Below are 106,256 nucleotides of genomic sequence, written 5' to 3'. Positions count from 1 at the left end.
TGAGCAGAGACCAAGCGGAGAGTTCCTGTGCCATACAGTCCAAATTGGATGCGCTCTTGAGAAACTCTATCACTCAAGAGAAAACGGTATCAGAAAGCTCGGAGAGACATGGGCAAGCACTTGGGAAATGATGAAAAGGACGCTTGAAGCTTTTGCCAAGAGGAACACAGAGTCGACTGATAGAGGAGGAGGCAAATCGAGAAAGACCTTCAAGAAACCAAAGGAGTTCAAAGACGAGTTGGATGGTTGCATAGATACCTGAGTTGATGTAATGAGACTACATCTTGAGCAAGACAATTTGAATGATGAAAGACAAGCCTGCACAGCGATACTAAGCAATCTGGAGAGCACGGCACTAATTGCGTGGTAGCCAAGAAGGAAGAAGAACTTGACACTGCGGACAACAATTTAGAGGTTCTGTTGAATCGCATCGGAACCGGAATGAAAGGACACCAAGCTGTGATGCGATTTGAAAAAAGGAGACGGAGAAGCGACGAATCCATCGATTGTTTTCAGGATGATCTAGAGAGCTTGAGAAGAAGAAGCGATCCTGAGGAACCGAAAAACAGGAGAAGCTTTAGCATTGCTTCAAAATTCAGCGATGGGGTGAAAAGTGATGACTTAAGAACAATGTTGGCAACATACTGTACGCTATCGAAAGACAACACACCAACGCCAGAAGAGACGAGACAGAAGTCTAGGGAGTAAATTTTAATGAAACCAAAGAAACACTCATTTTCAGACGGTAGGAATTTGCAAGGGGAAAACCAACAGCAAAGGTCAACGTGGTACAAGCCAAGAGACGAAATGAACAAGCGGAGGTCATGTGCGAAGTGTGGATCGGCAGATCATCACGTAGCGGATTTGACCTATTACAAACAAGGAATGAAAAGCTTGGGATATACTAGACACCAGATGAAGACGACATGAGTCAGATGGAAGAATTTGAGTTCTAAAGTGGCTTGATAATCAGGATAGGCGCGGGCTGCTTTTTCTGCAATCAAGAGGGTCACTTCAGAATGTACTGTCCTCTGTTTTGGGAGGCAGTGAAGAGTCCGAATCGTCCAAAACAGAAATTAGCACTTGCGGCTGTGCAAAATAATAGGAAAAGACAATGACTTGCTGAGAATGACTTGCAGAACAAAGACGTGACAAGTGGTGAGTTATCGAGGAAATCAGTGAAGGCAGTGACAGAAGAGAAGGATGCCGGAGGGGCAATGACAAAATGTTCACTGGAAATAAACTACCAGAAAGCGGCAGAAGAGGCTATCAACAAGGTAAAACAAGACTTGGCGACAAAAGAGATCGAAAAGAGGCTGAAGCAGGAAATAGAAAGACAGCAGAGAAACGAGACGTTTTCAGCGGCAACAATAGAACCCAAGACAAGCGACAAACTGAAAGTCAGGAGCAACTGCAACACCTTGAAATTGGAGACGGGAAAACCCTTCGGGATCACAAAGAAAGGGGCGAGAATTATGTCACTAATCACCGTCGGCGGCCATGAGTTAACGAGGAATCTGATCGAACCAAGTGACCAAACACTGATCTACATAGATTTATATGCTGACCAATTGGGCACCATCAGCCCACAGACTCCTTCGAGAGCACTTAGAGTGTTACTCACGAGAGGTGGTGGAAAATCAATAAGGGTAGACAGCAGATACACAGAAACCTATGGACCACACGAGGTTTTGTTGAATATGGATGGAATCAATATCTACACAAAGACAATGATAACGTGTGACGAGGACCTTGCTGTTCTAATCTATGTAGGTCGAGAGGAACTCAAGGTGAGGTCGATTGGGCATTGTGCCATGCTAGAAGAAGACACTATGCATTTGAGAACAGCAGCACATGCACTAGATATAAACGGAAGAAAGACCCAATTGAGAGGACTACTGGATACAGGAGCTGTCCTGAGCGTCATACCAATAGAAGCATGGAGAAGGATGAGATTTGACAAAGAAGATCTTATAGACTCCAGAATTCGGCTGTCAGCGGCAAACAAAGGGGTATTCAGGGTCCTTGGCAGAACACCGATAATAGCCTCGAATCTGTGGGACTGCAACCTGTGGATGAATTTTCTGGTGGTGGAGAACTAAGATGAGTTGGATCAATTTATTTTAGGCAGATATTTCATCAGGAAATTTCATGTTACGATTGATCTTAACAAAGCGATTTTCTGGACTCAAAAAACGGAAAGGAAGTACGTAATTAAACCGATAAATTTGATAGTGACGAATGATATTAAAGCTCCAGTTTTCTTCAGTAGGAAGGTGAGGTTGAAAGCAAATGAGGCTGCAATAGTAAGTTTGAGAATGAAGAACTATAATGAACTAAGTAACAATAAACAGGTATGTACCGAGTCCGAATAGCCAAAGTGCTGCTATTTTAGAAAGATCACTCTAGATCACCAAGACTGGCGTCTGCGTCAGTGTCCTGTTGAACACTCTTGATATGCCAATCACAATCCAGAGAAGGAGGAAACTGGGATACGCGCTGGCGGTGAAAACGAAATCTGAAATGATGGAAAATTACTTAAAAAATATGAAGTTATTGGTAGTCCGAATCACAAGGACTAAATTGGTATCTTGAGCAGATTGAAGAAAATAAAAAGATTCATCAAGTCCTATTAAGTCACTTAGGTCAGAAACGGACGATGGACTTTCGAGCTGTTCGAACTTTCTGGAAAGACCCACACAAGAAGAATTGGAAATGGACAGACCGGTAATACCAGAAATTGAACACTTAAAGGGGAAGTTAACTGGTCGAAGTCATCAAGGACGTACTAGATAGGATGCAAGACGCTTTTTCTAGACACAAAGCGGACATCAGGTGCTGTAACTTGGATTGGATGACCATGAATAGAACTGGCAGGGTCGGCGGTACCGCATAGGGAGGGGATGAGGCGTATGACCCCAATCAAATCGGATGCATGTGGAACGAAATAGAAACATTATTAGAGTATGATATGATAGAACCATCAAATCACCGTGGGCACGTGGAGTAGTAATGGCCAAAAAGTAAGGAGATCAACTGAGATTTTGTTGCGACTTTCGATATTTGAACTCTGTCACGGTGAAGGATGCCTATCCCATACCTAGAATAGATGAAAGTCTCTCAAAATTGGTAGGTGCAAAATGTTTTACAACTCTTGATCTGGGGTCGGCTTTTTGGCAAGTGCCACATAGGAAGCAAGAAAGGGACAACACGGGGTTTGCTTGCGAGCTAGGACTGTTCCAATGGAAGAAGATGCCCTCTGGCCTTGGCAACGCAACGGCCACATTTCAGCGACTGATGGCACAGGCACTAACAAGAGTGACGAAAAAGTACAGTAACTTGTTTATGTGTTAAGTGGATGTTGTGGTGATTGCAACAACAACACTGGAGGACCACATCGAGCGGCTAGACGAAGTACTGGCTTGAATGAAAAGAGCGGGACTGAAATGTAAACACTCGAAATGTGAGATCTTGAATAACTCCATCAAATACCTCGGGAGGATGGTAGAAAAACATGGCATCCGACCAGACCCAGATGCGGTAGAGGCAGTTCTGACTTGGAAGTCACCGAAGCCTGAGCATCAATTGAGGAGCTTTCTTGGTTTCGACATTTACTGCAGCGATTTCATCAAGGGTTACGCAGACAACGTTTACCCGATGCAGCAGCTCATGAGACACAAAGGCAAGAACTTCACGTAGAACAACGCTGCGGAAAAATCATTTCTGAGAGTAAAGAAAACGTTGTGTGAAGCTCCTATTTTAGGCATGACTACAGAGAAAGGCATTTATATCCTGGATAAAGATGCATCAGTGGTTGCGATCTCTGGCATACTGCATCAAAAACAGGAATGGAACGGCAAAACTGTCTTGAGACCAATAGCATACGGAAGCAAAGTCTCGAGCGACACGGAAATTAAGTACAGAGCACCCAAGGTGGAAATGTTCGCGAAAATCACCTTCGTGGAGAATTACAGGGCGTATCTGGGCAGTGAGCCATTTAAACTACGTGTCGACAACAGGGCACTCTCTTGGATCAATACGTACTCAATGGACTAAAGTTACATCGGGAGATGGATAGTACGACTAGATAGTTACAACATGATAATTGAGCACAGGCCAAGGGAGAAGCACCAAAATGTCGACAGCTTGAGCAAGAAAACTGAATTCTACGAGAGGAAAGAGCGGAGGGAGGCTGATAGGCCTGAAATAAAAGATGGTTTGTCGTTCATGGACAAGGAAACATACGATAGCTTACCACTCACGAGATGGCTCGATAAGTCAGGTAAACCGATCAAAGATAATCCTGAATTACCCACGGAGCTCCAGGAAACGACGATTCTAAGGAGACAATACGGGGTGCCGGTGGAAATCCTGCTCAAGTCAAAACTGGTCAGAGAAGCGTTGAAGGCGAAAAGTTACGATGTAGAGGAAGTTTAAACAAGAAAAACAACCGTAGGACAGGACTTGATGAACTTGCTTCAAAAACTAGCCGACAACAAACCCGTGGACTCAACCAGGAATGATGATGAACCAGAAGGAAAGGAGTGGGCTCGTGTGACAAAAACTTATTGAATGCTGGACATCCAGAGAGTAAAGAGGTGTCACGAACACTAGTCGAGAAAATCCCGGAAGAAATACTCAAGCAAACACAGCTTCGGAGGAATAGAGTGTCGTTTGAAGAGGAAGCTGAAGAACTCGGACTAGATCAAGAGTCCGGGGATTTGTTGTCATATGAGAAGGAAGGTGAAGAGAAAAATTTGTCTGGGGAGTCGGAAGACTAGGACGAAGATTTAGTAGAAAGTGAAGATGGTCAAGACAGTTTGTGCACGATATTAGCGGAAGAAAAAAGAAGAAATCAGGACAGGGAAATGCAGACTGATTCCTCGTCCGGGACATTCAACCTGGACCATTACGACATGAACGGAATACAAGAGCTAGAGATGATAGCGGTGTCAAGAAAACCTTTCAGGGGATTATCATGCAGTTCAAACGTCAGGACAAATCTGGAGCCGGAAAGTGATGGAGAAGTCTTGAGCAGGATAGTGTGCGTCAAAATTAAGGATGATCTCCACAACCCGGGAGAACTGAACCGGCAAATGATGGCACTGAAAGAGCATGTGAGGGCGAAAAACAGGCTATCGGACTTGATACGAGCACAGAAAAACGACAAGATGACCAGCAATCAGTCCAAATGGATCCGAACTGGAGTAAAAAAAAAAAGAGACCTGGAGGAGGACAGCTACAAGATCTTGAGCCAGCTCTACAAGGAACGGAGGGGCTTACTCTACCACACAGCAGATGATGTGGTGGCCTACAAGAAAAGATATGAAGAGAAAGTCTTACAAAAACATAATCTCATCATACTACCGCAGCTATATCAAACGGAGGTGTTGTTCAGATCGCCTGATCAGATGGGACATCAAGGAATGGACAAGGTGCAACAAAGAATACTGCACCGATTTGACTGGCCAGGTTTGAGGAAGGCTTGCGAAAGGTGGGTCAACGCATGTTTGTCGTGTCTACAAGTAAAAGACACGAGGAAAATGAAGCTCCCTCTCAAATCGGCGGAAAGCTCAGAGTTCAAAGTAAGAAACGTGCGATCACTTGATCACTCATTGGATATCAAGATATGATTGTCCCATGACCTTTCAATCGAACAATGGGAAAGCCTTTGTTGGGGATCTGACAAAAGAACTGATGAGAAGATCTCACATTGCCCAAGCCTATTTGACAATTTACCATCCACAGACGAATGGACTAGAGGAAAGGCAATGCCGTTAGCGCTGACGAAACCCAAACTTGATGGGCTGTACAGGCGCCTGAGGGATCTTGACCTCTCATGAGGGGGTGGCAGTGATGCTTAACGCCATCTTGCAGCTGGAATCCCAAGGAGAAGGCAGAGACTCGGCGACCGAGGCAGTGTTGATGGTGGGTTATACCTCGGACGGGATTTCGAATCAAGAACAAACAAGGTGGCCGTCGTGGAACATCGATGGAGGCTTGAGGGGATTCGACATGGCAAGGAATCTCGACTTTAGCAACAAAACGGAATATGGCGCTGGAGAATTTCCCCTTCCAACCAGGCCGACGAAATGGACTGAAACTCAGTCCAGCAGCAAAGCTTTATCCGTCATACGGTCTCAACAAACAGAAGAGGCGTACCCGGACCTCAACAAGTTAAAGAGGGAACTGGAGAAGGCCCTCAGGGAACGTGACCAGACTACTCTTGATAGGGATAAAGCTGCGACTGATAGGGATCAAGCCGAGCTCCAAAAAGATAAGGTGATACTTGAGAGGAATTTGTTGAGAGCTGAGCTGGATTAAACCCGAGAGTTGCAAGAGAGTACAGCGAACTGTGATCAATTAAGGTCAGAACTTGAGCGACTGCAGAGAAAGCAGCAAGAGTTCGGGAGCGGCAAAGAGTGGAAGACGAAGACACCGATTGAACCCTTGACGACGAGATCCATCATCAGTCCTTTCATGATGCTAATAGGCAGGGAAAGAGCAATGCCTCTAACTTTCTTCAACTCAGAATACAAAGGGCAGAAGACATCACCCCAAGCTTACGTGAAGGAAGCGATCAGGCGACATCAAGAGTTGTACGAACTATGCAGAATGAATACAGCCTAAACACAGATGGGATAACGGAGGAAGTATGATGAGAAAATATTTCTAGCAAAACCATATGCAGCAACTTGAGTCCAATGCCATCGGCGTGGACGTCGATAAATATTTTTGTCCGGGGAGTGGGGTTAGGACGTACCCACACCAACAATTTAAAGTTCAAGAAACTCAGGGAAATCAGAGAAACTAACGGACTGGAATTGGATCAAGAAGAAGTTGAGGCTACCAGTGGACGAAATTTCAAGAGCAAGTTTGAAATACCAAACTATACTCGGAAAACATCCTGATCACGGACAGCGACTTCATCTTGTCTTACAAGACTAGTGCAATCTGCATAAAAGCAGATATGGATTTCAACACCAGACTAGAGGCTGATTTCAAAATATAATACCAAAATGTGGAGTTCCTATTCAGACAGAGACCAAAAAAAATTGGAGACCTGGCAGCACTCCCTCCCTCAGTTTCACAAGTCGCCGTCAAATACCTATGCTTTTTGGTGGCGACAGTCAATGAGAGGAACGTGGTGGATCCCGAGTATGTGATGCTGGACTTGACATGACTAAGGGACTTTCTTGTGGAAAGGCGGATAAAAGAAGTTTCAATACCAGTCTACGACCAAAATAGGGGCAGATTGGAGTCCAGAAAACTATTCGCCATCCTGCACGTAGTCTTTGCGGAAACAAAAAAATGGTGAATCTACACAAGAAGTATTACTTGAGCAATGTTTGAGTCTCAAGTGGACACAAATGTCTCGAGTTGGGGTCTGGATCCTGAGTGGACATGAGAGTTTTGAGTTGGGTAGGGGGCAGCACGTGACAGAAGGTTAGGTTTTAATATAATTGGCTTGACAATGGAAACAGAAAATTTTATCCAAATTGTACGGTGCTAAACCACAAACGGACCAGCATGATTTTAATACTTAATTGAAAAATTTCATCAGAGATTATTTAATTAAAATTTTAGAGGTACAGGGGGAAGGTTTAGATATGTCATGAGAAAGACATTCCTGGTCTAAAATGGCGGATAAAAGCTTTATTTTCAGATTGATTTGATTCATAACCAACGAAAACCAAACTGTCACATATGGAGTTCAGAAGCAAGAGCATCAGTCAGCATTCCGCAGTTGTCACCGAAGAAAGGTATTTCTTGAGTTTTATTCTGGTAAAAGTACTTCTTGAGAGTTCAACTGGTAAAAATATTTCCTGAGTGTCTAATTGGTAAAATTGTTTCTTGAGTGTTACATAAGCTAGAGTAATGGCGGACCGTTTTTGGAAGTCCATGCCGTTAGCGCTGACGAAACCCAAACTTGATGGGCTGTACAGGCGCCTGAGGGATCTTGACCTCTCATGAGGGGGTGGCAGTGATGCTTAACGCCATCTTGCAGCTGGAATCCCAAGGAGAAGGCAGAGACTCGGCGACCGAGGCAGTGTTGATGGTGGGTTATACCTCGGACGGGATTTCGAATCAAGAACAAACAAGGTGGCCGTCGTGGAACATCGATGGAGGCTTGAGGGGATTCGACATGGCAAGGAATCTCGACTTTAGCAACAAAACGGAATATGGCGCTGGAGAATTTCCCCTTCCAACCAGGCCGACGAAATGGACTGAAACTCAGTCCAGCAGCAAAGCTTTATCCGTCATACGGTCTCAACAAACAGAAGAGGCGTACCCGGACCTCAACAAGTTAAAGAGGGAACTGGAGAAGGCCCTCAGGGAACGTGACCAGACTACTCTTGATAGGGATAAAGCTGCGACTGATAGGGATCAAGCCGAGCTCCAAAAAGATAAGGTGATACTTGAGAGGAATTTGTTGAGAGCTGAGCTGGATTAAACCCGAGAGTTGCAAGAGAGTACAGCGAACTGTGATCAATTAAGGTCAGAACTTGAGCGACTGCAGAGAAAGCAGCAAGAGTTCGGGAGCGGCAAAGAGTGGAAGACGAAGACACCGATTGAACCCTTGACGACGAGATCCATCATCAGTCCTTTCATGATGCTAATAGGCAGGGAAAGAGCAATGCCTCTAACTTTCTTCAACTCAGAATACAAAGGGCAGAAGACATCACCCCAAGCTTACGTGAAGGAAGCGATCAGGCGACATCAAGAGTTGTACGAACTATGCAGAATGAATACAGCCTAAACACAGATGGGATAACGGAGGAAGTATGATGAGAAAATATTTCTAGCAAAACCATATGCAGCAACTTGAGTCCAATGCCATCGGCGTGGACGTCGATAAATATTTTTGTCCGGGGAGTGGGGTTAGGACGTACCCACACCAACAATTTAAAGTTCAAGAAACTCAGGGAAATCAGAGAAACTAACGGACTGGAATTGGATCAAGAAGAAGTTGAGGCTACCAGTGGACGAAATTTCAAGACCAAGTTTGAAATACCAAACTATACTCGGAAAACATCCTGATCACGGACAGCGACTTCATCTTGTCTTACAAGACTAGTGCAATCTGCATAAAAGCAGATATGGATTTCAACACCAGACTAGAGGCTGATTTCAAAATATAATACCAAAATGTGGAGTTCCTATTCAGACAGAGACCAAAAAAATTGGAGACCTGGCAGCACTCCCTCCCTCAGTTTCACAAGTCGCCGTCAAATACCTATGCTTTTTGGTGGCGACAGTCAATGAGAGGAACGTGGTGGATCCCGAGTATGTGATGCTGGACTTGACATGACTAAGGGACTTTCTTGTGGAAAGGCGGATAAAAGAAGTTTCAATACCAGTCTACGACCAAAATAGGGGCAGATTGGAGTCCAGAAAGTTATTCGCCATCCTGCACGTAGTCTTTGCGGAAACAAAAAAATGGTGAATCTACACAAGAAGTATTACTTGAGCAATGTTTGAGTCTCAAGTGGACACAAATGTCTCGAGTTGGGGTCTGGATCCTGAGTGGACATGAGAGTTTTGAGTTGGGTAGGGGGCAGCACGTGACAGAAGGTTAGGTTTTAATATAATTGGCTTGACAATGGAAACAGAAAATTTTATCCAAATTGTACGGTGCTAAACCACAAACGGACCAGCATGATTTTAATACTTAATTGAAAAATTTCATCAGAGATTATTTAATTAAAATTTTAGAGGTACAGGGGGAAGGTTTAGATATGTCATGAGAAAGACATTCCTGGTCTAAAATGGCGGATAAAAGCTTTATTTTCAGATTGATTTGATTCATAACCAACGAAAACCAAACTGTCACATATGGAGTTCAGAAGCAAGAGCATCAGTCAGCATTCCGCAGTTGTCACCGAAGAAAGGTATTTCTTGAGTTTTATTCTGGTAAAAGTACTTCTTGAGAGTTCAACTGGTAAAAATATTTCCTGAGTGTCTAATTGGTAAAATTGTTTCTTGAGTGTTACATAAGCTAGAGTAATGGCGGACCGTTTTTGGAAGTCCATGCCGTTAGCGCTGACGAAACCCAAACTTGATGGGCTGTACAGGCGCCTGAGGGATCTTGACCTCTCATGAGGGGGTGGCAGTGATGCTTAACGCCATCTTGCAGCTGGAATCCCAAGGAGAAGGCAGAGAATCGGCGACCGAGGCAGTGTTGATGGTGGGTTATACCTCGGACGGGATTTCGAATCAAGAACAAAGAAGGTGGCCGTCGTGGAACATCGATGGAGGCTTGAGGGGATTCGACATGGCAAGGAATCTCGACTTTAGCAACAAAACGGAATATGGCGCTGGAGAATTTCCCCTTCCAACCAGGCCGACGAAATGGACTGAAACTCAGTCCAGCAGCAAAGCTTTATCCGTCTTACGGTCTCAACAAACAGAAGAGGCGTACCCGGACCTCAACAAGTTAAAGAGGGAACTGGAGAAGGCCCTCAGGGAACGTGACCAGACTACTCGTGATAGGGATAAAGCTGCGACTGATAGGGATCAAGCCGAGCTCCAAAAAGATAAGGTGATACTTGAGAGGAATTTGTTGAGAGCTGAGCTGGATTAAACCCGAGAGTTGCAAGAGAGTACAGCGAACTGTGATCAACTAAGGTCAGAACTTGAGCGACTGCAGAGAAAGCAGCAAGAGTTCGGGAGCGGCAAAGAGTGGAAGACGAAGACGCCGATTGAACCCTTGACGACGAGATCCAGACCAGATTCAAAGATGGATGTGGATGTAGCCCACAAAGCGAGCTTGAAAGCCCAGATGAGCGAGACAGTGCTGTTTGGCAATGTGAAGGATGCAGAGCTGGTAGTGCTCAACTTCAGAAGCTGACTGCAGCGCAGGATAGGGGGAAAAAGAGAGGGTCCAATCGAGGCCTACCCGAAGCTCTGGAATCTGAACCCCTTGGCGAAAAATACTAGAGAGACCTTGAGAATACCAGCGTGGAAGAAAACCTTCGACTTCATGAAGAAATAGCTAGAGATGATTCTAGAGCGGGATATGTTACCAGCCACCCTCCCAGAGTTCCCGACGGTTAGGTTTGATCGATACAGGCCAGTGAAGCTATGGAGCGACAACAGAACGTGTTCACGCAACGCTGGGACCCCCTATTCATTGGATACTCAGCGGCAGTGTGTTTTCACACGTGCGAGATCAAGATAAACTCATGGACATCCTAGGCCAATCAGATGAGGTGCTCGATGCCTCTAAAAAGGAAGGGAGAGGTGGAGGAAGGGAGTCCCTCCGCGGAGGCGGTGTCAGAGGCGAACTTGAGACAGACGGATCCGGTGATTCTGGCCAGATGGAAGACAGCTGCTTACAAAGACAACTCGGCGTCTAGGAGGCTGGCGGAAGTAGTAGTCGAGATAGAGGCTACGCCTGGTTCAAGGACGGAAGAAGACTTTAAGCCTCATAGGGTGAAAACAAAAAGAGGTTCCACCAGTGAGCAGGCGTGGCAAGTGGATGTTGGCAAGGAGTGGATCTCAGATAAATTCAGGGACAACCCAGGCCAAGCAGATGAGGGGTTTAATGACAAGCAGACCGCCTATGAGAGCTAAAGGGAGCGCTTGAGAGGGCTGGATTTGAGAATAAGGATCCAGTGTATGACGACGGATGAATGATTGTGGAAGAAGGACACCTGGCTCTAAAGGATGAATTGATATTCAGTACGAGGAGACATCTAGCGCCATATGGCCTGGAGGAGGTGGAGTTACAACATGATGAACGAAAACTTGACACGGCAGGGGCGCTCTATGTGTCACTCACAGAATACAAAGCAACGGATCCGGCGACGCCCTCACCTCTACCGATCGGTACTCCTGGAGACAAGAGGAGTCTTCCGGTGGAAGGTAGGTTTGAAGATGCACTGAAATGGGAGCGACCTGGAGTAGTGGAAGGGAGAAGATGGATGAAACCCTCAGTGAGCCCGAAGAGGAAATGAAGATAGGCCACCCCAAAGGAAGAAATAGCGCCCGCAAATTTTAATTCTGGTACCACTCGCGAGTAGTGCAGGACTTGAGCGGTGAAGATTGGGCGGATACTGCGACACCACCCTTGGGATCTCCCGAAAGAATGTGGAGCTGCAGCTGGGAAATGAGCCCTGGAATATGGGCATGGTGCTCTTGGGTAATGAAGCTAGAGAAAAGAAAGCTTTAGAAGGGAACAAATGGATGCTTTTGAATAGATTGATTTGAAAAGGATGGCTAGAATTCTTGAGTGAGCCTAATCAAAAAGTGGAAGGGAGAATAGATGTGGACTAGTTCAAAGAGGAGTTGTGGGATTTAAAGAAGTTTGAACCTTTGCTCGAGGCTTCTGGAGAACGCAATCTCCGGAGTATTAATTTAACAAATGGGGACTATCTATGCCACTGTCTGGCACAGATGGTGTGGTATCCGGAGAAGTCAAACCTCTGCTTGATATGGGATATTGGAGAGATTTGGTCTATAGGATTGCCAGATCACCAGCAGAAGGTCACTCTATTTGTGGTGAGTTCGATGCTGGCATTGCGATGGATTGAAAAGAACGTATCAAAATATCGGGAGTCAAAGGCACCGACTGTGGAGGCGATACACACTGTTGATTATAGCATAGACCTGAGTTGTTTGAGACTGCCTGCAAGGTATTCGCTGTGCCTATGGAAGTGAGATGCGTGTGGTGTCATATACGATTTTTCTCGTGGTTCAGGGCGACGTTGACGCCGTGGTTGTATGTCTCGATGAAAAATTACAAGAAGGAGCATCAGAAAAAGTATCGTCAGTTCCTGGCCGAGATAGGGTGGGAAACCTTCAAGAGACCATTGCTCAATCATCGAGATAATACTAAAGCAAGGGAGTCTATATTGGAGAAGGTTCTAGCAAAAAAATGTGAGCTTGAGTTCACACAACACCTTTTGCCTGAGCAGGGAGTCCAAGGTGAAGAGTCTAATAAACTATTCAAGAAGGTTGCAAGAACAGAAAGAGTGGATGAGGGCCTATGATCAAGTGAAGGTATGGGAAGAGATTGTGATTAGTTCTGACGATGAAGAGGAGTTGACGAGGCAGATCACGGTATCGGATGCGTCTGGACCTAGTATTTGAAAGGGGGACGAAGTAGGCCGGGTACTTTGATGGATTCTTGAGTCTTGAGCAGGGAAGGATTGGGCGCTTGAGAGTACTCTCGGATGAAGTCCGAGGGCATGGAAAAGAAACTTTAACCTATAGACGATTGTTATCTAATAAAATATATTTATTTATATATCAAATTTTGCTTGACAATTTTCTGACTGGGTTGAAAAGAAACTTTAGAAAAGAAGCTTAGAAAGCTGAAATCCAGGGTGCAGTTTGATGAAGATTTGATTGCTGTTTAGCTATAGAATGACAGTTTTTACATGGATGTGAATTTTGGGGGTGTAGATAAGGTTAAATCTGCTGCAAACTTCTGTAAATGACCTCTGGCACTGTATCTTAAAACACTCGATAATCTGCAGGCTCATTGACATGACGGCGACGCACGATGGGGTCATCGATCTTGAGTCCGGGGAGTATGTGCCAGTCGGTCATATTTGGAAGTTTGACTTTGATTTTGCGAACAAAAGTAAGTTTTCAAAAATTCGATTCGACCATGTCATGCTCAAGTTTCTTGCGACAACTGAAATGTGGAAGTTAATTTGATCAGAAGAGAAATGTCAGAGTTGCGCGAAAATTGATAAAAATCAGTCGAGAGTAAAATTCCTGATCGCAATTTTACTGAAAGCAACAATTTGAGTAGAGCTGTCTTGTTCCCGACAGAGAGGATTGAGAGTTCAGAAAGAAGTGCAATCGTTGAGAGAGAGCGAGAGAGAGAGAGAGAGAGAGAGAATCTTAAATGGGAAGATGGATAGCTGAACTTATTTACTTAAAACTTCCAGAGTTATCATAATTACGTTATTTAATTGAATCTAGAGTCGTGTTGTTATGTGAGTACTGAACTAATTTTTTTGAGAGCATTTTATGTGATTATGTTGAGATAAGGCGAGTTTTAGGTTGATCCATCTGAAATGGAATAAAGGTCCACAAACCAATAAAAACTAATGGTATGCTTAAATTTCCGACCCAGTTTCGCGTTGTTTTGTTATTTAGAGACCTAGCTATGAGGGCGTTCTTATTTCTTGAGTGGGTGGGGGGGTTTATTTTGATAGTGGCCGATAAGCGGTTACACGATTTGTAGTCTCATGTCTTACGCGAAATGGACTGGCTCCGACTGAATGAGGTATAAAAGCACAAGAGATAGTGTCCCTGACGACTGAGCCAAATTTTATAGGGCCTATTTTTCTTAATTTCATATGTGACTTAAGTAGGCGACTGTTACAAAAGTATATCAAAATGATTGTTTTAATCTACTAAGATGACTGTTCACTTTGTGGTGACATGAAATAGTTGAGTAATCTCTTGAAGAGCATCGAGTTTCTTAATTAAATTTTCAGGACCAAGAAAAACTAAAGTTTCGAAGGGAGGAAGCATTTTAGGATAATGTGAGTTTGTTGTTTGGCAGGACTGTCCTGCGTCCCAACACTTTTCAAACCTAGGAGAAGAAGTTTTGAATCGAGATAATGGAACTAAAAGTCAGAAATTTTTTTTTAAAGTTTGGTCATATCCTCGGAGTGCAGATTGAAGAAAAATGTCAGAAGGCCAGAGCCGTAAAGTAAGATGCCATTTGTAGCTTATAGTGAGCCGATATGATGCAGATAAAAATTCTTTCCATGCATTTTGTAAATTCTGTCCGACGACACTGTCCGACGACACAGAACCATTTTGACGAATTTCTCGAAGTTCAATGGGGACATTGACCGAGTGTCCGGGGAATATGTGCCATTTGACCAGAATAGCGTCTAAAATGCATGACAGAATCGAAATTTTATCTGGGACAGTTGAGTGTGAGAATTGGCTGTTTCAGGATTAACAGTCTTATTTGATAAGCTGAACGATTTGGGAGAGGTCGGTTTGTTGTTTTCGTTGTTGTTGTTGTTGAGGATTTACAGCTAGCTGAAGGGCCCATGATCCCAGTTGTAAATTATTTTTAAAAAGTTCAAGTATTTTTGCATTTGTTGCAATAGCAAGCGGGTTGACACGTGCAGACATTTGTTTCTGAGAATCGTTCGTCTACAAATTTCCTCATAAATTTGACCAATCTCCTTTCTAATCCGAAAGGTTTACTGATGTCGATGTCTTTCTGACATGTAACTGACTTGTAAAAAATTGATTTTAAAGACACGTGGCCATTTTGTAATTTCGCGAATGCACAAAAAGCGCGAAAATCAGAAGAACGATTTTTGCTAGTTGGGATAAGAGCGACAATTTTCGCGAAGAAAACCAACAACAGAAATAGATTTACTGTCGGAGTAGAAGAGCAACCCAAATTGTAACAATAGTGCAGCTACAATCGTTACGGATTAGTTCCCGAGAGTTCGGAGGGATGGTAGGGTTTCACTACTCTTCCCGATCAACAATAAGACAGCTCTTCGACCGGATTCAAGAATCCGGAAGAGTCTTGGGAAGATACTTAAAACTCGTTTTAAACAAATTTTTAGCTTCCTGGTATGTCCTGAATCGAATTAAATCATATCAAATTCGTTTTCAGTTAATGAGAAGGTGGGAGTTGAGGGAAAGGGGTGATCCATCTCTGATGGATATGAAGATTTTTATCTACTGAACAAAAACAGTACATAGTATTATGATAAGTAGTAGTCCTGTTTTTAGGAGTGACCTCGTGGTCTGGGGATACTGAAGACACTGATAAATATCAGCGCAATTGTATACTGTCAGAGAAACGGTACAACGGATATCAGGTACCAATTGATCAGCTCGGGTATTCTTGTCATTCCTATTACGAAGTGTCTCATTTCAAAGAGGAAGAGAAGAACGGAGCTGGTCAACGAATATCAGGCACTGCACCAGGATGTTCAGCTGGAGCTAAAGTCTATGCGGATTGTGTTCGAACACCAAGACAACCTGCCAGCTGTTTTGTCCAAGCTTCGTTCAAACACGAAAAAGAAATCTCAATCGAGAAGGAGGGCGGAGAAAAGAAGACTGGTGAACAGAGGCGAGGAAACTGTTGGTCCGACTGACGAGGAGGCTTCAACGGAGAGGGTGAGTTAAACTTGTGTTATTTGTGTTGTTTTGTGTCACGTGAGGTTTATTACTCGTGGCCTGCAAACCAATGAGCACAGTTTACTCCCACTTTCAATCTTGATTTGGACTTTAAAAAACAAACTCATTTGGAAATTAGTCCGTGATGATGCGTCCATATTTGTTAAATGTATCAACTGTCACCAACGTGTTAAATTTTGAGAGTTTGTCTAGGAAACCACATTTTACTTGATTTTTCGAGGTTCAAGGTACCAGAAAATGGGGTGTTTTCGAACCAAGCGGTACACAGTTTTCAGACAAAACTTCTAAGAACGGAGATAAACAAGGCAAGGACAGATAAGAAAAACGTTAAAGTCAAACTAGAAAGGGCGAGAGGCACAGTACAGAGGGGTGTAGATGAGAATTTTTGGCCTTCTGTAATTAAATACTTAAGTCTTAGGGGACAAAGACAAACAACAACAGTCAAAAGAGACCCATCAGAAGAAGGTAATGAAACTTTCAAAAAGGCAAGACCGACCTCTAGGGAAGCAAGGTCAGGGTTCGGTGAGAGCTCTTGATGATATTGAATTACCAAATTGGGTACAACAAGTTTTGCCATTAGGGCCGAAACATCCCGTCAAGGATAAATTTAATGAGACACACTTTGTCCCCGACATTGACAAATTTCTATCGGATCTCAAAAATTGTAAAGTCCCCGCGGAGCCCCTTTGTGAGATCGAAGCTGTGGCAAAAGCCTATGCTAAAAGGGTTAAACAATTACTATCTGACAAAGGCGTTGAGAAGGCCGGAAAATATCTGAAGAGTAATGGATTAGTTGCGGTACCGTATGAAAAAGGCGTAGGTTTTTGTGTAATGAGGAAGGACACCTACGAGAACAAGTTGTCGGATATATTAGATTCAAATCATTTCAAGGCAAAAGTAAGGGAACAAGTGATGCAATTGTTTTGAAGATAGAAAGAGACATCAATAAGGAGCTGTTGGCTATGAGAAAAAAGACGAAATAAGTGAGAATCTCTACACAAGGATGAGGTCTACTGGGGGGCAGCCCGCCAGGCTTTATGGGTTGGCGAAAGTGCATAAAGTGAATACCCCATTAGGAACGGTCCTCTCTTTGCCTGGTAGCTCTTATTATAACTTGAACAAGGTTCTTACAAAATTTTTTGAGAAAATTGAGGGTGCAAACATCGAAACCAACTGACTAGATGCGAGAGAAATCTTAGAGAGCACTAATCTTGAGCCCAATCAAAGTTTGATATCTCTAGATGTGAAGAGTTTGTATACAAATGTTCCACTGAAAGAAGCAATAGACATAGCTCTGAGAAAACTGTATGAGCAAGTTGAACCACCATCAACTGATAGGAAAACCATGAAGAGACTGTTGAACATGTCAGTTAGTCAAAACCATTTCAAGTGCAATGAAACATGGTACGTTCAGAACGATGGTTTGGCAATGGGGGCATCGCTTGCCGTATTTTTAGCAAATCTTTGGCTGAAGCAGTACGAAACTGTACTATCGAGGGATATTCCCGAAATGTTTTTGCCCGAGAAAGATCTTAACGGAATATGTCCCGAGTGCAATAAGAAAGTCACGTACAGGTCAGAAGGTGTAGAATCAGAACGCTGTTTGAACTGGTATCACGTAAAATACGGTGATATATCAGATGATGAGTAACGAAATATAAGTGAAACCGTCTGGTACTGTAGAAAATGCATCGCAATAGGAGAGAAAATAAGTCAGTGCAGCAAGCTAAGTTGTTTTTCCGTTACGTTGACGTTATAGTGAGAACAGTGAAGGGTGATCCTGAAAAGTGCTACGGGCTTCAAACTTACTACATCCAAATTTACAGTTCACAATAGAGACACCAAACACAAACGGAAAATTGGCATTTTTGGATTTACAAATTAGTATTGACAAAAGCAGGAAAATTAACTGTGGGTGGTATCAAAAACCAACAGACACAGTTACCATATAAATTTAAGAAGCTGTGCCCCCCTTCAGTATAAGAGAAGGGTGATCGAAGGAACTGTTCACCGGATTTTCCGCAGTACCTCAACATGGGAAGAATATGATCAAGCTATGAAAATCAACCGTGAGCAGTAGTTGGATAACCAATATCCGGAAAGTTGGTCGTCGCGGGTTGCATCCCATGCCCTTGAAAATATCATCAGGGAGGGCAAAAACAAAAAGAACATGGCTGAGAAAAAGAAGCCCTGTGATTATAGCAGTCATTCACCACCCATTTTGATGGTCCAATATAGGGGGAATCACAGTCAGACGTTACCAAAAAAAGTGCGCGATATCACCAATGCTCAGATAATTTTCACGACGAGGAAAATGAAAACTTTTATGCCCTCTCTAAAATTCTCCTTTCCCAGTGAACTGAAATCAAAAGTGGTGTACAGACTTCAATGTTGTGGGTGCAAATCTATCTATATTGGCCAGACGGTCCGACATCTCACCACAAGGATTGAGGAACACCGAAAAGAGGATACCCCAGTTGGACAGCATTAAAGGCAGTGTGGTAGTGAGAGTGGTAAGCCTGAGTTTAAATGGAAAATAATCGACCAGGCGTCCAGCAGCATCAAGTTACTTACATAGAGGCGCTGCACATTAGGAAAGAGAGACCGGCAATTAACACGCGCGACGAGTTTAGAAGTAGTGAGCTGACACTAAGGCTATAGTTCCAGAATCGAACAAATTCTGGCTTAAACAAAAAATTTTGAAATAATTTACATGTTAGCAGGAAAATTAGCGACAAAACGAAATTGTAAAAACAAAAGTGAAAACTCTCAGAAAGTTGTGACAAAATGTTTAAAATTGTTACATGATAGTTGTTACATAATTTCAGTATTATTTGTAAAGTTTTGATTGGTTGAGTTTTTTAAATTTTGAAATAATGATGTGTATGACACTTTTTATGATCTTTGATCATTTTGTACAGATAGTTTAGAATTTTTACAACCTGAAGATGCACAAAAATGTGCGAAAACGTTTGTTTGAATGTACAATTTTAACGCATTCTTAAGTTAATTTGCGCGATCTGACCGATAGCCCCAAGTAGTAAAGACTTTGTCGACCCGATGTTAATGTAACACACATTGAACTGGCTTTGGTAGAGACGGTTTAAAGCATGTGAAGCTGTGTTTAGACGCTAGCCAGTCATTTTAGGACCTAGCTTTTTTTCACGTCGGTATGTACTTCCGGGCGAATGTTACAAGTATTACAAAAAAAACAGAAAAATGAAATTTACAGCTCCAAATCAAAATGACGAAAAGGTACTTTTTCAGAAATGAAAATAGGGCTTTGGGTTTAGTTTCAACTTTTTGTACTTTTCAGTTGCCTAGTTGCGTTACTTCTTTTCTCCAGTTTAAGATTACGATATGAAATTGGCTTTACTCATTTTGAATTACAGTACACCTGTTAGTTATTTCATTTTTCAGTGCGTGTTTTAGGGTTGGGATGTACCATATTCAAGTCAAAATTTGTCCTAACTTCTCTTTCAAACGTTTTGTGTTGAATTGTGAGCCTCGCTTTTGTGTTGAATTTTGATGTTTTACCATAAATCACAGTCTGAACGCCATACTCTTCTGAAGTACGATGAAACTGCTAATGAGTGTCTGAGCTCCTCTAGTAAAATCTCTTGAATTATTTAGTTACCTTTTAAATCTAATAAAAATTCATAAATAAATAACACACATCCTTCCATAACAACGCCCATCCTTTCATAACAACGCCCGGTCAGTTTTCAATTCGATACCTTGAAATGGGAGGCTCGGTGATACTTAGACAATCTGTTCATTGTTTCATTCCAGTATTTGGCCTACAAAATTCTATTTACCCGCGCGATAAGCAAGGGTATTGCAACCGGGTACTAGACTTTGTTTCCCGCAAACAACTTTGTCCACAAGACTCATCTGGACGGCTGTACTCATCTCTACCTTGTTTCATAATATATAATCAAATTTCGTAACTTATCCTGGAGGTAACGAATATGCCCGGGACGGCTAAAGTCTTGGGCCGAGTCTGGCATGAGCTGTTTTTTGTTCAAACGGGAAATATTCAGGTTCAAAAAATATTGTCGGCCGGTTATTTGTCTGATTATCTGTTGTCGGCTTAGTTGTCACATCTTGGAATTGTTTTTATTTTCTACGCGCATTTTGTTAATGTTGTTTATTGTGTTTGATTTACGCCTACATATTGTAATTTTACTTACCTTGACTTCCTATTTCCTTCTTTATTTTTTGTATAGCTAAAAAAATTCCTCGGTTAAAATTATTTCGGCCTATTTTTGCATCGGCTTAAAGACCTAATATCAGGACGTTTCATGATCAACACTGTTTTAGCACTCCCCTCCGCACTTTTCAAGTTGGATGTGTGTTTACCAATCTGTTTGTTGAAACTTCTTTTTTTTCGTTTTTGGAAAATTTTTTCAATTTTTGCAAAAATTTTACTCTTTCTCAGAACCTTCTCCTGATTTTCAAAAAAGGATTATCAATTGAAAGACCGCTTATTCATTTGTGTGCCTGCATATTTGCCTAGAGTCTTTTTTACTTTACCCTTCTGTCTACAGCCTTCGAAAAACTGAGGGGGAATGTTTGACCCATATTTTTGATTTTTTTTTTTCGGTGTCTATGAAAAGAACTGTTTTTGGTATCAATGGATAAAAATTGTTTTGCAAAGGACCCCTGTATCAGTGGTTACGACCAATTTTAAAAAAAAATAAAGTTATGAACCTCGGAATAGTCAAATTTTTGATTTTTTGACCGTTTCTTAAACTTATTGAATATTCCCGAAACTACCCTCCCATACCTGAAATTTTAGGGTTCAATTCTCAGAATAGGCTTCAGGAAGTTTATTTGCACATGCGACTACACAATTTTTTTGACTCCAAAAGTTTTGCCCCTCGGAAAAGTAAAAATTTTGATTTTGTGACCGTTTTTTTTCTAAGAATTTGTATTTTCTCCATAAGTAGTCTCCCAAACCTGATATTGTGGGTTTTATGAGTTAATGAGGGTTGTGAGAAGCTCCCCTGCATTAGCGGACACTACCAAAAAGTTTTACACAAGAAGTTATCGACTTCTGAAAAGTCAAACTTTTGATTTTGTTACCGTTTTCTTAAACTTTTCGAATATTCTCGAAAACTACCCTGCCATACCTGAGATTTTGGGTTCAAGAGTAAGAGCGGTTCAGCAATCAACTGTGTCTGTCACTTTTTATTTGAAGTTGTCTTGTCATTTCATTTTTCAACATACTAGCTAGCTTTCTTTATGTTGCCTTGTCGGATCCATTAGATTAACCTAGCCACCAATGTTGTGTAAAGTCACTGCACATAGTGTGTGAATAAGTACTTTGGTGGACCAACTGTGGATCTAGCCACGGAAGAGCGGCGCTAATTTGGTTTATTTGGTTACTAGCATACTTACCATGTTTAGTTATCCTCGCCATGCTCACTTCACACCAACAACACTAGTATTTTTCTGCTGAGCCATTTAACTACGCGCGATTTAACTGAACACGGAAGTCGCTACTTAGCAAGTGATAGTGTTGATCCAACTTCTTTTTGCTTTTCCCCTCTTATATCAGTTAGAGACACCAACTTGGGCTCGTGTCCTTTTGCCCCCATACTTAACTTGTTTCATTTCTCCGGTCACAGTTGCGAACGTGCACTGGTAGAGCTGTTAGAAAAGCTAGCCGGGCATTCAAAATACTTGAGTTAAGCGATTTAAATCCCGCGCTCTCCCAAATGGCTTTGATTTTATTTTGACAAAAGGTATCTGGTATCGCCCTCAACCTTTTCGCAAGAGCGCCCGATTTGCAAAGCAGAATGGAAACGGAGTCAAGTCAAGAAGAAGTAAAGCACAGGCTCCGCTTTTTTGTCATCAATCGTCATATTTGAAAGGCTGCTCCCTTTAACCGAGATTGGTGTTCCAAATATCAACAGACCAGCCGAGCTTCTCCGTTAGTAGTCTTGTAGTAAGAAAGATTGTGGAAGTTATACGCTAACTATATTTATCAGGCGAATCAATAAATCACTGCAACTAAACACACAATGACCATTGCAGCCCTGCCTTCCACTTAGCCGGAGTTTAATTTGCTCATTTTTCAATTTCTCATCCTGTTTAAACACTCCCAATATCCGTCCGCTAATCATTTACACCAACAGATTCTATTTTGTCTACAATCTTGACGTTATTTTGCCAACAGTCTGTTTTTTGCCAATTTGGCTTTTCACCGTTTTTAAAAAAAAGTGTTTGACATTTCTCGATAGCAACCCTCCTAAACCTGAGTATTTGGATTCAATCGAAATAGCAAGTTGCGCAAAATCACTTCTGAATATTGTTTCTGTATAATTCTTCACAAAAAAGCTATGATTCTGGGGACCGTCAAAGTTTTTATTTAATGCTCGTTTTTTTTTTCTTTTTCGCTAATTATCCTGCCAAGTTTGATATTTTTGGTTTAATCGAATGAACAGGATGTTGAAAGCCTGCCTTTCAAATGAGCTATGCCCAGTTTTTGTAAAGTTATGTTCCCAAAAAAAGTTTTTGTAAAGTTATGTTCGACAGTTTTTTTGTGGCAACTTATTAAATTTACGCGAAAGCTACCGGGCCAATTCTCAGGTTGTGTTCAATCTAGAAACCTGGATTTGGAAATCTTCTCTGTTGTTCGAAAAAAACCTTATGGATTTTGGAAAGTGTTTTGAACGTTTGTTAGAACTTTCGACCGTTTTGTAGATACTTATTGAATTTTCTTAAAATTTACACAATCAAAACTGGGATTTACACAATCAAAGTTCCATTGAAAGAACGGGTTGCAGTAATTGTTCCTGCAAAAACAGCGATTCCCTAATTTTTTGTAAGAGAAGTGTTATATCTTTGGGAAAATTGATCATCCCAAAGTTTCTTGCTCCTCTCACTTATTATAGCAGAGAAACAACTGTTTTAGGCAAAGTCCAAATTTTGAAGTCACACTTTTCGTGCCGCATCAATATAGCTAACTCATTCAATTTTAAACACGTACATCCAGCTTTAGTTGGGCCTTTAGTTGTTTTTTTATCGAGACTTACGAAAAATTTGGTTCATCTAGTTTTTTTTCAATGTCTTAAATTTTTTTTCGACTTCATTTAGAGTTGGGAGGTAATCTGCCAAAGATTGAACATTAGACTACTCCCACTAGCACAATAAGGTACTGTATGGTTCGTTTGAAGATGATTTTGCAATAAATAATTTACTGTTAAGAGCGTGGAAAGATGAAAGCGTGCCGTCTTTTTAATCAAAAAGGCAGATTTTTATGTTGTCAAGCTAAAAATAATATCGCTTCTTTGGACCTGCCTCTAGATATTTTTGACAGTTTTTCCGCCGTATACTAATTTTCTCCTTTTTATTTTCTAAGAGTAAGAGCGGTTCAGCAATCAACTGTGTCTGTCACTTTTTATTTGAAGTTGTCTTGTCATTTCATTTTTCAACATATTAGCTAGCTTTCTTTATGTTGCCGTGTCGGATCCATTAGATTAACCTAGCCACCAATGTTGTGTAAAGTCACTGCACATAGTGCGTGGATAAGTACTTTGGTGGACCAACTGTGGATCTAGCCACGGAAGAGCGGCGCTAATTTGGTTTATTTGGTTACTAGCATACTTACCATGTTTAGTTATCCTCGCCATGCTCACTTCACACCAACAACACTAGTATTATTCTGCTGAGCCATTTAACTACGCGCGATTTAACTGAACACGGAAGTCGCTACTTAGCAAGTGATAGTGTTGATCCAACTTCTTTTTGCCTTTCCCCTCTTATATCAGTTAGAGACACCAACTTGGGCTCGTGTCCTCTTGCCCCCATACTTAACTTGTTTCATTTCTCCGGTCACAGTTGCGAACGTGCACTGGTAGAGCTGTTAGAAAAGCTAGCCGGGCATTCAAAATACTTGAGTTAAGCGATTTAAATCCCGCGCTCTCCCAAATGGCTTTGATTTTATTTTGACAAAAGGTATCTGGTATCGCCCTCAACCTTTTCGCAAGAGCGCCCAATTTGCAAAGCAGAATGGAAACGGAGTCAAGTCAAGAAGAAGTGAAGCACAGGCTCCGCTTTTTTGTCATCAATCGTCATATTTGAAAGGCTGCTCCCTTTAACCGAGATTGGTGTTCCAAATATCAACAGACCAGCCGAGCTTCTCCGTTAGTAGTCTTGTAGTAAGATAGATTGTGGAAGTTATACGCTAACTATATTTATCAGGCGAATCAATAAATCACTGCAACTAAACACACAATGACCATTGCAGCCCTGCCTTCCACTTAGCCGGAGTTTAATTTGCTCATTTTTCAATTTCTCATCCTGTTTAAAACACTCCCAATATCCGTCCGCTAATCATTTACACCAACAGATTCTATTTTGTCTACAATCTTGACGTTATTTTGCCAATAGTCTGTTTTTTTTTCAAAAAAAAATTCGGGTTCCGTTGGCGAAAACATCCCTTGTTTTTGTACGGTGTCATTATTTTTTAAACGGAAGTGTTATGAAAACCTCACGTAGTTGTCCTTCGGCAGCGGGCGACCTAAAATCCCGCAGCTCGACTCCCGAAGTGCTGCGAGAAAAGATCCGACGCGATCGAGAAGCCTCGGGTCTGTTTAGAACCTCCGCGAACAGTCGGACACCCTCAGACCCTAACTTGATCGATGACAGACGTAACACAAATGAAAGCATTATGAACAATCCTTATAGCAATTATACCCATCACGCTGATTCTAGGAATGCGCACTCTTACATGCATTCGCATTATCATCCCTCAGGAACCTTTATGACTCACAGTCAAAGTCAGAATAATTACCAAACTATATCGTCTCAGCATCCGCTTCAAACTCAGATGGATCTAGAGAGTAGTTACCTGTCCTCCCAGGAGCAGCAGGGTAATAGAGAGGTTCCTCATTTGAGTGATTTTGTGGACCACCTGGAACTTAGTGGTATAGAGCTGGACCCGAAAGAGAAGGAGCGTAGAAAAGGATTCAGTTCATCTCCGTCGCTCTTCTGCATCAACAGACCCAAAAAACAGCGCATTGTAAGATTCAAATCTTCGTAACTAATTTCAGATTGGTTTGATTTTTGGAAGTTTATTTTCGATTAGTTTTCCAAGCGGTGTAGGAATTTTGGACTGCCAAATTGTTCAAGTAATTGCTCTCCTCTTGAAAGTTCATAGGCGAATAATTCGGAAGCACTTGATCTAGTCGTTTAAAAAAGTAGACGAAAATCGAAAACCAGGTTAAACTTTAGCACTATTCTGAGAAATTTCTTTCTTGTGGACGGTATCGTTAATTTTTTTAAAGGAGCCTGGGGAAAAAAACGCAATTTTGGTATATAATTCCCATTTTTGCTCATAAATTGCGAATAAACGACAGTCTTTCTTTTCAAGGTAAAATTGGAGTCTAAATAGCATATTTTTTGGAATCCAGATCAGTTGAACAAACAAGTTTTTTTTCTAGGTATAAGGATGTTTATTACGCTGGATAGGCGCTGATTCAAGCTTCAAGAACTAATGATCCGAAATTTATTTCACGAGTAAAATAAAGTAAAGACTCTTTACAGGCGCCTTCCGCTTCGCTATAAATTGGTCTGCATCCTTAGAAGTAAAAATGTTAAGACTGCTTTTCTCGATATCAAGAAAGTTTTAGCTTATTTTTTATGCAGTTTGAACCTCTCTCAGATGTTTTTATTACATCATCATCATCAAATAGTTTTCACTCATCTTTCGAAGTCGGAATATTCAGTTCATCTCATGGCTGTTACGTGAATTGACGTCAAATCATCTGATAATGATTGTAGGGCGGTGATCTGTATCTTCTTGCAAACACTTGAAAGCGGTCATTTGCTCGCATCCAGAATTTTTTAAATCTTAAAGCTGTCATATTGGTCTTTGTTCCCATATCTCTTAGAATATAAAAAACCTGATGCGTTTATTTCAAAACGGTCACATAACGCTTTACACAAAGACGTGAAACTGGCCAATTGCTTCAAATTGCGAGACATTTCTAACTGACATACCTGGCGCAATTATTTCGAGATTTGAAAATAATTTAGCAAAAACTGAAGCGCCCGTTTGAACACGAGTGAATATAAGTACTTCATAGACCTAAAACGATTATATGAAGCATAAAATACAAGAAGTAACGATTTTAAGTATTTTTCATCAGAATAGTAATCAGAGTTATAACTGAGGTAGAGGCTTTACGCCGCCATTTTCATAATGCCCGTAGTAAACTAGAGCCAAAAATGTAAATGAAGTTAAAGCTAATCACAATAGACTAAGTATTCGAAATTAGTTTTTTTTATGTTGGTTTTTAATTAACCGACTGGGATTCGAGAATGTAAGATTTTTTTCATCTTTCGACTTAAAAGGTTTCGGCTATCGATCTCGGCATTTCCAGTCGTTTGACGAGCAAAAGAAGGTTTTAATCTAAGTTTTTTGTGGGGAGGCCTAAAATTCTTTAAAAAGTACTAACCATTCAGCTACGAACGCTTAATACATCACAAACACTAGCCGGTTTTATCGTTGTTTTGGGATTATATAAAAACAGACGAAGAGAAGCTTCGTACCACTTGCGATACATCACGAATATAGCATGGCAAATTAACAGACAAAAAATGAGACAGAATCAGCAGACATTTTCTATAAACAGACACGTTGAGCTGAAAAAAAATCATTAACAAGCCTGTCTCATTTTTTGTCTGTTAATTTGCCATGCTATATTCGTGATGTATCGCAAGTGGTACGAAGCTTCTCTTCGTCTGTTTTTATATAATCCCAAAACAATGATAAAACTGGCTAGTGTTTGTGATGTATTAAGCGTTCGTAGCTGAGTGGTTAGTGTGTGAGACACATAATCTCTAGTTCGCAGTCGGTCCTTTATCGAATCCGGGACGTAGCCGAATTTTTACTAATTCGAGGCGTATTGCGACTTTTTCTTATTGCAGTTTATAGAGCTGCTGTTTTTTTTTCTCGTGTTTTCGCTAGTGTTTGCGAAGCTACGCTTCGCCTCTGTATTGATTAATACATTATTTCGTATATTTTGTTGTGCTTGTTCATCAAATTAATATTTTAAATAGAAATTTATAGATGAAGGTTGTTTCAGTGAAGTGAGCTACTTGTATATTAGAGTTTATTCCGATATTTGCAATGTAAATGGCCTTAGGGACCTCACAAGGCCCATTTGCATGTATGCCGATTAGATGCCATAAATAGATATATATATGCACTGGCTTACGAAGTAGGCCTTTTTACACGACAGATTGGTTGATCGATAGATGATAGTAGTGCGACTAGGCGATAAGAGGCTACAGGAAAAATCATGAAATGCCGAAAAACCATGACTTTGACAATCACTGTTTTTGACTTATTTGTTATCTTTGACTTATTTGTATGTGCTTCGTAGCATCAATTAACTTAAGCACTTTCAATTGAGTTTAATGCTTAAACTCGTTGAACGAACTGAAAACCAGTTTTCTCAAATTGGGTGAGTTTCATCAAAAAAATTGCCCGTCCTAAAAAGAAAGCTTTAAATTGATGTGTTTATTACTCTAAAACTAGTAATGTGAAAGCTTTTCAACTAAGGCAGTCATTTTTTGACTTTCATCTGTCTGTTGGCCAAACTTTTTACATAAGTCGTTTGTACTTTTACATTTAACGATCTTTCTATTTGCACTGGCGATGTAGAGTGAAGCGGTCAGTACACGTTTTTCCTAACATCATTTACGATCTAAGTTTTTGCGCAATTTTTTTGGAAATGTTACATGTTGTTTAAAAGTCATGAACTGATTAGTAATCTTTTATAGGTCATTTAAAAAAAAAATTTCACGGAAAAGACTTAGATTTTTTTCACGCTAAATTTGGGTTTTTTTTTGGGATTTGACTCTTGATTTTTAGAAATTCGCTTCATTTCCTTTGTGTAAAGGAAGACAAGTTCCACTATCAGCAAAATTGTAAAGGTAGCAAAAATTGTGATCGACTTCTAGTTTCGCAAGTGGGTTTCAATTTTTAGATTTCCCAGTGGAATAAACAAAAATTACATAATGTCTGAAACGTTTTCTTGGTAGCTTTAGTTGGCTCACGTTTAACAGTCTCTTTATTTGCACAAGTGAGCTTGCGAGCGCAGATGGTTACGGTCAGGTCAGTACACGTTTTTTCCAATGAGGGTCGTGTGTACCAATTCCACTTCTGTCACAAGTAGAGGGGGGGGGGTCCCAGTGGCATCCGCCTCCTCAAGGTGGTACTGACTTTGGCAAAATAGATAATATCCCCTTCCCCCGAGGTTAGGTCTGCATTGAGTAGGTCCGGGAGTTATGATTTCGCTCTCTTTTTTTTTGCGGCTTGAAGCTTCGCCTCTGTTAAATCCCTTATCTGAGTTCGTTGTGTTTTGGTACAGTATCCAGGGCTAAAATTTTCAAGATCATCTTAAGTTATATTCGATGTGGTGTGTACTTTTAAGTGATTTCTTCAGTTTTGTCAGCTAACTTGCCTAGCTGTTTTTTTTTTAAATTCAAATTTCAAAATATCGATTGTAAATTAAAATTTTGGATGCTGCTGATTTTTTTTTCATAGACTAAATTTGCGGTTAAAAAACGATTATTATATTTTTGTGTGGTAGTTTTCATTGGCTAATTTTTAAATTGTTTTGGTTGAAGTTTTTTATATCAACAATTATTTCTGTTTTTGAGTCTTTCATTTAGTTACCGCAATTGCTGCTTCAGTATAACTGCAGCAATTGCGGTAATTTTTACGCTTTTCATTTGGTTTTTTTTTGCCAAATTTTTAAGCAACGAAATTGTATTTATATAAACTTATTAATTTTGTAGAAAAAAAAGCAATGATTGGAAACTTCTTTCATGGATGAACCAAGAACTGATTCGATTATCTGATTGCAATCATTTGAAAAGGAGCCTTATATGTTCCCTAGATCGTTAATGATTGGTTCGAGTTGTGGAATTTTTGCATTTTACTGTGAAAGTTCATAGTTTTGTTTAATTTGACATGATAATTGTTCTGACCATTTGAAAAATGGGGAAGAGTTTTCTATTCGGGTGTACAGGTTTTTTTATTGTTTCCCACGCAAAATTAGGTAACATAAATAGTCAATGGAATGTGTCAAGTGATATATCATTTTAAAGCCCTTTCAGTTGTGATTCGAACCACATTTTAAAAATCCCAATTTTTTCTTGTGTCGAGAAAAACCGGTTTGAAATTTTTGGTTTTTTAGCAGGCTTAGTAATGTTTATTTTAAGCCGTTTACAATAGCTTATTCATGCTTAATTTTAATTTTACTCGAGTGAAATTAGTTTCACAATAGCTAAATTCAATAGCTTCATAGCTTAGTTTAAGTCGTGAAAACTTAGTTTTACTCAAGTAAAGTTATTAATATCGATCCCAATGGCTTTATTATTGATCCCAAATATTATCGATCCCAATGGCTTCTTTGTACTCTCTCTCTCTCTCTCTCTCTCTCTCTCTCTCTCTCTTTCTCTCTTTCTCTCTCTCTCTCTCTCTCTCTCTCTACCCTATCTCCATTGCCATCCCTTGAAATGAGATTTTCACAAAAACTTAATTTATGTGAAGTATTTTTAGGCCGAAGTTATTTTCTACCAGATTGTGTATGATTCTGAAGGTGACGCTAAATTGTAACATCGATTAAAGAGGCCAAGTTAAAGTCTTGTTAAACGATTAGATTTTCTCATGGCTGCGCTATCGCAAATTTGTTTCTTGAAAAAAAACAAATTTTCGGACGGCGGTTATTCTGATTATTGAGGTTTTCTATGTGTGGCGAGGCGCAGATTAGAAAATGAGATAAGCCAGGTTGTTTTCCTATTCACATATATCGGCACAAAGTAAGCTGTATGGCGTGTATATTGCATCTAACCTTACTGTTTATCTAGAAGACTCAGTACAATTGTTAATCCGACCATCTGAAAAATGGGGATGAACTTTAAATTTGGGTGTGTTTTAATTTTTTTTTTCACGCTAAATCAGAAGTCACGAAGATGTGTCAAAAAAGAAGTGACGAGAAAAACCCCTTTGAAATTTTGGTTTTTAGTCTAATTTCGAACAGGTTTATTTATGCTTAATTTAAGTTTAATAGCTTGTGTGCCTTTTTTTTAGTTTTAGTTAAGTTATTTTAGTTTTTGGAGTTTTTTAGCGGCGTTTTGGGGATCGAAAACTTGAAAAAAAGTCATCAAAAAAATTTGAAAGTTTTCATTTTTTTCGGAAAATTGTTGTCGAGTTTGCTTATTAACTATGATTGTCGACGATGACTAAATTCTAGTTTTTCGTTCAGATCCTTTTATAACACCACACAGAAAAACGAAACAAGCTTGAAAAAACTTATAAATGTATATTTTTTATAAGACTATGTTCGGAACATTATGTGCTACTTGCAAAGTAACGAGTTATCCTTGTTTCTGTTTTGTCTGTATCTGAAAAATCAAGAAGTTGATCTGGACGTGCTTTCAAAAATTAGGTTTCAATTCAATGTGCTATTAATTGACTCCGTGCCACGTTTGTTCAAAATTTTTTGTGTGAGAAGAAATACTTTTCTTTTATTCCACAAATTTCATCGGCGGGAACAAAAAATGCGTCCAGTCTAGAATTTTTCAGCTCCTAGGGTTATGACACGCTATTTAAACTTGCTAACAATTTTTACGAAGAATCGCCGCGTTTCCGCCGTTTGAGACTTTAATTTTTGAGCATATAAAAACCTCAAGATTCCTGCCGGAAAATTATCCCGAAACAGTTTTTTTTCACAAACAGAATCGTATTCTTGTATTTTTAAGGCCTAAAAATTAATGATTAATGCGATATAAATGGAGGATAAGGACTATGTAGCCCTTCTAGACATTACCCTTATTTGTCAACTTATAAAAGGCATGACATGCCATCAGGTTCTGGCCAGTTCCAACTCAGATTTGGTCAGGCTTATGATTAAAGATAACATTTTGCTGAAATGCAATAGTACTGAACTGTCGACAGATTTTCTGCAGCATCAGAAATAATTGTTTTGACTAAAATTGATAAAAACAGATTTCTGACAGTGCTATAACTTGGCACCAATCGATTCCAAAACTTGTAGTTTGCCTCTGCTCGTGTTATCGTGTTATTGTTGCTATCGTTTTGGAGACATTTCTTTTGTTTTCAAATTAGATTTTGAAGCCTAATTTTCAAGTATGAAAATCGTAAATTGAGCAAAAGTTTTAGTTTTTGTTTTTCCTGAGCTCAATTACTTATTTACAATTGTATGTTTAGTGAATACATAAGTTGGGTTTCAAAAAAGTCAGACATCATTTTACTGCGTTTTCATGCGTACAAAGGTAATAAATGGTTCATTAGCTGACTTATACATGCGTTGTATTTCAGCAAGTTCTGGGTTTGCAAGCTGAAATTAGCCTAGCAAGATTAAAGTGTTCAACATTCTTTTTCCGCTTGATTTTCATCTATCAGTCATTGCTACTGGTTGTTTGATTGTTCTCTAGTGCATCACAAAACATGGCTGCTGTGAAGCTAAAGAGTCCATAAATTGTTAATTGTTTCCTTAAATTTCTGTCCGCAGATGGAATCGATCCCAAGGGCTTCTTTGTACTCCTCTCTGTCTCTCCGTAAATCTCAGCTCAACCCTAACCCATCCCCATCACTAGATACGAGAGGTTAACAGTAGCCTAATTTATTTGAAGTATCTTTTAGGCCGAAGGTACTTTTTCTTCAAATTATGCATGATTCTGTAGGTGACGCTAAATTGCAACATCGGTTAAGGAGGCCAAGTTAAAGTATTGTTAAAGATGCTGGAAATCCAAAAAAAAGTATTTAATTTTCTCATGGCTGCGCTGCTGCGTCATTGGCAAAATTATTTCTTGGAAAAAAATCTTTCGGCTTGCCAGTTGTCCCAATTATGGAAGTTTTTCACGTGCGGCGAGGCGCAGAATAGAAAATGCGATAAGCCAGTTTGCTTTCTATCCGCTTATATCTGCACTAAGTAAGCAGTAGTATGGCGTGTATATTGACTCTAACCTTACTGTTTATCTATATAAGCCCTGGTACGAATTTTTCGATTTGTTTATGGTAGGAAGAGAAAATAGAAAAATTTACTTCTTAACAGCTACCTTTTTTTGATTAAGTTCTCTTGTCCGAAAAGTGCCCAGGCGTTGTTAACAAGTCCAATATGCAAAAAAAAGTAATTTATGCAAAAATATTAAATTTTTTAACAGATCATCTCTGGGTCCTCGATGAATATGTAGAAAAGTATATGCCTTCTGCTAATGCTGTTCTTTAAACATAACCATCCTAATGAGTTCAAATAATTGTTGTTGTGCATTTACAAGTTCAAGACATATATCGTAGATAATGATGTAGCCACGTGGATGAGTTGGTTCTTGAGCATTTTGAGCCGTGTTTCGACTGGTTCAGCTTTCGGTTAGGCGAACTAGCAACATGTTTTCAAGCTCATCAAATCTAAACTCTCTTCAGAAACCCTTTTAAACCTTCTTCTTTTCAATTTCTCTCCTGCCCGTTCCTCTCTTAGTCAATGACTATTTAGACCAATCTCTCTTCATAATTTCATCTTTTCTCTTCGCGCCCGTATATATTTATCTCTCATGCTACCATTTTTACCACTGTGTATTATAGTTGCCCTGCCTAATCGAGTCAAATTTCAAGCATTGTCCTCTCTTCTTCGCCTATTGTGTAATAATTTTTCTCCGCTTGATAGCTGAGAAGTAAACCAGTTTTCACTCCCACTGTACTTTTTCGTGCCCCCTCCCCGCCTCTTTTGCCTCTTGTTTCGATTTGATGCCCCCCCCCCCCCATTCCTGACTAGAACCAAGTCTCATAGCTCGTTTGAGGTTATTGTGCAACTGATTTATTACTAGAGGAGAGAGAGAGAGTACAGAACAAAAAACGTCTTCATCTTTTGCTGAAAAGTGCAGTGAATACCCAACCCCTTTCATCATTTGGCCCGGTTTAATCAAATTTAATCACACCTCACTTTTCATTTCACCTTCCTTTCCCTCAATTTTATGGCTACAAAAACTGTTTGAATCTACTCGTGGATAGCCGCAAGAGAAGCCTCGTAGGCGAAGCTGTGGAACAACGAACAAATCTCAGAATCACTTGAGCTTCTTCACATTTCTATTGTTAGTACGTTTTCTTTCTCAAATGCTCACTTAATTTAACCTTATGGAAGACCTGATAACATTTTTGCCTAAATAATCGCTTGGTAGGTCAAACCACTTATTTTTTAGATGTAAAAGTGCTGATGTAAACGCTCCCTCTGTCCATAACTTTCGAAAATGAGAAATGATTTGACTGGCTGGTTAACTTTTGATTGACCTTACAAATTGTGGTCGCCCAATTCCAAGCATCATTTGCTTTCTGCTTTCTGTCATTTGAGATAAATGAAAGGTCTCAAACAGATCACAGATCAATCGATCAAACTGTCATTTTCTTTTTTGGCTTCGACCTTTTGCTCACTTTTCCTTTTTAGAGAGTATTTTTTCTCTATCAATTTGACCAATCAGGAAAACTAATGATGACTAATTGAATAATTAAAACCGTTTAACCAGGAATAATAAAACTAACATTTTGTCCATGTATCCCCATTAGTACGAATTATCCCCAATCAGTGGTCGAAAGGTCTTTTCAGGGTTGATAATTTTGTCCCAATTGGTAACCAGTTGGTAGGTGCAATTGAAAGTGTGTATATAAATAATTAAAGGACAGCTGCTTGTTAGTGTGTGGTCTCGGAGGAAGGTGAAATCAATCTAAAACAGAGTGCTCTCTGCACCCTTAGTTATTTTTTTATTCTGTGTATTGAATGACACTTCATTGGATAATTTATGGTGTTCCATTGATATTGACTATGAAAGAAAACCTAAATTACAGAAAATGATGTGGCTCAATGCAATTCTAAGAGATTCTTGGTGTCAATTTTACTAGATTTTTGTTCCGGCCAGTTGAAAAATGGGGATGAATTTTGCATTCGGGTGTGTTTCAGTTTTTTTTGTCTTTTCCAGACAAAATGAGGTACCACAAATAGTCATCAGAATGGGTCGAGTGATATATCATATTGAGGGTCTTTCAGTCGTGATTCCACCGACATTTTGAAAATTTTAAAAAAATTCTCCCAGTATCGAGAAAAAACAATTTTAAAATTTTTGATGTTTCGTCTAATTTCGAGCAAGAAAAGCAAGCGAGAGGGCTTATTTCGATTTTCAAGCAAGAAAAGTCAAGATAAATAGTAATCGAATTAGTAAGAGCGATATATCGTATTCAAACTTTTTCAGCTCTGATTCGAACGACATTAAAAAATTTCAAAAGTTTGTCCCAGTGTCGAGAAAAACTGGTTTAAATTTTTCGAGTTTTAGTTTAATTTCAAGCGAGTAAAGCAAGCGAGCAGAATTTTTATAGAAAAATAGGCCATGAGTTTTAGTTTCGCTCTAGTAAAATGCTTCTAGAAAATTTTAACGCAGTCTTGGGAGTCTAATTTGCAATCATTCAAAAAATATCTGCAAAATAATTGAATAAAGATTTTTTAAAATTATTAATAAAAAAAATAATTTTTGTTTTTCTTGCCAATTTAATGCCCGATTAGCTTTTTTTACTGTAATTTTTGAATATGCCTAAATTCTAGACTTTCGTCAGATCCTTTCATCACATCAGGCACAAAAACGACACTAATGTGAAAACTTATGAACTTTAAAATATGGTCGGAACTTTTTGTGCTACTTTGTTTTCCAATTTTCCATATTTCAATAACAGTTCAATGTATCTTCTTGACTGTGATATTGGGAATTCTGAAGATTTATTTGATGGAATAAACTGTGATTTTTAATAAATGTTAAGAAAAGAGTGACCACTCGGTCGTTAAAGGTCGCTACTTCTCGACAGGTCGCTAAAAGGTCGCTACTTCGGTGGAAGTCGCTATTTTTCGTGTACTACTTGTTTGCTTAATTACTAGTTTTTACATTACCAAATTTTTCCACATGCCATGGGCAAAAATTAAACTGACCCACGAAATTTTGAGAGAATTTCCATTTCTGAGGCGCTGAATTGAGCTTACGTTAGGTCGCTTAAACATCGCTATTAGGTCGCTACTTTTTTTCGGAAGAGTGGTCACCGTGGTTCAGAACTTGAGGAAAGAGCCAAATTGGATGCATTTCAGCTTGCCATAGTACATAGAAAGAAGATTCGAAATAAATTAGTTGAGCTATGCATAGCAGCCAGTGCTTATTGTGTATACTCATTCAGCTAAGAAGCCTATTTATTGACAACGGAAAGATTCAACAAACTAGCTGTTCAGCTCTTCTCGTAGAACAGCTGTTGTGGCCCTCTTTTTGATCTACAAGCCTTTTCCTCACTCTCAAGCAACGAAAAGGGATCATGGTTTGTCTCTATTTTTCTGTTGGATTCATGTTGCTGTTTTTTGTTACGCAATTAACAATCAAAACAGGGCGTGGTTGGGTCATAATCTCTTAGATGACATTGATTTGACATGTTAAGAAAAACTTTGTTCAAGACTTCCAGGATGATTTAGAAAAAAATTCTCTAGGTTCTAGTTTTCCGCCGAGAGAAGTGTTGTTCAATATAACCATTTAATCGGCAAGTGACTTTAACTTTTGGCTAAAAATTAGTCCGCTGGACGCGCTGGGCGGGTAACCAATTAATTTTGGTAATATTGGATCATAAGGATTAGACTCGGAGTTGGAGATAGGCTAGGTAATCATACCTGATTTTCCTTGTCGCTCAAATGGCTCTCGTTGTCTCACGGCCGTTGACGGCAGTTTTTTTTTCAAGGAGCATCTTTTAAAAACATGTTTATGCATAAAATGTAGGCAAATATTATAATTGATTTTTTGACTGTGAAAAGAAGAAAATAGGTGAATCAATTTGGCTCGAAAATTTTTCAGTTTTGTATTGACTGAAAGGTTTTTGATGTGATATCTCTGGTCGAAAACACATTTTGTTTAGTGTTCTTTTTATCCAGAGCTGATTGAGCTACTATTGCATAATTTCAAGGGATTTAACTCCTGGTCTGTGCTTTATTGATGAGCTTCTACTTGAAACTGTTATGTGCCACGTATGTTCAAGTTTCAGCTAATCTAAAATTGAGCGATGCAAGTGAAACTAGAGACCTGCTTTGGGCAACTATAGCACATTTTGCGGCAACCTTAGTCGAATTGAATGGAATGAAGACTCTTAGATAGGTCGTTACTATTTTTAATTTCGTTTTTTTTTTGCAGAAATTTTGGTTTTTCGCGGTTTGAGTTTTGGTTTCTTTTCAAGTTCAATTCATTTTTAAGAGTCGATGAACGTAGTTCATTTTCTTATATAGGTTGCGATGATTTGTTTTCAGGAAAGCCTTAAAATTTATTCAGGCTCAAATTCACCTTTTCGCGAATTGACTTAAGTTCTGTTCAATTCCTTTGTTGAAAGGAAAGCAAACTCCACTGTCGTACTGCAAAAGTTCACGAAAAGCGTAATCGACGTTTATTTTCGACAGTGGAATTTAACTTTCAGATTTCCCAGCGAAAAAGGGATACCTTTTGATCCAGTTTTCTCAAATTGGGTCAATTTTATCGAAAAAATGGCAATCATAAATTGTTCTAGAAATTCGAAGAGCTTTATGGGCTGCTATTTTTTTCTTTGAAATTGGAAAGTTGAGTTTTTTCATTTTTTTGTTTACTTGTGTTCATTGACTCTTTTCCAACTGTTTATTGGCTATGTTCTTTCTTAAAAAGAAGGTCAACGCGAACAGATGTATCGAACAGAAAAGGTCAAATTCACGAAAAAAATTGAGAGACTTTTAGTTTTGAAAGTGGATAATTTTTTAAAAATACCTTGCGGAAAAAATAACCTATTGCGCCTATTCTTTAACCTATTCCTTACATCTTTTTCGATGTATTGCGAAGTTGGTTGCTGATTGGCCGGTGCGGCAATTTCATGTCTGCTGGTATTATCAGCAGCAGTGGGGATAGCTAGGCTAGTGTCTCTACCACAGCTCTCTAAAACGCCTTTCGCTTCTGACCAATTGAATGTCTTCTGTTAAGGCGGCGACTTTACCTTCGTTGGACTCATCTGGATCGCTTGACCTTCGCTCCCCCTTTTTGGGGTTTGTGTCTTGTTTCCGGAGATGAAGAGTTTTTGCTTATCACCTCGTGAAGGTGCAAAACCTGTAGGCAAGCTGCGAACGTCACTGAGAGATTTTATCATCATCAACAAAAGTATTTTACTAACATACTTTGCAACCTCTTTAGATTGGAATAAATCTGTCATTGATTAGTTCCGATCAGTGCTTCAATCGACCCTTTATAAAGCGGTTTGTTCGAAATATCCCTCGAATTAAGAAAAATGTGGAGGGATAGTGAGAATATCAAAGCAAATTTTGTCAAATTTTTTATCGGCTTTCTTGCCGGGTGTTTTTTTTTTTTCAGTAACTTTTTTGATAGTTTTTTTAAAATTTTTTTCCTCACTTTTAAGAGGGTAAGTATAATAAAGTTCATGGGTTTATTGTTTATTCTGAGCACTTGAATTTTCAGTCAGAAAACACATAACTGATTAGCGGAGTTTTTACTGAAGTTCTAAGGAATTTTTTTTAAAAAAAAGTTCAGAAATTTTTTGCTTTAAATTTTCAGTTTTTTGGCATGCATAGTTTCAGATTTTCTTTTTTGTTCATAAAGTGCGTTGATTTAATTGTAGTTTTAATTAGTTTTGGGTGTCTTAGGTTTGAGCGATTTAATTCAGATCTATTCAAGGCGAGCGTATTGTTTTAATGTAAAGGTTTTTCGAAAAAACTATAAAAAATTATTTTTAGGCAATTTTGACTGTTTTGTCTACAAATGGATGTGGCGAGTTTCGCACGAGATTCAAGAATGTGGTTCTTCCTGGCTAAAGGCTTTTGCAGACAATGATTTTTCATGTTTCTAATTTCCTCAACGTGCGTCTTTTTTTTTGTAACCTATTTTTGTTGTGATCCAGGGGATCCAGATATTTGGTTACATATAGACTTTCACAGTTTTTTTTTAATTTTGTGCAAATTCTTTTTGTGAAATTTTGAAACTTTCGCATTCAAGTTTTTTTTCGATTATCTTTCTTTCCTTTTGATCTAAGTTTATAGCAAGCACTTGATGGAGCTTTTTCGTGGCGTGAAGTGTTTCCCATGGACATGCAGGTTATTTGGGCTTAAGGTTTTTAGCAATGTTTTTGAGTACTTCTCGGAGATCTTGGATCTCGATTTTTCTATCGAAAATTTGTTATCGTCTATCTATTTTATTAGTTATGAGATTAAAATTAATGGAGTTTGTACTGTCCCAATTTTGTTTTCTTTTTGTTAATTGAGTTCGATTGGAGTTGCAATAAGATTTTTTTGATCTTTCAGCGTACGGTTTACTCAACAGAATTAATTTCTATTTTTTGTTTTAGACATTATCTTCTGAGTTTCTGCATTACGTTTTATATCCTAAGTTGTGCAAATCTAAGCTTGGCGTCCGTGCTACTCTGGCAATAGCTAGTTTGTTTCACTTGCGAGAGTAAGTTTCTCGTAATCAGGAACAAGATTTTGTCCTGTAAACAATCTATATTACTAATGTGAATATTGAACTTTTTATCGAGCTTTAACAACTTTCAGTAATTGCTATTGCCTTTGGACCGTATTTCTTGGAAGAGTCCTGGCTTCACCTTGTTCTTGGCAGTTTTATTATAATGATTATTATTGTGATTATGATTATTATTTACACAAGCAAAGCTTGTGTTATAGTAATAACTATCTTTTTTTCGAAGTCGCAAATATTGTTGCGACAAAATGTGTTCATTTTGAAAGCGTTAATTTTGATCAATAACCAGCTTTTAAGTACAGCTAATGCAAAGGATATTAACACAGACTATTAGCAATTTAGCTTCAAGTTATCATGGATCTGTAGCGTAGAGGTAGCGAAGGAGATCCGCAACAAAATAAGATGGTTCGAACCTGGGCAGGGTCGGATGTTTTTAATGAACTGGTTCCTGCTAATGCATCATAATGGGCGTGCGTCACTGAAGAAAGTTTGTAGATTCAAAGTTTTACTCATTCATTTTTTCCCCAGCAGCGTTATCGGTCACATGTTTGCGAAGTGCAACTTCGCCTCTGTGTATTATTATTATTTTTATAATTATTATTGTTACAAATTCGATGCAGGCCGCTGGGAGTATGTATCGAATTGAAATTTTTCAGGAAACTTTCCTTGGGACTTCAGGGAACAGAAGGACTTTCGTTTGCCTGCTTATTCTTTGTCTTCTTAGATACCACAAGACTGCTTTTTCTTGTTTCGTAAGCAATTACACCGAAGACTTTAGTCAAGGTGTTATGGTATCGTGTAACGGGGTTTTTTTTTTAATGTTGTCTGTTGTCAAGTGTCGACAAATAACGTCCACAGTTATCAATTATCATGTGGGCTGGACTACATCGCGCTATGTCACGTGATTGCGTATGTTTGTTTCTTTATTTGTTCATCTTTATTTATTTAATTATCTGTTCTTCTATTTATTTAATTATGTTTAGTTTGCTTATATTTATTTATAATTTATGTATGTACATATTTATTTTTGTTTATTTTTATCACGTGTTTTGTTTATTTATTTAATTATTCTTTCTTTCATTTAGTTTTGCTTTTATTATTTCTGCGTGTGTATTTATTTAATTTATTTATTTTCATTTATTTATATTATGGGTCTGTTTGTTTGGTTATTTGTTCATATATATTTTTTCATGTCTATTTAATTATTTGTACATTTCACTTTTGCTTTTATTTATTTATTTATTTATGTATTTATTTATTTATTTATGTATTGATTTATTTTTTTATTGCTTATTTATTTATCAGGTGTGTTTTGTTTATTTGTTGATATTTATTTAATTATTCTTTCTTTCATTTAGTTTTGCTTTTATTATTTATGTATGTGTATTTATTTCATTTATTTATTTTCATTTATTCATATTATGGGTCTGTTTGTTTGGTTATTTGTTCATATATATTTTTTCATGTCTATTTAATTATTTGTACATTTCACTTTTGCTTTTATTTATTTATATATTTATTTATTTATGTATTGATTTATTTTTTTATTGTTTATTTATTTATCAGGTGTGTTTTGTTTATTCGTTGATATTTATTGCTATATTTATTTAATTATTTTCTTTCATTTAGTTTTGCTTTTATTTATTATTCATGTATGTATTTATTTATTCATTTATTTATTTATGTTTATTTATTTTTGGTTTGTTCGTTCATTTGTTGGTTTGTTCGTTCATTTATTTATTTATTTAGTTAGCGTCTTTGTTGTTTGATTGTGAAATTTCATGTTTTACTTCTTAGCTATGTAGTTAAAAGCAAAAAATGATTTTCAATTTATTGTTCTGTTTAGGATATTTTCAGAAAGATCTGTATATCACCAATTAGCGTACAACGATTTACAGGGAACGCTGCCAACGAGATTTGTCCAATTTGTGCTTCACAATTTCTCAATATAATAAGACTAATAGCTTTTTTTCATTTTAGCTCTTTCTGGTAAGTATATGTGTAAGTACGATTTTTAGTTATTCCGGAGACCCATATGAGTCTACATGCCAATTTATACGATTGGCCGATTGAAACGACAGGAGGCGTTTTGCTACACATACAAACACAATCTTTTGTATTTTATTATAGCTATAGAAATTGATCTACAATGCGTAAGTACGACATTTAGTTCTACGATTGTTATTTCAAGTCCTTTGTCAATATTTCAGGCTCTTTGTCAATATAGCAAAATTTTGGTGTATATATGTGTTTGTAAGATTTTTAGTTCTACAACGTTTATTCAGGCTCTTTGTCGATATAGCAAAATATTGGTGTATACATGTGTTAGTACGATTTTAGCTCTAGAATTGTTATTTCAGGCTCTTCGTCAATATAGCAATATTTTAGCGTATACATGTGTTAGTACCATTTTTAGTTCTCGAACTGTTATTTTATGATCTATGTCAATATATCAAAATTTTAGTGTATACATGTGTTATTACGATTTTTAGTTCTCGAACTGTTATTTCATGATCTTTGTCAATATATCAAAATTTTATTGTATACATGTGTTAGTACCATTTTTAGTTCTCGAACTGTTATTCCATGATCTTTGTCAATATAGCAAAATTTTGGTGTATACATGTGTTAGTACGATTTTTAGCTCTAGAACTGTTATTCCATGATCTTTGTCAATATAGCAAAAATTTGACGTATACATGTGTTAGTACGATTTTTAGCTCTCGAACTGTTATTTCATGATCTTTGCCAATATAGCAAAATTTTGGTGTATACATGTGTTCGTACGATTTTTAGCTCACGAACTGTTATTTCAGGCCCTTTGTCAATATAGTAAAATTTTGGTGTATACATGTGTTAGTACGATTTTTAGTTCTAGAAGTGTTATTTTATGATCTTCGTTGATATATCAAAAATTTAACCTATACATGTGTTAGTACGATTTTTAGTTCTAGAACTGTTATTTCAGGCTCTTTCTCGATATAGCAAAATTTTGGTGTATACATGTATTAGTACGATTTTTGTTCTAGAAGTGTTATTCTTCAATTATTAGTTGTTCAAGTTGTTTGGTTTTTGCTTCAGTTTCTATGCCTTCGGTGTATTGCGCGTAGCGCCTATGTTTATTATAAAGCAATTGTTGTTGGTTTTGTCCTGAATTTTATAAATGTTTTTAGCCCTGTTGTTGTATTTTTTGTTTGTTTTTCATCGCTTAAAAACTTTCGGCAAAAAGTGTTTCATCTTATGTTTCATCGCTTAGTCAACTAACGTTTTGTCTTTTAAACGACTAAAATTGATTGTTTTGATTAAAAATTCTAGTCATTTGTGTAAAAGTGCTAAGTTAAAAAATTTGATCCTCAAAACTTATTTATTTATTAATAATTTTGTGTGGCATTTTTTCAATGAGCTTCTCGCGTATTGTTGGGATTAATTGCTCGATATTTACATAAAGCCTATTGAGGGCTGGCAATTGTGACTATTTTTCGGAAAGTATTTTTCTTTTGGCCCGAAGTTTTTCAAATGTTTTTACCCCTGCGATAAGCAAGGGTATTGTAATCGGGTTCTAAACTTTTTGCCGTAAATAACTTTGATCACAGAATGGTCAAGTGGTAATCAGTATATTTGATACTCATTGGTTTACACGCATGCTTATATAATAGCGTGGTTACTGTATTATCCTTGTGTATACGTTAAGAGTTGCCTTATAATACTTTATCAGATTCGTTTTTTGGTAGATTTTCGGCACAGGTCGTTAGGCCTTAATTCTATCTGCTTAATTTCCTAATCTGTTTATTTCTTAAGTTATGCTGGTTGTATAACGATTGAACTTTAACAAGTTTTTCAAAAAATCTAATTCACATTCTTACGCCCTCCGTTGTACAATAGGAATAATTATAGTTGAAAAAAAATCTTCTCTTCATTTTTTTCGACCAAGTTCGCATTGCAGGAACATTTTTTGGCGTTCGAAATTTTACAATTTAAGTTTTTTCTTAAACTTCAAAAACGTTTGTTTCTCAGTCTCTGGGTTGTTACCGTTCTGATGAATTTACCGTTCCGATGCGTCACCGTTCCGTTAATTTTTGTTCGAGTTAATTGTTCCAGACCAATTGATACAAACAAATGAAAATGTTGGTTCACTAAGCTTTTTTTGACACTATCACATTTTTAATTTTACGATTTGTTTTCAATTTAGCGGCTTTCGTTTCAGTTCCTGTCTGCTAGTTTGTTGTGTTATTTTAGTGTGGTATTTCAACTTCTTTGCTTTATGGTTGACAACTTAAACTCTGTCGGTTTAGGTCACGAATTGGGTCTTGCATTCACTGCGTATAAAGCACTCGTGGACACTATATAAGCAGTAACTTTCGGTTGATTTTCAGCTTATAGGCTGTCGGTTGTAATTTTGTTGGCTTTTCTACCTAATATTTTGTTTCCTACAAGTTTCCGGTTTTGTTTTAAAGATCGATAAGACTTTGGCTTCATTTTTTTGAATGCACTTTATCTGCCTCACAAGGTCCTCATAAAAACCCAAAGGAATTTAATCATGAAAAAACTCTTTTTCATTTTGCAAAATTTTTGTTTTTCTAGTTTCCTTTTCAATTTTTTCTTCGCGCGAAGTCTTGTTTGCTACTTCTTAAGCGTCATGCTGTGTTAATCTTATATTTGTTGTGCTGCAAGTGGTGCGAAGCGCAGCTACGCCTATGTGTTTTTACTTTTTTTATTTCCGTCTCATTTTCTATTCGCTCGCTATCTTGCAATGCTACGCTTGCCTTGTATCGCAAGTGATGCGAAGCTCAGCTTCGCCTCTGCATCTAATTTTCGATTTTTTTAAGAAAAACATCTGCTTTCTGTGCCTTCGTATGCGCTGCAGAATTACCTGAGCAGTGCACATAAGTTAGATAAACAATTGTTTTTGTTTCCAACAAATAACATTCAGAAAAAATAGTACTAGTTAAATTAAAATCGTGTCAAATTAAAACCGTTTCAGTTTATTCGGTTTTTTTTTCTGTGTAGCTGACAATAATTTCTTTTCAAATGCTCAATTTTGTATTGATGTTACTGATGTTCGTTTCAGAGCTTTTTTTTCTGCTGCATTAAAAACAACTTAGATTGTTGCGCTGCAGTATTCGCTTTAAAACATGCTACTCGTCTGCAGGGTCAGTCTCAATTGATGTGTCGAATGTTTGGCTGTTAGACTGCTAGACTCTCTAACTAGACCTAATAATGTTGGCTTTCTGGTCCTTTGTCTCAACTCCTACCTGCTGCCTCCTGCTTAGCTGTCTCTCTTAATTTACCCCTTGCCCTCTCTTTGCTTATGCCAATCAAAATCCCTTCAGTTTTTTTTCTCTTTTCAGTTCTGAATTCTGTGTTTTTTGACTGTGTTTGCACCGCCGTATGTTCAGCTTATTTTTAATGTGGTAATACTTTTATTTCACTACCTATTAACGAAGCATGCAGCTATAACTTGTGCAGCTAGTGGCTTTCTGGTCTTCTTATGACTGCAATGCTTTTATTCTCAGATCTCCTACATACCCTTTAGCTTTTCCTAATCCATTGTTGCCGATTCCATTTTTACTTTTCTGGTTCCTTTCTCTTTGTCTGTAGGGCCAGTAGTGACCTGTCTGTCAAACTGCATTAGCGAATTATACTACATAACTACTATCCAACAAACAATCCGGCTTTATCTGATCCGAAAAAGCCAGCCAGAGGCTGGTAACACGCAAAACATTGAAGCACAACACTTACACACAACCATTGCTCCACCGGCGTTCCAAATTCCATCCCGAAATTCCAGTCTTTTCCAAACATTCCTTTGTTCGCATTTTTCCACCTTTTCTAATTTCTACCTAAAAAGCCTGTTGAACAGTCGTCAGTCTTTTGTGTTCAGTTGCTCTTTTCACTGGCTTAAAAATTCCGAAAGTAGAGTACCAATGTGTTCGACCTCAATTTCAATCTTTATACGGCATAAAGATTTATAAATATAAATATCAAAGTATACAATTTTACCTCATTAAAGTTGTTCAAGTTTTTATTGGCAAAGTTTTGGGAGCCAAGCTGTCTATTAATTACAACAATATTCAACAACTCAACGACATGGATGCTGTGCGTTGATAGATCTACAGTGGATCAAGGTGAGACTTTCTTGCTTTGTTTTTGGCGGAATTTGGGCAAAGATAACGTAAAGGATCTCATTGCCTAAAATAAAGCTAACGGTTTTTCCCACTTCGCTCATATTTGAATTTCAATTTTGAAAAACTATTCTAATGTTGTCATAATGAAATGAACTAGAAATGAAATGAAATGATGAAATGAAAAACAACTAGAAAATAAAAAGTTTAGAAGTGGGTTATTGTTGTCAGAAGTATTGCCCCTTTATAACCATTTAATTTCTAATAGAATCTCAAACACACCTTGAATCGCCGATACAGCCAAATCGGTTTTATGTGCCGAAGGCTCTAAACAATGCCAAAAATGTCAATATCGTTGAGAATCGAAGTGAATATAAACATGATCTATACACAATGCTTTTGCGGCGGTTCATATTCCACCTTTTTGTCGAGCGAAGCGTAGTGCTATATTACGTTGCTACTACCTTCTCCCATTTTCATATCTGTAAGTTACAATATGCAGCAGAAATGGCGCATATAAATCACAATAAGCAACTTTTTTGGCGTTAAAGTTTCGATCTGGGTTTTTTCTAAAGTTCGTATTCGTCATCCAAACCCAAGTTTGTAATTCTGGCTTTGAAATATAAAAGCTCAAACTATTTTAGTTCTCGAGATTTTTGAAATTAGGATAATCTGATAATTTTTAAAACCTTTTAAAATAAACCTAAAACTTTTTAAAATCTCAATCCTATAGTCGGTGATGGAAGGTTGATTTCAGGGTACTTGTAGGAATAGCAGATGTGAGTCCAAATATGGCTATTCAAATCCTTAAGTTTCCGATATGTTTCGTCTTTAAATATTTGAAAAATTACTTGATGTTAAAAAACGTAGCAAACATCGCTGTTGTGGGATGGGTTAAGCGTTTTCTAGGTGTTGTGGGTCTGACCTTTAAACATGACTGCTCGCATCCTTTCAGCTTTCGATATATCGCGTCTTATATTTTTTTTACAAAAAGTCTCAAAATTACTTGAATGTTAAAAAGTTTCACTAAATTTGAAAAAAGCAATCCTGTGCTGGGGAGCCGTCAGGTTGCAAAGGTGTTGCTGGTTTGGCCTTCAGTTTTGACTGCTCATCGAATAAGTTTTCGATTTATGATTTTTCTTTTAAAAAGTTTGAAATTCTCAGCCCTACGTATCCAAGTAGAATAATGCCTGCTACTGAAAATTCGCTAACTTTCTGCTTGCAAAAAAACTAATTAAACTTAATTTTCGGAATCGGAAGCACAATCTACTATATATTTTGAACTGTATGATAATGGTGGTTTCGCCGTATTTAAGCTTTCTTAATATATTTTTGTGCAGATTTAACAACGAAATTATTGTATGAGCAGTAGCCGTTATATGTCACCACGTTAGAACGTCAACCTATTAAAGCGTTGCACAAGAAGGCGTTTATGCCGGCTTAAAACCTTTAACTTAAAACTATTTCTGAGAATCAAAGGGCAATCTAGGGCAATCTAATACTACCGAGTGTGTAATTACACAAGAAAAGCTTGTGTTATAGTATGAACTATCTTTTTTCTAACCTAATATTGTTGCGACAAAATGTGTTCATTTTGAAAGTGTTCATTTTGATCAAATATTGATGAGCGACGCAAATATTGTTGCGACAAACTGTGTTCATTTTGAAAGTGTTCATTTTGTGTTAATATCCTTAGCATTGGATGTACTTAATAGCTGGTTATCGATCTAAATGAACACTTTCAAAATGAACACATTTTGTCGCAACAATATTTGCGTCGCTCAACAATATTTGATCAAAATGAACAAATTTTGTCGCAAAACGTTAGCTGACTAAGCGATTAAACATAAGATGAAACAATTTTTGCCGAAAGTTTTTAAGCGATAAAGAAACAAACAAAAAAATACAACACCAGTGCTAAAAACATTTATAAAACTCAGGACAAAACTAACAGCAATTGCATTTATAATAATTGCTTACAAATCAAGAAAAAGCTGTCTTGTGGTATCAAAGAAGACAAAGCAAGAGCAGGCAAACGAAAGTCCTTCTGTTCCCTGAAGTACCAACGAAAGTTTCCTGAAAAGTTTCAATTCCATACATACTCCCAGCGGCCTGCATCGAATTTGTAATAGTAATAATAATAATAATAATAATAATAATAATAATAATCATAATAATAATAATAATAATAATAATCATAATAATGATAATAATAATACACAAGGCGAAGCTGCTTTTCGCAAACACAAGCAAACATCTGACCGATAACGCTGCTGGGAAAAACTGAATGAGTAAAACTTTGAGTCTACAAACTTTCTTAAGCGACATACGCCAATTATGAGTCTATATAATTGCTAAATGACGCAAGCCAATTATGACGCATTAGCAGGAACCAGTTCATTAAAAACATCCGACCCTGCCCAGGTTCGAACCCTCTTATTTTGTTTTGGATCTCCTTCCCTACCTCTACGCTACAGATCCATGATACCTTGAAGCTAGAGTGCTATTTGTAATATAAGAATCTGTGTTAATATCCTTAGCATTGGCTGTACTTAATAGCTGGTTATTGATCAGACTCTTATATTACAAATAGAACGCTAGCTTCAAGGTATCATGGATCTGTAGCGCAGAGGTAGAGAAGGAGACCCGCAACCAAATAAGAGGGTTCGAACCTGGGCAGGGTCGGATGTTTTTAATGAACTTTTTCGTATACTATTTAAAATGTGTCAGCTGTATAAATTGAGTCTTGTTAGTTGGTAAAGTTCTTTTTTTCTTCAAATTGACTGGTACTGCTAGTGCGTCATAAATGGCTTGCGTCACTTAGCAATTATGTAGACTGATAATTGGCGTCCGTCACTTAAGAAAGTTTGTCGATTCAAAGTTTTATTCATTCAGTTTTTCCCAGTAGCGTTATAAGTCATATTTTTGCTTGTGTATGCGAAGTGTAAAATTTATTCCAGTAAGTGCTCTTAGTAGATTTTGATGTACTTGTATATTTTGGTTTACTATTCGTTGCTTTTCTAATTTTATTAAGAGTAATGAACGTAGTGAGCACTTTAATATAGGTCTTGCTAATTTTTTTTCAGGAAAAAGTCTTAAAGTTTGTTCACGCTCAATTTCGATTTTTCGCGGTTTGACCTGTAATTTTTTTTTAAAATTCAGTACATATCTATTGTTAAAAGGAAGGCAAACTTCACTATCGAACAGCAAAATTGTAAAATTCACAAAAACCGAACCGTACCAAAACACTGTCTATTAGAGAAACAAGCTTTGAAAATTTTAAGTTTTTGAGAAGAAATAGCTGTGAAACTATTTTCTTATTAACAAACCTCGAACTTAAGTGTGCGTAGTGTAATAGTACGACTATTCTTTAGTTAAGCCTAAGTCGCAAATGTAAATATAGGTGTCATTTTTAGTGGTACCTCTAAGGCTTTTTGATAGTATTTGTTTTGGCATTCGAATAGTTATAAGTTAACACAGTTTAAGCATTTTCTATTCATCAAATGAAACGAAAAAGTAATTTGTTTCAAAAAACATAACAATAAGGAAAACTCGATTTCAGAAATTTTCTAAGTCAATATATCTCGAAATTTTTTGAAATGCAGAATTTAGCTACAATGTGGCTTAGTGGCTATTTGTTTTTAGTGCATCGGCAATTTATTAGCATATGTAGCTGCTTTATTTGTAACTAGTGTTCCCCGAATGTTAAGCGTTCGTGGCCCAGAGGGCAGGGCGTGAGATTCCAAACTCGAGATCGCCGGTTCGAATTCGATACGTAGCAAGGTGATACGTAGCAAAGATTTACTAATTTGAGGCTTATTTCTATTTTTCTCAGTTCACTTTATGAAGCGTCGTGTTCTCCAAAGTTGACGTATAAAAGCGCAGGAACGTAGTGAAGACACTATAAAGATCTGAAATTCACCAAAAAGTCTGAGAAATTAATCACGTTCAGTTTTGATTTTTCGCGGTTGGACTAATGTATTTTCAGTTCAATTTCAGAAAAGTTCTCCGTTAAAAAGTAGAAATGGCGCGAAAAGACGTGATTGACTTTTAAATTTTAAAAACACTTATTGAGAACCCATTTTATCTGGGTTAATTCTATGAAAAAAGTCATTAATAAAAGGTTCTTGAAATTGAAAGAGCTTTAATGTGATGTTTCTTCTGAAAATTCTATTGAAAAAAATTATTCATGAACAAATTTCAGTTGGCTATCACAAGAACTGAAATTCACCAAAAAGTCTGAGAAATTAATCACGTTCAGTTTTGATTTTTCGCGGTTGGACTATTGTATTTTCAGTTCAATTTCAGAAAAGTTCTCCGGTAAAAATTGGAAATGGCGCAAAAAGACGTGATTGACTTTTAAATTTTAAAAACACTTATTGAGAACACATTTTATCTGGGTTAATTCTATGAAAACAGTCAATAATAAAAGGGTCTTGAAATTGAAAGAGCTTTAATGTGATGTTTCTTCTAAAAATTTTATTGAATAAAAATTATTCATGAACAACTTTCAGTTGGCTATCACAATAATTTTTTCTTAAGAGCTTGATGTGAAATTTTCACAAAAATTCATCTCAAAAAACATCTCAAAAACATGCAAAATACTTTGACGAGTTTTGTTGTGCCTTTAATAAATATATTTGCATATTTTCTTAGGTTTGCAAGTTCAATTGAAGTTTTTTGGACCTCAGTTTTTCAGATTTAGTTTTTAGTTCAGAAAATCTATTTTTTGAAAGCTTGAGGATCTCAGAATTCTAAGATTTGGTTTTTGTTTTCGTTTAGCGTTGTTGCTGGTGGCATAGGGTGGGTTTTTAGGTGAATTGTGTTAAAATGTGGTCTGAATGTTTTCGCTTCTCATCAAATTTCGCAAGAGATTTTCAGTCTGAATTTTATTATCTCACTCCCAATCTGATTGCAGCTCTTTTTTATATAAGCAATCTAGTGAGCGTAGCTTCATAATATGAATCGACTCTTTTTCTAACCCAACTCGCAATTAAAAGTGCTCATTTGTTGGCGTAGCATTGGTAGTTTAGTGGCTTCTGTTCAATCTGCTTTAATGGTAGTCAGTCTTTCCCTATTATCATGCAACAATGGCGTAGATGCGACGAAGTGAGACTCGTTATATCCAGCTCGGCGGTTCGACTCCGGGTTAAAATCAAAGTGTTACTTTTCATAGTTCCTTTTTTACCTTTTCTCTCTGTAACGTCCTAGAAAAGTCCGTTATATTAAGAGTGCTATAATCATCCATATTTCCTTATTACCATATATGGAGCTTGAACTTGTATATCATCATAAGAATGTAAAATTTGCCTTATAACTCTCAATTGTGGAGAGCAACTTATAAGCAAACATATTAAAATACGGTCAGACCTGTCAAGCTGCGCAAAAATTCCAGCAGTACAAATTGACGTCTGCTTTAGACTTGTAATAGGGTAATTGGTCTAGCTCGGGGACCGTTGAAATAAGCTTCTGAAGAGGGTCGTCTAATTTGACGTCAATTTGTACTGCTGGAATTTTTGCGCAGCTTGACAGGTCTGACCGTATTTTAATTTGTTTGCTTATAAGTTGCTCTCCACAATTGAGAGTTATAAGGCAAATTTTACATCCATCCTTATTCACGTTTGATGTTGTTTCTTGTCCACTTACTATGTGTTGTCTCCATTTAAATTGTCTTGCGCTCGTTATTAACCAAATTCCAAACCCGAGGTTGGTCGCTTTTTCCGGGATGGGTAGTAGGATTTTTCTGGTTTCACATACAGCTAAGGCAACTATCGGTTCCTGGTAGTAAAGTGTCGCAAGACATGAGGATTGTGCTAAGTGTGTTTCCATTGTTTCATGGGAAATTCTGTATGTTGATGATCCAATGCAGTTGTCCAATTGTTTTTGTGTAAGAGTTGTCGTTTCCATCGAATCCTGTGAAATTGCTAGGTATGGGCCTTCGATGACCCATTCTAAAGCTTCAGAGGGATCGTGTTGTGGCATTGGTACTAAATGTGCACTGTAAACTGTAAAGGTTGTTGTTCTTGATGATAGAGGTATCGCCAATGTCAGAAGTAATCCTTGTTTTACTGTTGAAATTTCTGTTAGTAATTTCGCATCGTAATAGGACATTAGATCTTGCATTGGAATTGCCAATGACAGTTTATCCGTGGAGTATTTTTGTGCATCATGTACTGAGTCGAGTACAGCATTTAAAGATTCTCGTGGAACTAGGGACATTGGAAGTCTTTTGTCTAGTAGAATTGGGATTGAGTTGAGCAAATTTATGCTATAGGCGTATAAAGCTGAACGGTAACTTTTGACGTCTGCATACAACGTTCAACAATGAAGCGGCTGTGTCGAAATTGAAATTTAGCTGTTGGTGCGAAAACAGCATTTGAGTACAATCTCGTAAAACATGAAAGTTGTTTTGAAAGATTTCAAATTGCTGCTGTACAATTTTCCAATTTTTGTTCTGGTTTTCTTGCATTTCCTTTTGGATTTTCGCTATTTCGGCTATTTCGTTGGAAATCAAGAAGAATTTCTCGTTGCTGGCTTGTTCAATTTCTAAAACGTACTCTTTAAGTTGGCTAGCGTATTGGCTTAGTCGGTCAATGTTCTCTGCATTTTTCTTTCCAGTGTTTTGGCAATTACCGAAAACTCCAAGAAATCCACAGTCACTTGATCCTCCCATTGATATTCCAAGGGATCCGAACAGCGCTATTCCTGCTACAGCAGCGGCTGCTACTACAGGTGCACCGCGTTTTTCACGATTTTGGATTCCTTGTGAATTTTGTTGTTTGTTTTGATTTTCTTCCTCGTTTTCATCGTTCGATAGAAATTTTGCTGTTACGTTGCGCATGTGTTCAACTTCCTGCTGTGCTGCATTTGTTTCGTTTTGTATTTTAGCCAGCATCCAATTCAAGTTGAAGGGTTTGTGCGAGGAATTGAAAGGTTGCGAAAAATCTAGTGGACATTCGGCCGAAGGCTGACTCCACATTTCTGCTAATTTTGCTAACATTGTTTCTACTTGTTTCTGCATCGTGAAATTGTATTTCGGGAATGGCACAAGAAATTGAACGTTAACAAATTTTTCCGCAATTAATATTTGGGACTCAACCCAACACCATCAAGAGAAACAAAACTTGATCAGGTACGAGCTAGCATTCAGCGCCATCAGCAAACGACCCCAGAACCAGTAGCCAGATCTACACGAAACCGAACAAATCAGAAAAACACAAAAAGATCAGGAAACTTAAACTTAATTCAACGACAAATACCAGCGCAGTTTGTTAAACTTAAAGGCAATACCCTCCACTCATGCCACTCAATAGTGAACTGCGTGTCTTCGGATTTGACGATGAACACGGGACTAGCAAAAATGGTTGCTAAAATGTACCCCTCTATGCGAAAAAATGGAAAAAACCAGCCCAAATTCCCAGTCGGAACAGTAATCCCGTACTTTGACCCCTACAGAAATCGTTATATCTTTAATTTGGTTACAAAGGAGCAGGAAAGCGATCACCCATCGTATTATGCCCTCCAAGTAGCTCTCACTACCCTCAGAGACGTAGTTCAGGAATACAACATACGAGCGATAAGCATGCCAAAACTGGAGTTTGCAAACAATCAACTCGAAAAATCAACCGTTATGCGACAACTTTACGAAATTTTTGGACCACTTAATATCGAAATCAACTTATATAACTTTTGACAAACTCGCCAATAGTCCCTTCAACGAAATTATGACCTTTAGAACGATCCAGTACAACAGCAAAGTGACCTCACTGCCGACAAAAGTTTTACACAAATCTCAAATTTCAGCCCTAGATTTGCGCAAAACACAAGAGTTCAACACCCACTGGTACAATTGGTCTATAAATTAGCCTGGATACTACCCAATACCTGTTTTTTAAACTGGATTAAAGCATTAAAAATAACTTTGGTTTGGTGCTAACACGCCAAAAACTTGAAGAAAAGCGGAAAAATCAAAATGCACTGAAAACGCAAAATTCTTTAAAAACCGCCCGTTTCAGAAGTAGGCGTCAGAACCGGTCCAACATTAGTTTAAAACGTTTGTATGAATGTCGGTAACAACTTGTATAGGATGGAATCTCCCAATTCTGTCTCCTTTTGAAGCTACGCATCTTGAACAGAATTTGCGAAAGAAAAAAAAAGAAAAAGAAAAAAAAAGAAGGTCAAAATAGCATGCTACCTTCACTAACTCAGACGATCAATACACTGGCATTTATTGGGCTTTACAAGTTCTACAGCATGCGTATATAAGCTCTTAATAAACAATCTATGCTATGCACAAAGTGATTAATGTCTGGGGACTTGTAACCATAGTGCATTTTTTTGAGCGAAAACAATAAAACGGTCTTACACTTACATGTCAGTCGGAAATCGTCTGATGTCCAGCAAATTGGTCGAAGAACTCCAAAACTACCCTCGGCCAAACTCGAAGCTCTTCCCTGGTAACATCGTTCAATATCGAAACGTAAGGAGGACTCGTAGTGCCAAGTTTCAACTGCATTTTCTCCTTCCGAGAAAGGGGCCTTTTCGCAGAACTTAAACTTTGTGCCAAGTCATAACCGCATGCGTGGAATGTTTTGACGTGAGTCGTAATGTTGGCCTCTCTGACAGTAACGGGGAAATCGTTAGGGCAGTCTTTAACGGACTTTCGATAATCACGGACAAGAAGAAGCCGCAGAAAGTACGGTAAACCATGCAATTGGATCTCCTTAATTACCAATCCTTTCTCGATTCCAGTTGATAACTTGTTAACGACACGCCTTCCTAGCTCTGGGGCAAAAACAGTCCCCAATGCCTCATATCCGGTGACAAGCGACCACAACAGCTCGCCTTTATGGTTGTATCCCGGCTCAGTTAAGACAGCATGAACCGCACAGCTGGGCTGAACGATTACATCCTCGGGCTCCGCGATATGATAAAAGTAGTGAACCTTTGGTTTTCTCTTCAAACCACTCGAGCCAGGAGGATTACTACTGACGCCATTGAGAACAAAATCCCGCAGCTTCGAAAAGGTGTCCTGCTTGAACAGGTCCACGCCGGCCTCGTTGTTGTTGCAAATGATCCACATTTGAGTGCCACCAATCACCTTCGCGATGGACACAGCACCCGCCCCCCCATTCGATGTGTCCAACAGTACACCACTCTCCAAGCTTCGCTATGCTCGCCACACTCGTAATAGCCAAATTCGGAGGTTTGGGAAAAATAACATTACTGGACCCGGCGGGAAACTCGAAAGATAAAGTACGCGAGCCCGGTAAATCAAAGTCATTCCCATCGTTTGCCATGAGACCTCCGCAGTCGTACTTCTTTATCAAATCTTCCACTACGCAGTCACCATCGTTATAGAATTCCATCAATTCCGGACTCCATTGGTAAACAACTTTCGCCGCAGCTCCACGTAAGAAGAAACTTTCTGTCGGAAAACTTTCACCGAAAACCCACTCGGTCTGTTGATGTAATGGCGCAAAACCAAGCTTTTCGAGTTTTTTCTCACGTGCCATTTGAATAATGTCAGCAGGCCGAATGAAAGAAAAAGTTTTAGTAACTTTCGAACTCATAATAATCTGAAAACACAAATCAACCTCAAATCATACATGCTGAAAAATGTGCAAACATGCACTTAAAGAACACAAAAGGCACACATTGAGAACACGCTACGGTCGATTAAATACGCTCTAAACAAATATGAAAAGGAAGGGGAGACTTGCATTTAACTTCAAAAAAAAAATCTGAAATGAAAATTTGCATCTTCAAAAATTGTTTCCACACTACAAGCTATACAAAACGAAAGCACACGACTCTAAACAGACAAGACCTGCTAATCTCCTCTAAAAACTGTCTGACCGGCTGTCCTCTAAATGCATGTCCTAACGATACCTTCGCGAGGTGTACAGAACTGCCACCCACACACAGCAAGCGAGAAGGATAAAAATAACAATGAGCATAGCAAAGTACGACTCATCGTGACCCCCGTCATCAGCAATGCCCGCAATTAAAGGACGATGAAACGAATTATTGTCTTGGCCTTGATCACAAATACGTGACCTTCGAACTGTCCAAATGTTCTGACCCACGATGAATGATCCATTCTTACAGCATGTAATAATGGAGTTAAAGAATGTCACATTCCAACACATTTCGCTTCTGAAACACTCAACAACCCTTTACTACACGTTTCTCCATTTCCCTTGAACAAAACGATTATTACCATATATAAACATTCATTTTTACTTCATCATCAATTAGATCCAACAAAAATCCGAACCACCGAAACTATAGTAAATAAACATTTCCAAATAAGTAAAGACGACAAACCAACAGAAAAACATCCTCTGACAAACATACGAATATTTATATTCGAGAAAACTAACTCAATCGGTTATTCTCACTCTTACACCTTCATTAAATCAGTTTATAAAGCCCAGCCCAAAAATGAGGCCAAGAACTATTCTACTCCTGACTTTCGTCTTAAGTGGAAATTGCGATACAGTTTCTTCAGAATATGAAGCGCTTACAAGAGGAATTTTATTCCACAAAGAGTCCCAAATATTACTTGCGGAAAAATTTGTTAACGTTCAATTTCTTGTGCCATTCCCGAAATACAATTTCACGATGCAGAAACAAGTAGAAACAATGTTAGCAAAATTAGCAGAAATGTGGAGTCAGCCTTCGGCCGAATGTCCACTAGATTTTTCGCAACCTTTCAATTCCTCGCACAAACCCTTCAATTTGAATTGGATGCTGGCCAAAATACAAAACGAAACAAATGCAGCACAGCAGGAAGTTGAACACATGCGCAACGTAACAGCAAAATTTCTATCGAACTATGAAAACGAGCAAGAAAATCAAAACAAACAACAAAATTCACAAGGAATCCAAAATCGTGAAAAACGCGGTGCACCTGTAGTAGCAGCCGCTGCTGTAGCAGGAATAGCGCTGTTCGTATCCCTTGGAATATCAATGGGAGGATCAAGTGACTGTGGATTTCTTGGAGTTTTCGGTAATTGCCAAAACACTGGAAAGAAAAATGCAGAGAACATTGACCGACTAAGCCAATACGCTAGCCAATTTACAGAGTACGGTTTAGAAATTGAACAAGCCAGCAACGAGAAATTCTTCTTGATTTCCAACGAATTAGCCGAAATAGCGAAAATCCAAAAGGAAATGCAAGAAAACCAGAACAAAAATTGGAAAATTGTACAGCAGCAATTTGAAATCTTTCAAAACAACTTTCATGTTTTATGAGATTGTACTCAAATGCTGTTTTCGCACCAACAGCTAAATTTCAATTTCGACACAGCCGCTTCATTGTTGAACGTTATGTATGCAGACGTCAAAAGTTACCGTTCAGCTTTATACGCCTATAGCATAAATTTGCTCAACTCAATCCCAATTCTACTAGACAAAAGACTTCCAATGTCCCTAGTTCCACGAGAATCTTTAAATGCTGTACTCGACTCAGTACATGATGCACAAAAATACTCCACGGATAAACTGTCATTGGCAATTCCAATGCAAGATCTAATGTCCTATTACGATGCGAAATTACTAACAGAAATTTCAACAGTAAAACAAGGATTACTTCTGACATTGGCGATACCTCTATCATCAAGAACAACAACCTTTACAGTTTACAGTGCACATTTAGTACCAATGCCACAACACGATCCCTCTGAAGCTTTAGAATGGGTCATCGAAGGCCCATACCTAGCAATTTCACAGGATTCGATGGAAACGACAACTCTTACACAAAAACAATTGGACAACTGCATTGGATCATCAACATACAGAATTTGCCATGAAACAATGGAAACACACTTAGCACAATCCTCATGTCTTGCGACACTTTACTACCAGGAACCGATAGTTGCCTTAGCTGTATGTGAAACGAGAAAAATCCTACTACCCATCCCGGAAAAAGCGACCAACCTCGGGTTTTGACTTTGGTTAATAACGAGCGCAAGACAATTTAAATGGAGACAACACATAGTAAGTGGACAAGAAACAACATCAAACGTGAATAAGGATGGATGTAAAATTTGCCTTATAACTCTCAATTGTGGAGAGCAACTTATAAGCAAACATATTAAAATACGGTCAGACCTGTCAAGCTGCGCAAAAATTCCAGCAGTACAAGTTGACGTCAAATTAGACGACCCTCTTCAGAAGCTTATTTCAACGGTCCCCGAGCTAGACCAATTACCCTATTACAAGTCTAAAGCAGACGCAAATATTTCCCTATTTCAGCAAATGAAACTAGAGTTGACAATGATGTCAGTAGATAATCTTCAACAAAACGATTATGACAATATTGCTAAACCCTTAGTCCACAAAATGCAACTTTTGAAACCAACATTAATTGATAAACTCGATTCCTACGTCCCTATAAAAGTCTCTTTGTCCCTCACAATCTTTGTTTTTATCGGAAATCTCCTTTTACACATCCTAGTCATGTACCTTTATCATAAATTCAATTTTATTCGAAACTTAACGCCAAAATTTATGAAATCGACCGATACAAAAATTCCAGTAAAACAAGTTATGTCAGTAACTAAGGACCAATTCCCACTGGTACAATCGATGGATCATAAGCTCAAAAGGAAGATAACTTTCATTAATGAATCTACAACGGATGAAGAAATAATACAAGACATACTCCTTCGGTTAAACAAAATCGAGAACCTTGTGGATGAACACCACAAGCATCTGATACAAGAGGAAAGCCAAAGAGACGCTATACAAACCCAATCCCTCAGTTCATCCCGCAGAAGTCTCCAATCGCAGTCACGGCATTCAGTACATGCCCGTGAAATCCCGCATGAAACACAACAAACAGACCAAAACCCAATCTACTTTCGGTCCCCTCAAAAATTCCCAGTTCAGACCCTCCAGCAACAACAATCACCGGTGAACAACGCAACAACACAATCGACAACTTAAGGGTGGCACCTTAGAAAAAAAAAACTAGTAACCACATTTAAATTTATATACATAAATTTTATCAAAGAACGGTTGTGTAACGTCCTAGAAAAGTCCGTTATATTAAGAGTGCTATAATCATCCATATTTCCTTATTACCATATATGGAGCTTGAACTTGTATATCATCATAAGAATGTAAAATCACTTGCTCAAACACGAAACACCACAAACAATTCTTGTATTTGCTAAAACCACTCATAAACCGGAAAAACGTATTTATCTGTTTACCTATCTGAGAACATAATTACTCCATCCTGCCCCAGTTATAACTTGCCGTATAAAATACTGTAAACTCTTGCCTTATTAAGTGTCGCTAAATTTGTTATTTTCTTTCATCTGGCGCGTGCCGGCGCAAGTAGATATGATTATATTTGAATTATTGAAAAGAAACCAGTGAAAAAATTATAACAAAGAGAGCGATGAGATTGAAACCTGACGAACAGTAAGACGAAATTCAGTATTAAAATAACTAACTATTTTTACTATCTAAGAGTGAGATCAGATACTGTCGGCCCTGCTCCGAAGTAAAGTAAAAGCTCGCCATCGAAAGATTGAATTTTATAGTAAAGCATTGTCCAATATTCCTAGGAAATAAATTAAAAATAGCGCCATCACACTCTCCTTATTTCACGCTTGCCTTTCTCGCTTGTGTTTGCGAAGTGGAATTTCGGATCTGTGCATTCATTTGGAGCTGATTTATTATTTAGTGCTACCCAATAATTGTGAATGATTTTCAAAAAGAATTATTTCCAAGAAATTTTTTAAAGAATTCGTTTAAAAAATTTTACGCTCATCATACTAGTCGGAACATTTGAACTGTTTCATTTGTTTAGTTGATTGTCATAAGAAAAATGTACTACACTGATGAATGAAATACCACAATGTTAGGTCGGCTAACGTTTTCAGTTTTGAATTGCGGATGTTTTACGGTAACCTTTGTTGAAAAAGTCAGGTCGAATACGAAGTGGAAGGAAACTTCACATTCGCGTGGGTTTACTGTTTTTTAATTTCTTTTTCAGTAAAGCTTAGGTGCCACAAGCATTATGTGATTGTCGAGAAAAACCGTTGTGAAAAGGTTGTTTAGTTTATTTTAGAGAACGTAAAGCCAGCGAGGAGCTGTTAATTCAAAAAACCTTTTGGTTAATTTGTGAAAGCTAAGTGTTAAGCTAAGAAAAATTAGTTTTCATAGCTTGATTCAGCGCTTCACCCGCTCCATAAATAAAATAAATTCTTTCATAAAAATAGATAATTTAATAATAAGCCAGGAAGCGGACTTGTAGTTTCTCTCCCATCACGTACAAGAAAAACGACAATTAACAGGAAAAAAAAGAAAAAAGCCCTGTGGGACTCCTATGTAGTATATTTGTTCGAACATTTATTAGGCTGCTTTAAATAGCCATGCCCCTTAAACACCAAAGGGTTAGCTCAAATAGTCTACATCTGAATGTCAAATACTCAAGATTCAGGCAACAATGTTGCAAATTGTGTAACAAACAAAAAAGAATCTGGTCTAATTGATTTGAAACGGGTTGCATAGTATGTTGACATGAATGATGTGCGCTGACTTTGTGATGTAGAGTCGACTCAGTTCACTCAGGTAGGTTGATCAGGGGGGGGGGGGTTATGGAGGTTGATCTCAGGTAGAGAGTCTAGATTGTGTTGTGGGACTGATTGGCCTATTAGTGGGTCTTTGTCGCCCCCACTTTACCCACTTCCCCTCCATTGTAGTGGGTCATTGTCTCTCAATTCAGACCATCTCCTCCGCCTCTTTCTTTCTTATTTGTCTTAATGTGGCCTCTAGCTTTTGTACCTGCAACAGGGACCATCATGATGTCCATAATCTAAAGCACTGAGACTGAGGTGAGAATATCCTAGAACATGAATGTTTTTTAATTCTATCTCATCGTAGTGAAAAGATATTGTGTGGTTCAATTCTTATTATTTGTCCAAAGAGAAAGTCCAGCATTCTTGGGGGAATTGTTCAGATTTTTATTTTTCTATCTTTCATTTTTTGTTTCCCCAATTTTATAAAATGGCCACTTTGTTATTCAGCTCGTAAGTCGTACTGAAGTAATTCTTTTTATGGTTCCACCAAAGTACTTTTACTCCTGTTATATGACCGTCCTGCTACGCCCAGCGTATGCTCTTCATAAACTAGATTTAAATAGAAAGTTCCACCCTGTTTCTTGGAAAGTTCCACCCTTTTTCTCTTTCTCATTTGCTCTGCTTATAAAGTAATTTTTAATACCCGGTTTTTTGTGAGGAAATTGGAATGTCGTGACTTCCTATTCATTTTTGTCGTGTAGCTTGAAAAGTTGGAGCAGAGAATAGATTTATTAAAAAGTTTATTGGAAATGTTTGGCAAAATCAGCAACTTGTCCTCCCCTTCCTCCTCAGCCTACTCTTACTCTTACTGTTATAACTCCCCTCTCTCCAATCCCAAATACCTGCCTCGTGATTCGTCCTATGAGCGAAGACGCAGGTCAATCAATTCGTACAATTCGGGTCAAGTTCGAGCAAACCAGAAGAAAACTGCTCTGAAAGTTTTCAAGTTGAAGTTGAAATATTCGGTTATTTGCTTTGTAGCAAACAGTTTTAACAAAATTCACGGCGTTAAAAAGTTTTAAAAATCTGAAGTCGGTTCAATTGATTTTCGCAGCCAAACTTTTTTTATCTGACTATGGTCCGCTTCTGTTTGCAGGGAGTAGATCAATTGCAGCTCGAAATTATTTATTTGCTATCAATTTTTGCAACTTTTTCATGCGGTACGAACTAATTGATTTTTCCGCGACCAAATGGAGTACTAGTTTTTTAAAATCACATTGCCTTGTCTGACCCGAGTTGTGCAAATTCGTCCGCAGGTCCAGCAATCGCCGTATGCTGCTACTGAGTCTCATTTCACATCTGGACACGCCCCATTCCTTAACTCCCTCCACTCGGCTGCCCATTGCTCTGAGAGCGAATACGGCCGCCGAAACAAGAGCGAACAGAACAAACAAGGTAAAGGAATTATCAATGTAAATAGTCTTTAATACAGCCAAATCTGCTAACCTGTAGGTACACATTTAAAATAAAACAAATCCAGAGCACATAAGTTGCTGAGTTTGAGACGAAGCAATTTCGTCTAAGCATTTTTTAAACTGTAAATGTTGAACACGAGCAAACCTTAATGCACTGTGGACAGAAAATCTGGTTGTACGAGTTCTGAAAAAGTTGTTTCTAAAAATTTGAGATACTAGACTTTCTTCAGGTCCACAATTAGTACATATCATGGTGTCTTTAGCAAAGGTGTCGAAAGGTAGTTCGTCCTAATGTAGATGGCGTAAATTCGTAACAAACAGTGGCGAGAGAAGAGGAGCGTTAGGCGCCGCGCCTTTTATAAATACGCGCCCCTGTAAATCAATATTTTTTGATGACTGGACTTATAATTTTTGTTAAACTTTACTAAGTAGAAATCTAATTACAAATTTAACAAAGAAGTTCATATAGCGCAAAAAAGCATGCGTTTATCAAACTGGAATATAGACTTTGTTTTCTAGTTAACAACTAGTTTAACAAAATCAGTTGAATCACTTGCCGACTATGCTGCTGACTGATATTTTCAGTTCAATGAAATGTCAAATGCAGCTGGCATGATCAATTTCATAAAAGTTCAAATTTAACTACTGTGTGGGTAGTAGTTACTACAGGGTAGTTTCAGGGGACTTGAAAATTTTAAAAATCTTTTACAAATCCCTTTTTTTCGACTCAACTGGTGTCTGCTCAAAGATTGTCGGCCTTTTACCTTCGTTACTTTTGTTCAGTTGCTAATTTGAATTTAAAATGTCTGGGTTGGCATGTTTGCCTTGAACTCCTGTTTGATAAAAATAGGCTTTATGAAAATGCATGGGATTGGGTTTCGGAAAATATTCTTTTTGCAAAAAACTATCAAAAAAGGGGTATTCATAGAAAAACCGCCTACATCTTTTGTGCCTGCATCCTCTTCTGGTCTCTTTTTGCTTTAACCTTTTTTCTAAAGCCTTCGAAAAAGTCTGTGGGGGTGAAAAATTGACCGATATTTCTTGTTTTTTTTTCGTTTTCTCGAAAACTTACCTACCAAAAGCAAGATTTTAAAAAAATTAATAGTGCGGATTTGAAAAGACCCCCTTCAAAAGCGGTTACGCCCAAATTTTTTTCGCACCTAAAATTATGGCTCTCGGAATTGTGAAATTTTTGATCTTTGATTACCGTTTTCTGAATCTTGTTAACTTTTCTAGAAAACTAGCCTTCCAAACCTCAGGTTGTGAGTTCAATGGAGATAAGGGACAGTGGGAAGCTTCCCTGAATTAGCGGCCACTTACTAATTTTGTTACACAAAAAGTTATCGTCCTCGGAAAAGTCAATTTTTTGATTTTTCGATAGTTTTTTTTCAAATTTTTCAAATTTTACCGAAAAATACCTTGCTATATCTAAGACTTTGGTTCAATCTTAAGAACGGGTTGTGAAAATCTTAATTGCATACCCAACTACGCCCTAGTTTTTTTAACTCAAAAGTTTTTGGCCCTCGATTTTTTTCACTGTTTTTTGATTTTTTTTACTTTTCTCGAGAACTACCCTGCCAAACATGAGTTTTTGAGTTCAATCGAAAATACAGGTTGAGTGAATCTCTTCGGCATACGCGGCCAAGCCCAATTTTTTTTACAACAAAACTATGATTCTCGAAAAAGTCATCTGTCTGATTTGTTCACCGTTTTTGGACTTTTCTCGAAAACTATCCTGCCAAATCTGATATCATAGGTTTAATCGAAACACCAGGTAATTGAAAACTTAGCTTTTGTATTGCTACGCCTAGTTGATTTTGAAAAAAACTAGGTGAACCAAAATTTTCGTAGTTCTCATTGATGGACACCTAGATACCAGCTAAAACTGGAGGTACGTGTTTGATATTTTTTGAATTTGCTATATTGATGCCGGACGAAATGCGTAATTTCAAAAATTCGACTTTGCCCAAAAAATCTTTGTCTGCCAAAAAAATTAAGTAGAACGAAAAGTTTTCAGGTTTTGGAACTTTCCCAAAGACCTAGCATTTCTCAAACAAAAAGTTGAAGAGTAGCCGCTTTTGAAGGAAAAATCGCGCAACTTAACTTATGTATTGCTACGCCTAGTTGTTTTTGAAAAAAGTTATGGCCTTCAAACAAAATATTGAAGGCCATAACTTTTTTCAAAAACAACTAGGCGTAGCAATACATAAGTTAAGTTGCGCGATTTTTCCTTCAAAAGCGGCTACTCTTCAACTTTTTGTTAGAGAAATGCTAGGTCTTTGGGAAAGTTCCAAAACCTGAAAACTTTTCGTTCTACTTATTTTTTTTGGCAGACAAAGATTTTTTGGGCAAAGTCGAATTTTTGAAATTACGCATTTCGTCCGGCATCAATATAGCAAATTCAAAAAATATCAAACACGTACCTCCAGTTTTAGCTGGTATCTAGGTGTCCGTCAATGAGAAATACGAAAATTTTGGTTCGCCTAGTTTTTTCAACATTTTTCAATTTTTTTAATTATGTTTTTTTTAATGATTGTGTTGTATCGCAATTGGTGCGAAACTCCGCTTCTTCGCTGGGTTTTAATCTTTCGCTTGCGAATAGAATGCGTTATCAAATCAGAATATAGGCTTTCTTGAAGTTGTCCAAAAGAGTGAGTCATATGATGGTTTGATTCATAATGAATTCAAACTCCGTGTATTATTAAATAATCATACCGGAGAACTTTTTGATTTGCTGTTATACTCCTTGTTCAGTAAAGATAAAGTCTGAAGATTATTTTTGTTGTCTTGAGGTTTGACCATTTTAAACTTGGTTATTAAAAAATCTTCATTAAAAACGTTGTTTTTCCGATCACTTGAAGAGTGGGCAGGAACTATGGGCTATATTTGCATTATTTTTGAGAAACCTAAGTCTTCATTCAATGAGCGCTTTTCAGTCTTGTACGTTGATGTGAAGGTTGGGAGGCGACGTTTATTAGAAAGTGACAATTCGCACTTTCAGACAACCGATCTATCGCTCCACGAACAATTAGTAGGCTTCAATTGTTATGCTGCAATTGGGCATAAATAAACGTGTTGCTTGTTTGCCAGAATGGAGCCTCAAACCAGTTATAAAAACGCCTGTTGTTGTTTTTAGCCGTGTTAAGTTAAGGACTGTAAGTTAGGATCTTAAGTAAGTGTTAAGTTAGGGACTGTAGCCAGATCTTATTTGAGCGAGGGTGCGTTTATTTGAGCAGGGAGTGGAGTGTCAGTTTTGTTGAAGAGACGTCTGGTGGTCTTAGCGGGAGAGCTTTTGGAGGGGTGGTTGCATCAATGGCTTTTTTAACGCTTAGCTGGCTAAAATCTGTTATAGAGCTGGACTCGTTTGCCACATTAAAAACCAATTGAATTTCCTCTTTGTAAGCGTATATGATGTTTGGGCGTAGTTTGGGGAGGGGGCTGTTGAGTGTGAAAGAAGTGCAGTGGACTTAAAGGCTCATAATTTTTGAGAGCGAATTGAGATGCGTTAAGCTTATGGTGATTTCTCACATTGAGTAATTTGCATTCTGAGTGTAGGTGGTCAATGGGGTTCGTTTTAGTGCACCCGGCCATTATCCGAAGAGCTGCAATTTGCTCTGATTGCAGTTTACTAATGGAAGTATCACTGGCAGCATGGGCCCAGGCTGGGCAGGCGTAATCAATAATCAGTCCTATAAAAGTTTTATTAGTCACTATTAGAGTATCTTTCGACTGACCCCTGTTTGTGCCCGACAGCGCCTCTAGGACCAATATCCTACGCATGGCCTTACTTGAGCATAGTCTGCAGTTTTCCGAGAAGTTTAGAATGCCTGGTAGTTATCGGCGCGGAGGGCAGTGAGACACATTTTAGGCTGCTAATTGTCGCTTGATAAAAGAAGTCGCCCTCTCGGAATGGTTGCTCTATTTTCACTCTCACGCGATTTGTTTTTATAAACATTCAGGATTCGTTGCCTTCGCAAAGCAAATTGTCTATCAAAAAGTACGCTTGTGTAATGAAAGGCGATAAAAGCTGCCTGCCCTAAATAATTAAATCAATTTTTGAGTTTTCTGTGAAAATTGTTTTGTTGATTGAGTTCAATTTCGTTCGATATGGTGTAGGCGGAGATGACAAAAGGCCAAGTGCGTATTAGGCTGTGCTTTGTACTCCCTACTTTCCCTTTGAGCTGAGATTGTAACATAGATTCGAGTTCTCAAGCGGGTTCTTTTCTTACTTTTTCTGTGCGTCGCCCCACCCATCGACCTGCTTGGAAACACCATCGCCATAAAAGAACAAAATCTCCACCGTAGTAGGATATGAAGGCATTGCCTTTTCGCTGTGTTGCGCCTCCCTTTCCTTTATCTCTATTACAACTTGTTTGTTTTCTTTTCCTAGTATTCAGTTGATCCGTGAAAAAAGAAAAGATTATTCCAACTTTTTTCCTCGAATTTTTTTTTAGTTAGTGATATCCAGAAGATTATCTGCATTTCAGTTTAGAGATTCCTGTGCAGCTTGGGCTTAGAAAGGACCATGCCATAACGCAATTTGAACCGCGAACCAAAAGATAATAAAATATATTAACATTTGCAGAGAACTACGCATCATAAATTGCTTTGCGTCAGTTTTTTCATCAGCATCTTTTTCTGCATTTTACATACGTGTGAAAACAATCTGCCACCTTTGTTCTGATGTGAACAAAATTCCCTGTATGTTTTTAATACTTCAACTTCATTTTCCTCTGTTTTGATATCAAAAATGCGACGACCATTGCCATTATTGAGACTGAAACCGAGCTCTAAAAATGCTGCTTTGAGCTGTAAAAACAGTCTTTTTCCGTTATCAGTGATGTTGTGACGTCATTTTTATCGTCTTCTAAATATTTTTGCATACTTCAATGACTGGTGTCTATTTGATATGTCTAAGCACCCGTCATGTCCAATGGTGCATGTAGCATAATCTTTTTGAAGTCGTCAAAACCTGAGGCAGTCTTACTTTGATATCAAATTGGTCTGAAATTTTTATCAGAACTTGATTATTGCACAAATCAGAGCCATCTTTCAACCCCAGAATCAATTATGACGTTAGCTTTTATGAAGGAATTGTCACAAAAAAAAGGGATTATGACGCCTTCTTTTTGAGAAACGGAACTGTAATGTGAGCATTGTATGAAAGCATTTATGTCTTCAATCTGCCAGTAATTCCGTCTATTTCGCTTCCGTTTCAGTGTACGTGTACCCCCACTAATATGTTAATGTACGCATCACTAGTAGTAGCTGTGTATGTGCCAATGTTAGTATGCTGTCGGGACAGACTTAATATTACCTACAAGCATCTAGCGCATCTACATACCATTGGCATTAGCATTAACTATCTTACCATCACAATCTGCTAGGTTTCCTACACCAAAAATTCTAGTATATTACCAGGGTTTAGAAAACCTTGTAATATTTGTCCAATTCCTATTGTTATGGGCTCTCCTAATCCCCTGGGTGTCTTGAATTCCAGTTTAAATGCGGACTAATTAAACTCTCTCTTCATTGTCATTTTTCGCTCCTGACATAAAATAGTCTAATGGTCTCTGCTGTCGTTTTGTGCTCAAAGGCCATTGTGCAGAGCTGTTCAATTGCTCGTTAGCATTCAACTGCGTAGTTTAGTGGACTGCTCTTAATAGCTGACGTGTGAGCTTGACAAATTAACGTCAGCTTACCACTCAATTGCATCCGAACACATTTCATACCATCGCATTGCCCTCCTACATCTAACCTAATTGTCATCACTTTTCTTACCATCAACTCTCCTCGCTTTATTGAATTCTTACCATACATTATCACATACTCGCTTTCTTTCGTAAAGTTCAGTTGTCCTTTTTTCTTATTTTTCTATCTTTCTCTCCTCTTTTTTTAATTGCGAGATTGAGATTACTACAATGCTTCACTTGTAATCGCAAGTAAGGGAAGTAAGGAAGCAATAATATAACAAGGAAGAAGAACTGAGATGAAGATGAAGATTAAAATGTTGATGAGGTTCAGTGTGAGAAGAGTTATTCGCTTGTGGGATAAGCTGTCCACCATCATCCCAATCTAATATCCATTCCCATCTATTTCAAAATCTGATCAGAGAAGCATCCTTTTTACCTTTTTAATTCCATTGTTGTTGTCTTCACGCTTTTGGATACCTCTGCCAACCATGACCAAACCCGTATTTATTAAAATTTTGCGCTTGAATTTGTCATTTAAAAAGGCCCTTAAAAACAACGCAAACGAAGCTTAATTTGGTGTCCATTTTGTTAAAATTCGACCATCGCTCTTTTATGCATAGCCTCATTTGCCGTGAAAGTACTTCTTGCTAGCTAAGGTTTCATTTCTTTTGAAAAAATTGAATGAAGACCTCCAGAAGCACCCATGGAAACTGATCTTTTTCCGTTGTTATTGAATTCTAGCTTTACACTTGAAAAAATGTGTGACTGGCTGAAAGAGTAGCTTAAAATCCGCATCCTCAATCACCATATCATTATTGCATTGAATCCTTATGAAGAGTTTTTCTCTTTGCTACGAAATATCAAAACAGATTTTCATCACTGATCATTCAATCAAACAAACTAGATTCCTTTCTATGAAGTAGTAGCGTTTCTATCTGTTAGTTTCAAATCTACTAGCCTCGACCGCCCTCAAGTTGTGAAAAAATCTGGTCGCGTCCTATCATCCATAATTTTGATGCATAAGATTTTTGGCTGCTTAAAATTTGCCCATAGTTTTTTTGTTGGCATTGAATTCATGCGTGGTGGCCCTGGGTATTAGCCGTTAGCCTGATGAAGTTGATGATTATGGGTGATCTGTCGCATAATCACAGAGCGAGACGCTTCGAATGTCCCCCCAAAGCAGTACATTGGGACTACCACCATCAACATCACTATTCTTACTTTACACCTAGTAGCCAAGACACCACCGCAATTTCATCACTGGTGAGTCCAGAAGACTGTTGGTATCAAATGATCAGAGTCACTTCTTCTGATAATTGTCATAGTAGGTTGAATTATTCAAGGTTTAATATGAGGTAAATAACTGAGAAAACTTTTGTGTATGGGATTTCCCAAAAGCATTCAGAGCTGGTTTAAGTGTTGGTCTATTCTAGTGTGCTCATGAGTATGCTCGAGTACGAATCGCTTCAACATTTTGCTTTTGTCAAGTCTCTCAATTTTTCGCGTCTAAACTGTAAAATGATGCTATAAATGGTTATCTTTCGTTCGTTTTTGTTTCCACGACTTCACGAAGTGGGAAGGAACTCTGTGCTATGTAGGTTAGTTTTTGTCATTTTGACTACCTCGGATAATCCAAAAAGGTTCAAGTCTGTTATCTTATTAGGCCCTTTTAATTGTGATTAGGATTCCAAAAAGTCAAAAAAAATGTCTCATTGTCGATAAAAACAAAAACTGGTCTGAAACCTTTGTTTTCAGACTAAATTAGACGAAGTTTGATTTTAAAATAGCCGACCTAGAATTTAGTTCTACGTCATGTTTCACCTTAATTCATTTGTTTTTGTTCCGACCATTCGAAAATGGGGACAAAATTTATATTCGGGTGTGTTCTACTTTTGCCACAAATAATCAGTGGAATGGGTCGAGTGATATACTAAAATGAAGCCATCTCAGTCGTGATTCGAACGACATTAAGAAAATTTTCAGTAAATTTTCTCAGTATCGAGAAAGACTGGTTAAAAATTTTTGATTTTTGTTTCAGTGTCAAGCAAATAAAGCGAGCGAGCAGGCTTAAATCAGACTATTTATGCTAATTTAAGCCCTCAAAACTTAGTTTAAAGCAAGTACAATTAAATTTTTTGGAATTATCTAACGCCATTTCAAGGAGCAAAAACTTCAAAAAAAAAGTTGGTATTAATTTGTTTTTTTTCTGGTAATTTTTGTTCTATTTTTTTCCTATTTGCCTATATTACTATGACTACAGTTTTACGTCAGATCTTTTCTCACACCAGATAGAAAAAAACTACACTAATTTGAAAAAAAAAATTGTAATTTCGGAACATTCTTTTGCTACTTGCACATTAAACGGCTATCCTTGTTAAATTTGGTTTTTTGACCTAAATCAGCCGTCATTTATAAAAAAAAGTTTATGAAAAATTAAGGCCAAAATATAAAGAAGTCAGTTTTGTTTTTTTAATTTCGCTCGAATTAATGTATATTGAGCTTCAAGTTGATATACTTTTCCTTTAAAACTCTTTTATTTTTTTAAGCTTTCAATCGATATCCATGAGTACATATGTGTGTTTTTGTGTCTATTAGTGGCGTCCAATTTTTTCCGACTTGAGAAAGTGACAAAAATTTTGCTCTCGCGGTGGTTTTTTCTCCAGACCAACTTTTTAACTTCCCTTGTTTTATCGAGATTTTTTTTTTGTAATATCTGAAAGGCACTGATGTCTTGAGCTCAAGTTTAAGTAAACATTATACCTGTGATTTTTTTAGAGTTAAGGTGGTTTGAAAATTGTCAATTCAGGATAACTAAAGCGTGACATATTTTTTGGTTTCAAAGCCTATGCGGCTAATTAAATAGTGCACATTGAAATGGGGCTAGCAATTTGCTCTTAGTAATGCATTGCCAGACTGAAAATATGTCACTGTTTACTTAAAAAGCGTGTCTGGATAAATTGAAGTAAGAACTGAAAAAGAATAAAAGCAATTATTAGGGCTTCGTCTTGATACGAGCTGTAGTCACTATTAAATTTAATGACCTAAATTTATTTTCTTCGAGCTCTTCGCAACTTTTTGAGATTCAGGCTTTGTCCCGGATTATTCAGGGCATCGTCTTGATAGGAGCAGTCGGTCACTATTAAATTTAATGACCCAAATGTATTTGCTTACTTGAGTTATTCGCGATTGTTTTTGAGATTTTTGAGTTTTGTTTTCAGATCATTCTGTTACTTACTATAATTATTTCCGGGACCGTTAAAACGCCGGGACGGAGAGTTTTAAGATTTTGATAAATATCACATCATTAACTATAATCAAAGTAATCTGGCTACGGTGATTTATAGAAATCGGGTTTTTTCTAACCCTGGTTAATTAACATTTTTTCATTTGTCTCTTTGCAATCTTTGTCCTCTAACATATTTTAAAAAGTGAATTCAACTGTTTAAAGCATTTCATCAGTAAAAGTTTTTTTCATCAACTGGACAACCTGACAGCCTTTAAAATTAAATTGTTTCGGTTTCGCTTTTATATATTCTTCAAATAAATTTTTGCTGATCAACTCTTATTTATATGCTTTTATTATCATGTTTCTTCTAAAAAATATATAATCCATTTTTTTAGATATAGTTTAGTTTTTTCGATTTTCAAAGAAAGTGTTAAAATAGTTGTGCTCGGCGTGGTGTAGTTTTTTCTCGAAGCAAGTTCTGACTCTAAATAACTAATCTTGATTAGCTATTCAGATATATCTATATCTATACTATATTTAAATGCGTGTGACACGTATCTTGCCACGTTTAAGCGTTTTTTGCAAGAGTTAAGGGCATAACGTATCTATGCGTGATTAGCTATATCGTATATTGCGTTGCCTAAGAATTTTCCGCTTTGAATTTTCAATTATAAATGCCCAAATCCTTTTAGTGTACGAGATACGACGATTTTTGTGATTTTTTTCAAAAGTTTTCGGAAAACTCAATTTACAAAATTTGAAATTCCCAACCCTGTATTTGGGTGCTGTCAGAGTACTCCCTCTCAAAGATTGCGAATCTTTCCTCCAAATATGACTGCTCAAATCCCAATAGTTTTCGAGATATGACGTGTTTTGTGATTTCTTTTTAATTTTTCAGAAAACTTAGATTTTAAAAAATTCAAAAGATATGAAATTCCTAATTTTGTAGTTGGGTACTGTGAGGGTACTCTCAGATGTTTCAAGATATAAATCTTGCGTCCAAATGCCACTGCTAAAATGCTCTTAGTTTTCGAGGTATGACGTTTTTTTTTTATTTCTTAAAGAAGTTTCAGAAAATATAAATTTAATGTTTTTTCAAATTTTGAAATTCCCAGCCGTTTAGTTGGGAGCTGTTAGAATACTCGAGGGGGTTGCGAATCTCGCCTCCACTCTTGACTACTTAAGTCTTTGTAATTTTCGAGATGTGACGTTTTTATGATTTTTCAATTTTTGTTTTCAAAGTTTGAATTTCCTAACCCTGTTGCGTTCAAATGCGACTGCTTAAATGCTTTTAGTTTCCAAGATATGACGTTTTTACGTCATTTTTAAATTTTTCAAAGCTCGTAGATATAAAAAAAAACATCTCAAAATTTAATGGTTTTTTCAAACTTTGAATTAAAGAAACTCGGAGGTGCGTTACACGCTAGGTAACGCACCTCCGACCTTAAAAAACCGGAGGTGCGTTAAACGCTAGTACTGTTAAAAATTGAAACGAAATATCTATTTGTACTTGACATTGCATTCAGCAGAAACGACTGCAGACGCAATAAGGGGGAGTTGGCCTTTATTAAAAACCAAGTGAGAAAGTGAAGTTTTGTTGTTTTTTTAAGATTGTATAACTATGAACCAGTCTGCAAGCTTACTTTTGCTAAGGACAGTCATCTAACCTTGGGGTTTCTTTTCAGGTTGCCTGGCATTTCGAAATCATGCAGTTATACATTGCAAAGTCTGAAATTATTTTCGGAAATATTTTTGCTGGAAAGAAGCTATCACCCAGACCTACGTTATGTTGATGTCACTCTTAGACTTACACAAAAGATACCATTACAAGAACAATGGAAAACATTCGAACATATGTAAGAGTTAATCAATGGATGATTTGCTTTGAACATCCATTAGGGTAGTCAGTAGAATAAAGCACATTCAGTATGTCCTCTCCCTCGTTGCTTTTTAGTTCTACTTTTACTTGTCAGTATCCCTCGATAAGAGCTTTAAACATTTTATATACTAAGGGATAAAATGGATTTGGTTTTTTTAGAGCACAAGATCCTGTTTATGTCTATTTTTTGAATGCTCTTTTGACCGAAAAGTAACAATTTTATGGTTGTTGACTATCAGTTATGTGAATAAGATCGTCGCTTCGAAATTTTAAGATTTTCAGCTGATATTAACGATTATTTTTTCGTCTTGAATTTTTGTCACCTAATTTATTTGAAGTCGTCTGACGCGTTTTGGTCAAGCGAACACCGGTTATAATTAAGTTTAATGCCGGGAACGCCTTTAGAAATCGGCTGAAGAGCAACATGCATTCAAATGGTAAGCGGCGAAGTGACTTGCAGAACAAAGGAAGCCTTTGATCGCCATCCGCTCACAAATTTCCCTCTGTTCAATAAAGAATTTATAAGTTAAAGGCTGTACTTGAGCTTTCTGGTTCTATTTTGATACATTTAAACAAATTGGTCTAGTCTACTCTGGTTTACTCTAGTATAGTCTGCTGGTAGATTCTTTGAACTCAATAAATTTCAGTTATAAAAAGTACTTCGTCCAACTAGACTTGCCAATCGGATACCAAGCTACAACAACTCAGGCGTTCTTTGTGAAAAAAATTGTGTGTGATCCTTGATAAAAACACATGTCACTCAAAGCGAAATACAAAAATAGATCTGAAGGCCTTAGTCATTTTTTAAGATCTTAGTTATTTTCTCTCAATACTCGTTCACAATTATTTCATGTGATGGCAGCTGCATCAGACTTATCCCCAAGAATTAGGTTCAAATCTCGCTGAGGAATGAGCAAGCCAGTATTTACCGTCAGCTTCTCGAATTAAGGTACTATATCTTAGGTACTATGTCTTACCAGTTATCTTTATCTTCACATCTCCGGTGCTCTACGCATTGTCGTCCTCATCCTAAGAACTGAGTTAAATTTTCAAATTCATCTAAGTTACTAAGATTCGATCAACATAGTGTTCAGACTCTTATATAGGTCGTGATTATTTTTTTGTTTTTCGTTTTTTTTTTCAGGAAAAGTCTAAAAATTTGTTCAGGCTTACTTAATTTTTCGCGGTTTGAGTTTTGACTTTTTTAAAAGTTCAGTTCATTTCTTTTGCTAAAAGGAAGGCAAACTCCACTATCGAACAGCGACAGTGTATTTTAGTTTTCAGATTTTCCAGCGGAAAAAAATTTGCTGATTGGTCCACGTTTCTCGAATTGGGTTCATTTTATCAAAAAAATTAATCATAAATTATTCTAAAGCTTCAAATAGCTCTAAGGGCATTAATTTTTTCTTTTTTCTTTGAAGTTGGAAATTTCCTTTTTCTTCGAAAACAAGTCACTATTTTTTCTGTTTTCCTTGAGTTCATTTCATTGACTCTTTTCCAACTGTCCGTAGCAATTTTTTTGATCCGAGCTCCCTCATAATGAGGAGTATCAGCGTTCATTTGTTACAGCGTGGATAACAGCCCACTATATCACTGTCTATCTGTTTTTTTTTTCTAATAAATGTAGAAAACTTAAGACAACTATCTTAAAAATAAATTAAACTATTTTGCGTTTATTTCTTCTCGGATTATTCTGATTTTTTACAGCATCTGGCAATCCTTTTGGTGGCATAATCTGATCTTGAATGTATCGCTTATGCCCTTGGTATGAACCTAATCCAGTCCAGAGCTTAACTTTCATTCGTTCATTTTGTACCATTTTTATGTGCATGGGTAACAGTGGATAGCAAGTCACAGACTTCATGTCTCGCTTTCAGTATTTTCTCTCATGAATTGACAGCGTTTGACGGATCATCTTACAATTTATGTTCATTTTATCATTTGATATGCGGTCTACTGATAATATCTGTCGGCTTGTTAGAACAGGAGCAGTGCAATGAGAAAGGTAGTTGTTTTTGTTTCCTTTTATATTCATAACAACGGTAAGATTGAAAGAACAGCGGTTCTATTCGATCATGAATTTAATAAGAATGGCTTTTTGTAAGAAAGAAAATGAAAAATAATTTATTTTTCCAAGAAAAAAAAAGAAAAATAGGATCTACTTAACAATCGCCCGCCCCTATTAATAAAAGCAGTAAATTAGCGCTAGAGCTTTGTTTTGAGAATTCTAATTTTACTGCAATCTGATTGGTCGAAAATGCGTTCTTGTAATCTACTTAACAATTGCCCCCCCCCTTTCTCAAGGGGGGGGGGGGCAAGTGTTAAGTAGACTCGAAAAATAATTTATTTATCTAATAAGTACAAGCTAACAGGCAAATTTTTGATACATATGAAATACAAAAATTTCAAATATCTAAAGACGAGCAAAAATTATTGAGGGTAGACTAACACCAGCGGATTCAGGGATTCGACCCCCTGCCGACCCAAAAGGTCCCACTTTGTTATATTTTAGGAAATCCCTATTCGGCTGACTGACGCTCAAATTTTTCTAAAGGCGCCTGTATATACTAATTTTGAGGGGGATTGCGCGCCGAAAACACGTGATTTTTCGGTCAACATTTTTTCAAAAAGTGCCTAAAAACGCCTTTTTCGGCCTGTTTTTTTTTCAAAATTTTGCCTGAGGCGCAGAAATTTTGGCCAAAACAGGGGCTTTGTTGTGCTTGGGGAGAGCTCAGAAAATCAATTTGACGACCTAAAAAAAAACAAAAGGTCGACAAATTTTTTGAAAATTGAAATTTTTTGACTAACTTTTATCGAAAATTTTTAATTTCTGAAACCTTATTTGTGAGCTTAATTGTGAGCCTCGCAACGAAAAACCAGTACGTATCTTAATATTTAATCAAAGGGTCTAATAAAGATGAAGCTAAATCCGATCCGATGGATCTAATTTTTGCCAATTTAGAATGAGAAAATCAAAAAACGTTACAAATGTTACAAAAAGTCAAATCATCCCGGCAAAATCAGATCCTAAACGGCTAATTTAAGTGCAGCTATCATAGGCATGTAATCTAAGCTAAAAAATGAATTTTTCGATTCTTAAAATATACAAAACCAGTTCTGGGTTTCCCATAATAAAACTTAAATTTGTTTTTTGCCCAAAAACACACATTCAAGTTTGTTTTTCGACATATTTCTTTTTGTAAGTCATCGAATTTTTTCTCACGAAACATTTATTCATATTGCGCTCTTTTTTTCCAATGAGTTTGACTTCTCTTCGTACTGATAAAATAATTCTTCTCTAGACTGGATTATCTGACCTTTTAGTGTCTGAAAATTTTGAAAGCATGCATATCATTTACAAAAACTTGTCGAATGAAAGCTTTCAACTGACCTAATATAGAGCTCTGAAAGATTATAGACATAAAGTTTATTGATTGTTGGAACCATGTTTTCAGCAGATTTAAAAGAAATACTCAATTTTTTTTCAGAAGTTCATTGACAATATGACAATACGGTAGGTATGACTTCAATATTCATCTGAAATCCTGTTGCTGGCTGTATAGAAATAGCACCACAGAGACCGAATACTTGAATTTATTATAGCCAATCAGAACTCAGTGTTTTAAAAATCAAAACGAAAATAAGCGTGAAAATGTTCCGTTTTTGACAAGTGAAATAATGACGATGATTGGTTGATTTTTTCTGGACTTCTTGTCATACGGTCATGAGAGTAGCAGCCTTGCAGTATGACATTGTTTGTGTTCCGTTAAAAACAGAAGATCAGGGGGGGATGTTATATTGTGGCCGGGCTGTTCTGATGAGTACCTTTGAGTCACTCCATCAATCAGCATCAGGTGTGGTGTAGTCACTTGTCAATGTCATTGCCACCTGAACCACTTTACATTCTGCTTCCTTTAACAGATCCGAAAAGTCATTTATTATTGGAACTCTGAGCAGTTACTTTTCTATTTCTTTTCTAGGCAATTATTTCAAAAGTTGCGTGTCAAGAAACGACTCTTATTAACCCAATTTCTCCTGTCACGTGACTTGTCTGTAGTTTCTAGGCTTTGCAGAGAATAATTCTTGCGTAGACTGACAAAATGGAATTATTATTGTGTAATTGTATTAGTACCATGGTGTAATGGTCTAATTCTTATCCTTAGGCCATGCCTTGGAGTCGTATTGCCAGTTAATCCAATTTGTTCCTTCTAGCTGCTATTTAAGTTTCAATTTACTACCCTTTTGTAGTTTCTTTGGCTTTCATTTCGTTTTTCAGCATGTAACTGCCAATATTACCCCAACAACGACAGTTATTTAATGCCATTTTTTAAACTGTTGTAGCAGTTTTTTTTTAATTGTAGGCTTTATAGTCTGCTAGTAAAAATCGCACTATTTTTCATGACGCACCACCTCAAGCACTTATCCAGATTATACCAAGTATTGGAGCATGTTTAACCATAACTGTATATGACTACTACCAATCTAAATCCATACTGTTGTTTATTCTGCCTTAGAGTTACCATTTTCCATCTATAATTCCTTATATTTTCCTTCCTTTTCTTGTTTCCACCCCGTCTTAAATTTGTACTTTGCACGCAGGCGCACTAAAACTGACTGTCAGAGGCCGCTATATCAGCAGACAGGACTAGCAGCAGAACCGATCTTATAGCAGCAGATTCTATTCTGAGTAATAAATTCTGTTCCAACGGTATATTTAAGAAATTTCTGATGTTTTTTCAACGCTATTATTAAGTTATAATTTTCCGGCTAAACCATATTTTTTAAGCATTTTCATGGTTTATAGAATTTAATCTTTATTTAGATATGGTTTTTAATATACTTACGAAAGTTAAGTTGTTTAAATTTTTACTAATGATCCCTAAAACGAAAACATAAATTGTAACTTAATTTTTGTAACTTTTAGTGTTCTTGATCTGGTAGGCTGAATAGACTAAGTAGCAACTGCCAATAATATTCGTTTCCGTACTATACTATTAATTCCGCGCGCAATTCTGCCGCCTAGCCTGTGTTGCTCCATTGCACTACTACTGTGTACTGTTAATTTTTCATTATTTTTTGAGTTTTTAATTCCAAACACCGTCGTAGCACATATCAGTCTACGTTTTAATTTCCTTCCACCAGTCCAATTTGATTCCATTTTTTGTTTCTTTCTTATTCCGTCCTGATAAAATTGTGAGAGGTTCAAATTTGGCTTGTCTATTTGAAAATTTCAACAGCCTATCTGACAACTTCTTGTTTTTTTTGTTCGCTTGGATTTTTTGATATGGTTTTTCTGGGTGGGGAATAAGTTTTAGTTGAACTGATTTTCGTCTGATTTTTGTCCCTAGGAATCAAAGCAAGTTAAATACCAATCAGCAATCAAGTGTCAAATGGTCTTCGTTCTAAGATTTCGTTCAGAGAAATGGACAAATCATTTTGAATTCGAACAATTCCGTTTTGGTCGTCAAAAATTTATTCTAAAAATACAGAATTAGTGATTAGATGGGTTTTGCCCTTGTAATTCTTTTGTCCTAACTGCAAGTCGTATTCTCGCTTTTGGACAGTTTGAATTAGATTTAACACCAGCACAACATTGTAACCCATTGCTAACCGTGACGTGATTATGATTGGAAAGGGAATTAGAGGCTCCTAAATTCATTATTACTCTATGCACCATTGTGATATTTTATACAAGAGACTTACCTTCGCTTTTCCATACCAATGTACAATACAAACCTCATGAACAACACAAAACGGCAATGGTCATTACGGTTGTGCAGTTTTGCACTTCGCTTATGATCAGCAGCATCCAATGTGTTACAAGTGGTCAATTCACAATTCATTCGACACGAAATTTGTTCACTTTTGTTTTACGGTGCCCACTTAACATGCCATAACCATTGCTTCTTCCCCAATACATTAAATGGGCATAGCCGCGCCCAATCAGAATAGACTGAAGTACAATCTGCACCGCCTCCCTTCCTTTCTCTTTTGGACAACAGTTTGTAATTGCCCTGCAGTACAATGCGCCATTTATAGCTCGAATTCTAAACTTTTCATTGTTGAATTATTTTCCTGCCTTCTTTTTATAAGCGTGCTATATAGATTTCGTCCTACTTTTAAACCTCAGTATCTTATTAATAGGCCTGTAATAGGAGGTTTATGGCAAATATTGGTTACTACTGTTCTAGATGATTCTATTTGTTAATTAGTTTTAGTTGACATAGTTTGTGTTGTTCCAACTTACCAAAATCATAGCAGTTCTAATGCCGACTATCGAAATCTGGCTTTTGACTTTTTTGTACAACGTGAACAAATGATTGTCTTAGTTTAAATTTATCATTTTTCATGGGATTTTTTGGTATCGTGAATTTTGGGCATTTCATTCAAGTTGCTAATTTGGGCTAATTAATGCGAGCAATGATCCCCTATTAATGAGAGCTATAACAACGCGAAAGGAAATCATTAATCGGGCTCATGATTCTTTTTCAGCTGAATCGAGTCAAGCTTTTTTGGTCCAAATTATACGCTACTTGAGTCAAATTATATCACTTACTACTTGAAATTTTGTGTGGGTGGGTTTGAGTTTTGAATTTTTATTGCCTGAAAGAAATTGAGAGATATCTGAAAGCAGTCGGAAACTTGAGGGGGCTTTGTCCTGATACGAGCAGTGATATTTCAGCTAAATTTTTAATGAGGTAAGCACGAGTAATTTTCTAACGTCGCTTTTACCGCGCATTTTATTTACTTTTCATTTATCGATTTTTATTTTCTAAATTTTGCCCGCTGGGTTGATTTACTTGGACTATATTTTTTTCGAATTAGTATACAGGTGAAATGTCTTTGAATTCCGTGTTCACATTATGAACAAATTTCTGCAGAATATAAAAACTGTCTAAGCAGATAGAAACTGCTCTGATTTTCTTTTTGATTTTAAGACGGGAAATTCCAGGTCGAATTGCCAATCTGATTATACTGGGATATTTTCAATGTTTTAACTGGTTTTTAATGCTCCTTATCCTATTGAGTTTTGAATCAATAAATAAAAAATAAATAAATTCGTCTGTTTTCTGTATGTTCATTTTTTCTAATTTTTAGATTTCGTTGTAAAAATTTGCATGAGCGGAACAATCTGTGCCTCTTGCACAGCAGTCGGCACTCTTTTTTGTTCCCACCAATGAAAGTGGGGGAAACTTTGTCTTTTGATGTGTTTTACTTATTTATTACAAATATACAAAAGCTCTTTTAGCCGTAACTATCGATATCAAAGTTTCAAAAAAGTTAGTCGAGAAAAAGTGGTTTGTGGCCATCTGTGTTTTTAAAAGAAAGCATGCTTAGTGAGCACATACTCTCTTAAAATGGTTATTTTTTGGTTTTGCGGTGAACGAAAAGTTTCTCATTTGAAGTAAGTCTAGAATAATTTGGGGTTTTATTTGGGTCGATTTTGCGTAAATATTACTCAATGAAATGGAGATAGTTTTTAACAATTGCTGTAATTGAAAGTTAATCATTACCAAGTTCAGTCCTCTGAAACTGAGATAAAAAAGCGTCTATGTCGTTAGAGCCTCCCGTCTCAAACAAGTTCCGGCTTAAGCTACTTCATCGTGTTAGTGTATCAAAAAAGCGAAAAATTGTTTTGGTTGTTTCTTTCAACTTTAAGGTTATTATAACTTTTACAGCTGTTAGTTGGATGTTTTTTCATTGCCCCAATATGATGTTTCGGTACTTTAAATGTTTCTTGAAAATTAACGAAGTCGTTTGTTTTTGTTCCGACATGGTCTTGAATTTACTTGGAACTATGGCGTGTTTGCCCATATGGCGTGTTTGCCTATCACGTGTTTGCCTATCACCTGAAGAACGTGTTTGCCCGTTTTATGTACTTCAATTAAAAGCTGCAAGGATTCGAGTGTGGTGTCGTTTAATTTGTTGTAGTTCCGATTCCCACGTAAAATTCAAAAGTTGTATCAAAGTTGTATCAGGTTCGAAAGTCGTATCGAAAATTTGTTGAGATGCAGATAATTGAGTTTCAAGATTTTGTATTAATCACCGAATCCATTTAATATTTATTTTCACATGAAAGATTCATTTTATGTTTTTATGCCGTATGGAAGGTGAAATTTTATGGAAGGTGATTTTTTTTTTACTTCTACTTGGTTCGGGAACTAAACGAGAGTTAATTTTTTTAGTACAAATTAGTTTGGACCCTTTTTTTTATTACAAGGACGTGTGCCTAATTTTTTTTATACCTAATTACTTTTTCATAAATGATTTTTTTTCTGTGGTAAGTTAACGCGGGCCGTTGCGTTTATCGAAGTTTTTCCTCAAACTGAACTTCATTTGAGCCATACCTTTTGTAGAATTTTACCTTTTTTTTCCAATTTTTTGACTGCTGATTTCGTCCGATTTTCTTTCCGCTTACCTGCAATGCTAAATGCTTATATAAAGATTTATTTACTGCATATGGATTTTTCAATCCTTATTTTCACTGGAAATTGTTTTTCTCGACCTAATTTTTTTTTCTTTAGTCGTTTTTTGTTAACTAGCTTGTGATGCCGCGTTTGCAAGGTATCTAAAGAGACGTGAGGCTGCTCTTCGTCTCTGTGTATAATTTTATACGGCATGCTATTTGCATAAAACAGTTGCGTGTTAAAATACTTTTGAAGGGCTTAAGTATAATTGCTTGCCAAACACGAATTTAGTACGATGCATTTTCAGCAGTTATTTTTATGCGCATCACATATTGTTGACCCGCATTGTTGACTCTAATTTTTAACAATTCAGATTGAAGCTATCTATATTCATGGTCATTCAAAAATGAGTTGATGGTGGTAAGTTTGAATTTATTTTTTTTCGCACCAGGTTTTTGATTAGTACAGACTGGTTACCATCTTGATTTTTTTTTCGCATAATTGTAAAGGTAAGAATGTATCTTGTTTCTACTGCCAAATATGAATATTTATTTTGCTATGAACATAGTATGGAACTAATTGAACTCATGTGAATTACTGAACTTGAAAATTGGTTTGTTTTCAGCATTTTGCTAACGATTTAAGAATCTGTGAAGTTATTCTGGAATCTTTTTTTGTGAAGTTTTCATAATTCAAGACTTTTTGAACATTTAAATCAAATGAGGTCGGCCGATATATATAGCAATAAAGCTCTTTTCAGCCGTGATTTCATCAATAGTCAAAAACCTTAAAATTGATTTCTGTATCAAGAAAATTTTGCTGGCTTCATTTTTTTTTAGCTTGGAGCTTATGCTTTTTAGACGCTGAAAAAGTCATTAATAGTTTTCCCTAAAATAGCTTTCAGTTTCCCCTGCATGCATGACAAAAAATTAGGTTCGTTTTTTTGCCAAAAAAAAGTGTTGTCGGAAAGTTCTGGGCCACAATATTCAAGTGAACGCTAAGATCATCAAAATGTGTCATATCATGTTTTAGATGTTTAAGTGAACCTTCATTGATTTTAGAGCTGAAGCTAGATAACTCTGATGGGGTCGTGTCTGGTGTCAAATCAGAAAGCAATTCAAGTTGATTCGAATCACATTAAACATACTTTCAGTGACGAGACCAATGACTTGAAATTTTTGCTTTTTAAATTCTAATTAGAGCTAAAGTTGTGTCAATTATTTCACTCATTTTATTTGATGACCTTTTATTTGGTCACTCATTTTATTTGATGACCTTTTATTTGGTCACTCATTTTATTTGGTGCATAAAGTAAATTTTTAATTTTATTTAGCAAAACTTCTTGATACCTCCCAAAGATGACATTTTAATATTATTATCATTCTGTTATTTTTTGTGCTCAAAGCAAGTGACTATCCGGGGCGGATCTAGGATTTTCGAGAGGGGGTGAGAGGCGGTTTTTTAATTTTCAAAAAATTTGTCGACCTTTCGTTCTTTTTAGGTCGACAAATTGATTTTCTGAGCTCTCCCCAAGCACTACAAAGCCCCTGTTTTGGCAAAAATTTCGAAAAAAAACAGGCCGAAAAAGGCGTTTTTAGGCACTTTTTGGACAATTTTGAGCAAGAAATCGCGTTTTTTCCGACGCGCGCTCTCCCCTCAAAGTTAGTGTATATTGGCGCCAAAGGCGCATTTAGAACAAATTGAGGGTCAGTCAATCAAAAAGTGGATATCTCAAAATAGTACAAAGGGGGGACCCTTTGTGTCGGCTTGGGGTCGAATACCTGAGGAAAAGGAGGCGTCCCCCCCTAAATCCGCCCCTGACTACTATTATGAGTTTTTTCTTTTGGATATTTACAATGAATCTCATATTTTTATTACTTCTTGATTTTTTGTTGATTTTTTTGCTCTGAAGTGTTCATCTGATTCTCTGTGATTGCTTCTTTGCTTTTAAATAACAGTTGGACAAAAATTGAGTTATTTGACCTTTCATGCGTAACTCGATTGATCAATAATAGGGGGTAGTAGAAGTACGAATTGGGTGCAATTTGACCGAATGAGGCTGAAAAATTGGATGAAAGGGGCAGAGGGGAATAGGCGAGGGGTGAATTAATGAGTGGCGCCAATCGATAGCGAACCATGCGGACATTATTCTCCTATTCTTACCAAATCGAAACAAAATCAAATAAAGCTCTAAGTGTAAAATAGATAGCTACCTCACCCTGTATAAGAGTGAACTAAGAAAATACATACCAGCGATGCCCTTGGCAGTTTTCTATTTCATTTTCTCTCTTTGTAACCGTTTTATGGCCTTTTTATGACCTGATTTTTTGTGCACTTTCTTTGAAGAAGGATTGTGGCATATAAAACATGAATGATATGCCACTTCGGTCAGATGAAATTATAATCTGAAGGCATCAAATGAGCTTTTGTGTAAAAGTTGTATGTTTTGAACGTGTATGGGTGGGCAAGGGTTTGAAATATATTCTCTGTTCGCCTGTGGCTAAATAGCCACCTGAGTCCAGCGCGATCATCAGTCGAGAATTGTGAATGAAATTATCAGTGGTTGCTATAATGTATTGTATTATCCAGACCAAAGTAGGCCTAAGTATCAAGATGATGGAAATGAGACTGGGTTCGCTTTGATTTCACTTAACACGATATTTTCTAGCTCCTTTTCTTTTTTGTTGGTTTATTTAGCTTTTTAAACCCGATTTAGTAAGTAGGTTACGTGGACCGACCAACGGGCTTACGAACCAGAGTTGTAGTTGATGCCATTTGGTCCACAGGGACGGCTTGCACTGTAGAAATTGAATACGTATCAAAGCAGAGCTGCGCTTCTGTTGTCCTTTTCATTCGTCCTCACCACGTGTGTATTGGGGCCCCTATTTGCACCACTATACTATGCATATTATTCCCCAAATGGGGCATGCTACCTTTTTATAGCCCGATTTACCCATTCTAAAACACAGGGTAGTGCTATCTTTCTCCCTCTCGCCGCCTGTTGTCCTCGTTTAAAATCAAATAAAAAGAGCTAAACTCAGTTCAAAATGTTAAGCCGGCTCAATTTGGTTCCCTTGTGCACTACCCTTGTGCCGCTACTTTTCTTTCATTTGACTTTTTCCCTTTTTTCTTCTGATTTTGTGATCTTTAAACTCTTCAGGTGTGCAATGGCTTATAGCTCTGCAATGCTCCTATGTTTATGCTCGGTGTTCTCTATTCTTCTAGCATCCTTCGGAAGTAATCGCTCAAAACATTCCACCTTATTCCAGCCGCAAAAGTCTCAGAAGTAGAGGTGCCGCAGTCATTTTATAACTATTGGTTGCTAAGCATCTATTATACCACGCGACTACATTTGCTTTTTTATTTCTATTTGCAATATTATCCGAAATGAACACTAGTAAAGATGTATTTCTTTTAAAATATCCAGGGCTCTGTTATAACTGACCTGAAGTATTTTGCTTTGATTTCATTGATAATTGTGTTTTCAATTAAAACTGGATCGGGTTCAAGTTTTCAATTGAAACTGGAGCGGGTTCAAAATTCGGCGGGGTCAAGTTTGAGTCAGAGTCTTGGTTGCGACGATTTAATTGACCGCACCTGATGTTGGTGTTGTTTATTATTTGATGATTACTTGTCTAATATGAGTAGTGGCAACTTGCTACAAGCGGCCGCCAGCAATTCGTACCATGTGCCGTCGCCTAAATCTCTCAGCCACGCCTCAAGGGGCCACAGTCATTCAGGGTCCCACTTGGACAAACCAAGTCCCCCTTTGACCACTTTCGTGGGATACTCACCGATTAAAATGCATCCCCAAAACAACCATTATCATCATCAAGGTCCCAACAGTATTTACAACAGTAGACTGCACGCGCATAGTCAGAGTCAAAGTCCCCAAATGGCGCCCAGAAGTCATCATCATGTGCGAATGTCTATAGACGTCGGACACTCAAGTCCCTCTCACTCGGTGTGCGACGGGCGACAAAGACCTGTCAGTCCCCTGGTCACTGGCGGGGGAGGGGGTAATAATGGTCAGAACGATTATGCAGTTCCTAGTTTGTTTCAGAGCAACTCGGGGCATACTCGTGACACGCTCAACAATGCGGCTATGTCTTCAGTGAACAAGACTCAGCCCGCCAACGGCTCAGTTGCAGTGTCTTCTACATCACAGGGACAGGGAAACAGCAATAGCTCTCAGTCTCAATCAAACCACACACATAGTTTATCTCTGGGAACAGATCCCCTGGGTAATAATAACAGTGCCCATAGTCAGAATCATCTCAGAGCAGTCACCGGAGGGGTTGGGTCGCTAGGCACAGGTCCCATCAGCAGTAGTAGCAGTGGTAACTCGCACCATCACAGACCTTCAGTTCACCATTCTGGGAGTGGGGCAACAGGCAGAAGTAGTAGTTTCAAGAAGGACGACAAAATATCCAGCAAGCTGAAGAAGGCCATCCAGGAGAAGGTGTCGGGCAAGAGTGCGACCGGGGACTACATGCAGGATGTGGGTGAGTACCGAGCCGAGACCAGAAGCTAATTGAACTATCTCCGCAAAGAGATGGAACCATTAAAAAGACTATATAGATGTAAAAACGTAGGTTGCTCGTAAAACAGAACTAATTTGAGATTTGAAGTTATTTATGTAAAATAACATGCCGAGTGGCCTTTGTTTGTTTGTTTTTTTTTCTCCATGTCGTAGCTGTGGTAGCTTGTTGATTGCTGTGGTGTGCTATTTCAGACTCGGACTGGTGTCGCTTCTCGGATGCGATGTTGAGTCGGAGTGCAGAGGCCATCCGGAGACTGGGTCCGAAGATAGAGCGGGACATAGATGTCGCAGAGAGACTCACGGCAGTCATCTGGGAGAACTTGCGGAACCCTGTCAGCAACCCGCTAGTGAGACAAGACAACGACGACGTCTGCCACCCCTGCAAGCGACAGTATCTCTCCATGCACACAGGTAGTCGTACCAGTACTACACCTCTCTTTATCTCATATGTTTTAGTAATGATTAAATCAAACGAACAAACATTTCTTGTTTTTAAGAGTCTATAAACCAAGTTCACACTAGTTACACCGAAGACTTTAGTCAAGGTGTTATGGTATCGTGTAACGGTTTTTTTTTAATGTTGTCTGTTGTCAAGTGTCGACAAATAACGTCCACAGTTATCAATTATCATGTGGGCTGGACTATATCGCGCTATGTCACGTGATTGCGTATGTTTGTTTCTTTATTTGTTCATCTTTATTTATTTTAGCTCTCGAACTGTTATTTCATGATCTTTGCCAATATAGCAAAATTTTGGTGTATACATGTGTTCGTACGATTTTTAGCTCACGAACTGTTATTTCAGGCTCTTTGTCAATATAGTAAAATTTTGGTGTATACATGTGTTAGTACGATTTTTAGTTCTAGAAGTGTTATTTTATGATCTTCGTTGATATATCAAAAATTTAACCTATACATGTGTTAGTACGATTTTTAGTTCTAGAACTGTTATTTCAGGCTCTTTCTCGATATAGCAAAATTTTGGTGTATACATGTATTAGTACGATTTTTTGTTCTAGAACTGTTATTCTTCAATTATTAGTTGTTCAAGTTGTTTGGTTTTTGCTTCAGTTTTTATGCCTTCGGTGTATTGCGCGTAGCGCCTATGTTATATAGGTCGTGATGGTTTTTTTATTCAGGAAAAGTTTTAAGAGTTGTCAGGCTCAAGTTTACTTTTTTGGTGATTTGTTTTTTAATTCAGTTCTTTTCCTTTGCTAAAAGGAAGGCAAACTCTACTGTCGAACAGCAAAAGTGTACAGGTCACGAAAAACATGATCGACTTCTGATTTCGAAAATGGAAATTGATTATCAGATTTCCCAGCGAAATGAAAGTTTTACGTATTGAACCAATTCTCTCAATTTGGGTTAATTTCAACATAAAATTGTCCATCATAAATTGTTCTACAAATTCAAAGAGCTTTATGGGCGTCTATTTTTTTCTTGGAAATTCGCAAGTTGAATTTTGTACTGAAAAACAGGTCTGTATTATTTTTGTGTTTACTTGCGTTCGTTGACTCTTTTCCAACTGTCTGTCTGTTGGCTGTGTTCTTGTGGCATCGGTTCTAATATCCGAAGTTTGTTTTCAGGGAGATGTATACATCGCATAGTGAAAGTCTACAAGCTATTGGCCAAATGTGGAATCAGCAACCAGCTTCTTTTATACACAGCTGTAGAAAAACAAGCCTACGACGTAGTCAAATTCCTACTTCAAGAAGCCTCGGCCAACGTCAATGGCGAGTACCCACCCGGATCACGCATGACGCCAATCCTTTATGCTCTGGACCCCTCTGGTATCTTTGGCTATATCCATGCTGGCCAGTACAAGCGCCGGAACTTAACTTATTCCAAAGAGGACTTCATGCGAGTATGCATCGAAGAAATGAGTTCAGAACACGACCCCCACGCAGAGTTGTTTGAGATACTAGTAGCGACTGGGTCCAATTTGAACGTTAGAGATCCGGACGGAAATTGTCCAGTGCATAGACTGGGAATTTGCAAGTACGAGAGTTCAAAACACGTGGACACCAAGATTTTGAAGATCATGCTATCCTGTAAACACTTCGACATCAACGCCAGAGGTAAAAAATATATAAGCAAAACTTTGCATACATTTGCTAACAATCAACTGACATCGTTTTTTACGATGTCAATTTTCGACATCCATTTTCGACCGTCCAATCCTCAAATTTTTCTCAAGGTGCCTTCAGAGTGTATATAAACAATTTGAAGAGAGAGCGCGCGCCGATAATACTTAAATTTCAAGTCACAACTTTCCCGTCAAGTCAAAGGGCCCGAATTGGTATTTCAAAAAAAAAACACTCCCTGGAAGATCCTAGGTCCGCCGCTGCTTAGACAAGAGAATATTCGATGATCCTAAGAAATATGCTTGCATAAGATGAGTAGGTTTGCCTTGATATTATTAAGATCATACGTCACAAAAAATAAAGATTGTCAAATTTTTGGTGGCTTAAAATAATCAAAACTGGTCAAAACTGACCGCAGCATAGAGTTTAGTGACCGCAGCATTTTCTTCGGCGGCTTTTTTGCGTAGGGGTAGAATATTGGGAGCAGATTTTTTAACTAGTTACAATGGGGTATTTGTGTACAAGATCGGGTATTGAGTTCGAGGTTTTACTAGAGTAGCGCTGTGATTGTGTTCGTTAACAGGTGCATTTGGCTATACTGCACTGCACATCTACGCGATGAAGAACTGCGAGGAGGAAGCGAGACTTTTGGTGGATAGAGGGGCGGATCTGGACGCACAGAATGACGACGGAGACACGCCACTGCACATCGCGCTCAAACTGGCACATATCAAAATAGCTATGATCCTGATCAAGTCCGGCTGCGATGTCAACAGACAGGGCGCACACGGCAACACCCCGCTGCACTATTGCGTCCAGAGACCAGACTGGCACTACGTCATCACGGAGCTGATCAACAACGGAGCCATTATCAACATCACCAACGACAAGGAAGAAGCACCATTACATCTAGCTGTCAAACACCCTCATGTCTGTATGCACTTAATAGACAACGGAGCACTGGTGAACAAACAGAGAACAGACGGATCAACAGTGCTACATATGTTCGCGAGAGCGGGTAATTACGAGTGTGTGAAGATGATGCTAGATGCGGATGCAGACGCCAATCTTCCGACTGTAGATGGTGAGATCCCTTTGCACTTGGCGGTGGACCACCCGAGGATACTGAAGTTGCTGTTGAACTATGGCTGTGACGTGGACAAGCAGGGCCTAGGAGGCAACTCTACGTTGCACTACTGCGCCGTCACTGGCAACCTCAGTGGTGAGTTGACTACAGCTTAAGCAAACTGATTTAAATTGGACAAGCGAAGTTAAACGTCCCTGGTTAAACCAAAGGATTAAAGTTCCGTGTACAAAGAATTCAAGTTCTTCTTTGTATACATTTGATTCAACCGCTCGTTTATTGGAAGATGGATTGCCGAAATATGAATTTTGATATTTTTGTATAGGTGGTTGTCAGCGTTGTAACTGTCTCTTGTTGAGTTGATGGCTTAAAAATGTCTTAAGTTTTCATCAAAATAATGATTGTATATTGGTATCGCACAATCGTGGATACGGCGTTATCTTTTATATTGCGACTTCTTTTTCTAAAGGTCCTCTAAGGTCTTCGATTAATACGTCATGTATAGCTCTTCTTATTAATACAATAGGAAATTGCTGGTGCTATTGTGACTGTGCAACGGGATTTGCAGATTAAGGTTGCTTCTGGGGGCAGGTTTAGAAAGCTAAATTGGATAGCGCCTCCTCTTCCAATCATCGGGAAAGGAAATCAATCAGTTGCGCTGTGTTGTCCAAGGTCACTGTTGAGACTCTTTTTAATTGGCTTCCTTCTTCGCCTCACCTCTTCTCGTAATGGATCGGAGCAAGGGATGCCCAACTAATCGCCGAAATTGATTGGAGCTCAAATTGCAAAATTGCAAAGTGTTCTTAATTCCATGTCACTTCCAATTTTCGAGCCAAATGCCGTAGCAATTTCTATCTTCTTCAACTGAAATTGATTGTATAAAAATAAAACAGAAGTTAAGCAATCTTGATTTTAATCTGCACAAACCAGGGTTGCAATGTTTAAAACATGTCTTGTGTAAAACTTGTTTAAAACATGTTTAACACAGTGTTTAAAACACTGAATAATTTAAAGTTCAAAACAACTTCCCCTGATCGGCTGATTTTCTTGTGTGCTTTGGCACTCTGAACTGTGTTCGCGGAAAATCTCCTTGATGGATTTCATGAACGAGGTGAAATTGAAAGAGCACGCAACTGGGGAAAAGTGCGACACACCGACTGCATATAGTTTCATTGTTTTTTATTTAAAACTTTTTTTTAAACTCGAAACGTGTTTTTGCAACCCTGCCACAAACAGGGTCTAAGGCTTTTTCCTTGACATTATAAAATAAAGAACACTTTTAAAATGAATGAGGCCATGATCAATAACGAATGGTTTGCATTTCCAACCGTTTATTGTTCCGACCATGGAACTTTGTATTCGTGTGTGTTTTAGTTTTTTTCTTTTTGTTTTCCACGCAAACTCAAGTACCTCAAATAATCATCGGACTGGGTCGAGTGATATATCATATTAAAGCTCTTTTAGTCGTGATTCGAACCACATTAAAAAATTCCCAAATTTCGAGCAAAAAAAAAGCGAGCGAGCAGTCGTATTTTAATTACTTGAAAGCTTACAATAGCTTAATTTAAAACGTAAAAGCTTACTTTTTATTGGATAACGTTAGTTTAATTTGAATATTTTAGCGCCTTTTTGGAATCAAATTTTTCAAAAAAAACTTGAAAATTTTAGAGAATTGTTTTTCTGATTTCGTTTTTCTGGTAATTTTTCTACAATAGTTGTTTTTCGTTTTGCTATTTTAGTATGGTTGTCGAATACACCTAAATCCCAGTTTTGTTCAGCTCCTGTGATCACATTACGCCGAAAAAAGACAATAATTTGAAAAAAAAACTTTGTTGTTTTTTTATTTGTTGTTTTTTATTAAGACTAGTCGGAACATTCTGTGATACTTGTACAGTAACCGGCTATCCTCGTTTTTTTTCATTTTTCTTTTTGTTTTCCGGTATTACAATCATAATCAGGTATTACAGTTAATCATTGGACTTGGTTGAGTGATATATCATATTAAAGCCCTTTCAGTCGTGATTCGAACGACACTAAAAAAAATTTTCAGTATCGAGAAAAACCGGTTTGACATTTTTGATTTTGGGATAAAACACTTCATAAATTCAATAAACTGCTTTTTGTTGATTTATTATTTTTGTAATTATTTTTCTGCAAAAAAATGTTTTCCAATTTGCGTATTTTACTGAAACTGTCGAAATTGTTTAAGCTTTAGTTTCTCGTTAAGATCATTTTATCACGCCGAAAAAAGACCCTAATTTGAAAAAAAAGTAGTTTTTTTTTAAAACGATGGTTGGAACATTCTGTGCTACTTGCACAGTAACCGGCTATCCTTGTTGGGTTTTGGAAAACGCCAATCAGTGCCAAAACGTTCATATTAACTCAAGAAATTGTCTATTTTATGGTTGTATTCTCGTCTTGGTTTGCAGAATAGACACGATTTAGGTAGTGTGTTTCACAGTTATACTCATCAATGACTGTTGGCTTATTTATAAAGGAGTTACGAAGATCCACTTTGTTTTAATGTTGTTTTTTTTGTAGAGGATTTAGTCGTGCAAAACTGTTATCATACTTGTAAGCTATCGCCTTCTACTTGGAAAGAATGTACTATTTGCGTTTTTCTTTCCAGGGATCCAAGCCTTAATCCAGTGTAGCTCCAATGTGAACCTGGTCAACGACACGGGCGACAGTGCTCTCCACGTGGCTACCAAATTCCCGGACATTGTTCGGTGTCTGCTGGAAGCACAAGCCAACGTCAACCTCCTCAACTGCATAGACAGACTGCCACTCCATTGTGCGGCCCTGGAACTGGAACACTGCGAGAACTGGTCTGCCCTGGTGGAGAGTGTGGAGTTGTTGTTGGACGAGGGAAGCGATGTATCGACTGTGGATAGGTCCGAGTGCACGCCATTGCACTACATTACAGCATTCCACCATCTCGGAAGATCAAGGTAAGCTTCCAAACACTATGTTACGCAAGTGAAACTTATCAAAATAGTCTGATAATTACATGAAAAATGGATATTTGCGCTGACATTTTTAAGACAAGCTTGTGAGTTTACTTTTTAACACTAAATCTGCATTCAAAAGGTTACTTGTTTTCGCTGTGGTTTTGTATTATTTGTTCCATATGTTTAATAAATTTTTACAGGTGCTCTGACTCAACAATTCACACACGTGACTTCAACTACGATCTGCTGCGTCTAGTGCAGAAGATACTGGAGACAGACAACGGACTGGTGAACAGAAAAGACAGCAAAGGTTGCACTCCGTTACACATCGCCATCGAGAACGGAGACCTGGAACTGACCGAGGTGCTTTTAAATCACCACGGGGATCCCTACATTCAAAACAAGTACGGCCAGACTTGTTTTGATATCGCCAAGACCTCACATGTGAAAGATGTGGCACCGGAGATTGCGGTTCTATTGAGTAGCAAAGAGGCCATGATGAAACACGGAGGCATGAACTCCTATGGTATGCATGGTATGGGAATGGGCGACGGGTGCTACGGGGGAGGAGGAGGGGGAGGCGGCATTTCGTCTGTGGTAGTCAATGGAGACCAGGTGCTGGGGGTGCTAGAATGTCTTCTCGAGTCCATCGATGACGAACAAGAGCGGGAGGAACTTGGGGAGGCGGTGGGTGTTGTGAAAGGAGTACTGGACAAGTACGGTCTGCCCCCCAACTGTGTGCTGGGAGTGGGCGTGGGTGGAGTGGGTATTGGGGGAGTAGGTGGTGCTGCAGGGGCGGGAGGGGGACTGTCGAAGGAGCACAGGGAGACTGTGAAGCAGGTGAGGGGCACTCTGCTGGAGGAGATGAGTCCCCTCTACATCATTGATGCCTTCCTCAACCAAAGGTAGTCAGCCACGTCACATTATCACTACACCAGGATTTTTACTAATCAATCGAATTCAATAATTTTAGGTGCGGTTAGAAAAATTTACAGCACCGAATATTTTGAAGTAATATGGATTTGCTGTTTCCACGAACCAAAATTGTTCAAACTTCTAGATTTGCTGTTGTTGTCAATTGGTCAAATGATTGATTGTAGTGTACTTACACAGAAATCGTTCTTTTTTGAAGATTCGATGATTTTAGTGAACTTATATAGGTCATGATGAGTTGTTTTGGTTTTTGTCTGAAAATTTGTTCGTGCTCAGTATTGATTTTTGCTGTTTGATTTTTTTCGAAATATGTTCATTTTGTTAAAAGAAAGACAAATTCCACTATGTAATAGCAAAAGTCTAAAAGTCACCAAAAATCTGATTGCCTTCGAATTTCGATTTTAAGTTTCAGGTTTTCCATTGGACTAAAAGTTTTACTCATTGGTCCAGTGTTTACACGTGCGTAGCGTAGTGTGATAGTACGAGGCAACTTTTTTTTCAACTTAGGTCGCAAATAAAGGTGCTCTTTTGGTGGCAATTTTAAACAAGTAGACTGCCTTAGCAGTATATTTACATGTGCTCCGTCATTTGATTACTAATCAGTTAACACGTTGATGCTTCTTTAATTCATCAATTGAACCAAAAAAAGGTATTTGTTTCATACGACAGTATAATAATTAAAACTCCATTTCAGAATTTTCCAACTCGATTTACGTCGCGAGAATTTTCAATTTATGGATATTTATGCGCAGTTTGATTCAATACATTCCAATTTATTATTTGCAATATTGGTATTATTGCCTTTAATTTATTACCTTCCTAAATATTATATGCAAAATTGAGTTTTTGTGCTTTTTAAAGGTCCCGTATCTTTGCCGCTTTCTTGCTCGTCTTTGCGAAGTTTCAGCTTCGCCTTTGTCTCAAGTTGTGTTTTATTTATCAAAAAAAGTGTTAGTCATAACTTGTTTTTGAAATTCAAAGCTTTAAGGCCATATATTTTTTTCTTTGAAATTTGAAAGTTGAAGTTTTTTCAATGGTATTTTTTTCTGTTTTCTTGGGTTCTTTGACTCTTCTCCGAATGTCTGTTGGCTATGTCAATCAATTTTAACCCTAGAGATTAACAGTTTTATTGCAACCGGGAACAAGATTCTTCATCCGTAAATTTAAGTCAAGATTCGTTTTTTCGTCAAAATAAACTTTTCACCGTGTTTCATACTAGTATTATAAAATGTTCTCTTCTTTAGTTATGAGAAAGCAATTAATGAAGTTATATAATAGCTTGAATTTTTCTCATGGTTAAGGAAATTGATTTTTATGAGAACTGCAAAAATTGAATTTTTGATATTTCAGCCGACAAACTGCTCAACGGATTTCTATTTTTTCATTTCCTCCCCCAAGTTCTGTAATTTGTAATTTTACCAAGTCTAAATTAAGATGTATCGCAATTTTTTTTCCTCATTTTTTAAAATTCAAATAGTTTGTGTTTTTGGCTTTGTCAACTTATATTGCTTAATTTTGAGGGCAAATTTATTTGTATAGGATTATGTGTTTCAATATGGATGTGTCGTAAAAACTTTTGAAACTTCATGAATTTTTATGACAACAGTTTTGTTTTCGGCTCAACAGGTTTCGACCCAAACTTTGTCGCCTTTGTTGCCGTTCGGTGAATGGTTTCCGATTATTTTTGAGGCTATTTATGAACTTCATCCGATACAATCATAAAGTTTTTGTAAGTTATCTACAAAATGTTTAACTTTTCAATTTTTTTTTCAAAGTAATTTTTTCAACTTAATTTCTCAGAATTTTTGGTTCGGCTTCTATCGTTTTCCACTGACTATACTATAGCGCAATGTGTATTGTAATGCGAAGTGTTTCGAGCCAGTTCAATACTGGCTGTTGTGCTCTGCCACAGGTTTTCATCAAAATGAGTTTCAGTTTGAAACAAACCTTGGAAAAATTTGGGTGTTTTTTTTGGCATTTTGTCAATTTTTTATACGTGTCTGTGGCTTTGTCTTTCGCAAATGCGCAAGTGGTGCGAAGCTCAGCTTCGCCTCTGTGTAAAATTTGTTCACGCCAAAAATTAATTTTCAGCTGTTTGACTTCTGATTTATTTTTAAGTGCAGTTCATTTCATGGCAGACCTCGCAAGGAAACCTCACAAGGAAGGCGTTGGCGAAAAGTGTAAATTTTAAGAAAAATGCGATTGACTTCTTTTTGTGAAAGTGGGTTTCATTTTCACAATTGCTAGCGGAATAAGAAAGTTAACTGATCTGGTTCTTTCGAATAGAGATATTTTTTATCAAAAAAGTGGCAATCATAAATTGTTCTTGATCTTCGAAGAGCTTTAAAGGCATATATTGTTTTTCTTTTTCCATGTGTTCATTGACCCTTTTCCAATTGTCTTTGTTGTGTATTGAATTATTGGGCTGTTTTGTGTCATGAATATGAAGGTTGATTGTGACTTGGGATGGGTGTTGTGTTTAGTGTTCTTAGCAGCGGGGCGGCGGCCGACATGAAAAGTGCGGGCAGCAGGAGACTTCAAAGTGAGCGACTTCTCTCCTTCCTCGTCTGCAGTCCAGACCAAATGTTCGACCTATTCTACAACACACTGCGACACACAAACCAGTCTCATCTAGCTGACGTCCTAGCCCAACATGCTCACTGCATGTGTCACAATTTCTCACACAGCAACAACAGCAGTAGCAGCAGTCATTATGCTTCTCACCACCACGCCCAAACAGGTAGTCATCGAAACACAAACAACAACAACAACATGGCGCTCCCCTCAGGGGCTGGTATGCACGCGGCCACCCAATCGCAGCACACTCACGCTGCCAACTACAACATGCCCCCCTCACACTCTCCGTCAACAGAGTTATTAAGCAGTAGTGAGAATATACCCCCACCCCCGCACCCCAACGTTGTAGGACCAGGGGGTGGTGGTATTTCTACTCAAATGAACGGAGTGTGCTCTTCACAAATGGCTGCTCAACAACATACATATTCCACTTCGTATGCAAGAAGTAGAGCTCCGATCCCGCCTCCCCCTCCTCCGCCCATAGGAGGGGGGACCTCGACCAGATTAGGAAGTTCATCGCCCACTAATATGTCTGGTGGAGTCCTCTCAATACACAACCCAGCCAATTCCTTACTAATGAGGCCACCATCTGCTAGTCCCCCACCTACAATGGGTGAAAGTTAATGGATGAAAAGGGGGGGGGCGAACATTTTAGATGTGACCCTGTTTCGGGTCTATTGTTTCGGGTCTATTGATCCATGAACTGAAACTTGCCGGTCAAGTTCGGAGTGTTGGAACCGAATCTAATCTTATGTACAGTGGCTTTACTCTAATGACAACGACTTGCAAGAAGTTCAACTTTATCTTGTGTACTTTCAAATAATGACAGTTTAGGGACGGTTGTGTCCGGCCGGAAACAGCCGGTTCCCCTCAAAATCGACTTATTAAATGATGTTTAATTCGTAATCTATCTCTATTTTTCTCGCTTCTATGCATCTGTAGACCTATCTCTTAATGTCTCAGTGATCCCAACTGTTACTAGTAATTTATGAGCAAACTTCAATGTCATAAACATCATGCTACCACACAAGGGCGAGAATGTGAACCTAATCGCAATAGCTGTATTGAAAGGGTTTAGTTCAAGGAATAGATGAAACAAGTTAGCTCGAAAAGGACAATAAAGATTGAGATCAGTTTGAAGTAGAGACGGACGGATGCAATATACGGTTTTCTTCTTCTTTTCCATTTGACATCAGCAGTGATGCTCTGTTCTTTTAATAATTAATTACAACAAAACAGTCCATCGTCTATTTAGTCCAACTTACAAATTTAAATAACATTAAAAATTCAATTCTACTGTGCAATGTTTCAATTCAGTTAAACCCACCTTTGCTATATTTTATTGCAGCAATCCGTTTATAGTGCAATATAAAGATTTCTATGTAAATAAGTAGTCTTTTTAATAGAAGATAGCGCTCTTTTCAATAGCGTATTTGTATTTTTATATTAGATCCATTTATAAATTCAATCCAGCAATGAATTGCAAAATTTGAATCAAACCTTTTACGAATGAAGTTTCGAAAGTGTCTTCGAACCAAAGGAATGGCGACAGACTTAGTGATGAATATTAAAATTGATTGGGACGTGTTAGCATAGTGCATAGTAAATAACGTCTGTTCGCGTGTGAAAAATGGTCATTCACCACCATAAACGTATTTACAGAGGAAGTACCACGAATGCTCAAATCATGGGCAAAATCTGATTGTTCCAACTGCCTCCGAAGTTGTATAAAATATAAAATGGTTTTCGTTGAGAGTTTTAATCAACGTCTAAAATTTCTACAGATCAACTTTTCCTCAAATGCAATTCCAATAAACTAACATTTCTCAAAATGCAATGAATGCTACTATGTGACATCAATTTCTAACAATGCATCACTTACACTTATTTACACAAGCATAGCTTGTGTTATAGTATGAACTTTCCTTTTTTTTTAACCTAAGTCACAAATAATGTTTTTGAAAGTGTTCATTTTTATTCAGCTAATAATTACAGCTAATGCTAAGGATATTAACACAGACTATTATATTACAAATAGCACTTTAGCTTCAAGGTATCATGGATCTGTAGCGTAGAGGTAGGGAAGGAGACCAGCAACAAAATATGAGGGTTTGAACCTTGGCAGGGTCGGATGTTTTTAGTGAACTTTTTCAACTACTAGTTAAAATGCGTCCGCTCTATAAACTGAGGCATGTTAGTTGGTAGATTTTTTTTTTCAAATTGACTGGTACTGCTAATACGTCATAATTGGCTTGCGTCACTTAGCAACTATGTAGACTCATAATTGGCGTGCGTCACTTAAGAAATTTTGTAGACTCGTAGTTTAAATCATTCAGTTTCCACAGTAGCGTCATCGGTCATATTTTGCTTGTGTATGCGAAGTGAAACTTCGCCTCTGTGTATAACTTTCCTCAACAGGAAAAACTTTTAACATTGATTCGTAGCAGAAGCGTTGGACTTATTACAATGCTGATTTCAATTATCCGAAGGAAACGATAAAACCTGAGGCATTGAACACGTTTTCTCAAATTGTGTGCAATTTGAACAAAAGAAATTAAGACAAAAACTGCTATGTCCAAAGAATTGTTACGTGCAATTTGTTTTTGAACAAGCGAGCTTGTGAGCGTAAATTTATCAGGACAGTCATTTTTTAAATCTTAATCGAGCATTTTATTGAAAAAACCATTGAATTGCCTTTTGGAAGATATCGATACCTTGAGCACAAATATAACAAGAGGCGCAGAATTTTCCGACCATAGTCTTAAAAAATACAAAAATGTACCAAAGTGTACCATTAAAATGATCAGAACGAAAAACTAGAACATAGACCTATTTGTCATTCATAGTAAATACGCAAATTGGACAACAGTTTTTGTAGAAAAATTACTAGAAAAACGAAAATTAGTTTTAATAAATCAAAATCTGAAATTTTTTGAAGTTTTTAAATCGCAATATGAACTCCAACGACCAATTTTTCTCGAATAAAAATAAAATAAGGCACGAATAAGCTATTCTAAATGGCTTATATTAAGCATAAGAGGGACTGCTCGTGTTTCTCAAACGTGTTTTTCCCGGCACCAAGAATTTTTGTTTCAGATCATGACTGAAAGAGCTTTGATCTGATATATCACTCGGATTAAAATCGCGTAAGGATTTGTATAACGAATTATCGAAGGCTAATTTTTTTGTGTACCGATCATTTAAAATGAGGAGGAGCTTTGTATTCGGTTGTGTTCATGTTTTTTCACGCAAAATCAGTACCACAAACTTTCATCGGAATGGATGGTACTGATTTTGCGTGGAAAACGAAAAAAAAAACATGAACACACCCGAATACAAAGTCCTTGTTAAACGAAATCAAAATTCAAAGCGCCAAAATTACCAGTGCAATTTGAATTGAATTTCATTGCGTACATCAAATTCACCACGAGATCTTAAAGGTAACGAAGAGGCCTGGGACGGCAAAAGTCATGGATTTGAGTCTGACCAGGACTTCTTTTTTTTTTTCAAATGGAAAATATTCTGTTTCAAAAAAAGGTTGCGGGCCAATTATTTGTCCGTTTATCTTTTCTCGACTTTAGGTGCCAGATCTTGGAATCGTTTTGTTTTCGCTGCGCGCCTTTTTAAATGTTGCTTTTAAAGTTTGATTTACTCATGTAATTGTACTATTTTTCTTACCTTGGCTTCATATTTCTTTTTTTTGTTTTGCCTAAACACTATCGGTTGAGTGACTCAGTTTCGGGTCACTTTAAGGGAAAGTTACTTTTTACGCTCCCAACCGCAATTTTCAAATTGGCTAGTTTTTTACCACTCAGTTTGTTGAAGTTTCTTTATCATTTTATTTTTTTTTGGGTTTATAGGTTTCGGCTTATCAACCTAGAGAATACACTTTTTTCGGGTTAACTTGTTTAACAGAATCACTTGTATCTTGGCTCATAAGCACTCAAACTTCTATGCATTTTAGCCTGTAGTTATGAATAGGCCTGAGACGGCAAATGCCATGGGTTCGAATCTGACCAGGACATGATTTTTTTTCAAACGGGAAATATAGTTTCAAAAAAATTGTCGGTGAATTATTTGTCTGCTTATCTGTTGTCGGCTAAGTTGGCACATCTTGAAATCGTTTTTTTTTTGCTGTGCGGTTTTTTTTTCAATGTTACTTTTAGTGGTTGATTCATTCCTACAATTGTAACTTTGATTTCACTTGCCTTGACTTCGTATTTCCTTTGTTGTTTTTGCTTAGCTTAAAAAATTTCCTCTGCACAATTTATTTTGGCCTATTTTTTATCGGTTTAGTTCTATTTTTGTGTCTTTTCAAGGGAAACAACTTGAACACGCCCCTCCGCACTTTTCATGTTGATTGTATGGTTACCAATCGGTTCATAGATTAATTGAAAGATTGCCTACTCCCCTGTGTACCTGTACGCTCGAGTCTCTTTTGACTTGATACCTCTGTCTAAAGCCTTCGAAAAAGTCTGTGGGAAATATTTGACCCATATTTTTGATTTTTTAAAGTTTTTTATCGCTTTTTCGAAAAATAGCCCTCTCAAATCCGAGTGTTTGGTTTCAATGAATGGAGAGTTTTCAAGAACTCCGGAATAAGTGGCTACGCCCAATTTAATTATACAAATTTATGACCCTCGGAATAGTCAAGTGTTTGATTTTTGACCGTTTTTTAAACTTTTTGAATATTCTACTCTGCCAAACTTTCGAACACTATTCTTTCATATGAGATATTTTGGGTTCAATGCAACGAACGGGTTGTGGAAAGCTCATTTGATTATGCGACTACTTCCAAATTTTTCTGCCACCAAAATTTATGGCCATAAAAAAAGTCAAAGTTTTGAATTTTGACCGTTTCTTCTAGAAGTTTTTCACATTTCTCGGGAACTACCCTCCCAAATCTGAGGAAGTTTAGTGGAAATTACAGGTTGAGTGAATTCCTTCTGCATAACCTATTTTTTCACACAAAAAGCTATGATTCTCGGAAATGCTAAACTTTTGTTTAGTCGATCTTTGTTTGGATTTTTATCGACAACTATCCTGCAAAGTCTGATATCATAGGTTTAATCAAAACAACAGGTTGTTGAAAGCTTACCTTTATAACTGGCTATACCCATTTTGTTTAAAAAAAGTTATGACCTTCAAACAAATCGATGTTTTGAATAGGCCTGAGACGGCAAATGCCATGGGTTCGAATCTGACCAGGACATGTTTTTTTTTTCAAACGGGAAATATAGTTTCAAAAAAATTGTCGGTGAATTATTTGTCTGCTTATCTGTTGTCGGCTAAGTTGGCACATCTTGAAATCGTTTTTTTTTGCTGTGCGGTTTTTTTCAATGTTACTTTTAGTGGTTGATTCATTCCTACAATTGTAACTTTGATTTCACTTGCCTTGACTTCGTATTTCCTTTGTTGTTTTTGCTTAGCTTAAAAAATTTCCTCTGCACAATTTATTTTGGCCTATTTTTTATCGGTTTAGTTCTATTTTTGTGTCTTTTCAAGGGAAACAACTTGAACACGCCCCTCCGCACTTTTCATGTTGATTGTATGGTTACCAATCGGTTCATGGATTAATTGAAAGATTGCCTACTCCCCTGTGTACCTGTACGCTCGAGTCTCTTTTTACTTGATACCTCTGTCTAAAGCCTTCGAAAAAGTCTGTGGGAAATATTTGACCCATATTTTTGATTTTTTTAAGTTTTTTATCGCTTTTTCGAAAAATAGCCCTCTCAAATCTGAGTGTTTGGTTTCAATGAATGGAGAGTTTTCAAGAACTCCTGAATAAGTGGCTACGCCCAATTTAATTTATACAAATTTATGACCCTCGGAATAGTCAAGTGTTTGATTTTTGACCGTTTTTTAAACTTTTTGAATATTCTACTCTGCCAAACTTTCGAACACTATTCTTTCATATGAGATATTTTGGGTTCAATGCAACGAACGGGTTGTGGAAAGCTCATTTGATTATGCGACTACTTCCAAATTTTCCTGCCACCAAAATTTATGGCCATAAAAAAAGTCAAAGTTTTGAATTTTGACCGTTTCTTCTAGAAGTTTTTCACATTTCTCGGGAACTACCCTCCCAAATCTGAGGAAGTTAAGTGGAAATTACAGGTTGAGTGAATTCCTTCTGCATAACCTATTTTTTCACACAAAAAGCTATGATTCTCGGAAATGCTAAACTTTTGTTTAGTCGATCTTTGTTTGGATTTTTATCGACAACTATCCTGCAAAGTCTGATATCATAGGTTTAATCAAAACAACAGGTTGTTGAAAGCTTACCTTTATAACTGGCTATACCCATTTTGTTTAAAAAAATTTATGACCTTCAAAAAAATCGATGTTTTGAAACTTCGACTTTTTGATTTCCGCGAAAACTACAGTGGCAATTCTCAGGTTGTGTTCAATCGAGAAACCCGGCTTTGAAATCTTCTCTGCTTAAGCGGCCACAACCTGCTCTTTGCAGGAAAAATTCTTGGATTTTGAAAATCCTTTTGACCGTTTTTAGAACTTGTGACCATTTTTTAGAAACTTTCTGAATATTTTTAAAATTTACAAAATCAAATTTGACATGAAAAGTTCAACTGAAACAACCGGTTGCGTTAATTTTTCCAATTTTTTTTACTCTTCTCACTTATTTTAGTAGAGATATAACTACGGTTTTGGGCAGAGTCCAATTTTTGAAATTAAATTTTTTAAAGAAAATCCTTTCAATACCAAACACAATACCAGCTTTAATCTAGACATACGAAAATTTTGGTTCACCTAGTTCTTTTCAACATTAAAAAAATCGACCTGTGTTTTTTAATGTTTGTATTGCAACGCAAGTGATGCGAAGCTCAGCTTCGCCTCTGTGCAATTTATCTGCTTACAGCGTGCCTGCGCAAGAATTGTCTGCTCGGTAATTTTTTCCATGTTCGTTTTACATTCAATTGTTCTACTTTTCGGCAATTTTTCTGGAAGAATTTTTAATCAGACAAAATTAAGAAGAATGTAGGAAAGTTCTTGGTGGATTAATTCTTCGATATTTTTTCAAAAAGAAACAAACGTTTGAGTTTTTCTACGGCTTCTATATCCATTTCTGTCGGTTAGTTTGCCATGCTATCTTTGTGTTGTGTTGCAAGTAAAGCTAAGCTTGTAAAAGTTAAAAAATTTGGAAAGATTCAGGTTTTTCATTTCCAAGATTTCGGTTTTTTAATTTTTAGTTGTTTGGAAAACCAAAAATGGTGCGAAGATGAACCGGAAAAAGCTGTGTTTCATACAATAGTACAATGATAAAGTGCTTTTTTCGAATTTTTGGTACTCGATTTTCTTGCGACATTTTTGCAATGCATGATGCATACACGTTTTCGCCTTGCCTTCTTATCTATCTGTATCTATCTATCTATCTATATCTATCTATACTATATTTAAATGCGAGTGACAGCTATCTCCCATGTTTAAGCATAATAATTTTGCACGTTTAACGAAAGAATTTTTTCATGTTTAAGCTATAGCATATATTGCAATTAATTTTTCAGTATTTTTTTCGAGGCCAAATTAAATCTGTCTGTATACCTGCTTTTTAAACTAATTTGATTATGTCTGTCTACCCGTCGCTTAATTTTTTAACTTTCGTCTATTATCTATCTATTATATATTTAAATGCGGGCTTCACTATCTCACCATGCTTAAGCTTTTTTAACGTATTGTTTTTGCATGTTTCGCAACCACCAGGGTACTCCAATTCTCACTTCTCAAATCCTTGTAGTTTTCGAGATATGACGTTTTTTATGATTTTCTCCGAAATTTTCTAAAAACTTAAATGTTAAAATATTCCAAAACTTTGATGATCTCAATCCTGTTATTGGAATCGGTGAGGGTAATCTCAGGGGGTTGCGAATCTTGCCTCTGAATGTGGCTGCTCAAATTTTTGGTAGTTTTCGAGATATGACGTTTTTTTAAGGATTTTTCAAAATTTTTCAAAAAAACTTAAGTATAAAAAATTTCGCAAAACTTGAATTTCTCATCTCTTTAGAAAGGCTCTGTCAGGGTACTCTCAGGAGGTGCGAATTTTGCCTCACAATAGGACTGCGAATTTTGCCTCCAAATAGGACTGCCCTAAATCCTGCAGTTTTCCAGATATGACGTTTTTTGTGATTTTTTCAAAAAAAGTTTTCCCGAAAATTAAGTTTATTTTTTATTGAAAGTTTGAAATTCCTAACCTGTAGTTTGGGGGCTGTCAGAGTAATCTCACGGGTTGCAAATTAGGCCTTTAATTAAGAATGCCCAAATCATTTTTGTTTAAGAGATACGACGATTTTTGTGATTTTTTGGAAATTTTCAGAAAACTCAAATTTCAAATATGTTTAAGTGAAATTCCCAAACCTGTAGTTGTGTATTTTTGAAAATTGCGTCTATTGCCATAAAAAAAGATTGCTCAAGTTTTGGTAGTTTTCGAGATATGAATTTTTTCTGGTTTCCAAAAAAAAATACCTTTTTACAAAACTTAAGGTGAAGTTTCTCAAAATTTGAATTTCCCAACGTTGTAGTTGGGCACTGTAAGACTACTCTCAGGAGTTGCAAATCTTGCGTCCAAATGCGACTGCTCAATTGCTTCCAGTTTTCCAGATGTGACGTTTCTTAGTTCATTTTAATTTTTTCGAAGAACTTCTATAAAACTTCACAAAATTTTATGGTTCTTCAAAATTTGTATAAAAAACTTGAAAAAATTTTGCAAAATTTTCAATTGCGAACCCTGTAATTGGGTGCTGCCAGAGTACACTCAAAGAATAGTTTTTTTGAGTTGTTGAAAATTCGAAGCACCGGAGGTGTGGTACATGCTAGTTACCTGTAAATTTAGCGTGTTTACCTTTAGTTACTTACATTCCAAATTAATACATGCGAGTAAATATATGCAGTTTTATCATGATTAACATTCTTTTTGAATTATTCCTGTCATTAACTGTGAAAGAGCTAAGTAATTTTTACTTTATTAGGTCTTGATTGTTTTGTTTTCAAGCGAAAGACTTTGTTCATGCTCAGATTTGATGTTTTTTTTTTTTGGTTCGACATGAGTTCTTCTTCGGTACACTTTATTTCTTTTTGTTAAATAACGGTAAATTCTATCGCAAAGCAGAATTGTTAAGGTCACGAATGACGTTAACGATCTTTTATTTCAAACAAAAATGTTTAAAACAAATGCTTAAATTATTTTAAAACAAAAATTTGATTTTCTGAATTCAGAGCGCAATAAAAAAAAACATATTTTTCCAATTTTGTCGAAATAGGATGAGTTTGACGAAAAAACTCTTCTTCGGTACACTTTATTTCTTTTTGTTAAATAACGGTAAACTCTATCGCAAAGCAGAATTGTTAAGGTCACGAATGACGTTAACGATCTTTTATTTCAAACAAAAATGTTTAAAACAAATGCTTAAATTATTTTAAAACAAAAATTTGATTTTCTGAATTCAGAGCGCAATAAAAAAATACATATTTTTCCAATTTTGTCGAAATAGGATGAGTTTGACGAAAAAACTGTTATTCATAAAAAAAATTATACGGCTTAACGAGCGAGCGTCAACGTGATACGCTTTTTTTCTGCGAAAGGTCGATAATGTTCAGAAACTTTCAGTCAATTTCTCGGTTTTCTTGTTCTTGTACACTTTTCTAGCTAGCTGTTGGCTATGTTTTGTATTTTAACCACCTATGGTTTTGTATGTTTTCCTATTAAAGTTTTTTCAGGATTATCTCTAAGATTTTTTCGGATTAAATGGTTACGGGCTATTTTTCAATTTGTCGTTCTCTCGGCTGCACGCTGTGTTTTTCTGTTGTGTTGTATCGCGACTGGGGAGAAGGGTCGCTTCGACTCTGTCGAAAATTTGGTTTTGACTTATAAGAAACTTTTTTGAAACGTCATCGTTTTCCTTATTTTTTGGCTCATGAACTTTGGCCCCTTTAACTTTTATAGAGCTTTTAAAATTTGCCTTAATGTGACTCAAAAGTGTGTTCTGAAATGGGCGGCTGTTCTGTAAGATCTTAGTTTAAATAAAATTTGTATTATTAAATATACTCAACAAATATGGAAGTTAATTGAGTAGTAATAGTAGTATATTTTTTGTACAGTTTCGGATGTTTTGTATCGTTAAAAGTGCCATCGCTAGTCACCCCAATCTAAACCTTCTTTCTAATTCACACACCTTAATTTTTTGAAGCTATAATTACACTTGCCAGTGTGAAATTTGTTTTGTATTGTTAAAAGTGCCATCGCTAGTCACCCCAATCTAAACCTTCTTTCTAATTCACACACCTTAGTTTTTTGAAGCTATAATTACACTTACAATTCACGGCTTAGTGACTTCTTTCTTCGTTTTTAAGAGAGACATGGTGATTTTATGCATCGTGTTACCGGAGAAGGGAGTGAAAGTTAAGAATTTCAGAATTTTCAAAAGAATTTGATGACAATTTTTTTTTTGTTTTCGACCTAATAGTTTTCTACTTAACTTTTATCGGTTGAGTTACCGCTCGCTAATTAATTGTGCAAGCCGATTCAATGCTGGTGATTGTATTTCTCGGCGTATTTTCTTGAACATGATTCCAGTCAACAATTTTGTAGTTGTGATTTTTTTTTTGAAATTTATGATCTATCGCTTTCCTTTTTTACATAGCTTGCAAATTGTCGCTGCGGTGCGAATAACCGCTTCGCCTCTGTAATGAAAGTAATTTCATTTTATTCGTGTAATTTGTAAGTTAACCCACCCTGATTATGTATAGCTACCTTTTATATATATTTCTTAATTTAAAAGATTGATTCGGCTCGAGTGGCTTAGAATTATTGTTTATTGGCTCATTCGCCTCAAGTTGCGTTATTTAAAAACAAAAGAATTTTTTATCTTTTTGTATTTCCCGAGGGGGCGTCAGAACATTATGGCAAAGCGATTTCATTTCAACATATTTATTTTCAGTTCAACTGGCGTCTTCCCCTAAATATTGTCGGCTCAGTTGTCGTTCGATAATTTTTCAGAAAATCCTGACGTTTGTTTCCTTACATGTTTTCATAAAATTAAAAATCGTTCGGTTGAAACTTGAATTTTTTTCAGGTGAACCTTTTTTAGCATTTTTGCAATGTTTTCTTTACTTAATGGGTTCCGTCTCAGCGCGCTTTGGTTTTCGAAATTTGCGTTTGAACTTTTTTTCCTGCGATTTTTTGGTGTTTTCTGCGACTATCTTGGTTAGAGGTTTGATATCCGCTCCAAAAACGTTGTCTAATTTCTGTCTCGCTTTTTTGAATGTTTTGCATTGATGGCAGTGGTCAGAACACATTGTGCTAGTTGCACAGCAACCGGATATTCTTGTTTTTTACATTGTTTGAAGCCTGACCAGTCTGACACTGTTCTCAGATTTTCCATCGGAGCTTCTAATTTCAATGCAAGACATTTATGATGGAAACAAGACTGCTTGTATATCAGGGCAAAGCCCTAAATGTTCCGACTGCGCTAAAGCCAATTGAAAAGTTTTCTTTTGGTTGCATAGTTCAGAAAAAAAAAATTTCCTTTTTCTTCATTTTATCCCCCCATCTGCTATCTAAAAACCTAAGGGTGTGTTTGGCGTCTCGTATTTTATTTTGATAATAGGATTAAATTGCCGGCCTCAATTCAATTTGGAACACATTTATTTGCTTATTACGCGTGTTATAAGTACACAATATATCGAATTTCAATTATCCCAAATTGGCCAAATTAGCAGTTTTCAAACGCCTGTAACTTTAATAAAAATGATCACAGGTGATATTTTTAAATTTGAGCGTAGGATAACAATATCTCTCAGATAGTATGAAAAATTCAATCACAAAAGCTTAGTTCACAAGTCGAAAGTTGACTGAATAAAAAAACCACACCAAGCAAAAATATTCCGCACTTTATTCGGAACAATTGAAGTTTTAAATCTGATGATCGATTTGAGCTAATTTCCTATGGTTCTTTGAGTTTCTGCCATTTTTCTTTGTTCTCCCTGATAATTTTTCTGAGCACGATGTTATTAGTCATACTGAGTAGCAACTTTTT

At 37.3% G+C, this 106,256-nt stretch overlaps 1 protein-coding gene across 8 annotated transcripts; it reads left to right on the top strand.

The window, feature by feature from the left end:
* Window positions 1-23,691: 23,691 nt before the first annotated feature.
* Window positions 23,692-95,708, top strand: LOC134845131 (uncharacterized). 8 transcript variants are annotated; one of them, XM_063862001.1, is made up of 8 exons: window positions 23,692-25,174; window positions 84,101-84,542; window positions 84,773-84,994; window positions 86,167-86,658; window positions 87,248-87,886; window positions 90,378-90,699; window positions 90,900-91,604; window positions 94,116-95,708. In XM_063862001.1, the coding sequence occupies exons 1-8, from the start codon at window positions 24,635-24,637 to the stop codon at window positions 94,831-94,833; spliced, it is 4,080 nt and encodes a 1,359-aa protein (XP_063718071.1). In that variant the 5' UTR covers window positions 23,692-24,634; the 3' UTR covers window positions 94,834-95,708. The 8 variants fall into 8 exon arrangements, with proteins under 8 accessions (XP_063718071.1, XP_063718072.1, XP_063718077.1 ...); XM_063862002.1 differs by having other exon boundaries at window positions 23,693-25,174; window positions 84,773-84,991; XM_063862007.1 differs by lacking the exon at window positions 23,692-25,174 and adding an exon at window positions 32,672-33,279.
* The last annotated feature ends 10,548 nt before the right edge of the window (window positions 95,709-106,256 follow it).

This window comes from Symsagittifera roscoffensis, chromosome 4 (genome assembly GCF_963678635.1).
Source record: "Symsagittifera roscoffensis chromosome 4, txSymRosc1.1, whole genome shotgun sequence".
NCBI lineage: Eukaryota > Metazoa > Xenacoelomorpha > Acoela > Convolutidae > Symsagittifera > Symsagittifera roscoffensis.
Note: the sequence above shows the minus strand (reverse complement) of the source record. Positions and strands in the feature narration are given on the sequence as shown.

What these genes read in the sequence shown, in the direction of transcription:
- LOC134845131 (XM_063862001.1), top strand. Translation starts at nt 24,635, where the DNA reads ATGAAAACCTCACGTAGTTGTCCTTCGGCAGCGGGCGACCTAAAATCC. An exon ending in CTTCGACATCAACGCCAGAG is followed by an intron (nt 86,659 to 87,247) that starts GTAAAAAATATA and finishes GTTCGTTAACAG; the next exon opens with GTGCATTTGGCTATACTGCA. An exon ending in GATGCCTTCCTCAACCAAAG is followed by an intron (nt 91,605 to 94,115) that starts GTAGTCAGCCAC and finishes TGTTGTGTTTAG; the next exon opens with TGTTCTTAGCAGCGGGGCGG.